Raw genomic sequence first — 144179 nt, forward strand, 5'->3', positions numbered from 1 at the left:
TCGCTGCCAAATTAGCCCAATTAGTCAAAGTGGCCTCTGCTCGGGCTGCTGTCAAACCCCAACACCGCTACAGCAGCGCCAGCGGTCATTCTCTCTCATTTAAGTCAAGCTTTTGACTCTCTCCTTTGCCTCTTCTCCTGAGCCACCTGCACACGTCTCCGCTGAATGATTACTCGTAAGAGAGTGCGCGTGTAGATTCCCTGTGCGTGCTCGCATGTGTTTGTGGAGAAAGCTTGAAAGGGAGACGTTCCCTTTAAATCAATCCCGACCTCGCCAGCATGGTGCCCGCGTGTCCTTCTTATAGCTGCAGCTTCCAAAGCTGAGGTGTGAGAACTTTTTTTTTTGTTCCTCAGGTAAAATCCACCGAGTGTCTTTAAAGCTCATGATCTCTGCAACCCTTTTATCTTTAAACATCTGACGGAGCAAACTTTCACACAGTGCAAAGGAAAAGATTTGAGAAAGACAGTGCAGAGGATGAGTAAAGTCTACAAAAAGAAAAAAAAATGCCGTGACCACGGCGTATGTGTGTGCTGGTTTGAAACACAATAACAGACCTCTGCAGTTTACTGTCATTGTTTATTCACCCAATTGTTTGTTCACCCTGCAGCTTTCCTCACTACATCATGGTGTCACTCGTGACACAAAAGCCACAATCCTTAAAAATCAGCTACCCCTTGTTCCCAAGATAAAGGAACCACTTATAACTCCTCAGCAGCCGCAGTCATCTTTCATTGGGAATCTCTGAAACTGGAGGAAAGCTGGTCTCTGATAATCACCTGAGAATGACCGCCTTGGGAGAACAGAGGAAGAAGAAGAAGAAGAAATGAGAGCGAGATAGAAGCAGATCGAGCGACGGATGAGAGGCGGGGGTTTAATTGGGCGACCTTGTTGCATGAACAAACACACCTTAAGCCACATGAAGGGTAGCGGCTAGACGGGGAGAGCGCCACTAAGTGAGCCAAAGTGCAGGCATTCATCTCTTTAATTTACCTCGCCGATGTTGTATTTCACCCTGGGCTCTGTCACGGGGAAGCCAAACACGGATCTGACCGGCTCAGACGAAGGAGGAAGTCTGTTTACCTGTGTGAGAGAGTGTGTGTGTGTAAGTGTGTATCTGAGAATTTGTCATGGCTCAGAGGCTGTCTAATGTATGACAAATACACATGGTGCCACATAGATGCTCCAACCCAGGGATGCATAACTCGCCTAAGGACACTAGATCTGCTTTGTCTGCAGTACAATAAAGATGTGAATGAGTTAGAGCTGAAAGAGGCTAACGGCATCTTTGTGTGTCTTCAGTGAAAATGATTACGGCGTGTTTTGAATGTTATTTTTGAATCCTTTTAAGCTGACGTATTCATCTTTCTTTAATTTACAGTGCCATCTACTATGACTTGGATTTCGCCAAATTTTAATATTTGAGATATTGATGTACTTCAATGCACTTTGCACATACTCTGTCTATATGCTGCAAAATAAGCTAACATGGTTTTAGTAGTTTTATTACTGTAATCACTTCACATTAGGTTTGCTGACATGGACTGTCAAAATCCTGTCTGTACACTTCAAAATTGTTTGGAGCTAATGATGATCCTGTTGGATTTGTGTCACAAGGTGTTCAGAAAGATGACTTAAAAAGCACTGATAGGAACGGACACAACTCTGCATTTAATCTGCCACAAAAAACAAAAACGCACACACAGACTTGGAAAGAGAAGCAAACGAGCTGCATCCATCATGGATGGGAGGCCCTGCAACACCCTCTCTTTTGTGAAAGGCTACAGTGATCATTTCCAGTAACTGATAAATACACTCCTGTCAATGTCTATAATATGACCCCAAAGTCTGCGTGGCACTTCACTGACATAATTCAGTCAGGTCTATGTCCTCTTCTATTTTTCTTTTCTTCTCTTGCTGAGTCTTCCTCCACCTATCCTGTGTTATTCCCTTTCCCTTTTTTTCACCAGCTTCATACATCTCTCCTGTCATCACCTTGTTGGTTTCACATAATTTACGGCATGCTCAATTTTTTTTTTGCATTTTAATTAACTGAGGCATTTGCAAGCCTCAGTTAGCATGTTAAATTTTAAAGTTCATGACAGTAAAAAGGTTGAACAAGTATGACTTTTTTGGAATGGTTGCCGGGAGAAAGCCTCTTTTCTCTAAGAAGAACATAGCACCATCGGATCTGAACCAACCACAGGACGTTTGGGACAATGTCCTTTGGACAGGCGAGATCAAAATGGTCTTTAGTCACAATGCTATGTTTGGCAAAAACCAAACACTGCATATCAATACAAACACCTTAAGCCAGCAATTAAGCACAGTGGTGGGGGCGTGATGATTTGGGTTTGTTTTGCAGCCACAGGACCTGAGGACCTTGTAGCCATTGAGTCAACCATGAACTCCTTTGTATGTGAAATGCTGTGTTGGGATCTTGAGACAGCTGTGCATAAATAAATGTCCATGAACTTCAATGAACTGAAGCAACACTGTAAAGAAGAGTGGACCAAAATCACTCCACAACAATGTTAGAGGCTGATAACGTCATACACAAAAGATACTTCCATGTAGCATTACTGCTAAAGGTGGTTTTAGAAACTACTGAATCATGAGCTGTAATTAGTTTTTCTTTTTCAAACATGCTCCTGGATTTTGGTTTGACAAAAACTGTTTTTATTTTTTATAATAACTGTTTGTTGTTTAGGGCTTGTCACCACTGAGCTACATGAAACAAAGACTGCCTTTGGCTTATAATGAAAAAGCACTTTTTCTTTAAATGTCATAAATGCAAGTATTCAAGAAAACATAAAACTTTATGCATACATAGAGTATACATGGAAAGAATGAATTTAATATGTTGTGGGTTCAAAGCGGCAATCGACACTGCCCCCAATTCCTTCTGCGCTCCTTGGAAAGATGGGATTGCTTTCCGAGGCCTGATTGTATTATACTAGACATTAGTAGGCATTGGTTGGACTGTGTCTGAAACACAGTCTTGTTTCATTTTTCATTACCAACCCTTTTCAGCTCCTCCAACATAGGTCTCTTTGTTTTCTGCAAAGCTACTGGTAGCTATTAGAATATAAAAAGGCTATTGTCATCTTCTTTTGGGTGCCTTCCTATTATCAGAGATTTCATAACAAGTAGGTTATATAGTGAAAGCAATAGTGAATAGTCCTATTATTCTATACCCATCACGTTGCACAGTTAGTAATTACTTAATCATAATACGTTAAAGCAAAACACTTACCTATTGGCAGTTTATCTGGTATTCTAGTGCAGTATTCTTCAAAAAAAAAATCAATTGTTCTTCCACTTTTTCACCACACACCTCCATCATTTGACAAAACCTTTCCAATATGCTATTTTGGCTCCAGGGCAGTGAACCATCCTGCTAAGGACACTGTTTGTTCCCACTTAGAGCAAAAAAGACACAAAAATCTAAATGTCTGAAAAAGCAGAAGTGGAAAAACTGATTCTTTCCACACCTCTGTCTTTCATTCTTAACATAATGAAGGAATGAGGAATATTCATGCTTTCCATATCAATCTGCTCTACTCCCATTTAGCTTTGCTGAAGGGGATAGAGCAAACCACCTCTTAGGCCCCGCTGGCCACCTCTTAACCCCAGTTCTGGCGTATGTCAGGCTGCTCCAGGACCCGCCAGGCACTTCCAAAAGCCCACCGACTAATTAGGCCCACCGCATGGGTCTGATAAGAAGAGATCGCAAGTGATGGAGAATCATCACAGTCCTACTGAGCGGCCAAATGAGCCGGGCACGGAGACGGATGAACAGACAGATGGCTGCTGGCTGACTGGTGGGAAGGGCCCGTGCAGGGCTGTTTGGGAGATCCAAGGGCCACGGGGGCTGGGTAAAAGGAGTCGAGGCAAGTGAGACCGGGAGCCATCCGAACAAGATGAAAGAGATTGAGATGCAAATATGAAGGAAGTTATAGAAGGATAGATGGATGCATACACGGAGCAACACGACATCATCTGGGGATGTTTCATAGGGTGGAGGGAGTAAATGTTGGCATGAAAACTGGTGGTCATAGGTTCTTCTCATTAACCCTTTGTTTACTCATCACATGATGTTTACTAGATTTACCTGAGGCACTTCTGAGTACACAAACCTCTGACTTTGGAAGTCTTTCATTTCATGTTACATTTTGACATGGGTAATTAGTATTATTCACTAGGGGATTACATTGTCATATAATTTAATGAAGCATGCTGCTTGATTCTCTTTGTAATAGTATGGGAACAAAATTACTGTTACTCCTATCATATTTTTGTGAAATACACACTTAAAAAAATAGCAAAAGAGAAATTTGTCTTAAGCAAACCCTTCTCATATGCACTGCTCACACAAACACACTCATATACACGAGCTGCATGACTTCTCTTTGCTTTTGAGGATGTTTCTTTGCCTCAGCAGATTCTCTCCAAGCTACACAGATCCCAGTGACAACAAAGATTCAGACCTTCTTCTGTTTTCTTGTAAAGGTCTTTGTTTGTCATGCAGCCCGCAGATAGAAAAAGAAAAGGCATTAGCCAGGCGTCCATTTCTGTGTGTCTGCATTTGTGTGTGACAGCCAGCGTCCACCCTGGTGACACGCTAGCAGCAAGCCCCCTGGTATTTCTTTGATATGCCTTCAACTCTGGGAATAATGAAAAGTACAGAGGTGTTTTTGTGCATGCGTATGGGTGCCTATGTGTTATTTTATGTGTCAGAAGGGCGATACTAAGCACTTTCAAGGTGGCTGAAAGCCTCAGCAGCCCTGCAGCAACCCCAGAACCATAGATGACAAACCAGGTCTCCCCTGCTGGCATGCCCTCGAAAAAGAAGAGAGAAAGAGGTGAATATGTATATGTTTGTATGCATGTGTAGGCCTATGTGTTTTAGGTGATATTTTAAAAAAAAAAGATGGACTAAGGTATTTTTTTTTTTAGCTTATTTATCTGTTCACGGTCATTTGAATGTAAGAGTTGTCTCAGTTTGTTTTACAAGCTATAGCAGACGAAAGAAAAAATAAACTAGCATTTTAAGAAATTTGCTCATCCAAACTAATGTTCATTATCACCATCTCCTCTACATTAAATCAATAATGTAGATAAATATATCATTTTCGACACTTCCATTTGTTAAACTTCTCCATTATTGCATGTTTTTGGTCCCTCACAAAGCAGAAAATATGCCTGATATATTGTGACCTTTTTTAGCTAATATGTTGAACTTGTAAGCTAATACTTAACCATTAACACCCTCAGCAAATGTTGAACATGTAGTTAGAGTTTTGTTCATGGTCACTAAACGTGGTGGATGTAAATTCATTATTAATTATCCTTTAAGCTCTGGTTTTGGTCTCCGCTTGTCCTCAGAAATTTGACTCAAAAATAGCTAAAGGCTCCGCTATGCTAGCTGCGAGCCATGTTTGTCTGGTGCTTCCTTTTTTTTTTTTTTTGCTAAACTAAAATAAATAATACACAAATAACAAGTATATTTACTTGTGGATGAAAATGAGGATGCAGTTTTAACTAAAACCGTTAAGATCTTTAAAAAAAAAGAGAAACACGGCACAGAGATTAAAGGAGCTGCAGAGCTGATAAGTCTCACTGTGGGTGACCTCTCTCCTGTTTCACAAGTTCATTTAATTCATTGTTATTATGAAAGGAGGAGAGGAGATAATTGACCTCACATATCAAAAAAAATCTACAGGAGAATCTCCTCTGCAGCTGAGGAATTTCTTTGTGTCATTTAAGCAGAAAGTTACAGATATCCATCTTAACACAAGTTTACATTTCTGGTAAGAAGGCAGCTCTGCAGCTTTCTTTTATTTACTGAATTATTTTTCAGTGTTTGGCTGCTAGGCCACGAGGCAGTGTGTGTTTGAAATGCACTTAAACCTCCCCATTAGAGGCTCTCAGTGCTACACCCACCCAGACAACCCGCAGTTCAGATTGTCAGAAATAGAATGGGTTCCAGCTCTCTCATATTTGACTTAAGGAGCAGATATACGTGCCCTTTTTTGGATGCTTTCATCCACAGTCCCTACAACGCTGTTGGTATGGGTGGGCCCAGAGGGAATCAAAGCATCGCTTTTTTCTCTCTCCCTTTCTCTTTATCTTTCGTTCTGAGGTAAGTGACTTGAGATCTGAATCGGCTTATGAATGATCAGAGTTCAGAAACTCAGCAGTCTACCGTACAACTGAAGACGATTTTCGGGGGAAGCTATTTCAGGTGCTGTAGTTTGACTCTAACATATGCTCACACTTTAACCTGAACATCATTGATTGGAATATCCAAAGTTGTGGAAGTTTGTGTTTATGTGTCCTGGTGGCCTATAGAGGTGTATGTACATAGCTGTAAATGTCATGTATGTGCGCTGCGTGCGCATGGCCTCGGTTGGTGTTGTGCGCATACACTCCATTCCATCTGTCCCAGGAGACCTGCTCGTACTGGCAGTTTCAATTGCAGCTGCTGAAAGGCCCTTGGCAGAGATGTCACCAACTTTGAGCCTTTTCCAGGCTTATCAGATCATGTTCCACTTTTGGGATGCTTGTTCTGTCCCAAGCTTTCCCCCTTCCTTCCATTCGAGAGGCTTTACCTGCCGCAACACCGAAGCAGTGGCCGGGTATCCATCTCACAATCATTTCAAGTCAAGCCAACATTCATTCTCCCCCTGGCCTGCTGTCTCTTGTAATTTGTGTCTCTCAAAGGCAGCTTGATTTCTCTGAAATTAACCTACACGAGGTCTCTGGTTCCGACTAATCATTAGCCCCTTAGTATAAAGGGTCTTTGTGGCCACCTGAGTGTACAAACTGACTTAACCCCCCCCCCAAATACACTGTAATGGATCTTGACTAAACTTTAAATTCCAAGAAAGTGGATTTAGACCCAAACCGCAATCCGCTGCACTGGAATGCATGACAAAACATAAGTTAGTGTTGAAAGTAATATGGAGGACTGGAAAAATAATAAAGGAGATGTTGCTGCTCCAATTTAAGGCAGAGCCCCAAATGAATACAGTTCCTTGGTGGAAAATCTAAAGTGTGACAGCTGTGTAGCCTGAATATATTAAGACTCATTAAAAAAAGCTTCACATTTTAATTTCTTTTTTCCTTTTCTCATATTTGGAACATGGTTACAAACTGTGAGAAGTTTGACCTGTGGCGACTACTGCATAGAAACATCAATCTAAACCTAGTCCATTTCTGACAATGGGTAAGTGCTGCGCATTTCATATAAATAAATAGATACAGATGCCAGTAAGTGCCCATAAAGATGTAAAAATGCAAAAAACATTGCACATTAAGTACACAGTTGTTTGGAATTTTACCCTTGCCGCATATGAAAAATGAGCCTCGTGCATGAATTTACAATTCAGATGGGTTTCCTTAGGGATGCCCATTTAAGATGCATTGGTATAATATATTTGTTGTCTTTACTGCTCACCACCGCCATTGAACATCATTAGGTAATGCGCACTCACTGGTGGAAGGGAAGCTTATGTTTATCATCATTTACTTGGCAAGGAGTCGTTAGCCGAGGCCTTGGGTCGACTCTGTTGTGAACCGCGCGTCGTGTATCGCCACCACAAGTGTGCTTCAGCCTGCTCGGTGTCTCCTGCGATCATCTATCATATCAGTTTTACATACTAAAGACCGAGGAGGATGAATACTATTAGCAACATGTTTAAGGGAGGGCAGGGGGGCTGCGTAGCGGACAAAACATCTGCATGCGTGTTACGTGGGATGGTGTGTGGTAAACACGAATGCTTTGATCTCATTTGCAAGTCTGTTGAAAACTGGTAAATAAACAGAGAAAAGTCTGGGCAGCCATATTGGTTCAAGGAGCGACAAGTCCACACTGAGTGGATCCTTCCTGCCTGCTGTGAAGGATTATGAGAGTCATTTTCCGGGGTCTTGAGAAGAGGTCTATATGGTACTCAACAATCCAAGGTTTTAACTCCATTATACATTTCCCTGTGGGGTGCAAAGAAAAACCATCCATCATGTTTTGGGGGAAAGAGGGAAAGAAGAAAGGGCCATAACAATATCCTTGATCATTTTTCCTATCTTCAGGCACCTTTGGGCTTATTTATATGTTTTGTTTCATTCCTAAAATTAGACTTTGACTATTTTTTAGTTTATTATAATGTAAATGAGGAGCAGAATTATCTGATCACCGGCGAGGGAAAGCGGGAAAGGGAAAGTGGCAGGTGAGAACAAATACACATGGATGGATTCATAAGGGAAATAGTGTTGACTAATATCTTTGCATTTGTATAGAGAAACTGTTTATTTGCTTATGTTGTATTATGATTATTGAGGTTAGTAAGCTACATCTAAGGCAAACTCTCGAGCCTAACACTGCCCTCGAGCAAGCAACACACACACACACACACACGCGCGCGCGCACAAAAGCTCTTTTTTACCATTTTGTTTTTGCACAGGAGCACGCTGGAAATACTTCCTGACTCTGGATAATGGAGACAGTCATTTGACATGGCACTGCATGTTCAATAAGATTTCATTCCCCCCTCTACACTCTTTTTTACACCACTTGTGTGGATAATTGAATTAGACGTTTAAGACTATTATGATACTGCAATTAGAGATTATTTAATTCCCTTTTATCAAAGGGCACTTTAATTTAAGCAGCCGACTGTCATTGTGATCCAAACACAGAGGGAATGCCATTAGTGGGGCATGCATCTCTTAATCCATATTATTTTTAGTATCCACTAATTGCACTATAAATTGCATTTATGTCCCCTTTATATCTTGCGCGCTTCCACTTTTGATTGTAATGATGAAAAAGAGGCACCTTTAAAAAAAGCTGATACATGAAATAATTCTTGCCAGTTGATTGTAAAGCAGCAAGCCTTAAAGGAATAGTTTGTAGCTAAAGAATAAAATTGATGTTCCTCTCGTGGCTCTCTCTACAAGCAGAAAAGAAGTTTTCCTGGGCGAGAGGAATAGACCACTGAGGTTTATTTGTAATTTTTAGTTTGGTTTTCATTTAAATTTATATTTTGGAACATGATTGACCATTTTATTTTTCCAACATTCACATTCACATTTCCCTATCTCTGTGCAGTGTCATAATTATTATACAAGAGCTGCTTACATTTCTCATTTCTAGCATCTAGCATTTCGGGGTTGTACCAGGGCTTTTTCCTGCACAATTTGGCTACTTTGAAATTTTGATTGTTGGCTGGGTAGACTCACTTTGAAATGACACTAATGTCTATAGATAAAAATTCATATTTTGACCCTGTAACGCCAAGTGTGTCATATTTGATGGATGAGTTTTTGAGACTTCTACGTCATCATGGTAATTATTCCCTGAATAAATTGGACAATTGATCTTTAAGCAAAAATTGCATGAAAATGCCAGATATAGTAAAAATGATAGCAAATTAAAACTCATTTTTCTGGCAATTATTCCACAGTTCAGGCCTTGCAGGGTTAAATGAAAAAAGAACTTCAGCTCATAATGCACACACGAGTGCAAACACGAGCAAAACTTGCTACAATACCTGCCTTGTGTTTCCAATTCTGGGTGTTGGACCACTTGGCGGTTTTTTATCATACAAAGCTGACAACCTTTGTGCACTCTACCTTGCCTCCCAGGACAGGCCTGATCCACAGACAGTGCTGTATACGTGGCCTGGTCAGAGCTATGTTGGTTGCATGAAGAGAAGCTACACACCTGGAACTTGTTTCTCTTGTTAGAAGTAATTTAAAAAATCTTTCACAGACCTTATATCTTCATATACAGAAACACACAGTTTCTTTTTATTTTCTTCCTCCATTGTCTTCTAGCTCTTCTTTGCTTCTTACCCTCCTTCTCTCTCCCATTCCCGGCCCGACACACAGCTTCTCCCACAGTGGGTAATGTGAATGGACTGAGTCTCCTGGGTGTCGCGGCCCCCTCTCTAGCCTTGCAGGCAAATCTGCGGCAGCCGCTCAGACGGGAGCAGCACACACGAAGTCTACAGCAGTCTGCAGGGGCAAAGAACAGAACGATGTGAAAGGATGATGATGGGTTTCGTCTTGGACTTGGAGGATTGTATCGCCCGCTGCATGCCGAGCACAGCAGAGCAGGGAGCTGGCTGCTCGGCCAAGGCAGAGCGTTCTTGACAGTGCTTTGTTTTGAATCCACAAGGACTTGACATATGCCTCAAATCGTTTGCTCTCACCATGCTGCAGATCCACGCTCTGCTGTGATCGGAGACAGGACCCTGCTGTCTACTGCTGAGTGTGGGATGTGTGTGTCACTGCAAGTGTGTGCGAGCGCCATATCAAATTGTGTGTCCCCCCGTGTTTGCAGTGCGCATCTGTGGTTCTTGCGTGCGTGACGGGGAGCATAAACAGCCACATCCGACAGTACTGCTGCCTGCTTCACTGCCTATCTCTCTTTGTTCACTTTCCCTTCATGGGGCAGACTCCGCTCTCTAAAGTATAACACGATAAACAAATACTTGACAAATAGAAACATGCAAATCAATAAACCCTGACCTTTTTTAGTCTGTTCCCCTTTGTAGCATTTGAAGTCCTATCCAATTAATTTTCCCACAGCTTCTTAGAAATGAGTCTGACAGTTTATCCCCTGAGTTGATTTTGTGGGTCTGATCCAGTCATGTAGCAATGCTAAAACTATATTGTGCATCGATAATTGATTTTCAGCTCATTTCCTGTGTTAGCATGAACTTTTTGATACGATGCTAGCATCTGCATCGATGCTTAACTGTAAAGAAGTTAGGCACTGACCCTATTTATAGAGTAGGGGAGGGACTGTAACTTAAAGATATGAATGTTGTTGAGCCTAAGAGTTAGGCGTGTGGCCACTTTAGTTAACAGTTTTAAAGACAGAGGAAGCTAGCTGAAGCAACTCTACAAAGCTAAGCTGTGCTGTCATGTTGTTTTAAAGGGGAAGAGGCTTTCTCCTGGTCTTCCCTTCTAAACAAAACATACTTCTTCATTGTTTTTCTAACTTTGCTGCCATGAACATTAACATTTATCATGCTAACTGAGGCCTGTAGACTCTGAGATGTACGTCTTGTTTTTTTTGCTAGTTTTCTAAGCACTGAAGTCTGACCTGGGGTCAGTTTATGCAGAGATCCACTCCTGATCCTGACTGTGGCCTTCTGCTAACATACATCTGAATGCTTCAGATCAGGAAAAGTTTGGAAAGGTGCTCACACTTACCGATGATGATTAATTAAGTGGATTTGATTAGCAGCACCTGGCTGCTGCTCACTCCTTTAATTTCTGTGAAGGCATGTGTATATGTGGATTGAAGCCAGTTTATGGATGCAGCTTGCTAATCACACTTCAGGATAGCGCTGTGCCTTCACAAACAAATGCTGTCTGACTCAAATAAAGCAACATCACTGATTCCAAGTGACAGTAAATTTTTAAACGTTTGATCTATTTTTTCTTCTCAGCAATCTCAGAAAAGGGTGAGTAAGGATGAAAAACAATGAAATATGTTGCGATGCAGTTTTTGATCGGGTGAAGCTTCTGTGAAGCTTTCTTCTTTGAGTATAAGTGACCGTTTTAGTGTCCATATGCATGATAAATTTTAGGAAATGAAGAGATAAAAGTTTACTGTTTCACAAACTACCAAAAATATATTATAATTCAAACTACACATAACCCTTCCGATGTGTATATGTGCATATGTGTGTATTACAGCACAAACTACTAGACTTTGGACAGCTGATTTAAAAATAGGGCAGTCCTCAGAGTTCCTGATTGCCGGTGCATGGCTGCAGCATTTCATGCTACATTAGCCTGGTTTTAAGACTTAATCTACCTATATGAATGTTTTATGCCTAATTTCATGGAGGCGAGTAATAGCTGATGCTGCTTGGGCACTAAAACTATTACCTGGCTGCAGCTGGTGGTATTGAGTGGCATGGGTGAATGCACAGTGCGATTGTGTAGAGACATAACCCTGAAACGAGTAATATAGGAGGTTCACAGTTACAATAAGAGAACAGTGGCGCTGTAGAAAAGATGCGGTGCTTCAATGTAAAAGAGTGACAACTCAAAATAAGACAAGAAAAAGATGTGAAATTATTCTTTGGCAAAAAAAAAACGTGTTTTTCAGAGACAAATGCAAAGAAAAAGTTGAAGTCAGTCATGAATTCAAAGCAGATCGCAAAGCTGAAAAAACCCAAGTAACTTTGCTTTTCATATAGCCTGAAACTGTTACATGACCTAGACATTTCAGGTTATATTTTGTCTTGCTTCTTGTTCTGGCATCATTGTGACAGCTTCAGTACATTAAAAAAACTTAGGAAGAAGAACAGAAACAGCCACATTACAAGATGACCAAACAAATCCTAAAATTACAGTCGGAGAAGGAAAAGAAAGTCCCCAGCTTAAGCTTTCCGAACGTAATGTAATCAGTTAAATAAAAAACACCTAACCTGCGTACTGTGGACTCTAAGCTCCTCCTGTTACGGAGTACCAAGGTGGCGTGGTGTAGTACTGCATAATAATGACTTTCACTGCCCTGCAGCAAAGTGCTAATCAAGGCTGTCCCCTAACTCCAATCTAATTGTCCACATCCAGCTGATCAAGCATAGTGGACCTTTCCTTTTTTCAACCCAGTGCTCACTGAGATCATTGATTTGAGAAATGATCCAGTGGACTGTACTAACTCAGCTATGATTGGATGGGCATTTAATAGCATTCAAGGGATGGTTTTGTTGATGTCTGCTGCAGCGCTAATTGCAGCTAATATACTGTGAAGCTTCTACTCCCAAGCTATAGTCGCTGAGAGCGTACACGTAATAGTTTTTATGCCTGCTAGTTTTTTCTTTATTTTATATCAGTGTAAGTAGGAGAAATAACAGAGGGATCTCTCCCAGCTTCCCATTGCCTTTATATGTGAGAAATCCAACAAATATGCAGTTTCTGTGAGGCAATGAAAAGGACTGCTAACCTTTTTTCCCTTTCTTTCATTTATAAAAGGAGCAATTCAAAATCTGGCGTGAGGTCAGAATCCAATTTGAACTGTATATTCCTGGATTTCACACTACGCCCATAATTTGTGTTTTTTTCTTCTCGTTTTTTTAAATATTTCTACTTCTCGTGATGGAGCCCATGCCACACACAGTGCAGTCATCCAGGAGGTGATATTCACTTGTATGTTTACTCAAGCATTCAGCATAATGCATGCAAACCTTATACAAACATCCTCGCGAATGGCCTTCTTGTTGCCTACTTATTAATCTTCCCTCTGCCCATGCCATCAGCTTTAAGGCTGTCTAATGACTCGTAACGAAGGCATGCTCTGTTCTTAATGTGGGCCTACCGGGATCACCCCCATACTCGAACACCAGGCTGTCCACTCATCAGTTCCAAAGGACAACCTTTCCTTCGTCTTTCAAAACACGCTAGTTATGCTATGATTATTATTCTTTGTCTGCGATCCCGCCACTGCAAAACCTGAAAAAGTCTTCATCGATTTCTGTGGTTTGCTGCAGCCAAGCCAGCGTTCTCATCTGCTCTCCCGCCTGTGCCATTGTATCATATTCTAACTTTATCTAAAACACCTCTTTGTTTTTTCTCACTTCCATCCATCAATCCATCCATCCAAAAAAGAAGAAGCCTTATTATTGCCTGAGTCACTCTCCGGGCGAACCTGTCACCTCTATGTTACCTCTGGGTTTGCCCCTACTTCAGGCCCCAGCTCTTTTTCCAGGCCGCATTATTCCATTTAAACTTCAATCCTATTTACAGCCTATCCTTTCCCCTTACCCGCCCGGGGCTATCAAACTATTCATCCAGCGAACTTCATGTCACCCAGCCCTGTCATAAAAGCCTCTGTTGGGATATGTGTGCCGGAGACGTGCATGTTTGCTCGCTCGGTGCACGTAAGGAGTGTTTATGTGCGTGTTGGTGGTGGGGATGTGTGAGTGTGCGTGGTTGTAGTGGTGCGCTTTCATTGTGTGCTGCGTTGTGTAGTGAAAAGAAAGAGATTGTATGTCTATATCTTTATGTTTGTGTTAGTAGCAATGAAGGAATTTATGCGTGTCTGTAACTTTGCAAACTGTGGTCACTCCTTGGAAAGTGAGAGCAGCCGCTCCGTCCTTGACGTTAAAGGACGTGATCGTTTTGACAGTCATAAACGATGCAAACGTTGCACTCTGGCATAGTGGAACATAACTCAGTGACAACATTTGGATACCAATCTCATAACGGCATGTGTGTCAGATGGGGGGAAAAAAATCCTTTATCCATAATGGGGCAATCCCAATTATCATCTTCTCTTAAGAAAATCTACTCTGCTGTCAGATGACTCGTGTTAGAGATCAGTAAAAGGCACTCACGTGAACTGAAGACGTGTTTCGGGGAAGATGCCGTAGAGGGATTTAAAGGAGGAACAAATGGCAGAAGATGGAGGTATAGTCTGAGACCAAAGGTTAGGGGAAAGCACGAGAGTACAGAAGAGATTGATGCACTCCTTTGACAGAAAGAGAGATGACGCGAAAGCAACAGAGAGCGAGAGTTTCAACATGAGCTGTCAACTTATTGCTTAACAGATCCCCCCCGTCTTTGACTTCTTCTCTCATCCCCGGTTTGTGCCCTTGTGGAACCTCCTGCATCAGCAGAAAGGAGAAGCTGGGGAAGAAGAAGGATTAAAGATCTGCCCATCATCACCGTCCTCTTCTCCCCTTGTTTTTGTTGTTGTTGCCTGTTGTTGTTTCTCCCCCCCGCCTTTTTAAGTGGCGTCTCCCACCAATTAATCTGGAGGATGCTCCTAATGGGCCGCTGCAGCGACGTTTCAGGCGAGGCTCTTTGGTGTGCTGAAGTCAAGGGGTGCGGGTGATGCAGTGAGACAGGCGAGATGAGGGATAATGTGAGATAGATTGACAAGCACAAGAAGGCATTAGGCAAATGGCATCATTAAAAAGTGCAGTTACCTGAGCCAGGGCTTCATGTGGCGTCAGATGAGAGGGAAAGGGAGAGAGGGAGAAAGAGGGGAACACATTGGGGCTTTGCGCCTCCAGCTTTGCTGCTCTGGTAATTTTGATCTTCTTGCTCTTCTTCTCCCGTTTTAATATCCCCCACCACTTGACTTCGGGCTCGCTCATGAGTACAGAGACCAAAGCAGAGGTGCAGCTTCTCGGGCATCCCTCTTTGATGCCACGTGCTCGTTTGTGCCTGCATGCGCACGTGTGCGATAGCCGTGACTTTTAACAGATGATTTATGACCACGGTGAGTGTTTTTTAAATAAAACTGACCAATGACCGCAGTTTAATTCCTGTTGTGTACCCCGTGAAAGCATCGACTCATTGCCACAATGACTCTTATAATACAATCAGTGAGGGTATGTGTGTGCCTACCTGTGAGCATCCCCAGCCTCATGACAGTGCTTCGTTCACAAACGGCTGTGTGTGCGTGTGTGTGTGTGTGTAATCTCGACATGTATGACCGTCCTCTGTTGGTGCTCTTTGTAAATGGCAGCACAGGCAGCCAAGGAGAAAAGGGAATGTGAAATCATTTGACTGCAGAGATTCCTGCTGGTGTGCCTCTGGCAGCTATTCACACACACACACACACACACACACACACACACACACACACACACACACACACACACACACACACACACACACACACACACACACACACACACACTGTATTTTATGTTCAGACCACTGTGTTATTGAAATATTATCTCTCTAACCCAGTTTTCTTTACTAGTCCATAATATACACTACAATAGCAGCTGCTGTTGAAACTTCATATCTTGCATAAAAAGGCCTACTGCAACAGGAATGACGGCACCTTATCTTTTCTTCTCAATTGCCGTTCACTCCAAAGGGCACACTGAAACATGTAAGGAGTGTAGTTCAACCTGCTGTTAGACCCCCTCCTTCTGTCCTCTGACTGATTAAAAAAAGCGTTAGATGCAAAAATGCTGCTCTGAAATTTTAAGCAGCGACGAGCCATTTGAGTCCTTTTTGGATTTTACACAGGTGCTGAATGTAAGCAGCGAATGGCTGAAAGGTACAATCTAAATGTTTGCCTGTACTGAAAAAAGAGAATTATTGTAATATGTCAACCGGTAACAAATGATTTAATCCCGTTTAATAAAAAACAGATTTAAGTTACACACAGTGCACAATCATTAGAACTTCAAACTGAGAGAGAAACATTCAAAACATTTCATTGCATCAAATATAAAAATATAACTCAAATATTTCTTTTTATTGTGTATTTTATTGTGTATTTTTTTAGTACACTAACCATTTAAGTAAACTTCACCGGAGTTTATGGACCAGACTCCGTAAACTTACATGTTTAAGTAGAATTCCTTTTGACATTGTATTAACGTCACAAGATTATATGGAAATTTTACATGTAATCATGACGGGGGGCGACATCTAGCAGCCAGTGACTGGTTATAGCACATTTTCAAGCAGATTTAGTCAGTCAAACATTTATCCCACTCTTAGTCTGATTTGCCAGAATGTCTCATTTATAAGTCAAGATGGCTTTAAAGACATTTTTATTAGGGCTAATTAGCTGTTATTAGCAGTCAAACTCAAGAAACGAAGACTGTATTCATAGTAAAAAGGAAGATTTTCCCAACACGGACGTATTCACCACTGTGAGCATGAAAGCAGAACTACCTAACAACTGTTTCACAGCAGCATAACGACATAATAACAGGTGATAACAGCACCATTACAGATAGATCAAGCTAATCCTCAGAATGGAAAACGGGGGAGGGAACTACTGCGATGTAATATCAGCAGTTATTTGGTGATTTTTGCTCGTGAAAGGAAAAAAAAAAAAAGCTAATTTGATCGCTCAAACAGCTCATGTGTCACAAATAACCAATATTGTGTCCACAATGCCGTGCGCGTGGATGCGCTTTTGCGGGTGTCTGGGTGTATCGCTTCCAGAGGCCTACACCTGCAGATGAAACGGTTTTCTCATTCCCAGCGTAAATTGGATTCCCGGCGCCGAGCATAGTCCAGGACAGGAGAAATGTTTCTCCCGTGATTGTCACAGACCGACAGCTTGCTTGTCTTTGGGTGCAACAGACCAGTGAATGAATAATGAAATAAATAAAATCAATGCCTCACACATGTTTCAAATCCATAAACCTATCTAATCGGCACGACGGAGAAATGGAAAAGCAGTTGAGGCCTCACTTTCCCAGCGTTCCGCCATTATGTAAATTGAAGCCAATCAAACTGCCGCCATGGAGTAGCTTTGTAATAGAGTGTTGATTAGCTAGGCGGCTTTGAATCAGCCATAAAAAGAGTCATATAAATGGGTAAATTCAGCCTGGCATAATTTAGCCCAGTGAACTTAATTCCACTCTGAAGTCACACTGTGTTATACATAAGCATTATGGTAACCATCAGTGGGAATTCATCTTTTTATCTTTGATGTTATTAGTGGATTTGATGCTAATTCAGCTTTACTTCTCACTGCCGTATCATCTATGGCTGATGATGGCTGGACTTAAAACTATTAATAAACACTACCGCTTACATGCACAACCCTAAGCATGCACTGAGTCCCTTGTTCTATCAGATAACTCTGTTTCAGCTTGTTTTTGTCTTACGTACCGCATGAGTGACACACAATGAAATACAAACTGAGACATGTAAAAAGAACAAACACTGTTTCCTTGCTTTCACCTCCTTCGCTCCTTGTGTACCAAACTCTGTTGTACTCCGTCTCTTTGCTCTGCCCTTGTTTGTTTTAATCGTCCCTTCCAGAGTCAAAGATAGGTCTGGCCTGTTTGTGTGTCCTTGTGTGTCCCTCTGTCTCTGCCAAAGACATGTCCATGGTTAGAAATAGGTGAGCGAGCATTTCCTCTAGTTGTGTCCCCTCTGACTTAATGTTGTCCTATTTAGTGTTGTTAGCCAACAATATCACTCTGGCGTTTCCCCTTGGTGACAGTAAACTGCTGTTTCTGTCGACCTTGTTGCACACACCGAGCCGGGCTGCAGTTTATAGTTTGGTCTACTGTGAACGTGCCACTTTGTGTGTCTGTGTAGAGGAGGCATTTAGGTTACTGTATATTTGTGCAGTGACACAGTAAAGATTCTAATGGTGATGCAGCAAAGCTCAAACCCAATTTCTGTCTTGGAAAAAAAAACCAAAACCAAAACAGTGTGTGTTCTTCTACTTAATTAAGCAGCTGCACTCATATTGAACAATTAGACACCACAGAGTTTGTGTTCAGTGCGGGAATACCTCTGACTTTAGAGGTATTCCAAACAATATCGCTGCAGTTACTTGTTAATTGTTAGCAGATTAGACATGGGCTTCTCCCATCTCTGAAGAACTGACAAGACGGCTAAAGAGCAGCTGGTTATAAGCTAACATTATGCTAGGTAATGCTAGGCTGGATTGTCCTAAAAATCACACTTTCCCTGATTACTTGATTACATTCGTACATGGTGCAAGAGTTTATTCACTAAGTGTGTGAGTGTGACAATGTTACAGTGACTTCAAAGAAAGTTAATGCTGACTAACAGAGGCTAACAACAGCTACCAGAGGCTAACAACAGCTACCAGAGGCTAACAGCAGCAAAAACAGCAGTGCTTACCAACAGAGAAGTTCAGGATATCCTCAACAACTCTCCTCAGTTTCGCTGTCTTCAGTTAAAAATGAGCTTCACTGATTCTTCGACTTGTATTACAGCCTCCTCCAGAGTACCGGAGCTAGGATTATGCATTTGAATTAAAAGGTAAAAGAACAGAACTAAATTTACTGCATTCTGCAGTCTCCTGAAATCTAGTGGTGAGACTTTACACACTCTATGTTTAAATATTTGATCTAACAGGATTAACAGCTGATGAAGTTCTGTTTTTAGAATTAGTCGGAAAAGGGGAGCATACTGTGAAAGTCTGAGTCCTGGAAATATCATGTCAGCATATGTATTTATTAGGGGTGCAACGATACACAAAATTCACGGTTCGGTTCGGTTCGATGATTTGGTGTCACGGTTCGATATTTTTTCGATACAAAAAAAATGTTCATGCCTTCTTAATTTGTCATTTATTAAAATTATAAATATATATTTTAACTCAAAAGTACAGTTTTTAAATTTAACCCTAACCCTTGTACGTGTTTTTTATTTTGACAGCGAATGCGCACCTGCGGACCACTTATGTGCAGCCCTGGTTATTTAGCTCGTCATATTGCAGCCACAGAAATTATTTTGTCCATGAAACCATAAAGCTGCACTTTCTTTTTGCCTTATAGTCTCATTTGTCATAACTTCTCCGTTTTGTGGTAAGCTTTTCTTTGGCTGTCACTTCTTCACCCTGACCTGTCTTATTTGGCTCAGCAGAACTGAAATGCTTTTACACACTCACTCACATAAGCTCAGCGATTCTCTGCGCGATCAACCTCTCACATGTTTAAGCTTGCTGCGGGAGATTTCACTTGTCATGTTTGCATAGTAAGCTAACGATTAATAAGACGATGTCAGAGGAATTGGTGCACAAATTATCATCACTCACAGATCAGTGCTGTCGCTCTCTATACACAGTTCGCACGATTGCAAAATGAAAGCAAAAAAACAAGCGCAAATTCAAACGCGATTTCAATATGTCACATATTGACAGTGGCTCACCGATGCCAATGACATAATTACCCAGCTACATTTCCGAAAGAATGCAAAAGCATTGACATATATTTTTCTTCCTACAATAGCCCGACTGGAAAAATCGCTAGCTCCGGGACGTCGGGCTAGCGATATTGCAAGCCCTGTATCTGATTGAGGAATCACTCATCTTTGGAAAAGAGAGTTTATTACAGAGAAATGTCTCTTTCCAAAATAAAAGCCATACTATCCGCTTCTTCTGGGCTATATTCTCAGCAGCATAAGGAGAATCATGTGCTAACAGCTGTCTAAATGACTCGGCTAAAGTTAGTAGCATGCTTGTTGTTTTTGTCTTTGCACTAGGATGATGTCGGCGTAAATGTGCAGTCATATTTGTTGTGTTCCCACTAGTGCTTTCAGGTTAATCTCGTTGAAATGACCTTAACACCACAACACGGCAAATCTCCGTTAACGAGCTACCGCCGATCGCCCCGTGCATGGGGCTAGACGGCCAACACGTTAACGAGCTAACTGCGCTAACACACTAGTTCCCACCCATGTAATTAAGCATTGCGTGGCACATCCAACATACTGTTTTACTTTAGTCCATGACTCGCTTACCTTCAGGGTCATACGCCACATGAAAACCAAAATAATTCCAAACACCACATCTGAATGAGGGTGGGGGAGGTGCCCTGCGCTCTTCCTTCTGACTATGCTGTCTGTGTTGAGCGCTCAGTGGATCTGCGCTCGACAGTGCAGCCTAGGCGGAGTAGTCGAACGCAGATTCACTGAGCGCTCAACACAGACAGCATCGTCAGAAGGAAAGTTGATAAAATAAATTACAAATGTTGTATTGTTCGATACATATGCGTACCGAACCGAAAGCACTGTATCGAACGGTTCAATATCGATACGAATATCGTTGCACCCCTAATATTTATAACTCACAAGTCAACCTTTATAAGCTAGTTACTCTAAAGATAAGGTACACAGACTTCATAGAGCGTTAAACACAAACCAATGTCAGTACATAAAAAAAGCTGATATGAAACATAATCCACAAGTTTTTGTTCATGCATGGTGAATGAGCGAGAACTAACACATCCTCAGAGCAGGATTAAGAGCACACTTGTCTTGCTGTCTTACTGAATGACATGGTACTGGAATAAAGTTACAGTGCAGGTTTCATACCTAGGAAAATAAAGCAAAAAATAAATCATAAATTAATATATTACATCTTTCTTTTACTATAAAAACACCAGGTTTATTCACCTGCGGTCTCTAAAACATTCATCGTGCTGTTTTCCATCTGCAAATTTGTTTGGGAAAATCTTTTTGTGAAGGGTGGAATAAGCGGGTCAGAGTTTCATTTTGATGAATGGATTCTTTAAACAATTAGCACAATATTATTTAACCCTTAACTGTGACATTTCATTTCTCTGTAACTCAGATTGCTGCTCATAGACCGTGGATATAGAGACAGCCACTGTGGCATTCACAGTCCAAACAATTGCCAGTATAAAACATGGACATAGCTTTTGGGTCAGAAAAATTAGGCTAATGCAGAACCTGCGTTCTGTCTGAAGGCCACCAGATGGCGATAGCTGTAGTTGCTGGTTCTATAGAAGTCTTTCTGAGCTGACCTATGTGAACCAATGGCTGACTTCACGGGCTTTAGGGGGCGTACTAAATATAAGATAAGTAAAGAGTATCTAAAGCTTAGAAACTTAGTGTCAAAACACAAACACAATAAATGTTTGTGTTTTGTTTGCTGCCATTCTTTTCTTTTCTACACAGTTCTATTAGACGAGCTACAAAACACAAACAGCACAAACATAGCAGACAACACGTAGCAGGCAGTGATTGGCTATAGCACCCTGCACCGGCAGACCTGCCAATCAGAGCAGCCAGACCCCTAATCTTAAGCTTTAAAAGTACCCAAAAGGATAAGCTATAAACAATATTCAGCCACCTTATAGTTGTTAAACAGAAAGACACTACCCATAGAGCCCAGAAATGCTTTTGTGTCAGGCTGTAAATATTTTTTCCTGATGCAGTTTGGTAAGGCATTTTGAAATCTACAGGGACTGCCAGCCTCAAGGGGCCATTAGAGGAACTGCAGCTTTTGCCACTTTATATTTCCACCTGCTGCTTAGAATTGCAGTGAGAGCAAATATCTATTTCAGAAAGTCATTTCCTTTTCCCCCCCTTTCACCCTGCATCTGTAGAGCTTTCCTTTTCTCACTGCCTATATATAAAGCCACTTTGTATGGATCGTGCATATCTACAGGCGGCACACCTTGCTGTACACATATCATTTGGTCTGGTGGCATCAGAGCCAGAAGACAGAAATCACACTCTCAAAAAGACACACACACACATTCACAGAGATACATATTTGCCTCCTGAGGTCTTCTCCCCGTTCTTTCATCTTTTATTCAAAAGTGCTGAGCAGGAATAAAAAGAATTGGACAATCCAGTCAGAATGAAGTGACGGAGAGGAAGGTGGTCTCTGCGTGTGTGTCTGTAGGTGGTGATGGTGCTGAAGACGCATTTGCAAACTCATCGTTTTTTCTCTCTGCTTTGCCTGCTGTCGGCAGGGGGGGGGGGGGGGCCTCTAATCACGTTTTTAGTAGTATTTACTAATGTTTCATTCATTAAGCTTCAGCAGCCACAGGAGAGACATCATCATCCATCCACCAAAGTGGAGGTTATTATCGCCTTAAATCATCTCACAGCGTACCTGTTTGGTCGGCTGTCACAGGCCGACAAAGGCCAGACCCTGTAAACCCCCGAGGGAGAGAACTGTCACTCTGCCTCCCTCAGTTTCCTTCACATTACTCTCCCCCTTTTCTTTCTTTCTTTCTTTCTTTCTTTCTTTCTTTCTTTCTTTCTTTCTTTCTTTCTTTCTTTCTTTCTTTCTTTCTTTCTTTCTTTCTTTCTTTCTTTCTTTCTTTCTTTCTTTCTTTCTTTCTTCCTTCCTTCCTAATACACAATACTCATTTTTAAATATCCATCATCGAATGAGGACCTTCTTCTCGAGTATTTTCTGTCCAGGCATCAGGGCCAACAATTGTCCTTGCAGCACCAAATATGCTTTGTCTATGAATCTGCCCTCTAGCGAGAGGGCACAGTTTGCCCCTTTCTCTCCATCTTCACTCTGTTCTCTCATCCTCCCTCCATCCTCTATTCATCTCTGCCTCCCTCTCCCTCTTTCTCTCCCTGCAATCCTTCACTTTTGGCTGTTCGGCACAGCAATTATCGCCCCACCTCGCTTTGCGGTGACCTCTGAGATGATTAAGTGAGATTACCTGTACAGTACTGGTGTGAGAAGCATGCTGTGAGACAGTTTGTCTAATGTATGTGTGTGTGTGTGTGTGTGTGTGTGTGTGTGTGTGTGTGTGTGTGCATGGGATACAGTAGCTACAGTCATCTTTAGCCACAGGGCAGGTGAGCCCCTACAGTTTCTGTATGGCTGGCTGCTTACAGTACAGTGCGTTACAGTGATTTGTAGCCTGCCACAGAGGGGCTTATAATCTGAGGCCTAAATGAACTGATTAAAGTGGAAGAGGGAAAAAGTAAAACAACTGTTTCTTATGTGCACAGACGTACCCACAAACACCTCGCAGCCTGATGCAGATACACCGGGACACCTTTAAATGTGGTCCAATTGCTGCAAGAGATGAAGATGGCGTTTCATACCTGCTCCATGAGAGCTTCCTCACAAAGATATAAAAATATACAGCCTAGAATAGAATCTGAAGTCCTTCCACAAACGCCAATTTAAAGGCCCATGTCTTCACTTGGGCAATTGTTGGTTCCCCGCTTTCATTACAATATGCCTCTCATTAGGTGTCCGTTGCTCAGCACCACCTCCGGGTGGAACTTATACTAATGAGGACACTACATCTAACGAACATCCTCCTCCCTCTGTCCTTAATTACAGCGCTATGCCTCTCCCCGAGCCAACACAGCACCCAGTATCGCAGCAAACCCCCGCTGAAACACAAGCACCACAAACCTCTTTGTCCCCGAGAGCCGAAACCGAAGACACACGTCTGTGTCCGCCACACCATGTTTGGAGGGTGTAGCAGCGAGGCTGCGTATGCCCGTCTTTGTGTAGGGAAGCGAGTGTTTGTTCATTACACGGTGAGCTGTGCCATTATTTGATATAAGCTGAAACAAGCTGTAGGCTCCTGGGTAGATTGGTGATTAAACATACAGTTACAAGTGCACGTATGACAGCGGATAATAGCTTAATAAGGAATATAATGAGTGTTTACATACTGATGGGAATGACTTGGTTTATACTTTGTAGACCATAAAGTTTTCTTATCATTTCTCCTTTAAAGTTGAAGTTGCGCTCATAGTTTGGCCTTCAGAAAGTGATAAGAGGGTGGGGGCAATCAGCTAGTGTTAAAAAAAGAAGTTAAAATTACTTTTTGGTTAATAACAATAGAATATAAAAAGTAGCATGTCTCATCTTTGGATGGATGAGACGTATTTGCGCAGAATGGCACAACTTCAGACAGAACCTCATCATCCCTGCTTCCTGTTTCATTTGAGAATCAACACACTATAAAACAAATGCAAACTGACACTTATATGACAGTGAAGGAGGTCGACTCAGAACAATATACCACGATGCTTAATAATACCTCTAGTAGAGGAATGACGTTTCTGTCAGTTTTTTCACTTTAACTCGATTTCCAGACATGAGCTTTGTTTTATTAAAATCAAAGTGTAAGACATGCATGTTGACCTATATATTACACAAAAGTGCCTTCACAGCTACACTTTTCAGGACCGCTTGTTGTTTTGCTTTGCTTTTCTTTACAAACTAGCGCGGTGATTTCCACCCGTGCCTTGTAATTTAATGAATCATTTAATTGTTCCGTGGCTGTGAAGGCCTTGAAAGGATGAGGTGCAGATAATCCTCAGTAATAGGCATGAATTATGAACAGAGGATGTCCAACAGCAGCGTTCTCAGTGGCCAAAATGAGACGGCCTAATTGGTCATTTTGAGCTTCTGAAGACTTATAGTACCATCCCTTGTGGACGTGCTTTGGGGCCTGTATTTCCCATAAGCACCTAGAGTTATTATGTGCGGATTCATAACAATTTCTAAAAGGCTGACCCATGGTCATGGCCATTGGCTTCCCCTCCCTCGTAGGCTAAGCGAGGATGTGAGGCCACTAATTAGGGCAAAGAGGAGATCCAAGTATGCCTCAAACTTTTGGGCCCATTTTCATTTTCCTCTTTCGCTTCTTCGTCTCCGGGGACGTTCTCTCATGGCTGAATAAAACTGAGCCGAGTTCAGCCGGCCGTGTACAGCTAAATCCTTTCTGTGTCTTCATACCCCCTTCCATTTATTGGTTTGTGGGCATTTAAACCAGCCTAGGTTATTAAACATCCTTTTATTCCTTCTCCCATCCCTCCATCCTTGACTTCATTCTCTCCTCACTATCCATTTTCTCTTCCTCTTATGCCTTTATTCCCTTTTCCTCACTTGGTCTCTGGTACCAAGGGCGCCCACAGATTATAATAAAAGGCATAGGATTTTAAATTAGAAATTAATTTGGATAATTTGTCTCCAACGAGCACCCTCCTCCTGCCGCTCCTGCCAGAAATATGTTAATATATCATATTAAGTAATTTCTGGGCTGAGATACACATGCTTATGGAGAGAGAAAGAGAGAGGAGAGCAAGGGAGAGAGAGCACTCATCAAGGTTGGATCTCTAATTAGTTAGGCTGGCTCTCTGGGCATGCTCGGTGCAAATCTTGCTAAAACCCTCCTGTCACCTTAGCACTGCTGCCACTTAGAACACCTTGGAATCAGAGGTGACAAGCTTAATATAGGAGAGGGAGGAGGAGGAGTGGGAGGTGAGGACACCACAGAATGAACTGGAGACATAAAAAAAGAGAAGGGATTCATTGGAGGGAGATTAAGAAATTATGTAAAACGTAGCAGACATGTTTCCATCTAAAGTGGCTCGTAAATTCCTGAAATTTGGTCCGACTTTCTTCAAGATTTTATGTCTCTGCCTGTAGCTGTGCCAGTGCACAAAACATAGCATAACTAAAACAGGTTGCAACCTTTGGTCTGTACTGCAACCCCAAGTGTACACAGACTACATAAAATGATGGGCGTAGACAACATGACATCAGCTATTGCAGTAACCCGTTTTTAAAACTTCGACTTTAGCGTTTTATCTGCCTAACAAATGCCCTGCATGCTCATTATTTTAACATTAACATTTGGAAGATGCTATACTGGTTTTTCAGAGCCAATTTTTATATGCTCACATGGGTAGAGTGCTAAATTATGAGCTAACACTAGCAAGCTTGGCTAGCAAGCTGCTTTTATAAACTTTATGAGTGCAATCCGCATACACAAAATACTTGAACTTTACTCACCAAAATTGAAGAGGAGACTTCTTGGATGCCCTGTAAGTACAATTAATCACACAGGAAGCCACCATATTTGGAAGGTTGTTTGTTAGAAAAGCTCTAAAAGGCTCCAGAAGTACAAACTATTGAACCATTTCAAATTACATAACATAAAAACATAAAAACAGAGCTCCAGTCACAGGAATGTTGTGGATATGTTACATTTACATTCAAAAAAAGTTACGGTTTTAGAATGACTCAAGATTTATGATTCAAGATTCTTTATTTGTCACATGCATAGTTATACAAGTACAACACGCAGTCAAATGTATCCTGACAATGTAAATACTATTTAATATAATATCGTTACCTTCATGTAGTTCATGTAAATTCATAGTTACATTGTATTTATTTCTATAACATTATTGGAATTTGCCACGTGACGTGGCAAAGTTGTCAATTGTTGGTAATCTTGCAAATTTACTAAATAACAACATCTGTTTAAAGTAGAGATCTAGGGACAGGAACTGGATGATTAATCAGACCCTGACCTCACCCTCACCCAGCTGAACGTGGACATTTTAAGGAAGCTAACAAAAGGGAAAGCGACAAAAGCCAACGAGATCCACAGCTCAAAGTCACGGGCCACAAGCCAGCAGCCTCGGTATGAGCAACAGAGCAAAACAGCTATGAGCAAACTAATGGATAAGAGTAAAAAAAGAGGACAAAAAACATCGTGTGAATTTATAAACATATTGAAAAATGATGTAATGCACATATGTTTTTTTGCATATATCTGTTGTACCTGCTTTAGTTTGGTGAGGTTAAGGTTGATGTAGAGCAACTCGTTCTCTGTTAATTACTTGTATCTCTTTCCAGTAAAAGAGCACTTTATAGTTGTTTCAGTCAAAGGCAGAGAAGGTCCTGTAAAATACTGCAGTTTAATTGTTAAGTTTGTTCATTTCTTTTATTATGAAAATAATATTTTGCATGGAAGTTATTGTTTTTAGAAACTAAATTCAGCAAAAATTGTTTGTGGCAGGTGACACAGTCAGGAATTGCAATCTGTGTATCTCCAATTCAAAGCTTAATAAGGTTTAAAAAGGTGAGTAATGTGCCTGATCTATACCCCGTGTTAGCTCGGCTGTTTGTCAAAAAAAGCAGTGAAAAGTATATGATTGTATTTCTGTGCTCTGGTGAACTGAATCATTCCTCCACTATGCAAAGAGCGAGAGAGAAAAAAGATGGACGTAATACACTTTGGTACGGCTGCACACGCTGGCAATTGATGGGGAGAAAAATGTCATGGCAGCAATGGGGGTTGAGTGTGCTGGGTGGAACTGATGTGTGTGTGTGTGCATGTTTAAGCGACTACAACCTGAGATCAACTTCACATTAAGAATTGCCCTGTGGGTAGTTTAGCAATGAGAGTGCGGGCTGGCTGGGAAGAAATATGCTTTGTAGTGAGACAGAGAGAGCACTAAGGTGATAGACGCACATATCATGCTGTGTGCGTTTTGACCAAACACTGTTTAATCTGTTATGGATTTTCTTGCCCTCACTCTTTCTCTCACTATCTCTCGCCCTGCATGCTCGATACTCTTTATGCGACTATCCTCAGCCCCGGCGACTCGCCATGCCTCGTGGCTCGTGATTAAACAGTGCGGCATGATTCAAAGTCAAATCTACCTTCTCTGTGCAGCAGGAAGCTGTCATCTTGCATGTTTTAGGAATCAAATTAGTTTGCAGAGGCCTCACCCCTCCCCGCTCTTTCCCACCAAATCTTTGCGCTTAGCGAAATGTTTTCCAAAATGCACCCAGAGAGCTACGGCTTTCCCGATTACAAATTTCCTCTTAATCTCGAGTTGTGGAAAGACAAACTGCAGCTAAATGGGACTCCAAAGCGTCTTTTGCATTATTAACGACCGTGATGTAACAGCAAAACAACTTTTGAGAGGAAGGTGGGGGCGGACAATTAGGCAAACGTGGCTCATCATTAAAAAAAAACTCAAACAAAACAGTGCAGATAATGCATTTCACAAATGTTTAATTAGACGGTATTAATTAGAGGCTTTCCTCTCGCCTTTCTCTTTCTCTTCCATCTTTTCCTCTCCCCTTTCTTTCCCTCTTCCCTTCCCTCCTTCTTTTTGTGATAGATCTGCAGCGTGACCCCCAGTTAATTGAAACCCAGGAGACTCTTCTTGCATAAAATCAGATTTATCTATCCATAAAAGGATTTCGTTAAAAATAGTCCAAATCCAGTGGCTCACAACTATGAGCCTGCAGCTACCGAGGCGAGCCTGGCTCCAACCCCTTTCGCCCTCTCTCAGTCGCCACAGTAAAACAAGTGCTGCCTACTGCTAACTAGCTGGGGACCCATTAATTAATTGCAGGAAAACATAGACACTATGTCTGTGGGGCACATTTTTTTCTCCCCAAAAGAAAGAAATGACTCTGTGTGTGTGTGTGTGTTGTCCCTCATCCACAGCTCTTCTGAACTGTCTCCAGTGTCCCCAGACTATAATAAGAGGAAAGTAATGATGGGCCATAGTGATAATGAAAAACCATGCATCAAACAAAACACATTGATTCTAGGAGACAGGTCAAATGAATAGCAAGCGCAGTGACAGAAAGACGGTCCAGTCAGTGCTGCTGGATGAGAAATATGTGTGTTACCTGCAAACTTAATTTGTTTCCTGGGAAATATTTAAAACTTTTAGCAGAGATCGTTTTCACAATAAAAGGCCCGAGAAGGAAGAGACAGAAGAAAACTGTAGGAAGTTCTTTGGATTTGTTTTTTTCCAGCGTGCCCCCTGCGTGCGTATTGCCACCACAGTGGTAGTTTGGGACAAGTGCTGGCCCCTGTCCAAATACCTCTGGATTTATAGCATCGTGGTCCCCCCCCCCCTTCTCGTGTCAGAGGTGTTGCTGTTTGGACCAGAGCCAGACAGCAATATTGGTGCAGTTATTTGAGAAACAGAGGAGGGGATCAGAATCCGGGTGCCTAATTAAAGCAGACAGGGATTTTCGACAAATGCATACAAGAAGCGGGGACGTCTAACCCTGGGGGAGCCATTATTGATGCGACACCCTAAAGACAGGAGTCACATATGGGCATCTCTATCTGTAGGCTTTCCCTTTTAATTCACTGTGGGCCATATAGTGCCATCTCGCTTCCACGCAGCCGCTGACATTGTGAGGGAAAACGACGGCGCGATTACAATCATGACACCCATGTGTTTGCTTGTATGAGTGTGTACGAGCAGGCAATTGTTTGCACGTGCGCGTGTTATTTGGCTCTGAAGTGATACATGATGGGGCTGCGTTGTCCCCCCAATCAGTGGTTACACTCCCCCCTCTCTCCTTCTACAGGAAATTAATAGGCAGCTGCCACTGATGCGTTAAATTGCTTTGCGTTGGGCACTGCAGACAACTGGATTATTTATTCTTTATACTCTCCATATTAGAACAACTGCCTTGTGCTTTGCTATTGTTTTTAAATGAGATCTCGTTTCTTAGTGTAGCGTTAGCAGCTACTGTACGTAACTGTTTCAAGAGGTAAAATGGTTGAAGGTGTTTTAGCGGAAATTACTCTTGTTCTAATTCTACTTGTTACTTGTTATTCTACTTTTTAAACTTTCATTAAGAGTGTGTCTGATATGGGTTTACTGGCTGTATGATTGTTTTATTAAAATTGACATGAAAATTGGTGGATTGCAGAGTACCCTGACTATTCCTTCACTGATTTCCCTCAAATCTTAGCTACACCAAGTTAAATCCATGTGAATTCATTTGAGATTATTTTCATGATTTTCATACTATAAAGTAACTACACAGGACCTGCTCTTTCAAAACCCTATATTTTTGCAAATTAATGTCTATTATCAGCATTACTGTAGTGTCAGAGGGCTCGGCGCTCTGCTTTATGTTGGCACCATCTTGGTGAAAAGAAAGTGAGCGATTCCAAACCTTTTTTTAGTGGGAGGGGTCGGGAGTTCAACGTGTGGTTGAAAAGTGGGGAGTGGGAACTGATTGCTGTTTACGTCGAATAATCTTTATCGAGCATCTTAGGATAGCTTTTGTATTTTTCATGCTTTGTTTTGAAAGGAGTAGCTAAAGCTTTATAATGAAGAGACGGGGGCGGTACTGCAAGGTTGAAGTGCTGGCTAGTTGCCCAGTCGCCAGTTGTCCAGTAACAATGGGCCTAGCCTTGGGTTTTGTCTCAGTTAAGTAGACTTATGTTTGTTTTAAACAGTTTTTAATTTTTTTAACTTGTCTTTTTCTTTTGTTTCCCATAAAACACCATCCTGATCTGTCTTGTCACATGTGGACACTGTAAATGAATTGCACATCAGGCGAAGAGTATTCGTGTATTTGAGTATTCCTACAAGACCCTTATAGCACTGATTAGCCTTGCAGATTGAAGATCCCTGTGTTGGTGTTGTTCTGACATCATAATAATGTTAGTCCAGGATCAGCATCGCAACTGACCGGTCACATTGTCAGAGAATTCTGTTAGCATTAGCCATTAAGTTAGCTAAGGCTACTAGCAAGCCAAAATGAGTGATATCAGATTGAGCGACTGAGGCACAAAGTAACAGTGACAATTTGACTTTTTTTTCTAGTTCAAGCCTCTGGACCATCTGAGGATTTGTTTAAATTCATGTAATAGTCAGAGATTGTCTTTAGCTTTAGAGCTAACAGTAGGGCCTAGCAAGACAGGAAATTAACAGAATGGCACGGGAGTTTCTGAGACAACCTTGACTAGATGATCAAATGATTAAGCTAACCAACTGTGAAAACATTTAAAACATTAATAGATAATAAATGATGGAAAATAAGCATTTGTTGCAGTTTTCCATCCCTTGTAATAGACTCATGAGGTCTGTTTCTATTGTTAAAGCTCATAATTAATATTCTCGACATTAAGTACTCTGTATATATATATATATATATATATATCTTTTTTCTACAATGAAACAGCTATATATTAGAGGTATGTATTTATAGGGAAGTATTAAATCAGCCTTTCTTTCTCGTTCTTAATTCCTATGTGGCTTTGCTTTTTCCTTTGTAGTGGGGATCCCCATCCCCCTCTACTGGACCACTGTCAGTGGGAATCTCCTTCAAACCCCCGCTGCTGCCTGGCCCGGCATCGCCTCACGCTGCCTCCGCACATATGCATGTCATGCGGTGTCAGTGCCGAGGTGTGCTCTGATGTTATGGGGCCTGATGGCAACATATTCCCTGCTGATAGCGAAGATTGCTACACTCAGGTATAGCTCTGAGTCTGTGTGTCTTGTGAGCCCGCCCTTCATGTTATGGGTCTATACCCCGGCTGACTGGTGAGCCCCCTGCACCTAAGCGAGTCCTCAGTGACAATTCAGCATGGCAGCTGGAGGTTTATGGGGCAGGCGAGTCTTCTCCACTGTTCTCTATGCTCTGTTTCACTGGGCACTTGCCCCCATTTCGTCCTCTTCTCACACTAACCCTCCTGTTTTTCCATGTGGCTGAGCTTGGACCAGGAGGAGGTGACTCACACACTGTGGCTGATGTACTGAGCATCATCACTATGCCGCTCTGTTTTGCATCCCCCCAGTTAAATTTAAGCGAATGCCTGACGGTACGGGACGCAAAATGGTATCGATCCTCACTGGGCAATTCAGCTGCAAATGCTACACTACGGCTCAGTTTCCGCTACTGCTCCTAAACCTCAGAGAGCATCAGTGACTTGCTTGTCTAATCCTTAATTTTTTTTTATTTTAGCAAAAATAAAATAACTAACTCAATAAGATATGAGATAAAATATAAAGATCATAAGAACAGATGGAAGAAATTTCACAAAACTTATTCACGTAAGGCCTTGGAGGAGTTTTTCCACCTGTATTAAAAACAGCGCTGAGTAATATTCAAGTTAGCTGTGATTTAATATGACATTTAGTAGATTTTGCTGTAGCACACAACACAGAACAGCAGCAGGCAGCACCCATGGGAATCTCCTCTCCTGGCACACAGTTAACATTCTGCATTTGTCCGGCACTCTGTAATTTATTGGATCTCATCTGTCCAGGCTTTGATTTATATATTGATTTGAAAAATAAATAAAAGTGATAGGAACCTGCATTGGGGTGTAATGATGGACTGTGTCGACATGCAGGAGTAGGGATATGAAACATTGGGAGGAAATTAGATATTATGCCCCCAAGACAACTGCAGCCAGCAGCACATTCATTATTGGCTGGATATTTATTATTAAGAATTTCTCTTCATGAGTGACTGCTGTGGAATATTTCGACCGTGCTTGAGCAACCAAAATGGTGTGTGTGCGCGAGTGTGTGCGTGTGCGCGCAGTACAGTACGGTTTTGTAAGTGTGTGCGCAAATGTTTGCTGCCATGTTTCAGCAGATGAAGACAAGAAGAAGGCTTGGTTTGTCAGACTCTTAAGAGTAACACACACACGCACAGTCCTGTCAAGCTCCTTAGGTAAAACGATAAAAAAAATACATGCAGTTCACGCATAAAAAGTCACGATCTCGGTTATAGAAGGCACCGGCACGCTCTCCAGCTCCATATTTCAACATGACAGGACCACATTTGAGAAAACAGTGGGCTAGAAAAACACTAGACAGCTGTTAAATACCAAAACTCCTTGCCAGGACTTCCACCGCCGCTCTGCACCAGTTTTAATCACAGCACAGTGAATTTCAAACAGCAGTATACAAAAAAGGGGGCTGCTGTCCAAGCCTCCAGAATTTTTATTTCATTTTTTCCCTCCCACTTCTCTGCTCTAATCCACTTCAATTATGTTTCCTCCCATTTCTCCTGATCACTTTACAGCTCAGGAGCACCTGTGCTAATTGTAGCTGCGATGATTGCTGATATGTTTCTCATCCTTAAAGGAGTTTGCGAGGGGGACGACAGATAAACATCCAGCCCTGGGGCTTTTTGAGAAGCATGGCTCAGCCTAGCAGATGGCCATCATATTATATGAGGAGAGCTTCTTGCGCTGGCTGGTACGGGTGGGTGGGGTGTAATGAGTCTGAGGTAGGAGGATGAAGAGGTGTGAAGCAAGGCTGTTGTGGAGAGTGAAGGAAAAGAGGGAGGAAAAGGTGGGGAGGTGGAGGTGGAGTGAAGGAAGGTAATGAAAGGAAAGAGAAGATACATAATGAGAGAAGAAATGAGAGCATCAGGAGGAGATGAGAGAGAACGACAGAAAGAAGGCCTAAGAAAAGGGGGAAAGCTATTAAACGAACCTCAGCTCATTTAAATTTCTAATTCGGTGCAGAAGTTTGAATTTTGGAGATGTAATTTGGTCTTTTACTGAGAATCAGCCTTGGGGCTATGTTTCAGCTACAGCCAGCAGCTGGTCAGCTTAGCACAAAGAGCAGTAACAGCTAGTCAGCTCCGTCCAAAGGTGATAATATCTGCCTTACAGCACCTTGAAAACGCATTAAGGGAAAAAAAACAAAAAAACTCCACTGCTTTGTGGCAACCTCACACTGATGACAAAACAGGAAAGTACTGCATGTTCTTCCAAAAATAGTAACATAATCCTACTTGAGGTTGTGGAAATGCACTGAAATAATATGAAGCTTCAGGCATGCTTTGCATTCCACATCTACTGTCTAAGTTTTTATACATTAAGGTGCTAGTAGTTCACTTTTTTGTTAAGTTCGGGCAGAGTCTTGCTAGCTAGTTGCTAGTTGTAGCTTCATATTCATCCTACCAATCAGACGGTCGGTGTCGGAGTTTTCTTAGGCAAGGTACTTGAACCCCGAGTTGCCCCTGTGGTGTCCATCGGAGCCCGAGTATGTGTGAACGTTAGAGTGTGTAGGCATAGATATATGAATGCTGTCTGAATGCATGTGTGTGAATGTGCCTTGCAGTAAGAAAATGCTTTGATTATTCAACTGAGTAGAAAGACACTACATAAGTGCCAGTCCATTTACCAATCACGAGCACTATTAGCAGAATAAGCTGCTTCCCCAAATGCTAAACTGTTTCCTTTAAAAATACATTTTTCTTTTAGAAATCAATCTTCATATCATCTCGTTACACTGCTGTTATTCAGGCCCTTGTCCCATCAGAAATTAACAACGTTAACTGTGGTGGTGTTGTTCCATTAAGATTGTCTTAGAGCACAGCTATCTGCGACACACTGATTCATTTTACCAGTTACGCCCATGTTTACCCTGCTTATAGACTTCTCAGAATGACTCCTGTGAAAAGGGCCTATTCCACCTCAGGTTGTTCTCATGTTTTAAAAGAGGCACAACAGGCACAATGGGAGTGTGTGTCCCATTAAACCCACGATGACAGGGACTGTGTCATCTGGTGTGTGTCTGTGTGTGAATAGCAGTGTGAGGGCAACTGCATATCCCTCATTTCGCCACCTTACTGCCCTCACTGACACATAGCACCCATAATGAATGGCTCTGCCAGCACTCCCCTATGTGGCCATCCGCGGTCTGACCACATATTATATAGCAACCTATCTGAGGTGGACCGCATATTATATAGCAGCCTATTTGCGGGAATGATGAGCTGCGGACACCTCCCATTATTTATTAGGAAGGGCCTCAGCCGTGCGAGAGCAGAGGTTGGTTGGATGTGTGTGTGTTGGGAAGTGTAGGGTGTAAAATGAAGAACAAGAAATGAGTAAAGGATAGAGAAAAAAAAGACAGAAAAGCAGTATCCCAGATGACTGCAGCTGCATTTATCTTACAATGAAACGGTTTCCTGTTCTTGGATGTTTGCTTTAAATTTAGAATTTCAAACAGCCTGTCAACGTTTAAAGAAAAACTAACCACCTAAACTCACTTATTACTAGACAGCACAACAAAATAACGCAAAAGTACACGAGTTAAAATAAAATAGCTGACTTCGGTGGATGGCAAATTCCTCTGTGGCTTTGAAAAATGGCAAAAAACCTAACCGTTCTAACAGGGGTCAGCCGGCTTCGTTAGGTGTGTTCTCTCGGTGCTAAAAGACAAATGATGTACTTTGCCTTGGGTCAACTGGGCTTTCCCATCCCATAATGACCTTTCAGGGAGCTGGAGGAGAATAGCCTTTCCCATAGCGATAAAGCAGTTCTGTACGCCGCACATCGAATGTATGTAATGGCAAACTAATGTTTTTAACCCGTAACATGACCCCTCAACCTCTAATGGACTGTTTCGCTGCCCATCAATCATACAAAGACAGTATTAAAGCAAGGCGGGCTTTAAAAAAAAAGAAAGAAAGGGGAAAAAAACATCTGTTTTTCCTCCAATTTTCTTGTCTGTGTGAAACTCAAATCTACAGCCAAACAAGAAAGCATCCAAAGTAATTTTCTCTTTCCAATTGAGTTACATGCTCTCAATCTGCGCAACACTTGCCATTTTGCTGTAGAAGAAAACTTAGTAGTCCTTTGTGTGTGTGTGTGTGTGTGTGTGTGTGTGTGTGTGTGTGTACTGCTGCACTACCAAAGGTTCCCCGGAGGAGGGAAGATCTCTGTCAGTTTGTCATCACACACAAGCTGCCAAGTTTTATGAAATACCAAATTACTAATTGGCCCAGCGTTAGGTTTCCCGCCTGGAAGTGAGACTGTAATATCGGGACCTCTATTAGGATCACAGAGAGAGCCACACTCAGCCCGTCTCCTGCTGAGCTGGCAAGTCTCCGTCATTTCACAGCACGCCGGAGACATGCGCATACAACACAAATGATAATGAGGGACAGACTCAAACATTTTCACCGTGTTCGTAGGCTACTTAAAACACTGCCGCGGCCACGGTTTCACTACCAACATTGGCGATAAAATGAGCACTACTGCGGTGCAATTCTTTTAAATGAAAGGGAAACATCTGATCGGATGGATGATCCTCAGTCCAACTGCATTGTCTAACCACTTTGTAAAGTTTGCACAGATGTGATTGTTAGACTAAAAGCCTACACATTAACTGTGAAAACTGCAGAGGTCTATTTGTTCTGAATGAGGCCTGAAAAACGTCAAGCTCCTTGGAGCCTGTGTGGAGCACAATGAAAGCGAGCAGGTGCAGAAGAGGGTATGATAAAACCTCTATGAAAGGATACACTTGCCTCACAATATTTCCACAATACTGACAGACACCTGCATTGTTCATATCATCCAGTGCTTTACATCAAAAGAGCCGTGCGGTTAAGAGGGGCTAAAAGCACGATACTGAGTGAATAAGACCGGACGAGCACAGATCTCCGGGGTGATGACTGGATACTGAATCTGGATTAAAACCAGATGCACAGATATGAAGCTAAAACCAGAGATTCAGAGACGGGTGAGTGTTTGTATGAATGTGTGAAAAACAGCAGTACACCACTGTCCTGAATGTACTGGCAGTCGCACTAATGTCAGTCAAGTAATCTTTTTAACCACAAGAGGAAAAAATAAAGCCGGATATAAATCCAGACCAAAAATGCTTTAATAGCCCTGCAGGGGAAGCAGCGGTTTGCCTGAGGAAGAACCAGGTGTGAGCTTTATCATGCCATCATTTAGAAAAACTGAACTGGTATTTATGTGACACACACACACACACACACGATGGATCTAAATGAATAGGACAGCCTCAGCGCTGTGAAGACTGCTGTTTATTTTCCGTCTAGCAGTGCTCTCTTTTTTCAGGACTCCTAATCAAACACGCCCAAGGCCACTGGATGGATAAACACACACACATTTTGGCAACATTTCAATTCTTCTCTCAAGTGGTGCAAAAGGAGAGAATAAGGGCTGGCCGACAAAAAAAGAAAAGAAAACACCACCGCTGTAATTACTAAATACATATTTTATTGTAAAAAGAGCTTTACCCTTTGACCCAAACGTATATGGTTAGCAAATTATGGCAGCTGTTGATGTTCAGGAGTGACTGACTCCCAAAAATGTGACCATCGCACATAACACACATTATGAAGGTTCGAGTCACATATGGATTACCCCAAGAAACCCAAAACAAACAAAACTTATGAAAGCCACTTTTACGTATAAAGAAGGTCCTGAAAAACATGTTCTTCCATCTTTCTGGCACATGCAGGGGCAAATATACTTTTTAAAAAAAATCAATATGTATTATTTTAAGATGGGTGACAGTAATTTCACACATGATACAGATTACCACGTATCTCTGTACTTGTTCTTTCAAACATTTCATTTTTGCTCCAACCACTCGAGGGTTAAAGTGTTTCACTCAATTCCAGTGCAAAACTGTGCAATTTGGTGAGCTAATGAGCTGGCTTCCCTTTAGAAAGTCTCATACTGCATGTCCTCAGTGTTGTACAACACATTGGAAAAAAAGTTTCAGTGGGGCTTTGAAGTATTGCTTCACAAGATCCCACTAGGCATTGATCCCCTTTTAAAACGCAGTTCCTTCATTTTCCTGCAGACAGTGCCACTTCGGTTAACCAGCAGTGTCCTGGTACGCAGATGGAAAACAGCGACTCCCTCTCCCACAGTTTGATTATTATCAGCTGTCTGTAAGGCTGATTGGAGGTCGAACCCTGTGTGCCCATCTTTGGCTCAACATTAGTGGTGATGAGGCCCGGCATATGCTTCAGCACATCCTGTGGGTATTTCATCCCGGAAGTAGCAGAGAGAAGTGGTCTGTCGGCACAGGACTTCCACCGAACCTCTGAGTGTCTCCTACACATTTTGTGAAAGAAATCGGACTTTCTTTCCCGCCAGCAGCCAGCTCCTGAGGTCCTTGATGGAGGGAAGCTTCATTTTGTCCTTGTTTTTACTGTAAACATTCAAAAAAATTCCAAAGAGCACCAGAAGGCCGCCCCAGATGTACCTGACGAGGTCAAAGACGGAGAGGTTAGATGTTTTATACAACTAATGTGGGAAGACTTACGACACCCCGAGAAGTTTGTGGCTTCAGCTGAATGATGTAAAAGGTTAATAAACGGATAAATATCTACTTTCCACAGAAATGCAAGGATACAGTCTGTCCTAATGAGCAACACTGGGCAAAGGTTTGCATGCACAAAAACCCACAGGGCATTGTTAAAATAACAACACATAACTTTTTTTTTTTGGACAGTTTGAGTGAAGTTGAGTTTTGCTGAAACGATGGACCAATGCTGCTGCCCTATCAAACACATGCAAACCAGGTGTAATACAGGTGTTGTATATCATACAACTCCTCAGAAATTGATGCAATTAGTATTTATAAATTTGGTTAAATCTGCCATTTACTGATAACACACTGTAGTACTGCAGTTTTTTGGTTTTAAAAAGTGTTAGCTGTTGCCATAAAAAGGGACTGAGTCCAGTTAAGGGTGAGGGCACACACCAGCTGGAGGGAGAATAAATTTGGCTGCAATGACACACAAAAGTTTTTCTGTTTCGTGATACACACACAGTTTTTAAGAGCCACTGAACAACAGAGCAGCGGATTCACTCTCTGACAGCGCAGAGGGCGAGTGAGAGGGTGAACAAAAGAGGGAAGGACAAACTGAAGGAGCGGAGGAAAACTCGAGGTCTGCAAATGGACTGAGGACATAAAAACCAGGGGCAGAGAAGCCAGATCAAGTTTTTTATTAGTCAAAAGAGGGGGTCAGCGGTCACACTGTAGACTTACTTTAAACTAGGAGGAAAGTGTTTTAAGTCAAAAGGTGGTGGTACTTACTGGAAAGTGAAGGGTTTTGCAAAGAACATGAAGGAAAGTACGATAGTCATGGCCTTCCTCCCAGTGGTCACTGCACAGAAACCCGCACAGATGCGTTACCATCAGTGACACTCGTTACATTTCTTTACTTAATTACTTTTAAAATATGTCTAAGAAAAGACAAACATCCTGGGTTAAGATAGTGATAATTTTTTTTATCTATATAATTGTGTGGCTGACTGAAATATGACTATTTGCCTTTTATGCCAACAATGCTGTTTTCACACGAGATAAAACAATTCTGAGGAAAACTTTATAAACTGCGACTCTGACCTGTTACAGCAACCAAAGCCCCAAAGAGCTTGATTAAGGCCAGCACAAAGGAGATCCCAAAATAACCCGTAAGAGAGAAGAAGAACGCGTAACCATATGTCTTCACGGGATGCTGAGAAGGAAAGAGGGGAGAACAGATAAACGAACAGGGTCCAGATGAAAAAACACTAAAAACTGCAACCCTGTGCTACTGGAAAACATCAAAACATCATCAATCTACAAGGTTAAAGCTGAAATACAAAAAACAGGATCCTGACACATTAGTCCTAAAAGGATCTGATTTCACATTCCTTCCAATGCTAACGGTTGAAAACATAAAGCAAACAACCCCACTAAAAGCTAGGAATGTGTAATCACATCATCTTCAGGTATATTCACCTCTGAGCAGAATGCTACGGCCGGTCCCAGCCCACCAACACACAGCAGGCCCACCAGTATGTAGACAAAACCAATGGAGTATGAGTACAGCACCTGTGAGCGACAAAATGCGGCATTACCACAACATAGAACAGAAGTACTTTCAATCACACCATCAACCAAAGCATTCGGGATTTTTCTCCAACAATGTGTGATCCTATCAAAATGCCTTTGGATTTATATTATTTCACTAGTGTACCATTTCAGAGTTGGAGCCGTTATGGAGTTTCATGGCTTTCTCTTGCACGTTTCCAATGGCAGCATCTGCACACAGCGCCAGGGAGATGAGAAGGACACCTGCGTGCACAGAAACATGCACATGTAACCATTCAGGGTGAAGAAGGGGAAACATTAACAAACTACTCAATTTCAAACAGACGCCTCAAGGTGCTTTAACTAAATATATTATAATATTATTCTAGAAGTTCATAGAGCACAAATAGACATTTTATGCACTAAAATAAAAGTTTCCAGCCACAATTCAGTGATCCAAGAGTAAAAGTGAAAGAACCTGTGACAGACGTCAGCAGCTACATTATGGAGATGTACATCATATATACAGTGTCTTTAATGTACTCATGCAACATCTCTGTATTTGTATAGGAGCCTCTGTTCGAAGACCATCTGAGTTTGCAGGTGGATCTCAAAGGAAATACCTGTGACATTGAAGTTGGGGGCCACTTTGCTGTCTGCTAGGGTAAACCAGATGAGTCCCAGACTCATGCAGAGAGCAGCAGACACATCAGCCACATTATAACGTTTACCTGGGACATAAAGATGGAGGAAAACGTTATTTAAAATCTTATATTTTTATTTTTCAAGCCTTAAATCTAAACCTATTTCTTTTACTTGTCACCTACAAAAATCAGGCAAAGTTTTTAAAACTACACCAGCATGAAATCTACACTTTAATGTATGATATGTGTAACACTTTAAAACATCCCAGGCACAATAAACCAAACTGAGAGAGTTTCCCCTCAAGCACAGCTTACAAAGAAATCTTTGAAAGATGACGACCCACCTTTAATAAACAGAAGTTGACATTGGACTGAAGTAAAAACACATCACTAAAGAAAGTTTTTGCAACAGATATTGTTCACAACTTAAAGTTTCTTGGGCTGTGCATGCAAGAATGAAAAAGGAAAAAAAACTGTGAAAATGAAAAAAGAAAAAAAAAACGTGGGAGGAAATAAAACAACAGGATGAAGGAGTCTTTCAAAAACAGGCTGACGGACGGATGCCTTGAGGTTGACGGGGGACGTGGCATCAGGTTGTGGTCGGCTTTGATTCCCTGACTCGTCTTTGAAGGGCCTCACATCAGATGCATCCCAACACCCCTGCCTCCATCCATCCATCCATCTGTTCATCCATCCCTCTCTCCCACTTTCTTTCCTCTTTGCATTTGGAGTGAACAAATTCTGTTTTCCACTCGACCCCCTTGAGGGACCGTGGTCCTCACATCTATTCATCCAGAGAGACGTAAGGAGGCGGGTGAAAAAACATAAAGAAATAAAAAAAAAAAAAATGCACGAAACCCTTCTCACGTTCAGGACGTTGAACCTTGTGAAGGCCAGTGTGAGGATGAAAGGACAGACAGAAGTAAGAGCGGGGAAGAAACTGCACGTACTGCCGACCGGGCCCTCACGACAGAAAACAACAGACGTGGATGAAAAGGATGCACTGAAAGTTGAAAGGTGGTCACTGCTTCAAAGGAAATATGTGATGAATGAAATGAGGTGGAAAAAATGAATCTACTTTTCCCCCCCTGTAAATGATGATGTAACATTCACTTTTATTATATTCTGAATAATAAAAAAAATCTTCATTTTCAGTTATTTTGAAAAGACTGTTACCTCATGTGCCAACAGATTTGAGCTACATGTACGATTACAGTTTTGTTGAAATGATGAAAACTTAAGAGATTACAGTAACAGGTTCATGCTCTAAGGCGATCTCCTGAAAGCAGGAACCTTTAAGCTGACCCTAACTGTTGATTTACATTTGAACAAGACCAATTAAGCTTTTATAAGCCAACCCAAAAAACAAATACCAGACTAAATAAATATACCATTCAAAAAAGTTAAAGGAAAACTTTGAAAACAAACCAAATCCCAGTGGGGGAAAAAAAAAATACTGATAGGACTGGATAATGTGTTAGGAATAAAAGGAGCCCCAATGTGCTTGTATGCATCCCTGACAATATCAGGGGAATGCTGCTAAAGGAGATGAAGGATGGAGTCTTGGGGGGGGGATCCCCTCCCAGTTCTGAACCATTGCATCACAGAGCTTCTGGACAACTTGGCGGCATAAGATGGACAGAAACATAATGTCCCAGAGGTGTTCTCTTGGATTTAGGTCAGGTGAGATTCGTCAATGTTATCACTTACTTACTCCTCCAGGACCTGCCTATAAATTCTCACTGCATGAGGCTGGGCATTGTTGTGGACAAAGAGGACCAAAGGACCCATTGCACCAACACAGAATCTACTAATAGTCCAAGGATATTATCCTGATACCTAATGGCAGCCAGGATGCTGCTCACTAGCCTGTAGATGACTGTGCGTCTCTCAATGCATTCACCTCCCCAGACCATCACTGACCCACCACCCAACCAGTCATGCTGCATGATGTTTCAGGCACCATAACGTTCTCCCCAGTTAATCCAGACCCTTTCACATCTGTCACGCGTACTCAAAGTACATGCTCTCTGCTCCCATCTAGAGAGCTAGGTGTCTAGAGGATGTCAGTCCCTCATGCCACCCTCATGAAATTTGCTTCTGATTATTTGGTCACACCAGTGGCCTTCTGGAGGTCACTTTTTGTAGCTCTGCACATCCTGCACAAAGGAGCAGATACCAGTTCAGCTGACGGGTTATGCATATTCTACGGTCATGTTCAGCTCTCCTAAAGTAACTGTCTCACCCACGCTTTTAAGACTGTGCTGGGAAGCATAGCAAACCTTGTGGCAATCAAACATATTAATGTGTCATCCTGGAGGAGTTGGACTAAGGTATCAAGGAGTTGGTCAAGGTATCATCTCATGTCATCAGTAGTGACACTGATTCTAGCCAAATGCAAAAAATAGTTCTTTTAATTTGTTGAACAGTTTACATAACACAGGAAATCCCCTCAAATTATTTTACAATGAGAAAGGCATAGAAATGGTCTACAGAGAGCTGCAATACTGATGCCTGCGGATCATCTAGTAGCAAGGATGAAGACTTTGCAGAGCAGGAACCAAAAATACACACAATGCGCACACTGTAAATAAGTATCAACATAGGAAGCTGACCTTGTATAAACACTCCTCCAATCATGACTGGGATGAGTTTACAGCACTTGAAGATGACCTGTGTAGGGTAGTTCAAGTAGCCCAAAGAGGTATTTGACAGGCCCATAGTGCCCACCGTTAAAAATGCTATAATCATATAGGTCTTCCCTGGTATCCTGGAGGAGATGAAATTTAAAAAAAAAAAAAAAAAAAAACAAGGAAGAAAAAGTCAGACACAAAATGTGTTTTACAGTAAAGGCTGTCTTCTGGGGCGCAAAGCATAATCTGTTATCATACCTTCTGCGTTTGTCCTGTGTGAGCTGAAGCTCTACTAATCCAAACATGGAGTAGAAGCCAAACTGGACCAGAGTGAGGTACCAACCAAAGGGCTTGAATCCTTCCACAGAAAATATTAACTCCTATATTGAGGGACGAATATAAAGACATAACAAAACACCCTTAATAGCCTTGTCTCAGTTTTATTTAATCAATATATTCACATGTTATCATGTTGAATAACACATGTAATTACTGCATTTTTACTGTATTACTATACGTGTGTGTGTGTGTGTGTATAAGAAGGATCGTAATCCCCGTTACCTGTAAGTATCCATACATGAGGTAAAAGAAGAAGACTCCAGCCACACAAATAAAGAACTGTGTGGGTGCACTTAAGCTGCTCAGGTTGATCCCCAGAACCCTCAGCTCCTCCACAGACTTTATATGAGGTGACATCACCTCTGTAGACGAGGGGATGGAGATTGAAATGTGCTTCCGTGAACTGTTGTAGCCCACCAGGCCATATTTGGCACTCATTGTGTCAGCGCCTGCTGGAAGCTGCAGGGACATAAAGAAAGATTTGATGCTCCTCCTTTATGATGCTTCGGCATAAAGCACAGACTGCAGCTTTGATAAGAAGATAGCGAAAGAGCTCACAGAGGCATTTCATCATTACTGTGTATACGAAATGCAGATTGATACACCCTTCAAACTGCATGCAGTTGAGAAACTAGCATTAGGCAGGCTAACCTAATATTCCAAAGTAGAAAATGAAGGATGGGGCGGATAAACTAAGCCTGGAGCTGAGCTTTCATCACCTCGTGTATGAAATGGTGACCATTCACTGGGTCATTTTTATGATGACAGTAAAAAAAAAAGTAACTAGAGTGGCTGTGCCATCAACAGAAAGACCTGTTGAACACGTTACACCATGGGAACTGTGCTGAAATGAGGCGACTAAATGAAGCCATATTCTCTATTATATGAGTATGCAAACGATCCTTGCAGGCAGTGCAAAGCAAACAAGAGATCTTAGAGTAAACACTTAAGCAAAAATACCAGGCGAGGCTTTAGTGATGCAGTATTTTCGATACTTCGTTATTGAGCATGCACATATTATTGTCACTGATTCCCCACATTCTTTTAAAGACTTCTTTTCATTTTTTTCATTCTAAACTATGAGAACTGCTAGTGATCACTACTCTGACTCAAATCCACTCAGGATACGTTGCGGCCAGTGATATTCTGCCACGAGTAAAACCACTGAATAGCATTCACCAAAGCATCCACCACATTAAAGCTGTGCTAAATGAAAAAACATTATAAAAAGAGACTGTTCTTACCCCTGTTTAAATAGCCGGTAACGGTAGCTAGGCTACGAAGCAACCCGTTTCTAACGCCATGAATACTGAATGGAGGCTGTCATTTGATCAGAGAGCAACGATTAACAATCCAAAGACGCAGCTATTAACGTCATCTTACCACACGTTTGCTGTTAGCCACACATGTCGCACCTGACATAGCTTTATCATTCACCAGAGTAAGCTACAATAGCAATCTCGTTACCTTCAACAACACTTCCGGGTGTCTTTACGTGCTCTTATCCCCAGTCTCAGAGGCAACACCGGTGAAAATCATTCCCCTCGACTCGCTCGGCTTCATCTTTCACACACTCCGAACATTTTCACGTTTTTGGTCCTCAGTGACAAAAAGGCCAAAAATGCGCTTACAAGCGTGCTAGCCTGCTAAAGGCTACATGCATTTGCAGGGATGGCAGGCTAGAAGCAGCCAACAACTTCCGCTCGGCTCCGAACTCTGAACTGCGCCGCTATTGGTCAGCGGAGACAGGCACTGCTTCTGCAGGTGGCTTGTTTCACGTTTTTTAGCTCCCGTAAAAATAACAAAAATGTATTGGTCGGTGCCGTCCTGTCGATTCGGCACAAACACAACAGAAGTGAATTATTAGCTACATTTAATAGGAGAAAGACCTGACGGGCTGTAATACGCTAGCTTACCTGGGTAGAGGAGTTCATCATGAATAGGTAGGGTAGTGTTCCTGTCGCTGTCCACATCATCAGTGACACACAAGCACTTCTGGTTAATCCTGCTGAGTGACGGTCTGAGGTGTCAGTTTTCATTTTACTTTCAATTTTAAGAATTTATTTTTATGATAAAACTATTATTTTGAAAAGGGTCAAATTATGTACAGATATAAAGTTGAAGTCAACCAGGATAAAGGATAGTCAAATATAATGTAGAGGTGTTTTGTTATTTTGATGTCGTGCTATGTTGCACCTCTAACTTTGCTAGCTTTTACTTTTTTTCTTTAAAAAATTATTTTTAACTTTTTTTTAAACATCCAATACTGCAGTTAGATGGGAGAATTTCTAGGTTTATATTTTATTTAAATTTTTTAAGTATAATTTAATTTTTACGCTATCACCTTCAAGGTCATCTCCTTGTGCATTTCTTCCAGCGTTCCTGCACCTGCATCACTCTGTGGAGGTTTAGTTTGGACAGCTTCACGCAGCTGTGCAAGCTCGTGAGAGCAAACATCAGCTTCTGTGGTAAGGTATCAATCAGATCCAAAGTGCATGTAGTGGAGCATTGCTGGTGGGGGGAATTTGGTCTCCAGTTAAGGCATTAAAGGTGCATCACATCAGGAAACATGTTCAGCATTTGTCCCCAGAGGTCAGCCTGTGGAGGCAGAGCTCTTTCATAACGTCTTGAGCTGTCTGAAGGAAAGCATTTAGTAGAAGTGACTTGAACCGTGGTGTTTGCCGTTTTCCATACTGTACCCACTGAAAAAAAGCATTAAAAAAGAGCATAGTAGTTTTCCCCAACCCGACGTAATTGTCCCTCAACACCTGGCAACCCTAAATCCCCATTTTGATCTCTGATCATCGTTAAGCTTCCACGTTGATGCTTTATATAAGAATACTCACAGAACTTTTAGATTGCATGTCATCCACCATCGACACTTTTGCTATTGATACTTTACTTGATATTTAACTGTAGAAACATTTTTCTGCTCTCATTCTGGACGATTTAAGTTAATTTTTGATGGAGTTTAAGTATCAACGGTGGAGATACTGAAGCTGTAGCAGTAATCATTCTGACGTTTAGGTGTCATATAAGTATTGTTACTGTGCAGGACAGCTTCACAAGTCAAATATTGTCCTCAACAACTTTTTTCCCTTGATTTTCTACATTTCCTCTTTCCACCATTCCAACAGTCTTCCACCTTTATCCTAGTATATTTTCCCATCAGCTCTTCTCTCCCTTCACCGTGCTTTCATGTTCATATAAGCTTTGCTCTGCATCACAATTCTTTTGCTCTTCCCTCCCCTTATTGCATTATTCCCTCCTCAACCTCCTCTGTTCTGGCTCTGTCTCTTGGCCATCTCATATCCCTGCCTCTCCCTCTTTGGTTTCCCCGGCATAAGGCATGAAGCTCTTTTTTTGCCCCTTCATTTCCCTCCTCCCTCATCTAGCCTTCCTTTCTCCCTGCTGTCCAATCTCAAATCCTTCCCTCTGCCTTTCTCTCTGTCTCTCCCGCTCTCTCGCTCCCCCTGTCCTCCTTCCCCAGCCAGAGGTTAATACACTCCAGGATGGCATTATTTCCTCCCCAGCCCTCCGACAATATAAAAATTCAGAATGGACAGCTCAATCCCTCTTCCATCTCAGATTTGATTGTAATGGTATTGCCTCCTGTCCCTGGGAGGCCCCTGCCGCCTCGCCAACCCAGCCTTTATGACACTAAATGGCCGGGCTACAATTTTTCCATCTTTTCAAAAAATTCTGTTAATAACTCATTTGGAATGAGCCGTCGACACTCCCTGGGCTGTCTGCGGCCAGGTCTCTCACCTCTCTGCTCACAGGGGTCACAATATACAGAAAAAGATGCAGGGCTGAATCGCAAATGTAAAAGGTTAATTAATCTCCCTGAATTTACAATCCCATTCCCCGCGCACTCCAATCGACAGTCCCACAGAGACAAAAATGTCATATTTACAACCTGGCATGGAGAAAAGCACTCAGCAATGCACAGTTGTCGAGCACAGGCGAAGGCCTGTCCGACCACTTTTCCTTCCCCCCGTCCAACTTTACAAGTGCAACCATTCATCTCGCATGATGGATTTATGTAATAAAACCCATTTCCTTTTCCCATACGATCCTATTAAATAATAAAATAATTATTTATTGATTATTCAAAAAGGTACATATGCGCGGGTAATGGCTTTGTACCACACCACTGGACCCGCAATAAATAAAGCAGGCAATGGGAAGGCTTGAGAGGGACAGAGGAATAAAGCAGGGAGAGAGGGAAGGGGGGGGGATGAAATGACTTTTGAACTAGTGAAATCTGGATCCAATATGGCCTCTTGCAGTACAGATCAGGAAGGACATTATTCGATCTTCAGGAGGCTCATGTGGGAGTGCGACCTATGAATGTTTTTAATATTGTAAATCGACCATAGAAATTAGACTAGACAACTGGGTCACAGAGTTTCTCCTAAACGATGGTAAACACCAGTTTTCTTTTTCTGTCCGGGTTACGAGTGTTTACTGTTTTGCACGGATACAGCGAACACCTGATAAAGCACACAATGAAAAGTTAATTACAGAGTTGGAGCTAGGGGAGGCTAAAAATGTCCATTTTAATAATTAACAGACTCTTAAAGTGTTTCTTTTAGAACTTTTTGCTACTAAAATATCTTATTGAGCTACACTGAGCTGTCCAGTAGTGTCTGAACAAAGACATTTAAAAAAAAATTTTTTTTTCAAGAAAATAATCTCATATAAACACCCTGCCCTTAAATGGTGCTTCATTTTATTTATTATTCACCATCAGTGTCATAAAAAAAGCCCCTCTGCCCAGCCGTGGATCATTTCAAAAGAGACACTTTAATGTCAGCCAGATATTACATTGAGGGCTTCTTAATAACCCATTTGTGTTTGGTCTTATCCTCGGCTAAAGTGCACTCGCTCTCCGTTGTCTTTTTCCTGGGCTTGTCTCAAGCCTCCTGCATGCTACGGAAAACAGATGCTATCTCGGCTATATTACTTCTCAAAGCACTCATATCCTCTCCCATGTTATTTTCTTTGATCTGCTAGGCTTGCTGCTCTTACATTTTTTTCTCAACCCACCCTCCCCACCACCACCACCACTCCATCTTCTATCCTCTCTGCCAGAGTGCAGAGGCAAACCGGCCAGACTGGTTCACGGTGGTTGTGGACCTTTCAAATTCACCTCATCTGTTCTCTGTCATCGGAGGGCACGAGGGGCACGGTGTGTCGGATCTCTTAGAATCTCCGTTTAATGAGCCTGCACCATCAGAGGACAGAGTGTCAGCTTACATCCAGTGAACACGTTAAAGCAACAACTCCTAAAGTGTTAGGATTTATATGTTTTGTAAAAAAAAAACAGCAAGTCCAAAATCTTCTTTAGTTCCAGCGCTTCATACCTGTCCAATCATAAAGAACACAACTGTTTTATGTAAGAAGAATAATTTTAGTTACAAGTTGCTTTGAGTTGATGGGAACTTTGCAGAAAGTTTGGTTGAAGATAAACTTTCACAAAAACAAGTTCAGGCTTTGGCGCATTAAAGTGGGTCATATCAGTACCTTATACTCATGCATCTGTATCAATACAATTTAGAAATAATGCCTGATCTCGTTTGTAAAGACTATACTTTTTTTCCTTTTTGACATTTTTACCTTTAGAGAGCTGAGAGTGAAGAGAAAATAAATACAGGGCTCAACTTAAAGTAGAATGACATACATTAAAAGTCCCCAGGCATCGATCCAGAGTTATAGCCTCTACTGTACCAGGTTGTTTCTTCAAGTTGTTCCCACAAAAAAACAATAAACATCCCTCCTTTTTCCACCGGTCGACTTCCACTGGTTTTCCCGGTCAACTTTCTTTCAAGAAGTCAAACATCCAATTGAAGCATCGCTTCAATTGTTCAGCCTTACATTGAACATCAGTGTGTTTTTTCCAGGTTTTACAGTAACATTCAAACACATGCAGTTTTTAGGCTTATCTGTCCACATGCACAGGTCATAAGCGGTAAAAAGAGAGTTAACGGGGGCCACTGAAGGCAGGCACAAGAGACCGAGGAATCTCTGACTTTCTTATGAGCAGCCAGGAGGGGGAAGCATCCCTCTTTGCAAGTGTGCTTAGAAGAAAAGGAAAGAAAAAGTAATTAAGCAAACAATTTACCAGGAATTGTGTGTCTGCTTATCCAATCTACCGTACTCGCTTTTGCTCTAATACATACAGACAGAAAATGGAGGTGGGGGTGTGGGGTGCGGGGGGCGCAGATAGATTGTTTTTTGTCTCCTCAGAGTGACGGTAAATGACACACATGTTTCATTGCCCATTCATTTAACCTGCACTGTGCTTATGAAGAGAAAGGGATTGCAAAACAAATTACGTAGTGTCATTTAATTAGGAGTTTGGCTGTGAGCAATAATCCCGTTTTTTCTCATAACCTTTAACTACTTAATGGATTTGAGAAGCTATTACCTTTCAAGATTTCCGTTTTTAATTATTTGGAGTATTGTCACAGATATGAAATGTCAATCACACTCCGGGATTAATGCTGCGCTTTATGACTGAATATTATTTACTTATGGGTTGAAGCTGGAGGAGCTCTCTCATCTGACAGGTTTGCAGACGCAACAGAACTTTGCAATATGCAAAATCCTCTCCGTGTCGTTTATGCTCCCATTTGCTAACAGCCTAATTCTAAATCCACGAGAGGCCATTATTTACTTAGATATTATAATTATGTTTATGATAACGGCAAGCCACGGTAAACCTCATAGTAATATTAGAAGCGCTCTTATGTGAAACTTGGATTGGATTATAATAATGACTCAGTTTTAATATGTACAAACTCAATTTATAGCTTCCCTCCTTTGGCGTTTATACTGCAGGTGTGCGTGTGTTTAAAACATAATCCGTGCGCATGTGTGTTTGGATAAGTCCTCTGCAGAGGAACTACCTCTCACCCTGATCACGTTTAAGGCAACGCTGTGAAAGTAGCAGAGAGAGTTTGTTTAGTTTCCCCTGGAGGACATCGCAGTTCTCTGCCAACAGACCAACCCACGTACTGTGACGCTAGGCCTGACTGTGTATACAGATATCTTAAATACATGAGCCATCTGAGGTACCCTTGATTTTTTCTTCTTCTTCTTCTTTCTTTTTTTTTTTTGCCAGATACTCACAGGACCACAAGGGCATGTGTCCCGATCTTAAATCAGCACTCCTGCTGTGACAGCACGCTCCGTACCTGGACAAAGTGGATAATACGTGTCTATTTTGAATTTTTAAGTAGATCCAAACTATATATATATATTAGAAGCGCCCAATATAGCTTGTCTGGAAGTTGATAGTTTTACTCGTGCTAATGTCGAGGAGAATAAATGAAACGCACCTCAAGCAGTTCAAATATTCATAGCTTTATTCAAATAGATGTTTTCACCCGGGTTTGACACGGCTCTTAGGCTGGCGTGTTGGCTCCTCAGACCCCCCATGGCATGGGGCATGTAATCATCCTGAAAGTCTCTCTGGGTGTCTGCACTCTCATAAAGCAGGAAAATGGATCGTGTGGCCCAGGAAGGGAAAATGAAAGAAAAGGAGAATGAAATTACAGACCTGGCTGACTGCACAAATCATGCATATCATGTTTTATGGCTTGCCAGAAGAATTCAACACCTGTGGATCATCGTAGCTATAATTGTACATGAACGCACCGGGATGGAGGTGGGAGGAGAGAGTTGTGGTTTGCGTGTCGCTGAAAGTGCGAGCGAGAGTGCGCGCGCGCGTTCTTGTAGGTGTCTGTGTGCTTGAGAGTGTGGTTTTATTTTTTTTTCTTTTGCTGGCATGACTGGCTTTTAGAGACAGAGGTAAGACGATAAAAGAAAGTTACTGGAAACGCCTGTTGTTCTTCCCCGTATATCCTGGGTGAGCCACCCGCAGCCCACACGGTTCTCTCACAGAGGCTTCATTTACCAATGTAATTACCCTGTTTATTTACCCTACATGCTTTTGGTGGTAAAACGGGGCCAATTCATCAGATCAGGACAATTTGGCCCGGCTTTGGGCTTTTGCCATTTACTTTAATTAAATGAGGCAATCAGTGAATCATAAATCACAGCCGGTGTGACCACTAGCTCTGTTTGAACCCGGTCTTCCTCTTTAAAGCTGACACACCTCGCGCTAAAGCTTAAATTAGACACAACTACAGCCTCTGAAAGCTCCAGTGCGGATTGTAATTCTAGTTTATTATCACTCCTCCAGGTGCACGTGGGCTAACGCTGAAAATCAGTTTTTTAACAATTATTATTATTATTATTTAGTCCTAATTGTGTTTTTTATCATCTTCACAAGTTTTGACACTTTCTTTAAAAGTTGCATGAAAGATGCATGAATAAAGGTGAAACCCCTGATCGAACACCACCACCACCACCACCACCACCCTCTTCCTCTTCTCTCCCTCCCTTCTGTTGTGGATGCTGATGCTTGAGTCAAATTGATTACACCACTCCATCTGCATCATGACTGGCCTCCTCCTGTGTTTGCCGCCTCTGCCTACAGCACAGAGTTAGTGTACAATTACATATAGTTTAATATATCTGCCTGAGCACCTTTAAATAAGCATCACAAGTCCACAAGGTGATTTGTCTTCCAGCCCCATTACTCCATTGTACATCTTGATAGCCAGGGATCGCTCCTAGCTATGTTTAAGCATTAAATAGTGTATTATTATTTCACATAAATCAAGCTGAGTTGTGAGGGGGGTATTCATAAATTTTGCATTTCTCACAGACAGTATTTTAAAGCCCCTCTCTCTCTCTCTCTGTCGCGCTCTCTCCCCTTCTCCTCCCTGCCGCTCTGAATTTGGGAGACTAAAGCAATTCGGCTCCCTGCACTTGATAGTACATTAAAGATGGGCATATCAGCGAGGTATATTCAAAACAACATGTAATGCAGTTTAGATTAAGTTTGAGTTGCTTTACCACATTCATCATAGCACCGTTTCCATAATGAGCGCCCTTGCTTTTTTTGTCAGCGATGCAGCCCGACACATGCACCGATGCCATCAGAGAACACTGTATTGTTATTGTCATGAATAATGGGGGAAAACAGTAATAAAGCCCATTTATCATAATATTTTCCCGGTTAACCATGGCTACTGAATCTCTTATCTGTGCTCAGCGACGAAAGGACGAAACTCAATTTAAATGTGAGCGTTTGCCGTCACTCTTTTCTCGCCAGGACGAGTTGCAGCCCCCCCGAACACCCCCTTCCCACCGGCCTTTGGATATTAGACTGTTTGCGCAAGACGTCTACTGAGGAAATGACTTCACTCAGGAAGCTGGATGTCAGCTTTGCACACGAGCAGGAGAACTGCCAACGTTACAGTCAGGCCGACAACACGTTCTTTTCTCAGCTCGCGCTCCGGTTGAGTGTAAAGCCTACAAAAAGTGACAAAGGAGGAAATTGGACTCGCGGTTGTTTTGGTTACTCCAAGGACACCTTACACATTCGTTTCTATCTCCAGTCTCTGGCCTGGTTTTCTGATTGGTCCTGACATACCAGTCACAGACCGGTGTGAGGTGAAACTCAGGGATTTGTGTGTGTGTTAGCATTACGAGCTCTGCCAAGTCCCCCTAAAGATTACGCCATTAAAAGGTGGAAGATTACACAGTCGTGAATATTTACATCACTGTAAAATAGCTGTGATGCTTGATTATAATATTTATGCTTACAAAATTGTGATTACGTTGGCAGAAACAATGTCTGCATTCTTTTTACTTGCTCTGATGTCTGTGCTCATGCAAAAAAGATGCAGAAGACTTTATAAATTTATCTAAGAGAAAAAAACTACACAAGCCACCCCGCAAAACAAGATATGATGGCTGTCATGTTGTAAAATGGATCAAATTACCTGAATTATGCAGTATTAGTGAAACTTCATGAGTCACTGGAAATCATACTCCTTGCATATTGGTTAGCTTAAATTGTTCAAATAATGCAAAAGTCTCATAAGTTTGACTTTTGTGATTCCATGCTCTCATTGCAACACTACACCACAATTAAAGCTAATTTTCCCTTTTAAAACATGCTTATCATTTTCTGTACCTAATAATTATATGACCCACTGGGCCCCCGGCGGGGCTTCACTGCTGCAACAAAGTCAGTAGAAAAAAAAAGAAGAAAAATCTTGTAAAAGTCAATGCAAATTGGAAACTGACTGGATGCCAGGACAGTAAGTTGAGGATTGGGTTGGGGGAGGAGGAGGAGGAGGGGGGCGAGGAGGGGAAAAAATGTCTTTGAACTAGTTTTTGCTTGCAGAAAATATCGCTCCTGGGTTGATATTCTTTCTGAAGTGTTTCATGGCAGCGAGAATTAAGAAATAAAGCAGAGAGCCAAATGATTCAGTGAAAAGATGGCACACACCCACAGGTATTCTGTTCACATGACATCACCATGCGTAAAATTGACAACTTCAAGTTTTTATTATTGTGATTTAAAAAAAAAAAAACTTGGTTAGTTTATAAGAACCTCTTCCAAGACAGCAAAGTTGCTCAATTCTTTGTCGGGTTTTTGTCAGTCCGGCAGTTTTCATTAAACACAACTTTACAAAAAGACCTATCAGGGCTTTTGTTCTTAATCGCATCACAGCCGCATGAAGGTACATGTGAACGAGAACTCTTTTTTTTCCTTCCTCCACCTTCCTTCATTCCTTGGAAGAACGTTTGCTCTGACCTTGACATGTGCAGGCTGGCTGGATGTTTTCCTCTCTTCTCAAATCGGCTCACGAACTGGAAACTTTGCTCCTGTCATCTCTCTTTCTTATGATCGCTCTGCTTTCTTTAGCTTACGCACACAGGGAACAGACTGGCGACGGTACCTGGGAGGATAAATGCTCAGTTAAATTGAATAAACACGATCCAGACATGCGCCATTCCGGCCTGTCTGTTGCGGACGATTCGCAGAGATCCCCCGATTCCATCAGTGAAGAAGGTGCAAAGATTAGATGTCAGCCGAGAGAGGCCACTGTCAGATAAAAGAGGATCCACGGCTCTCGTGATAAACGTCATTTTAATCCAACATCAGATAATCAGTGATTTTACTGAAATGGTTTCATAGCTTCCTTTGTTATCTTTTGATGATAGATAGCAGTATAGAGTGCATACGTTCACGCTAGTATTTCCTCTAATTTTTTTTGCACACACCCCTGCTGTTTGCTCGGTTCCTCTCAGTTTAGCAACGTCTTTATCTTAAGGTTGAAGTGAAAATATACTCGTATTTTTCCATCTGTGTAATAGTTTGTAAGTGTTCGATCAGTGTCTAATGCAGGACGCGCCCCACCCTCGTAGTCACCATATATGTTTATGCTCCAGATGCTCTCTTGTCCTCTCGTGTTAAAACAAAATCGCCTGTCTATCATCTCACCATAGGTGCACTGGGTGGGGCAGGATTCCAGTCTTTTGAAGCGAACTTGTCATGAGAAATCTGCATCGCCGGGACAGAGTGCAGTCACAGGCACAAGATTAATTGTTTGCGGTGCACCACTTCAAACGTTTTTTTCCAGACGCTCCATTATAATAAACTTTTGCACAGCTCATCATCACCTGTGTGCACACCTGCGGACGGGCACGCTCAGTGAAAATGTCAGTTGTTGTGAAAATACACGCACGTGTTCACGTGCAGGAAGGCGAACATGCACACAAGGGTTCATAGTCATGGAATATATACGTGCGTGTATATGTTTACTTAAAATGTGTAGATCCATAAAATAACTGCATAAATGTATATTGACAACTGACACTCCTCTACACACACACACACACACACACACACACACACACACACACACACACACACACACACACACACACACACACACAACACAACATTAAGCGGTTTTCTCTTCTCTGTTATCTCCAGCTTCCTTTTTGCCCTTTGGTTAAACATTCTCTTGGCATGCATGATCTCATTTAACTTTGATTTCCTCTTTTTCCAGGACGGCATCCTCGATGGTTCCAATTTCCAGCCCATTCCCCAATTTTCAACCCCAATGACAGACAACACACGCTCGAATGGGTGCTTTGCTAAAGAAGGGAATTGGTAAGTGATGATTTTAAATGCTGTTTAAGATAAAAAGAGGAGTTTTCAACAGATAAGAGTGTGCCTGGGTAGAGAGCAGGAAGCTCGGAGATACCAGTTAGAATGTACTGTTACAGTAGCCACATACCACATGTGTGATTTATGGTGCTGGGCTTCAGATAGCGCTGCAGTAGAAAACTATTTTTTTCTTTTTTGTTGTTTTCAATAAACTATTACTTTACATTAGATATGAAATATTTCTATAACAGTGTTGGAAAAAAAAGCTTTCATGTTTTTTGAAGTTGTGCTAAAACTCTGAACCTAAAGGGAATATGTAGATAATTAATTTTATTCTTAAAAAAAAATCCTAAATTTAAAATGCAAAACCCTCCAATCAGTGTAATTTGAAGGTGAACTGCTGAACTGAACTGACCTGACTGGTTCTCAGTGGTGTAACAATAATTATACATATTGCATTCTGGGCTGAAAATAAATACAAATTATTACACCTTTTCCTGAGTTGAATTTAGGCTTTGGATGCATAATTTTAGTTTTATAAATTAAAACATAATTATAGTAAATTTTATGTTTTCTTTAAACAATAAAGTTCTTCTGATTATTTTATTACTATCGCAAAATAACTTGGAAGCCTTTCCCTTGAGAAAATCTGTAAAATTAAAAATAAGACAAAGGATGGATCCCAAAACAATGACAATATTTATTTAATTCGTTCCTCTTCAGTGTGGACAATTTGTCCAGCATGAAGTGCTTTTTTTGTTTTTTCCTCTTGGTTGAAAAGAGCAGCTCATTGTAGAGCTTTAAGTGGTTTGTGTAATCCCCTATAACCTATACCATGAAGCCACAGGATTGTGAAAATCTGTTTTCAGCACATTTTGAGTAGGAGCGAACCTGGGAATTCTCTCTCTCTCCCTCTCTCCCCAACTCTGTCATGAAACAGAGCACCCCATTTCCATATCAATCGGATTAGTTCCAAGACCAGGCAAGTAGGAGTAATGTAAGTAACCGTACAAATTTAAATATAGGACATCAAAAACATTGTTAGGCATTCATTTATTTTTGAGGCAGCCCTGGCTCTCTGTTTCCCTCTGTGAAGATGAGATGAAAATGTATCTCCTTAAATTTATTTTCATTTTATTTTGAAAGGCGCTCAGCACCATAGTATTTTTTTTTTTTTGCCATTTCATGTGCACCATGGCACCCCGCAGTTTTTCTGTGCTTAACCTCTTTTGTGAAATGAATATGTCATATCGAGCAATCCACTTGTTCAGAATGCAACGCCGAGGCGATTTCAGGTGGGCAGCGTTCACGTTCACACGGGAACGGACGCTAACAGTCGTGGGCCGTGGACTCCTGTGGTATTTCAAGTCACGGTTAAACATTTAATTGATAATGGAGTTACACAAGTACATTTTCACATTTATTTTTTTTTCATACTGTAGATAAAATAAAATATGTTGAACTTTGCGAGTGTTTTTATTACTGGGATTACAGGTTGGTTGGTTTCAATAATATTGCAACAGCAGTGAAAAAGTGAAAAATCAAACATGATCTGATGAGAGACAATAATGTCATAAATCGTAAATGCTGCACTTTTAATTCTGGTGTTTTTTTAATTTTCAGACTTTAAAGCAAAGAATTCCGTTAAACTTGTTGAGGAGTTTCTACAAACGACACTGTTAGCTGTGTGTGTGTATTATTCCAGATTACAAATTATCACCTTTTTAACTGCACATAAAACAAAATCTCTGAGTCAGAACCAATAAAAGGAGAACATTTGTTTGGAGCACTTGCTCTGAGTGGGAGGAATTGGGAGGTCATCGTGTGTGAGAGAGTATCGGAGAGATTATTCAGCAGTCCGTGCTGCTGACTGATCAGACGGCCCAGAAACTCCCTGTCCGGATGTGGAGATAGATAGATGGATGCCTGCCTGTGCTTCCTCAGCCCTTTATAACTTAGCCCGTCTCTCTCTGTAATTGAAAAACTAGCTAGGCTGTTTTGTCTTGGGATTTGTCCCTTTATAATGCAGCTTCAAAACAGGAAAACCAATAGTGGGAATAGACCCCCAAATGTAATTAATTTTGTTGGGGGCTGTGGGGGGGCTGTGGGTGGGGTGGTGGTGGGGGTATTATTGCAGGAGGAAGAATTCTAATCAGTTGCAGATTCCTTCCTGTTTGGTTAGCGTGACCGTGGCCAATTACCAGTGAACTCTGTGTTACAGTTTCACTTCCTGTGCTACCCAAAGAATGGGCTGAGGACGCTGATGCAGAACCGTGGAGGACAGAGCGAGGGAGTGCAAGAGAGAGAAGAGATAGCAGGGAAAAGACAAAACAAAACACATGAAGCCGAGACAGCAGGAAAATAAACAGAAGAGAGGAGGGGGAAGTGAAAGAAAAGGAATGGGGTGGAGGGGAAATCTCCGGCCAGATCTTAGGTGCACATACGTCCTTTATCCACCTAATATAGGACATGACATGTGGTTTCCAAAGGAAATGAAAGGATTTTGGACCTGATTTCTGGAGCTGTTCTCAGGTAAAGGCTGCAACTGCAGAGCAACAGACTTGAACTCAAGGCACAAATGCAATAACGCATAACTCAATCACTGCAGCGATGTTATCGAAAGACACAATTTGGCTTCGCTGTTTTCCCCTAAATGGAATCAAACCACAAGACTGAACAACTGAATGACAATTGGCTGAGGCCCACCTGAATTTGCATAAAGTGTCCTTATTCTTTTTGTTTTTTAAATTTTTTTAGCATGCAGAAGTAACTCAATAAGCTATGGTACTTCCTGGGAAATTCACCATACCTATTAACCCATATACCGCTTTTGGCCAGGCCAGCTGTTTACACCATATTACAACAACATGCCTGAAATGTCAGTCATTGCAGGACTTGAGCCTTTTTTCTTGTTTTTATTGCGTGAATGCTCGCTCGCTTCCACCTCAGCAGGTCGGCAAAAACATGAGATTTTGGTGGGAAGCTAGACTCGGTGCCACCACAGAGATTTCCAGTGACAATCGCTAACAAGCTCCACTGCCAAATTGGTTCCCTTTGGCTTGATTCCACTCCTTAATTCTCTCCTCCCTTACCCCCGATTGCTCCTCCAGAGGGGTCTAGGCTCATAGTTTCCCATCTGTAATAGTTTTTGTGGCATGTTACTCTCCCCAATCTACTCCTATAATTCGCTTTTGATGGCACAGTTTAGTTGTAGTTAGAGGAGCCGTGCACTCTGGAGACAGCATTGGCAGTGGGAAATTAATTGATAAATCCTGTTGTGATCTGATCGGCAGCGCCACCGTAATGCACGTCCTCTATTCATCTTCTTATAAGTTGAAATGGTGGAAAATTTTTAAGGCAGGCACATTTAATTGCTTAAATATAGCATCAGTTGCAGATTGCTACCAAGTTTATTTGTAAGGTATACAATATATCTTACAGATTAGACAGAGGTAATTGCCATTTCAACAGTGTCAGTGATGACACTGCAGATAAATTCAAATAAAAAACAAACATGCCGGGAGTGATAAGAACAAATTTCTTTTCTGGTAAAATTCGAGATATCTGTTTTATATTACACCACAGATGACATGACATTTATTACCATTTCCAGCACAGTTGAAAACATCTCAAGGGGCCCGGTACTGTAGCGGTTACAAGTGGAATAAACTGCTTAGAAGATGTTCAAGGGATGATGCACATAACTGGCAATATGAATGTGAATTCCCTGAGAAGCTTATTTTTGCACACACATACACACACGCACAGAGTGAACAACATGAGAAATGGGCGAAGAGCCATAGTATTCAGTGCAAACTGGAGGGCCCAAGTCGCTAAACTAATCCTAGTACCATAGGATCCCACTTTCAGCCCTGTCTTTTGCTGCAGCTGCCTGGGATCATTTCACAAACACGAGGTATTCCTGGAAGAATTGATTCTGTTAGATAGTACATTGATCACACACATCGCCTGCGGACAGAAGATGGCTTTACAAGCAATAATACGGGAGACAATTATATTATTTTAGTGAAATAAGACAGAGTACAAGCAGCGAGTGCCAATAGCCCAGGCAGGGGGAGGGAGGCACAGGCGGGCCCCCTCTGCGGCTGCCTCGGTGTGTTTGTGCTCCATCCTCAAGTGGCACGGTAATCCACTAAACTTTCCTCCACCCGCTTCCCTCAATGCAATCAGGATGCGAAGGCTCACCAGTGATTGCGTTCATTTGTAAAAGCATCCAAGCCAAAATTGAACCCCAAGGCTGATAAACTATAAAGATGCTGATCAGATCGCAGCTAAGGAGTCCACACTTGAGGGCACGAGGTGTCAGGGCTGGAGCCAAAAGAGCAATGACTCTGTATACCTCACTCAGAGCGAAGCGACTGCCCCGGAATACAAACAAGAGGGGAGAAAACACATAAAGACGACAACAAACTGCGATAGGATTTTTCATCCTGCAGCATCTCCCAGAAGAGGAGGATTTTTAGATGTTTTTTTTCACCCCCTTCCCTTCTTCTGTTTTATGGACTCAGTTGGTAAATGCATTTATTGCTCAGGCTTAAGCAAATGTATTTTATTGATGAATTCTGTGCGAATTTCATAATGCATCTCATGAAAAGCAGAAGCCCAACAGAGCTCTTGCAAAGGGAGCTCATATGTTTTCAGCCCTGCAATAGTAAGTTGGAATGAGAGCAATATATAACTATTCAAGTCCGGCCTATTTTGTCTTCCGCCGCTTTGCCCTGTTGTCACCGCACGCACTTGAAGAGTTACTAAAACTTTTTGTCTGTTAGTTATTTCTCACAGCTATTGCCCTGTGTCTTTACTTTAAACACACATCTTCCCCCGCCAAAGCACAAAGACTGAGGACAGACAGGGGAGAGGAAAAAAACAAAAAAGAAAGAAAGGCAGGATTTGAGGATCTCCATCCTCGTGGCCCCAGTGCGTTAAATGTCAAAGAGCAGTCAGCGGGAGAGACTGATTCCAGGAGGCGATGTGAATGGGACGATTGAAGACCTGCCTTGATTGACAGCTCCTCCTCTCTCGCTCTGCCCCGAGGGTGATTGACAATGTGGTTCATCTCACATTTTGTGACTGAGCTAATCCAGTAAATTCCTACCAGACGCAGCACAACTCAGCAGAGACCTGCCGCTCCTTTCCCAGGTGGAGCTTTCATTTTATCTTTCGCCCTCTCCCCAAAATAAATATGTTTTTCCATCTGTGGCACGCCAAACAAATTGGGGAGGGGTATGGTTGGGGGGGACTATAATTAAGTGTAAGTACATAATTAAGCGAGTTTAGAAAAGTGCTAGTTTTCTATGAATTAAAATGTAGACTAATTACATGTGGGAATTAGCCTGCTGTTGTGCTAGTGATTAATATTGTCATAGGTTACTGTCTCAATATGCTGCCAGTTAGAAATGGGATCACCTCACTGGAACGATTGATCTCTTGCCAAGTTCAATAATTAATTGACTCAACAATCACTGACATGCAACTATCTCACACGTCGTCTCCTATGCCCACAAGGTGCGTCGCTCGTCCTCTTGACCTTGCACCTGTATTTTGACGCACGCCTGTTCCCAGAAAGTCGCTTCCGCCGCACTGCAGCTGGCTTTTCAAAGACGAAAGGAGACACGAGTGCAACATAAATAAAGAAGAACAATGAACTTAGAAGACCTTCGACCTTGTTTTTGGGTGTGTGTGTGCACCGTTGCCGGTAGAGCCCGAGAGTTGTTGCATTTTCATTTTTTCTTTTTTTGGGGGCCTTCTTGACAGCCGCGACCCACATTAGTGCAGCAGCTCCGTAAGGAGAGAAATGGGGGAAATACAGTATTTGATGGTTTCATTAATCATCATTCCTAAATTATCACTAAAGTGAGGGTGTGCGTTTAAGAATGATTAATTGCAGAGTGAGGCTAATCAAGCAGTGAATTACCTGCCTGCTCTTTTTGCAGGAGGTTGGTGTTAACCTCAAATGCAAAGCAAAACGGTGTCACAGAAAATCAGTCAGAGATACTAATCGGTGAAGGCCCTTTGTTTAAAAAAACAAAGAGACACACATTGTGACGTCATGTAAAAACGACTCTCCAGAACATACCGGAAGAATGCTCCTCCTACTGTTCTGAAAACCATACGCTAATACTGAAAGATACGGCTTTTAAAATGTAACCCCCGGTTCTATGAATCCAAAACTGTGTTGATCTGTGAAATCTTTGTAAATGACGAGGCTGAGAAAATGTTCTGGGCTGCTGCAGTGCTAATGTCTTAAAAGTTTCTATCTTTAATTACTAAGGACAGCATTAACATCAATAATTCTCTGTCTTGGTACAGGTGGCTCCTGTGATCTGCCCGAGCAGAGCCCAGACAATACCCCAGTGTGTACAGATCAGGTGTTTAACTTATAAGCATGATGAAAGCCTCGGCAACCAGTTGCGACAATGGCAAAGTGAGATAATAGCCCGCCAAGATGAGCCGCGGATGACTTGTACAAGCATCAAACTTTCACGGTGCATTGCACACTCTGAATGGTATGCTTTTGAAGTCAGAGACTCTCAGGGGTGTGGCAGACGTTGTCTGGTCCACCTCACCGTGTTGGGTTATTAGGCCACTGCTTTGGCTCACACTAAGGCGCTTTCTGATAAGGTTTAGTATTCGTGACATTCAAACGCGTGCGATGTGACCAGATCCTTGAGAAAGGAATAAGTATTGCATTAAAATATACCCCATAATTTGACTCATGCTTCAGAGCCAGCGCTCATTTGGAGGCAAATATTTTGTTCACATACACAAATGAGCCCTCCTAATTGCACGATTTTATGCACAATTCAAATTCAAATCATTCCTTCTTGACACAGCCAATACATCTGTCACGCGGCTCCTCATTTTTTTGTTGAATAATTAAAAAAAGAAATAGAGAAACATACTAATGAGGGAACCTTACTTGAGGGCTTTGACGCTCCACTGACTATCATATTAATGTATTCCTGTGTGAATTAAATGCATCATCAAACACCTAAGTTCCCTCCATATTTTCCTCTGAAGACAAGGGCTGGACACCGGTGTCTACCTTGCCCTCTGCAAAAATGAAGGGCATTCTTCATTAATACATCTCTTGTGATTACTTGTTAATAGCCATGTACTAAAAAGGCCTCCTGCTCAAATTGACAAAAACGCCGGGAATTTAGCTTTTTATGACAATGACATTGTTTCGGTCAATGATTAAGTCATTAAGATATGTTAAAGTCAATTTAAAGTGATATGTAGATTTAATATACCTTGCTGCCTTTGTCTTTCCCGGCTCTCTATAAATGTTGTATGCATCCAGAAACCTCCTCTGCTGTTAAGAAAAAATAGATATCTTGAACTGTGACAGCTGCAGACATGTTTCAGGCATGACAAAAGACCTTTGTGAAATGAATTTCCTTACAAAGATCACAGGAGTTGTTTAATAATGTGCCGCAAACACAGTTTTTCCCATCCTATAGTTTAACTTATTAGATTGCTTAAAACAGACAAGCTATCCAATCCTGTGCCAATCCAAATATTTTTTCCAGAAAGCTTTCTAGGCGGTCTTCTGATGTGGCTCTGTGTAAGAAACCAGGCACGCCAAATCAGTGTGGAACCGTTGGTTTAAGACATTTTTATTTCCATTTCCTTAGGTCTCGGCACCAAAACAGCTTTCTTAATGGTTTGGCTTAAATTGCACCTTTCTACATGTTAACCACGCTTCCCCTCTTCTCACCAGGATGATGAGTCATAATCCATCCACCCCTCCATTCTCTTTCACAGGGACATACACTGAACAAAAATATAAACGCAACACTTTTGTTTTTGCTCCCATTCCCCATGGGATGGACGTAGAGACCTAAAATTCATTCCAGATACACAATATAACCATCCCTCCCAAACAGTGGTCACAAATCAGTCCAAATGTGTGGTAGTGGGCACATCTGCTATATTGAGATAATCCATCCCACCTCACAGGTGTGCCACATCAGGATGCTGATCTGACATCATGAGTAGTGCACAGGTGTACCTCAGACTGCCCACAACAAAAGGCCACCCTGGAATGTGCAGTTTTTTGCGCTATTGGGGGTCTGGGGACCCAGAACCGGTCAGTATCTGGTGTGACCACCATTTGCCTCATGCAGTGCAACATATCGTCGCATGGAGTCTATCAGATTGTCAATTGTGGCCTGTGGAATGTTGGTCCACTCCACTTCAATGGCTGTGCGAGGTTGTTGGATATTCGTGGGAACTGGTACACGCTGTCGTATACGCCGGTCAAGCACATCCCGAACATGCTCAATGGGTGACATGTCCGGTGAGTATGCTGGCCATGCAAGAACTGGGACATTCTCAGCTGCCATCTGCCCTGAACAATGTGAACCATGATTCATCCGTGAAGCGCACACCTCTCCAACGTGCCAGACGCCATCGAATGTGAGCATTTGCCCACACAAGTCTGTTACGGCGACGAGCTGGAGTCAGGTCAAGACCCCGATGAGGACGACGGGCATGCAGTTGAGCGTCCCTGAGACGGTTTCTGACAGTTTGTGCAGAAATTGTTTGGTTGTGCAAACCAATTGTTCCAGCAGCTGTCTGGGTGGCTGGTCTCAGACGATCTTGGAGGTGAACCTGCTGGATGTGGAGGTCCTGGGCTGGTGTGGTTACACGAGGTCTGCGGTTGTGAGGCCGGTTGGATGTGCTGCCATATTCTCTGAAACGCCTGTGGAGATGGCTTATGGTTGAGAAATGAACATTCAATGCACGGGCGACAGATCTGGTTGACATTCCTGCTGTCAGCATGCCAATTGCACGCTCCCTCATTGCTTGTGGCATCTGTGGCATTTTGCTGTGAGACAAAACTGCACATTCCAGGGTGGCCTTTTGTTGTGGGCAGTCTGAGGTACACCTGTGCACTACTCATGATGTCAGATCAGCATCCTGATGTGGCACACCTGTGAGGTGGGATGGATTATCTCAATATAGCAGATGTGCCCACTACCACACATTTGGACTGATTTGTGACCACTGTCTGGGAGGGATGGTTATATTGTGTATCTGGAATGAATTTTAGGTCTCTACGTCCATCCCATGGGGAATGGGAGCAAAAACAAAAGTGTTGCGTTTATATTTTTGTTCAGTGTATAATCCATTGTCTGAAAATGAGTGACCAAAGGAAAGCAAAACATTCCAACATATTGGAAGAGAATACTTTTACACAAACACACACTACTTCTGTGGAAGCCTGGTGTGTTTTATCACCAGCTGTTACAGCAACAGTATGATTTCTTTGTCTTTTTCCTATCCTTTCTTCAGTATACCTTTGCACACCTCCCTAAATCTCCCTCCTTCCATTTATCCCATCATCCCTGCCTACTCACCGCAGACTTACAGTTAGCAGAAATCCTTCCTCTCGGTTTCTGACAGCTTAAACTGGCTCATTAAGGCAAATTGGGGAATAGCAGAGTAAACTGAGCTTGCACTTATTTTAATGGCCGCTTTGTAACAGAGCAAACATGCCAGCTCATGCTCCATGTAATGGCTTGTCCATACTGAAGACATATATTAGAATTAATTATCATAATAGACCATTTGTGCTTAACTACTAAATGGGTCAGTTCTTGTGGATTGTACCGCAAGACTTTAGAGAGATAAGTTAAGCTGTGGGAAAAAAAGGTGGAAAAACAAGTGGAAAAAAATCAGATTCTAATAATTACACTGGCTCCAAAACAAAGGCACAAAAAGTACAAAGCACACAGTTAAGGTGTTGGTTTGAATATTTTGAATAGAATTGCCCATAGCCGTTTGAGAGCAAAGCAGGCAATGTGTGATTGATCACGTCCCACGGGGGCGACAGCCAGCATGCCATTTATACACAACAAACGGCATTGGCTACACTAAACTAAGCTCACACAACCTATGCAGATAGCACAGTCTTTCATTTTAACATGTGCATGCTAAACCTGGCTGATAAACGATTTGCCTAGCAGCACTTCCGTCCATATTTTATCACGGCAGACAATGCTCGGTGGCGTTGCCAGACTTGGTGTATATCCAGTATTTAGGCAAAAAAGCTTCTCCTCAACCTCTCAACAGCTTGGCACCCATAATTAACTTCCACGGGACTGATGGGAGCTTAGTCAGAGGCAACAGGAAGAGAATAAAATCTAACACAACAGGTAAGAATAGAAGAAAACAAGAGAAAGAGTCTGTCAAGTCTGGGTCAGTGATGGTTCAGAGCTTCTTTTTCCTCACTGTACAGATAACCTCCATCATCCAGCAAGTTCCTGTTAAGGGTAGAAATGGCTGAAAGGATTAATGAGTGTTTATACTTGAAGCTCTGTAGCTGCTAAACGCATTAAAAACCTTTAAGCTGTTGCATGCCGAGAACATTTTAAGCTAGTATTCTCAAATTTGCCAATAAGTATGAGCAGGGTGGAGTGTTAACTTTCCTATCCAGAGGCAAGAGCCTGGCAAATCTGGAGTTCCAGTATTTTAAAGTACTTTTTTTATTTAATGAAACAAATTTCTTATATTAAAATTTGAAATAACAGAAAATAGAAACACACCGTTTCTTGAACCAGTGCGTTCATACACTAAAAACTATAAACTCCACAAACCACAAACATGCATCTACATACATCTGATTTTTCAGCTTTGGCTTTTTCTCAATGGAGTGTCAACCAGACAGATTACAGGATAGATCCTGCATGTGCTTTTTGTTAAAGGGGTTCATTAATAGCTGGATATGACCTCTGACCATCCCTTTAAATCATTAGCCGGTCAACTGGCGGTTTCTGTTTACCGTGCTCATTGGAGAGCGGCGTGTTAGTCGAGATGGTTAGGTGCGGGTATTTTGATGTTGATGTTCATCAGCTCATATCTGCTTAAATGAGAAAATATTACACTGGATAAATAATAAAATTTGGTCCAGTATGTCTCATTACTGATATCTCATTACTGTATCACATAGAAATAATAAAACAAGCATCTTTGAATATTAATGTATTTATTGTAGTTAGACTGTGTGGCTGTCAGATTGATTGGGGAAGCTTTATGTTTTTAAAAAAATATAGCAAAAAATTGAAAGCATTTGGATTAAGAAATAAGAGTTACAAATGTAAGCGCGTTCATCACATGTGTGTCCATTTGTCTCTATGTGTGTGTATAAATGAGATAGGAGGGTAGCTCCCATTCAGTAACCTATCACTCGAATCTAGCTGTGGGGCACAAAGTCCATTTGTCACGTCCCACTTTTGTTATCGCGCTGCTCTTCAGAGAAAACAAACAACAAAAGTGCACAAAAGACCTCCACAGAAAAACGCTGCCTTATCCAATGAGAGGTTTGCATTAGATACGAAGGGGAGTGCAGGAGAAGTGAAGCTCTGCACAGAAGGCAGGGGAGGAGGGAGATGTGTGATTAAATGCGTGTGTGTGTTTGACCGCCACTCTGAGCGGATGCACGGCATGTGTTTGTGAGCTTTCATAATGTGTGTATGTGTACGTTCGGCACTGTGTGGAGGTGTGCAAGGGATGTCTGTTAGGAGGGTACCCGGAGCCTTGCCATAGCGCCTGGTGCCTAAATCATGTGTACAAGCTGTTTCCAATAAACTGTTAAATTTGATAAAGAGGTCTGGTATTATATTACAAAGCCCACGGGGCACTCGGACCTCTGCTATCATGAATACATTTTGCCTGATAATAATGCTGTGACTTCAGTTGCTGCCACAGGAAAAACTGCTGCCCTCCTGGAAAATCAAGTTGCGAGGCAGGGTGACACCTGTATAAATGGACAGGTGATGAGATTATAATATATTTATGCTTTCTCGGTTAGTGTTAAGGGACTTCTACAAGTGAGCTTGAGTAACACAAGTGACTAGAGGGGGTGACTGGGTGTGCCACAGGGGTAAATCCTCTCACCTCACAGATCAGGACTTTTATTCATGAGGGGAAAACTGCAGAGATATACAGTGGCATTTGGTTATAAGTCACTGTGTTTTTTTGAGGCATCCATGATACTAAAGACCATTTGAGTTTAGAGGATTTACAGCTTAGAGGAATCCTTTATTTCCCCGTGAGAGAAAATAATCACAGAATGAAAATTACTGTATTTTAAATAAAAAACCCAGTAGTCAAAATTGCACTAATTTGGGTCATTATGGACATATTTTACTATAATTTATGATATACCTATATTTTCATAGTTGTGTCTACATACTTGTAGGTATTCTTTTATTAATTTCGTACTTTTAGTGTCAGGTTATTCTTCCAATAAAATAAAACTTTGTTTGAAGTTGATCTAATGTTGTTATATTTAGAAACTTAGTGAATAAACTGTTATATGATGTGAGAATGTGATCAAACTTTTTATCAGAGAGAAAGTGTGAGTTTTGGACACTTGAGCCTAACGTTAGCTAGCATAACATTAGCTAGCATAACATTAGCTAGCATGTCTAATCTGCTGCTACTTGTGACAATATTGGGAATAAATAAGCATGGTTTTGAGTGTTGTCTCTTTCCTTTGTGTTTTTACTTTTTTAGTGAAGGGGACCCCTCCAAAGATAATAAAACCTAGGCATGGTCCTTCATATTTTGAGTCTGAAGGTGCAGGCACGAATTAATATTTGCCTCCACGATACACGAGTGCCTTCAAGTTTTCTTTCCCTCTGGCTTTGGCGGTCTCTAGCCATACATATAAAACGCAGAACATCAGTGTTCATCTTGCTACTATATTCAAGATAGCGGGGCAACATGGTGGCTTCCACAAACTAGCGGCCGCTCTTATGTATTTTTAATTGATTAATTCTAATGTTTATAATAATGCATCAATTTGTAATTTTTATATAATTATATTGCCTTTTTCCATTACAGAAATAAAATAATTGCTGACTATACCTTTAAGTATTTTAGTTTAAACCAGAGAACTGGTTGAAAGTTAAGTGTGTTTTAAATAGCATAAGACTGATTTTGTAAACTAGTCCTGTTTATAGTAAAATAGACAATAAAAGGGGGGTAATGTTTGGTGTGTGGCGACCTGTTGCTAGCTCATTAACATGAAGTGTCCTCACTCAGTTTAGCTTTTTGTTAGTTAAATAAAAGCATGTAACCAAGTAACACTGCTGGTACTAATAAAATAAACATGTTCCTGTGATCTTAGGATTTTAGAATTCCTTACTGTGTTACAGCAGTCTTATTTGGTATTCCCGACTGCACCAGTCTGCCCCATATCTCTGGTCTCCATACAGTATCTAGGTAGCTAAGAAGGTAGGCAGGTGATGAATGTTCAGTAATTGTAAGAGTTCAGTGGTAAAAAGATTCAAATCCATGACAGTGAGAAATGGAAGAGAGCCCCCGGGGGAAATTTCAGGCTGTGAGGAAGTGCATCCAACCTGTCTAAATAACAGATCACACCTCAACTTGGTCACTTGCTCAGAACGTAGGCTCTGATATTAGAAATGTGCCTTTATTGCAAATGAGGGCTGCTGTGCAACTCAGTGTAGCACCTTGTTTTTCTTATTAAAAAACAAGTATTAAAGGTGTTACATGCATACTTTTGACATATTGACATTAAGCAAATAAAATGTTAACAGTTAAAAAAAAAAAAAAAAAGAAGGTCAGAAGCACAGGGATACGTCTCATCACTATTCTCCAGTTTTCCCACTGCGGCTTTGAGAGGTTTGAGATTTGCTCAGTGTGCAGCATTTGCATAATGATATGACAAATGAATTGTGGAATAGGTGTCGTGTGTTTTGGTGGGTGCATTTGTGATTCTGCATGCACACAGCGACGAGAGCTTGTGTAACGTGCGCATAAATCCGCAACCTTGTTACATGTGTGCAGTTGTCTGTCTGCGCTTGTGCATGATCAAGGGTCTACTTACAGGGTTTGAATGCTCCACGGATTACTGTTCTCTGTTTCGGCTGCACAAGCCAAACTAAATAAACACAATAAACTAACCACATGTGTTTAAGTTCAACCGGTAATATTAATAATCTGCACCATACTTAAGACAGTTTTAAACAACATCCCTCTAGGTTCAAGAGAAACGCTCCACTCATTACCAGTGGATGTCAGATTTGGCCAGCCTGCCTCTGAATCTGACTTTTATGACTCACCGTTAAAGTCCAAATGAAATGCAACAAAGGAAGAATTTTGTTTGGCAGGAGCTGAAATTAAGAACTGAGGTTCTTTTTTATGAGTGATTATGACTGAGCTGTGATTATTTCCAGCGTTGTAATCAAGGATTTTGTAAAGATCAGAGGAAATATTTATGTGTGCATTTGTTCCTGTGCTCATCACTGCAGAATGCATTCTTTTGCATATGTGCATGTACACAAAACAGTTTTTCTCTGCAGGGCTCATGATGCAGCCGTCCATGTTTCAGCCACCGCACCACTTAACCAACCAAACCTCTGTGCTGAAGCTAAGCGTGCCTTATCCCATCCAGTATGAGATGCGATATAGCAGATTTGAAGCTAAACAATTGGGCAGTTGTTTTTTGATAACATTGCCCGAACACATTAACCGTAATGATAGCAGTAGCGACACTATCTTAATTTAGCACAAATGGACAAAGGAACAAAAGCCTTGTGTTATCAACAAGTGGCTGTCACTAACTTTTACAGCATTCCCATGTCTTATTTAATGAGTTTTCACCGATGTTGTGCGATACTGTAGATATTCTGACAATGAAAAATGAAGGCTCATGATAAATACCTTCAGTGGGTATGGTACTTCCAACAAAGTTTTATAACTTCATCATCAAGGATGCCGCCTTGGTTGCAGTTACATTTCATAAATCATCAATGATACATACACAGAACAGTGCCTGCGGGTATTTCCCAAAGCGTAAGGATAAAACTTTTTGCTAATAATATGGAAAGACTTCATCACTTAGTCACAGCAAAACTGCATAAGACATCAAATTGACAGGAGGAAGATGGTTGGCGCTAAAGTGTAATCAATGTTGTCGATCTAGAACGGCACGTGTGGGCAACATCCTCCCCAGAAAGGACGTCGACCTTCCGGCTTAAAGTGGACGGACAGTACAAGGATAAAAACCTACAAACCTCTTGTATGTTGCCTAGAGATATTGTCCATGTACAACAACTTTACAATAAACCAACAGTCCAAGTTTAACTCAGTGGTCACAGTCAAAATATAATAAAGAAAAGACCAGGGGCCGTCTGCTTCACTGGAAGTGGGGCTCGTAAAGAGCTGACCTTAGCAAACAACAACAAATGAGCGCTCTGTTGACTTCCTCTGTAGACATACAAACCGGATAACTGGTCTTAACGGGACAATCACTGGGCCCTCGCATTATTAATGACATTATTACTGCATAGCGACAGAGTGAGGGAGAGAAAGAGGGAGAGGCGGTTTTAAAAAAAGGAGCGTAAAATGAGGAAAGCTAAAAAATGAGGCAGACAGAGGAAGGTTTTAGAACGAAATAAGATGGATTGACATCACCACCTTTGGAGGATTGTGGAAAGGACGCTGTCTCTCTCCTTTTTGGGTGGCTAGACCCTCCCTCACAGTTAATTGAAGTCCTCGGCTCGATCCCACCATCCCATACTCTAGTGGCGCCCCCCAAGGTCCGGGGAATTACCGTGTCTACCTCCCCTCCTCTATATTTAGGCCATTTAAGGTTGCACTGTTTTAAAAGGGAAAGTCAAAAGATGCCATTCTTTATGAATGTCTGTGGATATGAATAAGGTCACAGCTCCTCTCCCTCCATCCCCTTAGGAGTTCACCTTTTCAAATATAACGAATGCCTCAATTAAATTCCTTTCAAACTCCATGCTTATTTTTCGATAACAATTGTCCGCCGCTTCCCTTTAGTCCTCCACTCTCTCTCCACCCTCTCTTTTTTTCCCTCTTTCTGAGGAGGGGTGATGTAACGGGCAGACGATGGCTACGCGTGCAAAGAAATGAAACAAGGGAGGAAGAAAGAGACAAAGATGAAGCAGAGAAAAGGAAACACAGGGAGAGAGATAGCTTGAAAAAGGGAGAGGTGTGTGCATGTGTGTCTCTCTCTGTGTGTGTGTGTGTGTATGTGTGTGTGTGTAGAGTGGGAGAGGGAGCAAGTGCATGACGGAGGGATGAATGTACTGTAGGGCCTAGAATGATGTGAGCCAGTAGATGGCAGGGTAAGAACAGTAATATGGCTAGTTCCACTCTGTCTCTCTGTAGCCAAACAGCAGGTCAGTGGGGAGTCCTAATCACACACACACACACACACACACACACACACACACACACACACACACACACACACACACACACACACACACACACACACACAAGGCAAGCTTGCTCAAAATGGAAGCAATAGTCAGAAGTACATCTTTTCCAACAAGTGCATTTAAAGACACTTCTGCACATAACCTATCAGCATGGTATTCCTAATGTTTACACACATTTTCTTGCATGAGCACAAAAAGATTCAAGTATGCAAGCAAACCCTGATTCATGTCAGCAAGTACAAGAAAAAGAAGAAAAAGAAGAAGACATTTTTGCAGGATACGTTTGTTTATGTTAGCTTTCCTCGCAAGACTGTCTGAAAATAGTTACCGTAGTTACACGTGTCATGTTTTAAAAAAGACGCTGACGTTTCCTGAGTTGTTTTGTCCTGATAGGTAATTTGGAAAAACTTCCAACATTTTTTTTTGTCTTTTTCTTTGAGCCTTGTTGTCAGAAATGTTTGCATGTGGCGTGCCTTATGCAAGTTAAAACTAATAGTTACAAGACAGTTTGTCGCCATTTGAGGCTCAAAGGGAAATGAAACTAATGCTGAATAATAATGTGTTCTTAGGGCGCCATTAGCATCGCAACAGTGAAATGCATTAAGGCTCTATGGAAGATGGCTGGCTTTAATAAAAGACCACTTAAAGACAGCAAACAACAGCAAACAAGCAAATCTAAAAAACGTGGGCCCGCTCGCTCACTTAAAACCCGTGGACTCTATCTGCATTCGAAGGGTACGGTGGTGGAGATTAACTGCCTGGTGTTGTTTAACTTGGCTTCGTCTTTGGCTGTGTTCGATTAAACTGTAGGGAGGAAAACCAAAGGCAGGCTTTTTCCATTCAGTAATATTGACTAATTAATAATTATGACAGTTCCCCTTCTATAGCTTTTTGGTTACATGCTGATTTGTGGCCATGATCACAACCACCCATTTTTTTTAAATGAAAACATGCACAACAGTTGAGTTTACTGCATCTTAAAAGCCTGCGAATACACGCAGCTAAATTAGACTTGAGCAAATGATGGTTTACTGCGCAGGCTACAACTACAACGCAGAGCATGTAAAACTGGTTCTGTCACAGTCAGAAACTAACAAGCGGGCTTGTTTTTGGAGTTGAGTGTGGTTTCCATCAAGAGCTCCAGCTGTTTCACATGAACGACATCGAGAGGCTCAAAGCTATCTGCGCCTTTGCTAAGAGGCAGAATATATATTTGAGCACTCGCCCTCTCTCTGTCTACGTCCCTTTCTCTTGCCTCTGCTATCTGTTTACGCCGGTCTCACCCTCTCTCTTTCTTCGCCAGTCTAAACCAATAATCTGCGATATCTTTATCTTGAGAGTCACGGTAATATCATATAGCACGCAGACATCCCCACTTGCCTTTTGGGCTTTTTCCCCCCTGCCTTTGACTCTGACTGGATACTCATCGTCAGGAGCATCTCTTGACAATTTCCAAAATGCGATGTAATGGTTTGTTTATGATTATTTTCTGTAGAATTTGTCCCATTTGTACTGACTGATGTTTATAGAAGAGCACACTGGTAAATTGGATGGCGAAATCCCCCGGTGAACGTGTCCCTTACACATCCAGTGCAACCTCAGTGAATAAATCTCTCAGACTCCAATAAAATATGTTATTTCTTCTCGATGAATCATACAACGTGGCCGCCGTTCATTTCTGACCATGCTGCGCTGGCTGCGGGCTCTGATATTTTTCAGAGAGAGCGTAAGATATATAGAGTAGGACAGTGGCTGTTAAAGTCTGTTAGGGAATACACATCATCAGCTAATCTATAACAGAAAATGATTTTCTAACTGATTTGGAAGGTTGACCGCTAAAGTTGTGCCGCCTTTAATATATTGAATCCCGTGTTTGCTTCCTTTTGGTTTTCAACAAGTTACTCCATACTTTTTAATATTGCGTTTTTCCCACGCACTTCATTTCATCCGCACTTTTAATTTATGACCTTTTAAGGTGCACCACCCTTTCTTTGGAAAATGTGTTGTTATCTAATGATTATAAAGAGGCATCTAAACCTGTCACAGTCTGTATTCTTGTCTGTGCATCCACACCTGTGTTTACTGCTCCTCTATTGTTACAGTACCCCCCTCCCCCCACATCCCCTTTTATTTGCCCTCCGTCGACATCACTCACCTTTCTTTCCTATGAATCCCTACCACTGTCGGCCTAATATTATCCTCCTAAAACGCAAACAGCTTTTTACCTCGCTGCTTTTCACCTTGTCAGGCCACAATGTAGCAGGCAAGTCGAGGCAGACCTCTATTTAAAGATAGTGAAAATGTTTGGGTGGCTCAACCCTTTCAAATTAAATGGATGGCATCCCAGGGAGGCCTATCAAAAATGATTAAAAAGGGTGGAAGACAGCAAGTGTGTGAAGTGTCAAGACGAGTCGGCACAGGCTGGTCGACCTGCACCGAGAGCCAGGAAGCTTATTAGCATTTCAGCGCATAGCAACCTGCCTAGCCCAAAGCAATGATCTTAACACGGTCTGTCCAAAATCTCACCGCAACCCCACTCCTCACCCCCGCCCCACCTCTCTCTTCTCGTTGCCTTTCCTCCTGCATGTGCAGAAAACATTCACGTCAAGTTGGTTGTTCACTCAAGTCAGGAATGTTTCTGTGTGTTAATGTCAAATTGGAGCTGGGGCCTGACACAGTGGGTGTTTGTATACAATACTCGGAAAAGTTTAATGCCATCCAAATACTGAGCAGAAGTGTGTGTATGCGTGTGTGGGAGGGGGATTCCTATCAGTCCGTTGCATCAAATTGGAGTGTTGGAATAGATTAAAGCTTCGGTTTGCAACTTTTTTTGAGGTAGAAATTGAATTTGACTCCGACTCATTAAAGCGCTTAGATTCCCGTCACGTTGCTGGACCCAGCAGAAGTGTCAGTTTCTTTTAGTAATACCAGCGTATTTCTCCGCTTTCCAAACCAATATGTTTAAGGCAAACTTAAAGTGCCGCTGTCAGCTTTTACCTAAATGTAGGCGTTCAATTTTTGCGATTTTCTAACTCACGGTGCTTCTGTCTGAAGCATAAATCATGTGTAAGTTTCAGCTCGATCTGATGCTGCTGTTTTAGTTCAGTTAGTATTTCAGCCTTTCGAGAGCTGTGGGCTAAAAGCACAATCTGGACAAAGAAAAAAAAAGTGGCACTGTCTTTCATTTTTAATATCTGTCATACCCCTTTTTCTCATCTCACCATCTCTGCCTGAGTCAGTATTGACTTCACTGCTCAGAAAGAAAAAGAAAAAAAGAAATAAATTGGTGCCCCAACCTCTATTCCCAGGCACTGGTATGTATATAACTAGAGTGTATGAACATACTTCCTTCTCAAACATCCTTCTAACTGGTTGTTATTATACACATACCAATTGAGTACAGCGATTACTGTAATCAAGGAAAATAGTAATGTTCCAGTCAAATAACAAGGATCATACCAAAAATGTAAGGCTTAAAGACAATCTTTACGCCACCATTGAGTCCCCACATGACTCAAAAACAAGCTCAGAAATATAAGCAACCAGAGCAAAGTCATGCAAAGTGGCTTCTTCCTTTTCCCCCCTTTACTTGTTTCCTGTTCCCTTTGTCATCCCACAGCAAGAGCAACGCATCACAACTGGACCTGAATGCCGAATCAGTCACTGCGCTGCGCCATGTTTCGATATCAAGCATTTCATATGGCTTTATCGACTCTGCGTTTTTATGCTCTTCTTCATCCTGACAGTATAAAGAATGGACTGACGACATTCTCCCAAGATTGGAGGCCATTTTGTGGCTGAGCTCTGAGCTCAGCAACGTGACTAATGGGAAGCCCTGGAGGACTTTCGGCGGTATCACTCAAAAGCAAAGTTTGAAACAGCGAGGCGGAGAGTTGTGTTTACAGATGCACTTTGGCAGCAGATATTTTGCAATTTTTGAAACGTCTATTTTGGCCGCAGACGAGGCTCAAGTTTTGATTGGTGTAAAAATAAACCAAAAATGAAATTATAATTAAACTGTCAAAACCTGCGCTCGCATACAGGAGGTATCCTTTTGTCCCCAGACTAGCTTGTCTCACTAAAGCGACCTTGGGAGGGGGAGCCTGCCTGTCTACCTTATAGCTCCCAGCTCTCCAAAAGCCCCCACAGAGCATCTCAATGTCTCAAATTAAAGATAAGGTCTGCCTACTCTGTGTACAGTAGCTACCCTACCTTTGGCATGTGGTCGTTGCTAATTACTTTGAGCTGTTAAGGGAGACATATCTGGGGAGACAGGCAGGAGGGAGAGACCTACAAACCCAGTTTAAAAGAAGAATCTGATTTTCCTGTTGCTCCCGATGGCTTTGTTTGACCTGTTGGGTATGCATTGTTCTCTTTTGGACACGTCTGCGTTGGGTTATACCTGTTGTTTTCATGGGAGTTGAGTGACATCCTGCAGCTCTGCGAAGCTTGCTTGCAGCAGCTTCTCAGATATTGCATCGCAAATAAATACATGAGACACCGTGGGTGTGAATGTATAGGAAATATTCTGCTGATCGTGCTTGGTGCACTGTTGCATGTGCAGCTCTGTGGATGTGTGTGATTAGTAGGTCTGGATGCCTTAAGGAAGCTGCCGAGTCTCTCCTGTGACCTGGCCCCGGTGTTAGTTAGTGGCATGGGAGCACTCAGCTGTCATAAATAGGTGTAATTTGCTGGAAAACAGTAACCACGGCTAAACATGCTCTGGGTTGTGATTATTGGAGCAGGGTGGGGGACAAAAAGCAAAAGAAACAAAAGCAGAGAACAAATGGTAAAAGCATTCATTTGTGAACACAAAACAATACTGGCGGTAATCAATTTGGAACACTAAATTAGCTGGTATAAATCATCTGCCAGGCTGTGGCAAGCAATGGTGGTGGTTTCAGGGATCTGGTTTTAGCGTGCTCACTGCCGGGTAAACTGCTCCATTTAACTCTCCTCCGACTCCCACTGGCTCATTGCTAAATAAGGATATCAATTAGGCTAAAGCATTCAGCAAAGGCTCCCAAGTTAACCATCAGCCGAGGCATGAATGGATCTTTGGGGATATTGACTGCTGCGGCAATAGGTTTGTAAGTGGGCTGACCAAGGGGTAATTAAAGCAGCATTATCATGTTACGCCGTTTATGGTACTTCTGCGGCTCTATGCTGTCCATGCACGCAGAGGATGCAAGTAGCGACTAGCAACAAGTAAGACTTTGGTTGTAATCCAGAAATATCTTCTTATTTCATTTAATTTGCAAAAGACATGATGTTAAATGGCAGGAGCATCCATAAGTTTGTATCTCACCTGCGCCATTTAAACCAAACTATTAACCAGCGTTAAGTGAATAGAAATATCAGTTAACGTTCATTCAGATTCTGCGAGAAAGACTCATGTCTTGACGTGATATGAGGAATGATATGATATCTGGAGTAAGCTCAGGGCTGCCCGCTGTATAAGGTGGCCTTGATGTATGTGCAATTACAGCATAATTGCAGAGATAATTACTGTATGGGCAAGATTAATAACTTTATTAGCTAAAATGGTTCACTTTTAAAGGAGGGAAATGTATACGTAGGTCTTTGCGGATCTAAATTTGCTGAAAGTCAATTAACAGGCTGATTTTGTATCTCATTACTCATGTGTTTCACCTTTGAAAGGCACCTTGAGGAGCTAAATTTAAAATGTAAAAAAGGTCAGGAAGTCCCTCGCACAATTAAGCCAGGAGTTTCTAAAAAATTCCATCAATGGGAGGAAATGACAAAGTGTCTGCTTCGGCTAATCTAACAAGAAAGAGCTACTACAAAATTAAATCTTGTTAACTGTCGGACCAGCCTCTTGAACATATCTCAGTGACCAGACGAGTTAACTACAGTTTGCTCGAACAGCTTTTTTTTTTCTTTCATGCTAGTTTTAATGGTTGCGTTTGACGAGGGGACGGCTCTCCGAGCGCCGTGTTTCGAATGAACAACAATCGGCCCTTAAGCTCCTTTGAAACAATAATAACTTCTCCTCTTTAATTTATCCAACCTCACCACGTTGCACCGTTGACAGGGCTAGATTTGTCTTATCAAGACCTATTAACCATTTCCATTTTCTTATTAAATGCGTGCTGTATAATTTGTGATTTTTCCAACGTGATGTAATTATGATGTATCATTTCCCTCAAATAAAGGCCCTGTCCTCTCTTGGTGTTAATTTGAGCGTGTGAACTTTATACTTTGAACTAATTGGTTGCTGTCGAAATCCCCTGAATGTGAGTAATTCGATCAGGTATTCCATAACCATTGTACAATTTAATTTGAGTAATTTAATTGGATTTGACTGCTCATTTCTGGGCCACTCTCCACTCAGTATCCAAGAACTGCAGAGCTGCAGAGGTGTCCTGAGGCAAACACACACACTAGCTGCCACCAGTTTCTCGCACCAGCAGAGTTGGGTTCTTCCTGCCGGATAGCGTAGACGGATCTGACGGTGGACGAGGAAATCTGTTTTGTGATATCATGTATTTAATGTGGGCGATATTAAAGTGCAGACATAATGTAAGGTTAAGATTATTAATTCTAGGTGACGGTCAGCACAGGCCGTTATCCATCATAGCTACAAGGTAATACCCTAATATGTTTACACAAGCTTAATTTTTTCCCCTCTCTCTCCGTTTTACACTAAAACAGGGGAATTGCTTTTCTGAAATTACATTAACGCAGGCATCTGTCCTTATGGGGTCAGCTATCTTGTCTTACTGATGGCTGGGGCCTGGAGACTCGGAGGCGGCAGAGAGCAAAAGCAGCAGAGACTCCCCTGCCACCCTGATGTGCTGGGAAAACAGTGCAAGAACCATACTGAGAGACAGAAAGGGAGCAAATGAGAAAGGGAGGAAGAAAGAGAGAGTGAGATTAAGTGCACTAAAGATGAGGGAGAAACACAGAAGAAAGATACTGAGTGAGCGATGCCCATGGGCAAGACTGGCTCTGCCTCAGCCTGGGCCCTCCTCCTAGTGCCAGAGACAAGGATGACGCTGCCACTCTGCATCAGCCTTATGTAGTATTCATAGCAGCAGGTCCTTCTAACACAATTTGTGACCTCCACCCTAGCAGAGGAATATTGGAGTTTAACAATGGGTGGCTCGGTAGGGAGCGAGCGCGCTGAGACCCCAGCGAGCAACTTCCTCGTCTATTATTTCTCTTTTTATATATTGTGTAGAATGTGTCTTTTCTGGGAATTCCACAATAAAATGACTGTTATTTATCATTACCAACCTCTTTATCATTTAGTCAATAAAAGGCCTCTCACTTTCTCTCTCTCCTTCCCTCCATTGCGGTCTGGGAGTCAGATATCTGTATTAGTCCCCACCTGCCTCGGGGCGAGCTGTGTCAAAAGCTAAATCATGATCAGCTATGGCTTTCTGGCTAAATTGTGTATGAAGGCCCGGGGCGGAAAAGGTGCACATGCTCATTATTGGAGACACAGAGAGAAAGAGAGTGAAGTTTGCGCACACACGCACGTGCACAGACACGCACACACGCCGAAGCACATGCATACACAATAACAAAGCAAGGATAAATCGCAAGATTACACATATGCTAAGAGTACAGAGGTCAGGAGGATGTGTATAAAAAGTTGAAGTAACAACTTGAGTGAATCTACGAGTTTGTATCGTGTGAATGTTGATGTTACACAGCTTTACACTAAAATTCAGGTTGAAATATTCTGTTCCCAGACTTTGGTATCTTATAACTAGTGTTTAGTGTTGTTCCAGTCAAACATCAAAGACCTAAAGCTTAAAAACAATCTTTACGTCACTCGTATTCCCCCCACACAAACACAGAAACAGCTTAGCAATACAAGCAAGCACAGCAAAATCTTGCAAAGTGTTTCCACTGACGACTTCTTCTTCTTAATTTTTCCTTTCCTTTCTTCCTATCTCCTTGTCTAATCCTACAGTACTGGCAACACATCACAACTTGGATTCTTATCCATACAAATTGATCTCTTTTAAGAAAAAACTTAAACACAGATCTGATGTAATCAGCCAAACTTATTTGTGTGATTGCAAGCTGCTGTCTCGCTCTTAGCTTGAACAAATTTCTTTTAACTAGTGTAGTTTAAGCTATTATCAAGGGTGAGATGACTGTTTCTGAACTTGGAGTAAAAATGCATCCGAAGTTTCATTTTAGGAGAAAAATTTAGGTTTTAAAAAATTTGGACCTGATCCCCGATAAACAAGCTTTGAAATTTAAAGATAAAGCCTAGTCTCCTGGAGAAACGTAATCTTTTGAGCTTTGGAGGTAGACAGTAGCTATTTGTATCTCGTACCTCATACGATCATGTAATGTTGTCTAATTTGTGGCACTTTGTGCATTCTTTAACTTTGACCTGTCTGTGGACGGCAAATAACTCTGGTATAATCCGCCAACAATCCACCAACTAATTCTGGGACACCATATCGAAAACCCTTTATTAGTGTTAAAGAAATGAATAAAAGAATGTTTTGTATAAACATGCCCTATTATAATTCTCTCTACTTTGACACCTCAAATGACACATTCACCAAACTGTGCCAGCTAAGAAAACTTACGATTATCTCTTGGCCAGGTAGAGTAAATTACAGGAATGTTTGGAAACTCTGTGGCTGTGGTGAATCCAGCGTGAAAGCTTGAAACGTATTCGTCGTACCATAAAGGAAGAGCAGGGAAACTTCAGTTAAAAAAAAAAAAACAATTAAAAAAAATCTCCCCCTCAGCATGGGTGCTTGTCAGTTATGTGCCAACATAAATTCTTAAACCTATCACAAGCTAACTATTTGCTTTCATGCCCTCAAAGTGAATCTCTCCAAAATTACCCACCTGTTCCTTTAAATGCAACATATTTCTGTGTAGTATATAATAAATTGTCAAGACTTGTGTGTGATAAACACAAAACATACCTTGAATGAAATTGTCCAAATTCGTTGAGGCCTATCCAGCAGATGCCAGAAAACATTAAACATGATTGCTTCTCTTCATTTAGAGCTGGGTTGTATCTACTAGTAATGCACACACACAAAGGATTTGGTGTCTCCTTTAGGACATTATCACCTTGTCCAGTCCTCTGGAGTTTACTCCTCTCCCCTGTGGACCTGCACATCCTGCTAGCGCTAATTAATTAAGAGGGCAGGTTGGCCACAGTGGAAAGCAGGCCCAGAGCCTTTTCATCTACCAGAAACAACCAGACAAGACGCCTGGAGAGTTATCACCTCCTCTCCCAATAATTCTGCTGCACAGTCTGCAGAAATCAGTGGAGATTTGGGAACAAGTTGGCTACATATGCAAACTGTACTGCAAGGGGAATTAGATTTTGTAATATCTTTGCGGGCTCGCCTACTGTCTGCATCGTCTGCATGATAGATTTATTGTATGACCTGTAATTTATTAGGAAGACAACAGTACCCATCTATTTGATTCGTAGATCTCACTGTATGTAATGTAGCCCGCTACAGCACTAAACTGTATTACTCGCCTCTTAACACGAGTGCACGGTTCACATCGTAACATTTGCACATGGTTCTTGTACACAATGGAAATAAAGTGTCAGAGGGAACTAGAACTGGGAAGAAAGTAGGGGAAATAATACGACCACATTTAATGAAAGGTTAAATTTTCATTTACTCACTATTGACTGAGCTGAAAGGGCCATTATTTATTGTATTGGCATGATGTGGCCCATTAGTGCTGTATTGGAATTGGTTTGGCTTCTTTCTCTCTCCCTTCCTCACTGGCTCTCTGTTGTTCAGTGTTGTGAGATTGCTCCAAGCTAAAGTGTGAGAAAAGACCTGTATGTGTGCGAGTGTGTGTGTGTTTCCACATGTGTGTATAGGAGAGGCACAGACACGGGGTGATGTGCGCTCAAACTTTCCCTGCTGAATTCCTTTTGTTCATTTATCCATTGTCTGCATCTTCAAATATCGCTCGCTGATTCGGCCATCGATCTGTTGTTCTCGCGATCTTACTGACACATCAATGACAATCTAATTCCGTTCAACGGATTTTATCGGCCGCTGTCTCCGCAAAGTGACAAGACACATTGCGGCCGCACGTAACCTAATAAAACAGTGGTCTGCTCAATCCAGATTAAGTCACGAGACAGCGCGGCTCCAGAAACACACGGCACATTCATTTAGAGAGGCCTTCTAATTGGGGCTGTTAGAGGGCAGGCGAGAGGTGGGAATGTTGCTTTGTTTGAAGCCAGAGAAACCCTCCCGAAGACCATTTATTTATTTGTTTATTAGCATCCCGGTGTACACAAGACAGCATTGCAATAATGAGGTGACATCTACATAATTCCACGCTTAACGCAAGCACCCCGAGGCGAAACTCTACTCAAATATTCAAACGCAGGATCAGGTCAATAGCTTTGAGGATAATAAGGTCTCAGAGTTTTTGTCTGTTTTGAATACTTGCTTAGGAAAAGCGCAGTTGAAGCGTTTGCAGGCCAGAAGGTTTTTGTCCTTTATATACGAAAAATTTATTGTTTTCACCATGAATGATGTATAGCAATACAGAAAACGATGAGTTTCATTCTTCTGTTGTTTGAAAATATTAATCAGCGTCTGCAAATTAAATCGGAAGAAAAGTAAGAGTCATCAAGTTTTTGCTTGTTCCTGTTTCTCCTTGTTTTGTTCGTATTTATGCCGTGTTTTTAGACTATATTTAGCTGTCAATAATTTCAAAGTTTAGACAAATATTGTTGTTATTGTAGCTTTAAAATAAAAAACTCAAACTACTTGTTTATTTTTAATTACATGTAATATGGGAATGTTTTTCCCTGACAGCAACATACATGAAATAGAGATATAAATGAGGTTGCTGGAAGAACCTGTCGAGGCCTGTGTCCTAGTACATCTCAAAATACAATTGGTAAAGATAAATAGATGTTAGAATGATGCGTGGCATGTTGAAATATGATTAACCCCATGCTGGAATCGGTGCTGCTGTGACCTGACCTTGGCAGTGAAAGTCTGGCCTCCTACACACAGTAATTCTGGGCCTTTATCTAGGAAAGCTAAATAAAAGCACTCTGACAGAGGGCACCAGATGGCCTGGGCTTTGGACAGACTGGCATGGATAGACAGACTTCTCAGTGTCACATTTATATAGCCGTACACACATCACACACTCATTCAAGCAGATACAGTCACATGCACACAAGTACACACACTCTCAATAGAGTCACAGAGGTCAGCGTGCTAAGTATGGCGATGCCACTGTGAGTGCCATCTGGCAAACCGAGGTCAAGGTTACACCTTTGGGAGCTGTGACCTGGAGCAACTGAACCTGTGTGCACTTTTGGTAGACCAGATTGGATTTTACTGTTGTGCATTGTAGCCATTTGGACTCCTTCTTTTTTTTAAAAAATGTTTATTTGCTCGGTGTCATTGTTTACAACAATTACCCCAGTAACAAATGCGCATCTACACAGATCACACATACCTGCACGATCTTCAGGTTTTACGACACCATCATTTCCCTTTGACACGGTTTCTTTCCTCCTTTTTCTTAAACTCTACATAAACAGCATGGGGCTTTACTGCCTTGTTTTCTGTCTGTTGGCACGCTGTGCCAGCATCCGACACCAGCTCCCTGCCACTTTCACAGGCTGTAAACATCTGGGCAAGGCCTTTCATCTGGTCAATGTGGCAAGGGGACCCAGGGGCTCTGGATTAGAGCCATGATAAAAACAGGCTCCAGCACTTGGTTTAGCAAGGTTTAAGACCGCCACTGTGACAAGCTGTATTTAAAAAAAAAGCTAAAGGAAAAAAAGAATTTACAAGCCAACACCACAAATTAATAGTTTCCTACAGAAGGCAAACTTGTTTTAGAGTGAGGTCATTAATTTAGCATAAAAATGGGAAGAGGTAGTAGATGCCGTTTGAGTGTAGTTCCTGTATTTTTCCATATTAGTGGACGACACAGGGTTTTCTTTTTTAGCGCGTGGATTTCTGACATTTGTTTTTCAGACTAAATGTGAATTCAAAATGAGGAGTTAATGCTATTTTAAACTTTCATGTTTTATGGCTCTACTTTACTAGACAGAGTAAAAGTCAGGGCACGCTCACGTGGGAAGCGATGTGCCTCACATTCAGGAATAAGTAGTAGGATTTAAGAGTGTAATAACAGAGTGAAACAGAAGATGGCAGCACTGCATGTACAGCTGCCGTTAAACCCCGAAGAAGAAGAAGCTGTGTCCGGTATCGTAGCTGTGTCCAAATTCAGGGGCTGCATCCTTCGGAAAACGCATTTGTAGGCCGATTACGTTTCATCTTGTCTTTATTTTTAGTTAGCACATACCTTAAACACCTTAAGCTTTAAGCTAATGATAGTTATATAAGAGCAGACGCATGCTGGTGCAATAAGCTGTACATTTACGTCCAATGGATGCATGATCTGATTAGTCGACTGATCGCAAAAATAATCGGTGACTAGTCGACTATCAAAATAATCATTTGCGGCAGCCCTATTGGATACTATGGAAGGAAACTAATTTTTCAACCCCTAAAAGGGTATTGAAAGTGTAGCTGCTTGAAATAAAGTTAGCTAAAAATGTGTTTTTAATCCAAACACACATGACAGCATTGTATTAGCAACATTTCAGAGACAGTCAAGTGTTCGTGCTGCTAATTTGTGCCACCAGCTAGCAAGCTAACATGTAAGTCTCACTGTGGTCGCCTTCCATGCAAACTTTTATATGCTCAAACTGCCAAATTAAAAATGATCCTCAGTCTAAACAAGACAAAATCAAAATTGAATATTCTTCATCTCAAAGGTGCACGGGTGCATTCTTAATCTGTGTTACGTTCACAAACTTACCTACTTCTTGACGGTTGTGCCTTGTAAAAGTATGTCATAAAAATTGAAGATAGAAGAAATGACAAGCAACAAAAGTCTTAAAACAAGCTGAAAACATTGCACGTGTCCTTTCCTGTAGAGCCTCCTGGCTTTTTGTTTCGGATCCCGCAGTAAATCTTCTGAAGTAAGATGTCAGTCAGCGCTAGTGTCATCAAGAAAAGATGATGTCATTCATCTATCTATATATAGACCTATATGGACTCGGGTATATCCACAATGTGTTTTATCTCATTGAAAGGGCAAATGATTTTCTTTCAGTGCTGTGTCAGGATTGGGATGGACGGCAGTTCAACAACATTAATATTTAAGGAACCTCAGCAACTGGCCTCACCGCCATCCATTATTCGGGTGCTTTTCGACACTCACGGATTGTTGTCCCTGGGTGACACACAGAAAACATCCAGATCTTGCAACATATAGTGAAACTTTGAAATGTGCTTGTCTGTTTGTTATGTATAATAGCTACTAAGAAAAAATATATATTGAAATAATTGTGTCCTTGAATTGTTGGCTTGTATGATCATTAGTTTATACACTATTTTTTCCCTCTCGAGGAATGCCACGTGGGAACTTTTTGCCGCGTTTTTATTTCAATATACTCTAGCTTTAAATGAAGTGCCCGTATACAGCATGTGCACATGACTCTGAGTAACTGTACATCTCAATCTCACACACACACACACATGAAGCCTCACATACCTGGAAATGATTTCAGGGACTCGGGGGAATGTGGCCTAGCCGCACCCCAGTTCTGACACTGAGAAGCAGCCCCAACTCCATGTCCCTCCTCAACCCACCACCTCTGTGTCCTGTTTCTGGGGCCCCTAATGCATCCCCAGACCCCTACCAGAGCAGAGGCTCTACAACATGCTGGAGCAAATCAAGTATTGACCTGAAGCAGTTATGTGCTGTAGAACATTATATTCTCATCCGGCCATGGTGACTGTAAAGAACACACTGTTTGCCGTGAAACATGGCTTTGCTTATGCACTCTGCTGCATGCCCAGGCGCCCACGACGCTCGTATATCAAGCGCCGGCCTTGTCGCTTGCTTTATTGAGAGGGAAAACAAAGGGTTGAGCCGTTTGGAATCATTTTTTCTCAGGACAATTTTTCAAAACAGCACCAAAAGCTTTCCTTTTGGGTTATGGGGTGGCCGAGGAGGAGAGAACGGGCGATAAAATTGATGAATGGCAGATTGATGGATTTCATTCCTCTGCTGTGGAGAAAAACAAGAGAGATGCACATAAGGTTTTTTTTATGTTTTGAGAGTTGGAGAAAGTTACTTGTGACTAATGAAGATGTTTGCCTGTGCATTTCTATGCACGAGTGATTTTAGCAGCTGCAGTGTTTGTTATTTTTGAGCCAGCCGGATATGTATAAGCACATGAGGAGAAGGAACCTAAAAAATAAATAGTAAAATCATAAATGACATGATTACATCATGAAAATACAGAAAATGAAATGCTCCTGAATTTGGAAACCGAGTCATGTGCAACAGAGCAAACTCTTGAGCAGATGCCTGACATGGCTTTGTTAACAGCAGAGTGGAATTTCAGTATCCTTAATGTAACATTTAGATCTGTATATAAAGTGCAGTTCTTTGTTTAACTGACATCATCAAAATGAAAAATGAGGTTAAAAGTTTTAATATCCATTTATTTTTACAAGCTCAGTTTCTATCTTTGGTATGTTTGGATGAATAAAATGCTAAGTGTTTACCTGGAGCCATATGTAGAGCAGTGCATAGTTACACAGGTGTAACTTGAGGCTTCAGATACCTTTAAATGGCGCTTCTAGAGTTAACACATGAAGGACTTTATAAATACAGGTAAAAACATAATTTGTAAAATCTATAACATTTTATTAGTGTCTAACATATTGTATAGAGCAGCTGTTAAAAAGTCAGATGGGCTAAATGATAGATGTTGTTACACTGGTGGCGCTTTGTTACATTTATGTCTGGGAAAAGCACTATATAAATAAACTTTACTTACTTCCATATTGTGGTCGCGTAGCTGGCTCAGGACTCCACCACCAAGTGTAAAACACTTTTAACAATTTGAACTTTGAAGCAACAATGCAATAAATACAAAAAAATAACTCATGAACATTTACAGGAATTTATTGTATTTACAGGAAATGGATGCTGAAAGTTTAAAATCTATTTTTAATTTGATACATTTCATTCAGTGTGGTCTGAAACAAGAACTGCAAAGCATTACACTGACCCTACTGCTGAATGCTTAACAAACTGCAATCAAATTTGAAGCTAAATTCAAGTACAGAAAATAGCAAAAACTTTATTTTAAACACAGAAAAATCTTTTTTTTCCCACTTTTTCCACTGTAAAAAAATCCTAATATAAAAGTATTTTACTGTGTATTTTACAGTTTTGTACTGTTCATTAAATTTACATCAATAGACTGTGATTTCACATTTCAAATGTAAATTAACGTAAAATCACTGTAATGTAATAAAACACAATTTTCTTGTTTTTTAAATGTATGTGTGTACATATGCATATTTAGATTGTTAAAATACATTCACAAATGTATCATCATCTCACAAATATCTGTCCGTTATTTGAAAGATTGAACTGTTAAATTCAAATGTAATGCTATGGAAAAATATATAAAATGATTCTTATAAACTTTTTTTTACATCAAATAATTATTATTATTATTGTTATTTAGGGCGATCGTGGCTCAAGAGTTGGCAGTTTGCCTTGTAATCAGAAGGTTGCCGGTTCGAGCCCCGGCTCGGACACTCTTGGTCGTTGTGTCCTTGGGCAAGACATTTCACCTACCACGTACTGGTGATGGCCAGAGGGGAATTATAAAGTGGAATTGTAAAGCGCTATATGAATGCAATCCATTATTATTTAAACCAACTGTTAACTGTATATTTCTGTACATTTAAGTATTATTATTCATATTGCCGCATTCATTGACCTTGTTTATAGGTAATTTCATTGTTTAATTACATTAAATTGTTCCTAATTTAATGTTTAAAAGCACTTGAAAAAGGCAAAATCCCATGTCAAATTAGGGCAACAAATTGTATTTTCATTACTGGAAATAACTGTGTTTTTATGAGTAAGTTATTTTTCTGTTATTTTACGGTCGTATTTTGGCGCCCCAGCTGCTATTACTGTTTTTTTAAGATGTTTTTTCTAACAGTGTAAGACACATTAGAAAATTCAATAAATAAATAATAAAAGACATCATAATAGTCTTTCAAAGGTTACTATGTTGTGTACCAAACCTGTGCACTTAGGGAAGAGGTAATGGTATCAATTAAATATTCATAACTATGCCATTTCATGGATTTTCTATATTGAGAGCAGAAAGTTTGTGAATAACAAATGAAAAGCATTTCAGTGCAAATTACACCGACATGATCAGCAATCTGTGACGTAGCGGATGTAAACATGATGTTATTGAGAATACGGTGAAATATGACGGTAATGCAACACAGATGTATGTAATACATAATGTTTCGTTTGAGAAAGTGCGTCGTTTCTTCATCCTTTGAGTACACTGCTTTGCTTGGTTAATAAAATGTATACAGCTCAATGGCAAATAAACACTTAAATCTTTCCAATCAATTGCATTTAAGTAAATATATATATATCATATTTGATAACCTAACCTCAATTTTCACCCTTGCATTCTTCCTCCCAGTCAATACAAGGCCTTAGACTTTAATAATGACCCATTAAACAATGTGTTTAGTAAATTGATCTGTGAAGAAACACGCAATCACCAACAGCCACTAATGAGTTCCCATTTGTCTCAGCGAGCAGCGAGGAGACAGAGTGAGCAGCCTTCATCCCTCTCGCTTCTCTTCAATTTGTTCATTTATTACCGTTTTCCGCTATTTTTCTTCTGCTTACTTTTCTCAAATTCTTTTCCTCTGCCCAACTCATCTGAAACCCGTCTCTGTGTCTGGCCGCATCTCCAGCTATGCCCCCCCTCCCTTCTTCTTAAAGGCCACAGGTGACTGAACCCGTGACTGTCCTGGCGTCAAGGGATGATACATAACAGCTCAGCCTCAAATGACAAATCCAGCCGACACTGGGCCGAGAAGAGACATATTGATTTTTCAATGATTAATAAGTGGAAAATAATTGTGTTTCATTAAGATGGATGGAGTTTCATTTAGTCCTGTCTCCTCTTCTTCACTTCAGCGCCAGGCAGGCAATCAAATCTGCCGCTGCTGCAACCCGTTAGCCTGCTATGGCAACAAGGCCAGCCACATGTGTTTTGTGTGTGTGTTTGTGTGCCGCTGCAGTTGGAGTATTGGGAAAAAGGAGAGTAATGTGAAAAGGAGATGAGAGCCTATCTCTCAACAGGCCACGCATTTACTAGCAGCAACAGCAGGGCAAAATATACAGACCCCATAGAGAGATCACATGGCGACCACAAGAAGTCAACTTTTCATCCTGTGAATATTTCAACAACACTGATTATGTTTACATACATGGAGATTTCCCCTCTGAATAAGATTTTTCATCCGGGTTTTGAGTCAACACATTGAAAATATCAACACTTGGTTAGAATAACCCTGGTTAGCTCATGCCCTTATTATGGGAAACTGGAAACCATAAACTATTGGTGGTGATGACTGGCCAAATGTTGGCACAAATGTGAGTTCCTGCAGAATCAAAGGGCTTCTTTCGAGACTCCCTCACCCTTTTGTGGTTATTTAGATCACAGAAAAGGAAGAGAAACCAATTTCCTCAGTGATAGCAGCTTTAACATACAGCAGAAGACACTGCATTTACAAACAATGCTAATAAGGAGCACAACTGGAGTGGAAACAAAAACTCCACTCTGTCTTACTCACAAGTTTGTCCCTGCACATGCTGTTTACAACACATACAGGAATACTGCATAAATACGGCAGATGTAGCAAATCAGTAACTGAAGTAAGAGTAGCTATGACTAAAGGAAATACTCTCATTACAAAACAGCAGGTCATGCAGGCGAATGCGAGAACGTGTTCAAATAAGGCACTGTGGAGTGATATATGAATTCTGGTCACGGGTTAAAGTTAGAAGTTTTGGAGTGGCTTGTCAGTCTGCCAGCACTGTCTCGAGCAAAAATAGTTGTAGTAAGAATCTATTTATTATTCTAATCCTGCATTTTTATTAAGATAGGACTGTGTGGAATACACCAGGCACAGACACACGCACACACAGGTATGTACTGCCAACTTCCACATTTATTGAAGCTTTGAGTTTTGAGTTTTGACAGCTGACTCAGTCGTACAGTCTGACAGCTCACGAGCCCAGCTGATCTCTCTTCTGGCCGCCCCTCCCCGTCTCACTATAAAAACAGCGGAGGGAAACCATCATCAGTACATAAACACCATCAGCTGTTCTTACCGGCCTCGCAGCGCCGCCCTGTTGAGCCTTCTGCTGCACTCCTCCCCTGCAGCTGCGCCCGGGGCCACGCCTCCGCCACACACCCCCACCGCCCGTTCGAGGCCGGGGAGCCGTCCGGCCGAGCCAACTCCCCCCCGCGAGCGAGAGAGAAAATCGGCCACCGCCATCTGCGCCCCCGGCCTATGGATCACCTTGAACTTAAAGGGCTGCAACGCCAGATACCACCGGGTGATCCGGGCGTTGGCATCCTTCATGCGGTGGAGCCACTGCAGCGGGGCGTGGTCCGAACAGAGGGTGAATGAGCGTCCCAGGAGGTAATAGCGCAGGGAGCCGACCGCCCACCGGATGGCCAGGCACTCCTTCTCCACGGTGCTGTACCGGCGCTCGCGCTCCGCTAGCTTCCGGCTGATGTACAGGACAGGGCGGTCAGCCCCCCTCACCTGCTGGGACAAAACGGCTCCCAGCCCTCTGCCCGAGGCGTCAGTCTGCAGAACAAAAGGGAGGGAAAAGTTAGGAGTGTGAAGCAGCGGCTCCCCACAGAGAGCCTTTTTCACCTGCACAAACGCCGCCTGGCACGGCCCCGTCCACTGGACCAGATCCGGGGCACCCTTTCGAGTGAGATCGGTCAGGGGGCTGGTTAGCTGCGCAAACCCCGGCACAAAGCGACGATAGTAACCCGCCAACCCCAAGAACCGTCTCACCTCCTTTTTCGTCCTGGGGCGCGGGCAGGATGCGATAGCCGCCGTCTTCTCCACCTGTGGACGCACCTGCCCGCCCCCCAGGTGGTACCCCAGATACTGCACCTCCCTCCGTCCAACCGCGCACTTCTTCGGATTGGCCGTGAGCCCCGCCCCCCTCAGGGACTCCAGGACCGCGGCCACCCGCAGCACATGCTCCGCCCAGGTGTCGCTGTGGATGATCACGTCATCCAGGTAGGCGGCAGCATACGCTGCGTGCGGACGCAGTACCCGGTCCATGAGACGCTGGAAAGTGGCCGGGGCCCCGAACAGGCCGAACGGAAGTGTCACGAACTGGTACAAACCGTACGGAGTGGAGAAGGCCGTTTTCTCCCTGGCCTCGGCAGACAAGGGAATCTGCCAATAGCCCTTGGTTAAGTCCAGTGTCGTGAAAAAGCGGGCCGTGCCTAACCGGTCCAGGAGCTCGTCGACCCGAGGCATGGGGTAGGCATCAAAGCGTGACACTTCGTTCACCCTGCGATAGTCGACACAGAACCGTATAGACCCATCCTTCTTCGCCACCAGAACGATGGGGCTACACCAGGCGCTGTGCGACTCTTCTATTACTCCCATCCTCAGCATTTCCGCCAATTCCCTCTGCACGATTTTTCGCTTGTGCTCCGGGAGCCTGTAGGGCCGTGAACGCACCGTCACGCCAGGCTGCGTCACGAAATGGTGCTCGATGAGGGACGTCCGGCCGGGCAGGGGGGAGAACACGTCCGCAAAACGCTGTTGCAACGCGACAACATCCGCTCTCTGGGCCTGTGTGAGATGGTCATCACAAGGGAGGGAGGCGGGAATGATAGAATTTGGCACCTCAGGCCCCAACTCATCTCTCTCCTTCACCAGGCTCACCAGAGAAGCGGTTTCAGCCTCTCTCCACTGTTTGAGGAGATTGAGGTGATAAATCTGCGTGGCTCCTCCCCTGTCCGACCGAGCGACCTCATAGTCCACGTCCCCGACTCGCCGTGTGACCACAAAGGGTCCTTGCCACTTGGCGAGCAACTTCGAGCTGGAAGTAGGGAGTAACACAAGCACTTTATCTCCCGGTGAGAATTGCCTGAGTCTAGCCCCTCTGTCATACAGGCGTTGCTGACGCTGCTGAGCCTGGAGCAAATTCTCCCGTGACAACCTCCCCAAAGTGTGGAGTTTTGCTCTCAGGTCCAACACGTACTGAATCTCATTTTTGGCGGGGCTCGGACCGTCCTCCCAGCTTTCTTTAATCAGGTCGAGCACCCCACGTGGCCTCCTGCCGAACAGCAGTTCAAAGGGAGAAAATCCCGTGGAGGCCTGGGGCACCTCCCGCACTGCGAATAACAGAGGGTCTAGCCAGTGATCCCAATTGCGTTCATCCTCGTTAATGAACTTCCGAATCATGGACTTTAAAGTCTTATTCAGCCGCTCCACCAGCCCGTCAGTCTGAGGGTGGTAGACGCTGGTCCGAATAGATTTAATGCCCAGTAATTCGTACAGTTCCCGCAGTGTACGAGACATAAACGACGTGCCCTGGTCAGTCAGTATCTCTTTCGGGATTCCGACTCGGGAGATGACCTGAAACAGTGCCTGCGCCACACTCTTTGCAGAGATGGTGCGCAGCGGAACTGCTTCCGGGTACCGCGTTGCGTAATCCACCAGGACTAACACAAAGCGGTAGCCGCGTGCACTCCGGTGAAACGGCCCGATGAGGTCCATGCCGATGCGCTCAAACGGGACCTCAATGAGGGGGAGAGGGCGCAGCGGCGCCTTCGGTATGGCCGGCTGGTTAACAAGTTGGCAGTCCGGGCAGGACGCGCACCAGCGGCGCACATCCGCTCGGATGCCCGGCCAATAAAATCGGGCCGTTATTCGCTCCAGAGTTTTCTCGTAGCCCATATGCCCTGCCATGGGGTTATAGTGGGCCGCCTGGAAAAGCGTTTCCCGGCGGCCCTGCGGCACCAACAACTGGGTGTGTGTTTCCTCGGTCTGAGTGTCACGACTCACTCGATATAACCGGTCGTTTAATAAGACGAAACGCGGGTAGGTCTGCGCGGCCTCAGGGCGCACCACGTGACCATCAATAGCCATCACTTGGTCAAAGGCTGAGCGTAGGGTGCCGTCACGAGACTGCTCCAGTGGGAAATCACCCATGGGGGACACTTCCGGGGCCGGCGGGACGTCCCGTGAGGGACCCGCCGGCTCCTCCCCCCCGGAGTCGGTGTCGGACGACCCCGCGTCACCGCTGAATGCCGCGCACACGCTACACCCCGCTTCCGGTCGTGATCGCACCCCCGCGTACTGCCCCAATAGCTGATGAAACCCCGGCCAATTGGTACCCAGAATCAGGGGGTGCGACAGGCGCGGGCTAACCGCCGCCGTTACTCTATGCATGTTGCCCTTATACTTTAATAACAGCGGCACTATGGGATACCTGTGAACGTCACCATGCACACACCTCACCTCCACCCATTCTGCCTCCAGCAATGCCCCGGGGCGAACCAAGCTTTGGTGTACGAGGGTCTGCGTGCAGCCCGTGTCCACCAACGCCTGGCGTATACCCCCTCGAGTCCTTACCGGAATACTGTATGTCCCTCCTGGACCGGGGGAGGGTGCTGGGGCGCCAGCAACGCGGAACACCTGCCCCACTTCCATAAGCGGACAATCCCTCCTCAGGTGCCCCGGCTGCCCGCACTTCCAACACTCCGGCCCCGGCGTCTGTGCTGCTCTCCGTGGCTCGGGGGCGGCTCCACTTGGCTCGGCTCCCCTGGACGGCATCAACGCCGCGAAAGGGTTAGTGGGGCTCAGCGCCGGCAGCCGCTCGGCCTGCCCTGGTGCCGGCACACGGCGCCTCGGGGCCGGCACTGGGGCCTGTTTGTTCGGCCTCCGTCCGGCGTCCCCGGGTTCCCCTGCTCCAGCGGCAAGGTGGTCCTCCGCCAGCGTCACTGCTACCTCCAAGCTGGCGGGCCGGTGGCACCGGACCCATCTCGCCGTCTCCGCTGGCAACCCCTCCGTGAACTGCTCCAGCACCACCTTGTCCACCAGCTTCGTCTCGCCCTCCGATGCCCCCGGTTGCAGCCAGCGCACCGCCGCGTCGCGCAGCTGCCGGGCCCAGGCGAATGGTCGGTCCGTTGTAGCCAGCCGACAGGCCCGGAACCGCCGGCGATGGTCTTCGGCGGTGAGCCCCAGCCTGTCCACCACCGCCCGGCTCACGTCCGGGAAGCTGCTCCTCGACGCCGGAGGCAGACTCAGGGCCGCTGTTTGTGCCTCCCCAGACAGCAGGGGGAGCAGCCGCGGAGCCCACTCCTCCCGCGGCCATTGGCAAGCCTCCGCCGTGGCACGGAAGGTCTCCAAAAAAATTTGTGGGTCGTCCCCGTCCCCCATCCGGGGCACCGCCACCGACAGTGGCGAGGGCTTCGGCGTGGCAGCGGCCCCGACCAGCCGTTCCAGAATTTGCGTCTGTCGGTCCGTCTGCTCCTGCAGCGCGGCCAGGTGGGCACGCTGGTCGGCCGCCTGATCCCGGCTCATCGTCGCCATCTCCGCTAGCATCTGCGCCAAGAATTGCAGAGGCTGGGCGGGTGGCGCGGCCTGTGGGTCGGACATTCCCCCACCGGCACTTTCCTGGGTTTCAGCACCACTTGTGGATTATGGAAATCCACTGTTCACTGGAAACTCAGATAAGCACATTTATTTCCCACTTTAGTAGTTCAGACATAGATCACAGGCAGTGTTGGGTGTAAAGCTTCACTGTAATCACAGTTCATTTTTCGGTAATGCTGTAATGTAGCTCATTTCTTTTCCAGCATTAGTAATCACATTACAGTTTTACTTATGGTGTTAATTGTGTTGCAAAGTTATTTGAAATGTCTGCATAATCAATGGATAGAAAAGAAGAAAAATCAAACGTGTCTTTGTTTTCAGCTGATTTCAGGCGCAAACTGGTGGAGTGGTTTGCAAAAATTTGACTAATGGAAGTATTAGTGTTACTTTCATTTTTTTATACCCAAAAAGGACAATAGAATGATAGTAAAGTGTAATTTGGGTCCATGACAGAAGCGACTGCATTATACTGATAACATAGCATCTGCTCTATCTAAATAACTGCACAGACAGCATGCTAACACGGTCAGGAGGGTCAGGCACTACTTTGGTTTGTTAGACCCAAAGGGTTATCAGCTAACACTAGCAAGGCATTCGTTAATAAGTGCTCAGTGGCTTACATGTCAAATACTTGAATTCACTCACCAATATTAAAGAGCAGTCTACTGGGATGGGCTGTCAGTACAGTTAACTGCACAGTAAATCATATTATTTGTCTGCTTATTGTGTTTATCCAGCACAAAACATAGTCAAGAGATCCAGTTCAGTGACTCAGAGTAGATGAGGTGATGCCAAGAAGTGCTTCACCTGCTGTCAGTCAAACTGGCCATGGACCTAATCTGGAACTTTATACTTCAAGTTATTTTTAATAGGTGAGTAAAAGTCATAGAGACTAAAGCCATTTGTTGTTACCAGGCTGTTTATTTCTGGTTTAGAAATGGCGATTGACTTACTTTTAGAGCCAGCCACAAGCGGCTGCTCGAGGTACTGTATATCTTTATTTGCTGAAGGGTTACCCCGGGAATACACCAGGCCCGGCTGAATCATGTTCTGGTTCTGATCACTCCCACTCAAAACAATGCTCGCAATTTCACCAGACGAGCTGCAGCGGCCCAGAAATGGGTCTCCGCTCTGTGCCACTAAAAATAGCGGTCTATTTTATACAAAAGCTGCATGAAGCAGCACAGAGAGGATGTGGAGGGCAAGAAGTCAGGCTCACAGATGGCATTAGAGAATCCGTCAGAGATGTGACATCACACATGTCACCGGTGTATTCCCAAAGTTACCGAGAGGAGACCTGTTCACCTCCTGTTTACCTATAAAATTACTGATACAGATTTTATTATTTATTTTGATGAGCTTATTTCTTGCATTTAAACCTAGCCAATGATGATTTTCTATACTAAATGGGTAAATAATATAAATGTGGTATAACTATGTAATAAACCGTTCTGAATATGTAAATACAAATTAATGTCATGTTTTTGGCTATTCTCAAGTATAAGACGCTTAAGTTAATGCAGACATTCATTACGATGCAAATCAGTGTAATATCATTGCCGCACAAGCTGCTAATATTATCGAGTCCGTCCCCTAAAAAATGATCTAATAACATTGTTCTGAAGGATAAAGTCGTACAAGACAGGGCCTTGTTTTAAATGAAGGCGTCACAGCAGTCGTGGGAGGGGAGGGGGGGAGGAGAGGTAGCAACCAGGTCTTCCATCCCGGCTTCTCTGTGTATCACTTTAATGTTCATATAATGACATCCCCTCCAAGTTTGTGTCATGGGCCATCAACAATCATAATTGTAAAGTGATTCACTGACTGATGTTGTCAACAGTGCTACTGTCAAGAGAAACTGATACCAGAGAAAGAGAATAGGGCCCTCTAATGAATATATCAATAACCTGTGACAGGTGAAGGAGTGCTCCTGACGAAATTTCAAATAAGCACTAACACCTCTCCTGGATGCCTTCATTTGTTTTTGCTGTCTGCCAGGGTGAATAAGTAAATAACGCAATTAACAGCAAAAATAATGTCATCAACAAAATTCAAACATTCCTTTTGAGGTTATGAACCAAAAAATTCAGTTTTTGTCTTGAATTCTAAATTGCGTAATGTTCAAAAAATTGCAGGAATATTTCCCTCCTGTTGTCATGCGATAATGTATCAAACCGCCGCCGTCTGTTTACACGTACACCGTATTTTAGATTAGACTGGCGCAGGATACTGCTGAACTTTTTGCTCGGCTTCGTTATTTGCTCATATCAAGGACACCGTAAGTGGGGACGTCAAATTGCTTGGGACCGATTTGTCGTCTTTCGTTCCGTGTGAGTGTTTGTGTTTGTCTTTGTGTCTGCACATAATCACCTACACACTTCACAGGGGAACGCTAGCGATAGATCACCCAAATGAGGTCCAGTCGAGGCCATGATCCATCACCCAGTGTCTAGTCTAACAGAGAGGGTAATGAGAAAGGAACCTATGCAACATTGATGGGGCCCTGGCTGCCGACTACGCATAGACAATGATGGCTGACTGAAGGAGTGACCGTCTTATTAAGGGCTGTTATGAAATGGAGATGCACATTTGAGGTTTTACCATTCGAAGCTCACTGCTATAATTAGGTGTGTTCACCCGTGCACTAAAGTCCAAGTGTATGATTGTGTGTCCGTGCACTCTCATCTGCTGCACACACCTGTCATCCTTACCCATTCTGGGGAATAAAAACATGGCTGAAATGCAATTAAAGGGGCACAGTGGTGCTCCATTGTCACATCACGCCAGGGCTACCTCTTTCTGCCTGCTGCATTAATAGAGTTTCAATTGCCAGCGCCCGCTTCTTAATGGCTGATTTATTTCATTTTAATGCCCTTGTCAGGAGGTAAGGCCTCGATTGAGGGTCTCATAATAACAGGGGGATCTTTTCCCTCTTTCTGCAGCGGTAATGCTTGAAATGTGGACCGGATCCCTTTTCACTGACGCAGCGGGGGCATGTGTAAGTTGGGGGATGGGATGTTTGAATATAAAATGACTTATACTGTTCGTTAATCTGAGCTGCTAACTTACTGAAGTTGACTTTTATGCAGTTATATGACTTTGTGTTCGTAATGTTGATCAAAGTTGCACAGGAGGGTAATTATAAAGTGAAAGGGGAGCATATCATAATGTAGGATAGTGTATCATTAGTTAAAACAAGGGACATAAATGATGTGGGACATAACATACATCATATGTGTGCAGCAGTATTTAAATGCAGCAAAGGTTTTCCCAACATCACTGTCTTTGCCTTCATCTGTCTGTGTCTTGAATTGTAGGACAATGGCAACCCCGCCCCCAAGAGAAACTCAATTGACTGGAACTTCTGTCATTTAACACACTATTAATTGACTAATGTGCATCACATCGCTATGCAGCATAGGTAGATGAGGACCATGGGGCCTTATCAGAGTGGATTATGGGAAATTAGCTGAAGCAGTGACAAAACAGGCACACGCCTGCCTTTTCTCAGCATCACAAGAGCGCACAATCGGCTATGGCAGAGCGCATGTTGCTGTTCGAGATTATTTGCACAAAGGCGATTATTCTAATCACTTAATTCCGGCATTATGAGAAATCTGCTCTGTTAAGCGTTATGTTCCCATTTCCCCAGACAACTGTGTGCAGAGGAGACTTCATCAATATCATTACTCACTACATTGTTTCACTCAAACAACACTTGTATGATTAATGAATAGGCAAAAGACAGTGAACAGCCATAATTCTCACAAATCAATTACTCATGCTAAGGAGGCCTGGGTTGCAGATCAGCCTTAATATAGTTAATCATACACTTTCAATGGGATGCATGAAGTCGGTTGTGTGGGTGTGATAATCAGCACTGATGCATTAAGTGCTTACCGTGTGCATGCGAGGATAGGTGTTAATGCGTGTGGTACAGAACATACAACGCTTTATTGAATATAACTACATCTTGTACATTATACGTTCTTGGATATAACATAATACACAAAGGAGACAAAGGCATATAGTCTGCATCATTTTCCTCAATGCATGCTGTTTATTGAATGGGGCCTCCAACTGAGAGCTGGAATAGTACATTTTGCCATTAGCGCAAGAGGTCTTGAAGTTGAATTTCTAATGGTATGATCATCAAAGGACATCATAGCAATGAAGTGATCGCAAAACTTTGAAAATTAATGTTTATTAAGTGCAAAAACTGAAGTCTATCCTGATTATGGAGCTGGGAAGGCTCCATCCATCTGGATGCCCTGTCTATAGACTAATCTTTCATTCATCAATCGATTGATTCCCCTGTCTTCATTATGGCAGCGTTGACACTGTGTTGCAGAATTGAAAGCAAAGATGTCCAATCCTGTGCAAAAGGTTAAACATGTTTAGGTTGAAAACGACAGGTTTATAAATGAATAGTTTTTCTTTGTCTGTTTGTGATCATTTTTATAAATGACATGCATTTGACAAAAATAATCAAGTAAAATGACCTGAGCTCAGTGAATATTCATAAACAAACAAAACATTTAAGTGGTTAAAGTTATACTGACCACATATGCCGAGCTGAAGACTATTGATAAAGAAGTCGGGTACACAGTTATGCCATCGTAGTTAAACTTATTATTGAGTTAGCTCCCAGCAGATACTACACATGCGTGTGAAACCTCTGAGAGGAGGAAAAAGCCTGGTGTTTTCCAAAACGTGACCGTGTCTACTCACGTTTCTGCAATTCTACTACAATTTCCGATGCTTTCTCTTCTGCCTCACTCTTACGAAATCGTTCCGAAGTCGCCGCCCTCCTCCACCCACTGATGCGATATCGTGCGTCGCCAGTCACGGTTCAAAGCGGAGATTAACTTGGTTTTAGTTTAAAAAAAAAAAAAGCAAATAAACTCGTCTACAGTAGCAACCTTTGCACAGAGCCTGCTGCGCCTGTCAACAGGAAAATAAACAGATGTACATTTTTTGTTTATATCTACTCAGTATGATGGATTACAGAACACAGATAGCGGTAATTATCGGAAAACCATTAACATTCCGACATTATCCATACCCTTCCACATAGAGATGTGTTGTGGACACGGGGTGGAGAATCTACCTCATAGAGGGAACATATGCTGAGCGGATAAGTACTCGCTTAAATCCAGCCGCCTTGCCTTTAGGTTATATTTATCCTATATTTATTTTTACCACGTTTGCCCAGATTCTCTTTCTCTCTTTTTTTCTCGACACCAAGGTGTATGGGCTCGCAGTAATGCAGAGTGTATGGGAATGGCAATGGCACGCATTGTCCCTGTTTGACAGCGTCTCAATAGATAATCTCTGAGAGTCTTGGATTTTGTTCAATCTATTACCCATAATGGCATATATTTAGTGCTTTCTAACTTTCCCTCGGGCTTCTGTCACCCTAACACAGCATTGAAAGTGGCAGCATGTTAAAAGCAATGCAATGGCACGCTATCTGGCTGTTTATGAGAACTGAAAAGCATTTTGTTTACATTGGAGAAGGGACAATTTATTTGTAATTTTCAGCAATAGAAGCATTAAGGCTTTCAGTCTTGTGAACATAAGCATATTTCAGAGAAAACTGACCCTAATCAGTTCATTTGACAGCAATAATTTGAATTCAAGGTACAACAATTAATGACTGTTTAAACAGCAGCCAGCATCACAATGCAGTCTGCAAACAGTTCACTCAACACTTGGGGATTTCATGTACATCCAGGGATACCTTGGGGAGGAGTCACCTGAAATACACTTAAGCTCAGTCTTTATTTCACCATATCGGATTCTATCTGCAAACAAACACAAGCGCACCTTCAGTAATCTGAGGAGAAACTCTGAATTTTCTGTACAGTTTAAAGAACACAAGAAGGTCCTAGCCTCTGACATTAAGGTTATATATATATATATATATTACTGCAATAAACTTCCATATATAATGTAAGAACTGTTAAAACAAAAAGATTGAATGATTAATTGAAACATTGTCGCTGAATTTACTGAATAGTTTACTGAAATTTAAAAAGAATGATTTGCTTTTTGTTTAATATGCTTGTAAAAAAAAGTATTTTTAGTGGAAAGGAGAGGGGAAAATGGTCACTTACTAATACCGGTTTCAGCCTTGAGTCAGTACACATGGCATTTATTACAATGTAAACATGATGGAAACCACCCCCAATACTTCCACTGCGAACACTGCCTTTACCTTTCATTTTACTCTGAAGGACACTGAAGGACAGTGATGTTGCTGAAACTAATTTAAGCTAACCTTTAATAGCTGAGTAATATTCCACCGAAACTGTTGCATCTCTTTAGGTTATAGAGCAAATGTGCAGCAACCTTTTTAGTTTACAAAGAACCTAAAAATACTTGGATCTTAAGAAAAGAGCTCCCTGATCATAATGTTAATTTGAAATAATCTCAATATGAGCAAACATTATACTTAAACGCTGGTCATATCACTAAGATATTAAACTGGTGCAATCTTTAATATTATATAGACAAACCACATAAGATTTGATTTTGGGTTTCGTCAGTCTTCTATTAACAAGTTATGTGATAAAAAACTTTAAGTTCTGTTAATCTCTGTGTCTCTATACATTATGGTATAGCGGGAGCCTTGTCTACTGAGGTCAGTGGGTGGATAAGGAAATGAGGCATCAAGATTTGCTCTAATCTTTCCTTCCCATCATGTTAAGTCCATGATAACAATAAGAACGTGAAGACAGGAGTCTCTTTTCACTGATAACCTTACCATTTCCAAGTTACACATGTACCAGTAGCATGCTTAGACTTTGTGAATCATCTGAAAATTCCAGTTACATCACAGTCGCCGATTGTAGTATAGGAAAAAAAGTTTTATTCCTTTTTTTTGCTCATTCTAGCTCTCCCCGTTTATGCTAATAGCGATGGTGTTGCATGATTAGTAGTGACTATTAACAGTAGAGACATTTGCTAATCAACCCGTAGAGTTATGCTGCATGTCTGGGAGCAATTATGTCCACACACAGAGCCCATATTTGCAACACATACACACACACACACACACACACACACACACACATACACAGTCGAATGCACCTATACAGACTTGGGCATACTTTCACACACATGTACACACACAGTTAGAAGCACATCAATTACCAGGGCCCAAGTTTTACATTTAATCTTCTTATTGGATCCTTGTTAATGTTAACCACTTCCTTCCCCTGCAGTTTATTTTGCTTTTGTGCATGTGGCCTCTGCTCTCAGCGAGTGTTCGTGGACCAGACCATCCATAACCTGCACAGACAGACAGACAGAGGACGGGGGGGGGGAGGCACACGGAGCAGCTGGCCTTTCTGAAAGCGTCGGTTAACTGGAAACAAAAGTGATGCGCCTATTTAAGGACAATCGTGGCCATTTACTTCAACCTTTCTCTTCGAAAACATGAGCAGAGAAAGTTCATGATACGATTCACCCTCCTCAGACTGGCCTTACGTAATCTCCCAGTGCTCTAAAGTAAACTAAACAGATGCTGGCATTTTTTGTGTGTGTTTTTGCTGTCACACCTGGCCACAGTTTCATTTCCAGTAATGCTTTTACTGCAGACATCTTTGTTACAGTAAAGCCAGTGATGCTATCATGTAAAAATGGCCAGTGAGAATGATCTCACCGGTGTCACCTATGAGTCAGTGGCAGAAAGTGAGATAAAGACTGTGAGTTACTAGTTAAGGTAAAATTTAGTGTTGTTGAAACTTCCTGGTAAACATTTTCTGCGCTACAAAAAGTAAAAGTAAAAGCCCCACTGTGGATAGTGTCCATTTCTTGTAAGCACTCTTTAACTGATCTTTAAACTTTTCAGACAGCAGACATTATAAAATGTTGATTTTTTTATAACTTCCAGACTTCTGTGAGTTAACACCACTCCCTATCTTGGTTTCCCGACCAGCGCACAAGTGTTCCCACCACTTCCCAAAGAACCTGACCGCTCAACCCCTCCTGCCAGCCCGCACTGGTGCAACATTTTCCCTGTCTAATTACGTAATCAGTGTCCTCTTAAAGGTATAAGCAAATCACCATCAGGGTGAGCCGCTGACCCTCTCTGTGAAAATTTGAGGCTTAGAAAAACGCGATTTGTACCAATCAGGGAGAACTGAGTCTTGACTCAGAGCCGCGGACAGAGAGTCAGGACCTCTCTAATTAAGACTCCTAACCCCGCACTGACAGACAGATTTGTTTTTGCCTTGCCTAGTGTTTGGCCAAGATCTGCTGGGACCCCCGAGATCAGCAGATATGCGAAGTGAACTACCAGCATCCAGCGATTGCTGTTCATTAACTGACTTGTTCAAACAAAACACAATCAAACCCCGAAAGCTGCCTCGGTGTGCAGTCCAAATAATAGAAATAATGGGTCTTTTCCTCTTACTTTATACCCTGCAAACACTGAGGGTTATAGCGCATACATTATTAGCTGTAATTATGCTAAAATAAAGGGAGCAGAGAGCAGACACGACATTCACTTTGAAATGAGACAAATGCCGGCCTTTTTGCAAAAAAACCTTGTTTTTCCTGATATAAATTGCACAACTATATGTCAGACTAAAGGAGGCATAGAGTCTGCATGTGGATAGTAATAATTGATCTGGTGCATTTCATTTTAGACATGGGGGGAGCTTGTTGGGTAAAGAGTAAATCCAGGCCATCAGTGCTTCCTATTAGGCATCTCTGGTATTTTCCAAACAGCTGCCTTTGATTATTCGCAGCAGGGGCTGCCACAATACTGCCATGAGATAGCATCAGCTGCCTCCAATGGCGCAGGCAGGGACAGGCAACAAGGACAGGATGCAGATGCAAACTCATACGCAGACAGACACACGCACGCACGCACACACATGCCAAGTAAAGACAAAGGCCAAGTAGCAAGGAGGAGGAGGTAAAGGAGTAGGGCGAGATGGCCTGCAGTGGCTCTTCAGGGCTTCCTGTCTTTTTTTCTTTCTTTTTTTTCCACTCCCTCGAGGCCAAAGATTCTTCCCATGGCTGGTCACGCTCATGCAGACCATTTCACATAGAACTCAAACCTTATTTGATGTCATACATAACCGCAAACCAGACCCATTTCCCCTCCCTGGCAATTGCTTTTATTAAGCAACTGAGTGATGCTTTTACGGAAAGTGATCTTATTTGCACAGTCAGCCCCCATTATGTAGACATGAAAAGTTAATCATTTCAGATTTCGGCATTATTATCAGTGACTGCATTTGTAATACATTAAGCCGTGATAGTCTTTTAAGAGGACACAGATGTCTCCGTGGGTCGCCGCCCATAAAATGTAATCTGATTAGAGATAAGTTAAGGTGAGTTAGAATTAATAATAATTGCGACTCATGCATTAGCTTCAAACATGCACCGTAATGTCACGATAAGCAGCAAAAAATAAAATAAAATACAAATATTTAGGAAACCGATAATCAGTCGCAGTATTAGATTAGGGCATAGAGTCTCCATAATAACTCAAATGATGTTCTGGTCTGATTAAAATGCCAAAGTGAGGTGTTCTACCTCCATCTGTTGAATGCCTCTAAATTGAAAATATGCTTGAGGAAGTGGGGGTCGGGTGTTTGTAGGGAGGGGGCTGCTGTTGATGTGGATGTGACGCTTAAAGCCTTTTCCATTTTGGATCAAACTGAGATGAAACTTCCCCCCGCTGCTCGCTTTACAGCAGGTGCTTCATGGTGTGTGCCTCTCTAAACTCAACCCCCTTTTTACCCACTGACATTTAGCAGGCACACACATTTTGATCCCCCGCTGCCACGCTGCCAAATATTGAAAGGCAACGAGGAACATAAAGAGCGCGTATTTACTTAGCGCTCGGCAATGACACTGCACGGGAGGCTGAGGGAGAGGAAGAGGGTGACAGAGAGAGGTTGAGAGGAGGGGTGTGTGTGGGGGGTGGTGTTATCTGTATCCATGGAAAGGCTCAATCAAAGCCGGTTTTGCGACCTGGCGTTCTAGCAGTTTGCGATTTTCGCGAAAACAGTTAAGGGTGAAAACTACTTGGGAAGCACTCAACGTGCCAACCATCAAGCTTCTCAGTTTGCAAGAGCCATTTGGCAAATAATCAGTTTGTTATTGGTCTTAAATAGTGCCTAATTAAAAGAGTGACCTCAGCCAGGCACCCTCATCCTACACCTAACCTAAACAGGAAAAATCTGTTTAATTGCAGCTGGAAAAAAAAGAAAAAGAAAAGAGTTTTTTTTTTTTTTTTTGAATGGGGTGGTGAGAGGTAATTGACCCTCTGTGAAATAAATGAATCCTCGGGGGAATCGGGCTCAAATGGATGTTTAAATGCAAACAGTAGTCAATCCACTCACAGCGAAAAGGGGGCCGAGAAGCAAGCAGCCCGCCCGGTCCCCGCTGAAATCCTATAAAATCAAATCAAAGAATCTGACATTTTCACTAACCAGAGGCCCTGGCGCTGGTTCCGCTACAATAACAAATGGACTAACGGGACAAATTGAAATGAAAGTTGTAAATGAATTCACGTTAAAAAGGTGCTGAGAGAGGGAGGGAGGGAGGGAGGGATGCAGAGAGAGAGAGAGAGAGACTAGAAGTGAGAGGAGAGAAAGAGAGAAGATTAGTGGTTAGGTGAAAATGTTTATTTTCACACTTCAAAGTTCCCAGCTCAGTGTGTGTGTTTAAGATCAACAGACCTTGTGATGAACAACCTGTTCCATGCTGGAAATACATTCTGTGAAACACAACAGTCCTCTGTAGAAAGCCTGCAAAGCACTGACTGGGGAGTATTGAATTACAACTCTACTGCTCTGTGAAGCAGAGAGAGAAATACACTTTCGCTCCCCTTTTCAAAAGATGTCACTTTTATCTGCGTGCCTCAACCTCGACACGCATCGAGGCCTTTTCATCTCTCTAAAGAGACGGCGCAGGAACCCGCCGAACAACTTGTACAGCACGCCGAGGCGCACCTCCACATCATGACTGGGCTGTGAGGAACTGAAGCTGTACAGTAAAGTCTACTGTACCCACTTAAATTTACGGTACCGCTGCAGAAAGGTACTCATTGAGTCTGCATTTTCTTTTAGTGGAGTTTTTATTTAAGTGGTAATATATTTCATATCCTCATATTTGTACTACAGAGAGTTGATTAAAGAATTTTAAAACATTTATTTCAGCTAGCGTACTCTCTTTTATAGCTAAAAATATCAAAAAGTAATAAACAGATACCAGACAGTTTATGCTTACCTCGCTGTGCTCTGATTTATGTTTATTGTGACGTCATATTGTTGGATAAATCCATCCCTCTGTCAAAGAACGATTTGAGGAAACGTGCATTAAAAATATAAGCAAAGTATTTGATCACATGTTGGGTATCTGATCCTCCAGCACGACTCTTTGAAACCCTTCGGCAAATCAGAATCACATTTTATTTATTTCTTTTCTTCCATGCCCAGCAGAGACCTAGCCTCCAGTGGCCTTCGACATATGATTGAAGTCACAGTCTTGAGCCACCATGGGTCCCCCTTTTTTGTAAAAGTGCTCATTTTTGGTGCCAAGAGATGGCAGTATTTCACAGAATATGTGTCAGCGAGCGGCGTAGAGGTGGTGGGGGTTTATCTGAAGCCACTGCAGCACTGGTTTACAGCTTTTTCTGTTTGAATTTTTTTTAAAGGGAAAAGAAAGAATGAAAAAAGAAGGTAGGAGAACTTGTAAAGGAATATCTGAGGAGCGTATTGTCATTCCTTTTTACATCTCTATACTGTATGTCTCTTAATATTTACATCTCCCTGTTGGATTTAATTCCGCTACTGCCCCTCGGTTCCAGTGTGTATTTAAAAGATGAAAGAGTGAGCTGTAAATGTTGATGAAGTAATATACTGCATCCGAGTGAACGCATTTGGTTGGAGCAGATGGAGCCCCCTTTTTTCTGCGTGCTGGTTTTACTCTCAGTGATTATTGCAGAGATATCTGTCAGTGTTTCAGACGATGCTAGGATAAAGCAGCAAGAAATATAGAGGTGGTAGTGTTTAAAGGTTTCTGTTTTTATCCTGTATCATGATCATATCACGTCATGTTATAACATCATTTCATTTTACAATTAAATAGAAAACTGATAAAACAAGAACCTCCCGAATGTTCATCGCTGGTCTTAAAAAGTCGAAATCATCAAGCCGGCAACACACTTTTTTTTGTGCCCTTGAATGAGATATTTGTGAGGCATGTATTGAGAGGCAGCTGCTCAAATGTTAGGGGAGGAAATGAAATCTAAATAAACAAGTTGCACCAAATGTTTCGTCAGCTGTCAAGACGGGATGAGGAGGGTCACACAATGAGCATCGAGGCTTCCTCCTCTGTGTCGCCCTGCATGCTCCTGGAAAGCCTGCCAAAGTTTTGTGCAACATTTTCACAGAGTCAGTATTAAAAAAAAAAGGAGATCTTTATAGTTCTGCTTTTATTAATGCAGCTTGTGTGTGTGTGTGTGTGTGTGTGTGTGTCTTGTTAGAGTATGGTACAGTGCATATACATAAAAGTATCTCTGTCAAAGCATACGTTACACTGTGATGTGTGCGAGTTCCTCTTTTTATTTGCTTGTGTCCTGTGCTTATCTGACCATCTTTTGTGTGTGTGTGTGTGTGTGTGTGTGTGTGTGTGCGTATGTGTGTTACAGTGTAGAGGTGTGTGCGAAGGCTAGAAGTCAGGCCTAGGCCTTTGTAATGAGCAGCCTGGGTTCTTTCTGGTTCAGCTGCTCCTCTCTCTTATTTCACGCTGCGCTGCTCTTCAACTCCAGCGGCCCAGTGACTAGAGTCCTGCCTCTCTCTCTCTCTCTCTCTCTCTCTCCTTCCTTTATATGCTCTCTCTCTCTCTCTTTTTAGTCTGTCTTATATCTCCTCTCTTTTTGTTTCACTCGTCACCTTCTTCTCCTCCTTAATTGTTTCCTAATTCTTTGTCCGCTTCTTCCCTTTCCTGGTAGTTCTTGTTTCACGAGGCTAAAAATCTCAAATAGGGAACAGTGAGAGGATTGGGAGAGAGCGTGCACATGAGAGAGAGAGGTAAAAGAGCATGCATGAATGGTCACTACTGCTCCATACCATTCATTCCAGGCAGCGAAGGGAACTGCCCTCCACCTCCCCTCCTCCTTCTTTTCCCCTCTGCAGCTACCACCACCTCATCTGCAGGCTTCGGTGGAGCAAAGGGGCATGAGCTGCTTTTAGTGTAGAGTGATTTTAACAAGATGTTTCTGCACACAGAATCACACATACGTCCACGTGGATGTATAGATGGGAACTGTATCGCCTACTTCCTGTTGTGTGTCGGCATTAAAAGCCACAATCTCAGGATTCACGGATTTATTTTTTTGTAATAATCATTTGCTCTCTCTTACATTTCACTTCACTCTTTTCGTTAATGTGACCTTGTGTTGAGCACTGTTTAAGTCACTCAAACATACCGTAGCAGGAAAGGTATGAGAAGAACGAGGAGGCTGAGTCCCCTCGGTTTGCACATGCATCCATCACTCCATCCGTCCACATTTACACACTGAAGCTTGAGTACAAATGCGGTCAGCAAAGTGGAGCTGCCTCACTGTAGCGCTTCATAACCACACATTCAGTGGCTGCTTTGAGAAGACGAAGGCATGAACAAATATGAAGTATTATTAGAATTGTAATAAAAGAGAGGTGGGAGCGGGTGGGGAGGTGGGGGTGCGAATACGCCTTGACTTATTTTCCTCCTTTTGATGAGGGGGAAGAAAGGATGTTCCACAAAGGGTCCAATAAAAGCAGGTTTCCCTGAGTGGAGGCAGAGCGACATGTTTTTGAACTCCGGGGCGGGGGGCGGGGGGCTTCCAGGCCACTCTTTTGAATGGGTGGGAATCTGTCACTTACTGAGCCTAAGGTGTGCTGTGGAATTTAAAGTCGTGTGAGTGACAGCCGCGTATGTGTTTTTTCTCTCTCTTTTTTGTTATGGGCCAAATCTGATGAATCTTGTAAATGTTCATGTTGACAGACAAGCAGTGAAATCAGCTGTTTTGATTATTGGTGGGTGTGGGTGGCAGTCAGTGTCTTTGAAGGCTACGCATGAAAAGAGATGAAATTCTTTTAGGGAAATATTAAAATGCTTTTATTTTGATTTTCATGTCGCTTTTTTGGGATTCGGATTTTCAAAGGAAAAAAAACGCATTTCTTCCTCTTAAATTTACACGTGAAGAAAAGTTTTTCGTATTTGTTTAATCAGGGAAAAAAATAAAATCCTTAAATGCAATTTTTTGGTTATGTGGTTCTGTTTACACCATATTTTAATCCCAACCAATTTGCCACTTATTGTGGCTGTGGCGTAATGCGCTGTGGCATGCATGAAAGCATGTGTGCAGTAGTGTAAGTGCAGATGTGTCATCTAAGTACAAACATTAATGCATTTAATTCAATCGTGACTTTAAAAAAAGGGTAGAAAGAGCAAAATAATGTTTACTCGACATTTTGTTACTTTAATTTTGCGACGCTGCGCCGTTTCCTGCAAGCGCCTGTTTTTGCAACATGTCAGATGCCAGGTGCCTTATTTGGGTGCAGAACTCTTCACACCTTGCCCTCCTGTGACAGCAATCCTCAGAGAATGAATCAATTTACACCACACTATGGATATTAAAGCAGGTGATAAATATAATCGTCTCTGGCGATCACCTTCCAAAGTAGCCGTGTAACTGTTTTCAGCGGCGTGAAATCCTTTATCAAGCCGTCGCTGGTTGACAGAAACAATTATCCAGAGAGGGAGGTAAATGAATAAAATTAGCACTCGGAGCCCCTTTGCACATTTGTGCCCGTGGCTATCACCATGCGACGAGTTCCCAAACTCTTATCGTGAGCCTGACACCAGAACGGCATGGGCTTTGTGTCACACAACCCCTCAACCGTTTTCACAATGCCACCCCGCTCTGCACACATTTTACCCCCACGAACCGTGCTTGGTTTAATCACACTGTCTTGCTTGGGCAGCGGCAGTGCAGTTCAATATGTGCTCATTTTTGCTGTGGAGGAAACCAGAATGCTGCCCTTCCATCGTGTATGTGTGGCTGTATATGTGTGTGTGTGTGTGTGTGTGTGCTCAACAGGCTTAGCGAAGAGAGGAACCTCGGTTCACATACTTGACATACATTTTTATTGCAACAGGAAACACTTAGGCCAAATGCTTGCATGTTCAGAGGTGACTTGCGGTTTTGAAACTGGGCATTCCTTTCCGATCTCTGCCTGGGAGCCCAAAGAAAGAGAGACTATTAAATGAGGTCATAATTGTTTCCTCCCTCCCTTCCTTAAACCCCCTCCCCCAGTCTTCACCCCCCACCTTTTTCACTAGTCCCCCGCATAGTATTTCCTGTTAGGACAGCAACCAGACAGCCTTTATTTAGCCTGTGCTCATTTCCCTAAATTAATACCCCTTCGCCCACATCTATGGCATGGGATCTTGTTTTGTGAACCTAATAAAAGTTTGGTAAATGCTCTGCAATTTGTTCCACTGGAAACAACTGAGCCTGGAGTGCTGGGCGAGGTGGTGTTAGCGAGGGCCTTGTTTTAGTGCTGCAATTATCAGCGGGGAGGATGTATAACAAATACACACTTCCTCCGAAGACACATTTCACAGAAGTGCCAAAAGAGTACGCTGCGCATTGTTGCACGGACATTACGACCAGAGTTATCTGTGCTATATGGATATGAGGTGCACATATTATACCATCAGAGGGAAATGTGAGTGCATTTGTTATGTTTGAGGAATTAGGTTGTGTGGAAGTCTCGAGTGATCCCTGGAAACTCATCTAAGACTCCCGGGGGTCTGCGGACCTCGTTTTACAACCCACCAAAATTATTGTTCAAGGAGGAAAAGCACTTTTCTCTGCTAATACTGCACAATCTTGTCGTTCATCTTCTCCTGTATATACATCTGCTCATATCCATCTCGGATGGATCGTGGTCTCTTTTTTCACCACAAATACACACTTTTAAGATGAAAAACCTCCTTGTTGAGGGTAATAGAGTGACTGTTTGTCTTGGGAGTCTTTACTTTATCTGTGCTGTGCTTTTATATGATTTTTCTGTTAAATATCATCTTTATTAACATCAAATGGCGAGACTTACAGCAGCTCAGCCAGTCTGTTGTCTCAGCTTCTGCTCAGATGCGCTGAAAGTGCTACATCCTTATAAGAGAGTGCCACTGGTTATCTTCTTAACTCCTCAGAAATCTAATTTCTCTCTGGGCAAGCATTTAAATGCCTAATGACTGATAAGTGCAGCTTGGACTGCATGTGTGTGGTTCCTCCTTCAGCTGGATGGAGATAAGAAACTTTGCTGAGCGTCTTCATTCGCAGCTTATTTGGGATCATTATGTGTAATCGGACTAACAGAGAGTGTCGGTGGCAGTACGTGGCGTTCGAGGCTCGCTTTGAATAGGTAGCCTTCACGGAATGACATTTTCAAATGAATCTTCGGGGTAAATTGAAGGTTTCGTGTTACAAAATTTGACTATTGATCCCCATCCTACCAGCCCTGTAGCCAAAACTAAGAAAGAGAAAAAGCACCAGAGAGAAAGGAAGAGGGATAAGCAGTATAGGATATCCAGGAAAACACTCTATTGCTATGGCTAAGCCACGAATAATGACTTTATTGAATTTGACTGTGGTGCATTACAGTCTTGCATTCTTGAATGGCAGACTTCTCTCTTCTAATGTTTTCTTTTCTTCTTCTTCTTTTCTCTGCCCCTGTAAGACATTCATCTTTGGTCCGAGACGTAAAAAATAATGTTTCTCAGAGGCGATCGCCAGTTGACCTTGGGGTTTGTTTTTGCCAGCAAAAATTGTACTTTGCTAATTGTGCATAAAAATGTGCTTTGAACTCGGTGGGGGAAGATGAACGTGAATTTTGCCTATAACTGACGCTCTGGCACTTTTGGTTCACAATTTCTGTCACTGTTTTGAATATTGTACTTTTTGTTCAGTTGTTTCTTCCTCCCCCGCCCCTGCCACAAGTAGAGTACCTCATCAAAATCCAGCGCTGTCGCCACCTCCAAAGGCGATGCCTCTGCTCGAATAGTTTAAACGGAAAGTGCACCACGTTCAGTTTACGCCATCGACAAACACACACTGATCCCACTGTCCGCACGCCGACATGTATGCACACACACATGCTTACACTGTCACAAGGAAAAGCACGACATAACGCCACACATCTCACGCGCCTCCTCAGTCCCCCGACGCGCTCACATTCGCTCACATGCAGGCAGAGTCCCTAAACCATGACATTCAGGACCGTGCTATAATTACAAGGCAGATGAACACATGGCGACAAAGCGGTCTCGGGAGGGGAGCGGAGCAGAGCGGAGCGACAGAGGTAATGATCTCTGGAACAAAGAAGCAGACCTGGGAGAACAGGTTCAAGAGTCAGCCACAGGGCCGCACGACACCACAGGCACGACCTTGGAGAACTTTCAGGAACACTCGAGACTCTTTCTCCCGCTCTCTCGTGCGATATGGGTCCTCGTGTTTATGTGCAAGTGTGTGCTAGTGTGCTTGCGAGCCTCTTCGTCAGTGCCTATGTGTGACTGGTTGTGTGTGAGCTGGTTGCGTTCAAAGGCAGACGTGTCCTCGGGGGAGGAAAACCCTAGAAATTGGTTATTGTATCACTGAGGCTATTTACCTATTTTGGGGATTAACATATTTAATTCCCCCTCTTAATCCCGTTGGAGTTAATGCCCTCGCATTTCCAATTATCTGACTAAGTGTAACGCAGAGGGAGTCAGGGCTTCTCCTCTTGCCTGTAACTGGGTTTAGCATGCAGGTCGCAGAGCTGTAGCTACAGTGTGTGGTGTCTTCAAAGGCAGCTTGTTTACGCAATGGTTTAATTGACTTACCAGGCTCACTAACTTTCTCCTGTGACATTTTTTGAAATGTTAACTTTATTTAACCTAGCGAGAATGAAAGCGGTGGTGTAATAAATTCTCCTCTTTAATGGTTCTGCTTCTGGTTCTGCAATATAGCGTGAGTGGAGCTGCTGCTGCTGTGATCCAGAATACAGTAGCTGCTCCATGTATAAAAATCTTGGCCTTCTTGATCATTTTCCTGCATTTATTTTGGATATGACTACAAGACGGCTGCCATTTACACAGCTATTGGGTGTGTGGTGATTCAGTTTCAGCTTTGGAAAGAGGGTTCGGTATTTAAGACACCTGTGAGATGTAAGGGGATATTTAAATGAAAGATCAGTTGAATTAATCAAAGAAAATCTGGCCTGTCTGAACGTTTCTTTGCCAAAACAAGAGAGATGAAAACCTAGGAGAATTAGAAATCCTCAAAATACTGGTCCTAGATATGACTCAGAGTTTACAGAAGCACACGAGAATACAGTTTTAATATTGAGTAATGATTAGGAGGTAAGAATATTACTGATATCAAGAAAGTATCTGAACTTTATCCAAATCTTCCAGATGTATTTTCCACCTATTTCCTAACGGCAGTTTCAATCAGGTCCATCTAGTGTGAGTCAGCCTCTAAAGCTTGGCTGAGTCACATGCAGACACACATGAACGCATGCAGACCAAAATATCTAGGCAGCATACGTTGATGCACACAACGAAATGTCAAAACAAGCAAATATACGCTGACGTATATTTGCACATGGGGTATTTGCACATTTGCCTGTGCAAATACCCCTTCCAAGAGGCTGAATCATGTGGGTCAGTGTGCTCAGTGTTGGTTATCAGTCAGTCCTGAGCCTATATTCAGTTTATAAAAGATGAACATCAACATAACCTGAAAAAGAGATCATGAGAGCGATTGTGGAAGAGATTGAGGTTAAGCAACTGTGGGCATCATAGTTGGTTGACAAGACCACTTGATGTGATGAATGAGGTGGAGAAGGAAAGACAGAACGGCAACAGCGCTTCATAATCAGATGATGAAGATAAACTGATCATAAGTCAAAGAAGCCTCTTGTGTTTTAAAAAACTGCAAAAACATATTTTTTTTCCCTTTGTAGACATTCATGTCCAAAAATGAGAAGAAAATAGTAGGTTAAGGACCAGAGGAACACAAAAAAAACATGTTGCACATACAAGGGCATCGCATATGTGCGTGGATGTGCGGATTGAGGCTGTTTTGGTGATGCTCATGAACACAAGTGATTGCACTCACCTTTGTACTGCGTCGCAAGTTCATCATCTCAAAAGGAGCATGCTATGCATACTATAATCCACTTCCTCAACGTATAGTAATTACCCCTTCTGGTGATCTGTGCATTCTTCATTAATCCAATAATTACACAAAGACTGCACAGAGCAAAGTTGTAAACCTTTAAGATGTTTTCTCTACGCTCTTGCACATTCACCGGTAATTACCGTGTGCCAGTTCCGGCATGCCAAGTGAACAGAGGGAGCGTGTGCATCTGTCAAATCTGATTCAAGTCCTGAAAATTCTGCATCATTTAGGATCCATTTTCTTTAAAATATCTCAAGTGTAAAAGGTGAAATGTCAAGCTCGTTCGGAAACATGCTCGCGCTGTCTTCAAGGGATTTTTTTTTTGTGTGCAGAACTTGAAAGCGAGCAAAATTTAGAGACATTCTGTCTCAGCCAATATCAAAAGACTATTCAGTGTCATCTCCATTACCCATAAGCCGTCTATTGTGGACGAAGACATTCCGTGTCACGAGACTCCAGTTCATTGGCACCGTCTCCAGACCCACGATCCTCCTAACAAACCATTAATGAATGCATCAGATTCATGGCTGTAACATAAAACACGATGACATACCAGCTGATGGTATGTTGGTGTGATTCTCTTGTGCACGAATGTGTGTGTGAGTAATGTTTGCTCTGATAAAGTATCCTTTGACTCGTTGTTATGCAGTGTGCTCCATAAATGTACAGAAACCTTGTTGAAACCAGATTCACGAGGAAAATTTATCTGCCTTTGGCAATAAAACTGTTTCCAGCCAATGACTAATTAGCACCAAAACGTGTTCTGTTACTGCCACTGCTGCTGTGTAATTCACTTCAGATCATACACAAGGTCATATAAGGCTTCATAAACAGCTATGCAGTCTTACTGCCATCATATACTGTGCAATAGAACGACAGGAGCCCAGAATCTTGGCAGGAAATGTGTTTGTACCTTTTGAGCGCACTGATGAGGTCAGGAATATCATGCATTGTGCAGAAGTGAGAAGCTACAATATAGAAAGATTGTTAAATCTTCAAAAAAGAAAAAGAGCAGTAAGGGCATTTGCTAATGCCCATCAATAAAAAAAATCTTTTAACTTTTTTTCCACACACATTTTTATATTTTTGTTAAATCGGGGCACATAAAAAATAGTTATTAATGTCTAATGAGTATTTATTTTTAAGTCACATTTATCTAAACTGCCTAAACATTTGACAGAACTATTTTTCGAGGCGACAACAAACTCTTGATTCAATCTTGATGCTTTAAAAAGCGGCCGTGTGAAGGGCATTATTTACAAAAAGTCGTGCAGCCCAGTCACTCTGGACAAATTCTCCCTCCTCCTCTCCACATAAAGGTCTCTTTATCTGCCCTCTGAAGTGAGAGGGCCAATCCGGCATCTCTCCTGTCCATCAGCACTTGTTGTACTACAACTCATTCCTGATAAAGAAAAGCTCCAGTCTTTCATTCGACAAGTTTGGGTCTTCCTCCGCCTCCTCCCTCTTCTGACCCCCGCTTTAGTTCTTCTTCCCCTCCCTTACCCTACTCACTTTGGTGGTGACAATCCGGTCATTATACCATCTTCACCCTGTCTGCAAAGCACCCCCTCCCACCTCATCCCAACTTCTGTGCTGCCCTCAGTCCTTTCCTATCACCCCTCCCCTCTTGCTGAGCCACCATGAGCTATATTACTTTGACCCCAGCCCATCAATCTGCTTCAATTGGATAATGATCTGTAATCACGTTCTTTCAGGGGAGTCTATAAAACGAGCCAGGGCCTCAGCACCCCGCCTGAGAGGGCTCCTTCTGTTCCCTCACCCCCCCTCTCTCCGCACACACACACATTTGATCCAGGCGCTTCTCCTTTCAGCTTTCAGGCCCCCACTAAATACCCTCGCACATGGGCAGCCTCTGCAGCCGGCGGTGGGCCTTGTAAAGGGACTGGAAGAGAGTGCGTGGGGTGGGGGGAGCTGATGGCTCCGCTGTTGATTTTTCATGGCCCTCGCTCCTCAATGGAAAGGGTCTAAGAGGGACAAGGTGGAGCCCAGCAGGAGGGAGCAGGGACACAGGAGAAGGAGAAGCAGAAAGAAGGGGTGTATAAAACCAGGCTCAGTTCCTACTAAGACAGGGGGCCCCCGCCCCTCACATTAAAGCTGACCCTCCATTAGGTCGTTTTGTACGACAGGCTTGTAATCGATAGAGGCTTATAACTGAACAGGAGGAACAGCCAGGGGTAGGGCTAGACCGCATTAGGGTGAGTGTGGGGGCAGCGGGCATCATGGCTGTCAAGGAAAGCGTAGGCGGGGAGGGAAAAAGAGTGAGATTAGGATGAAGTTGATGGACAGGGAGAAAGAGGCAATGAATGAATAAGTAAATGAATGAAGTGGAATGGAAAGCAAATTAAGCCATGAGCTTGGTTTTTCCCACCTTGTTTTAGCCCCTTTTTTCAGTTAAACTGCATTTCAGGACAAAAAGAAAAAAAGAAAAAGCGATCATCAAATTTGGACTTGCTGATAAAAATCAGCAGAAAAAACACGGCTAATAATGATCTAGTGCTGAATGTTTTTTTCCACCAACGTTCCTCTTCAGTTTGTTTGGAGAGGGAAATGACTTAATGTGTGTTACTGTATGAGATCTTAAGTGGTGTTATCACATGCGGAGATACGATCTGAAGGGGTGAGAGAGCGAACACAAGAGGGCTGTTTTCACAGCATACTGCACATTTCCAAGTCCAAACCGACCCAGCTTGCCACCCTCGGTTAACAGTTATCAATTGTTCCGTGGCGCCTCCATCGTCACTGGTGGAGCTGCGAGCTGCGTTTCCCTTCGCGCAAAACACGCGTCCGTATTCCTGACGCGGTTCAGAAGGTGAGCGGAGCAGCTTGACCACGATTTAAAACGCCATCAGTTCGGCGGGGGCTTTTGTGTAATGTCTTCTGCACTCTTGAATACACATAAAAAGGCTGCAGAGTTTAAAGAGCCGTACAATAAACTGATGAATGGAGTATTTTCTCTGTCTTCCTCGGTCACTCTCTCCTTCTATGAAGTGAGGGGCCCGTCCTGTATATCATTATTCCTTCCATCCATTCTTTTGCAGGTTTAGGCCTCTCACATGTGGAGCATATGCCTATTGAAAGGGTGGCACCACGCGAGGCAGGCACAGATGGAGTCACCCTCCCCGTCAATGGGCAGACAATAGAAAATGGAAATCAAAGTTAAAGGGGTGCATCCAGCCCCATTTAGCCCATACAAAAGGTGCTTGTAGGAGGCAGGGCGTGCATGCTGAAGGGAGGGGAGAGGAGGGCGTGACAGGGTGGAGGAACATGTCCCTGGCTACAAGGGTCCATCCTCAGCTGGCCTCTCCATCACTGAGGTGATAGAGACACGCTGACACTGTGCTAGACACCCTGGCCTTGCTACTTTTAACTCCCTTGTCGCCCTGGTTGATAAATCGCACAAAGTGATAATTGAATTCTTGTATTTGTTCTTAATGTCTGCGCTTAAAGCACAGTTTCTCACCTAAAATTGCGTCTCACACTTTACAACTTTAAATAAAAATGTAACAAAAAGTGCCTCGGCTGGCCTCTCTCCGCTTCCTGTTGGGAAAAAAATGCTGGCATAGTGCTTGAAAGCCAGGGATAGATGTATGAGAAAACACAGCCCGAATGCATTAAACTTCTACTTTTGCTGCAAACAGTCACTTTACAAGACTTGTTATTTGTATGGGTTATTATTTTCACAAGTGAGGATGTGGGGTAAGCATGAAAAATCTGTATTTAGAGCATTTAAAATATTAAAATTTGTCGAAAGGTCAGAATAATTGCAGTATTTACAGTCTGAGTAACAACTTGGAGCAATTAAATGCTCAAATGTTTGTTTTTTTTTGCATAAACAGTGAGACAAGAATCCCTTAATTGAGCATTTTCAATCCTTAAGATAGTGCCACGCATGTCATGCAGATATCTGACCACGAGGTGGACATTTTAATCCTGTCTTGTAATCGTGGAATTTTTACGAATCGATTTAAACACAGCTTGAAATGATCTCGAGCTTGCGTTCAAGTGAAACCCTAAAGACATTTTTATAAATGAAGAGAAGCATAAACACCTTAAACCCAAGGATTTTTGGTATTTTCAGCATTTGTTTGTCTTATTTAGTGATGCAATATCTTAGATATTTATTAGTAGCAAAAAGCACGTCACCATTCATGAATGACTCATAACGTAATCTGTGTGGGAATCACTTCCACTGTCATTAGCTCTTTTGTTTTTTTTGCAAATCAGCCAATCAGATTTCTATCATCACTCTTCCACTGGTTTCAAGTGGTCCTCAGTAACATATGTTGGTACTTTTGAGGGGTCTGCTTCTCCAAAAAGCATCTAAAATCAAAGTTAAAGGGGTGCATCCAGCCCCATTTAGCCCATACAAGCTTGGGCTTTTCTTCTTGCCCAGCTGGTTTCATGGATATTAATATTCTTTAGAAGTGCTTGAAATGTTTCTTCTGATTTTGTTTAAGTTTAAAGTGATTTTATCCACACCTCATAGAAGAGCTTCTCTCTTGTTTGTAGCTGTGTATTGGCAATTCTGATCCTGAGCAACTTAAAAACAGAAATATTTCCAAAAGTAATCAAGGACAATTCTTTTAGCCCTCATATTAAACATATAAGCCTTAATCAGACTTTTTAAATATACGTTACACAAAAATAGGACGTTGCTACACTGCTGTTTACCCTTTTAATGCTACTATTACCACTACTATCAGTGTTTTTCTTGACTTATGGTTTAAACTGAAAACTGAATGATGTTTGTTTTAATGCATGTGACAAACGCCTCTGCTCGTGTCTCTTCTAGCAGGCGACACAATAGCTGTGTCACCCTAATGGTAAATAAAAGCATTAACAGAGGAAGTAAAATAAACTGGAGGAGGAAGAGGTGAGCGGTCCATCCTGTTGTTGCGGTGGATGCTTGCTTTGAACGCAGCTCTGATGAGCCCTATAAAACAGTATGTGCTTTTTTAAGAGACAGTGATTTCACTCCCATTAAAGATTACTGCACTCTACTGTACATGAGTTTATGGCAAATGTGTGTCTAACGATACACTTACTGTGTCCTCTCTCGGCTTGTGTGCTCATTAAAAGAAAACCCCCCAAAACACCTCTATGAGGAACAGGTGAATCCCAGTCACTGAACCTGTTTTTTAGACAGCTAAGCTTTAATTGTACAACATAATGTATATAAGAGGCAGTTTTCATCGGGACTGTTCATCCTTCAGGTAGAATATGTTTACTGAGGTCCATATCAATATGTAAATAAAAGTGCATAGTTCCTAGATAATCAGTAAACAAAAACAAAACATGTGTTGCCTCATAATCCAGGAATATTAATATTTTAAGAACTCTCCAGCAGCTTTTAGTTTAAAGTGAGTCAGCAGCTTAGTTATTACACGTTTGCCTTTTATCATGAAGGTCTAAATGAACGTAATCCTTCATTTGATCTTTTGGTGCCATGTGGAGCCGCTGACAGTGGGATGTTGGTATCTTTAGTATGATCTGTAAGAGATCATAAAGAACCCCGATCTGACCTTTGACCTCCTACCCCGAACAGCATCAGCAGCTGAAGGCTGACACAAATACACTGTTTGTGCGGTATTGTGTGCGCACAAACATCTCTAAGATGTCCTTCATAATTAATGTTACGTTTTCTTAGATTTTATTTATTTTTTGAAACCCCAAAGAAATACCACGTTAAATGAAGAGACGCGTCACTCTCAAGAAGAATTAACATCCTCACGAACCGTTTTTTGTGTTTTTAAATTTGCCTAAACTAAATCATTTGTTGCTTTGTCCATCTGTTATGAGTTTGTCCATATTCCTGTTTTATTATTCAGAATACTGAAATTCTTTTCAGCTGGAGAGAATTCACCTTAGACGCCCTTCTGTTTTCTCACTTTTTGTGTGTTGTATGTCAGCAACCATGTCGTGCCCCCCATCCAGGGGGCACGACATGGTTGCTGAGGCATAATACCCTCTGACATAATTGTGCTGTCAATCTACAATATCTCTAATGCATGAATAACTCATGACTGCAAGTGTGATGTCTGCTGTCTGTGGCTCGAATGAGATTTCTCTTTCCATTTCACATCTCTTTTGTATCTATTTTACCTCATTTGCAGCTGAAAGAAACACAGAATTTCATTCTGCTCAGTAAAGCTGAAGTTTGCAATAAATAACAAGAAAGAACATATGGATAGGATATGAAACGGCAGCAAAATGGTGAATATAATGTACGAGTGAGAAATCATTAAAATATTAAAATCTTCATGTTTAGGTTAAGGTTGTCTATGACGACTATCTAATATACTAATGTAGACAGCTTGATCTTTGCCTGCTGTTTGGATATTAAAGATCTGGGAATATTTTATCATTGAAATTTTACTAAAAGGAGTTGTTTCTGAAAAAATATTTAAAGAGCTCACTATATGTCCACTATATTTTGACATTTAAAGCAGGAAAGATTATTAATGCAGTTAATTTTATTTATATAACACCAAATTACAACAACAGTCACTTCAGTGTGCTTTATATTTTAAGGTAGATACAATAATTAAGAGAAAACCCTCAAATCAGATGAGCCCCTATGAGTGAGCACTTGGTGACAGTGGGAAGGAAAAACTCCCTTTTAACAGGAAGAAACCTCCAGCAGAACCAGAGGGTTGTGGGTAAGGGTAGGGGGACAGGACAAAATAAAAGGGACAAACATCAGTGGGAAATATGCATTATTATCGTGTTTTTGTATTTTCTATTGAACAATATGATTTTTCTGCTTGCTTTTCTTTAGTGATTCTCATGTTGCTAAATTTCTCTCAGTAGGGGCCCTCAGCACAGATGCCTAACTAGTGAACAACTCACAAGTGAGGCCATTTTTTCAAAGCCTAACACAGATCAGGTAAAGCTTCCTAAAAAGCTGCCTTTAACTTACTTTAATTTCATCCTCCTCTTTACTTTTCCACAAGAATAGACAATCACAGCAACAGATTTTTTTTTCAAGTAGACTGACCTCTGAGCATCTAGATTGACCTTATAGCTGTATGCTGTGTTTGCACATGTATCTACATGAGTGCACTTTAGTCTTCCATCTCATTGATCCCCCACAAGCACAAGCATCCACTACAAACACCCAGATTGAATATTACAGCGATATAAAATGCTTTCGCTAAGCCATATCCTTTGTATTAGGATAAAATATTTTTAGTCGGTTTGGATAACGGTGCTGTCCTGTATTTACTGTATGCAAATAAACTGTACAGAAACACCTGAGGACACAGACACATGCAGCCGCTCATGCCAAGCCTCTCCAATAATTGACTTATCTATCTAGCTTGTCGTGGGTTCCGCCCGCCTCCTCACAGTGACTTATCAAATCAATCCAGGCTCTTGTCCTAAATGACATGTCCCGTAACAAATTACAGCTAATGAAATAACCATCAGAATATCATTACATGGGCGGGCCTGCAGTATTATTGCCCAGCGTGGGCCTACATGTGCATGTGTGTGTGTTGGAAGCAAAAAGAGGAAATGTGAGCGCTCATAAATAGCCTCGGTTATGCTGTTGTTACTCCGCACGCTATTTAGCACCTGAGTCATTCTCTGTGACCAACGGCTCTAATGAGGGACTTCTGTCATCCGCCTTTGTTTTTATTTGGGTCAAAAATGATCTGAAGTCCTCAATAATTATGAAGAATTATATTTTTTGATTCGACAAAAAGTTCATAATAGCCATTTTTGTCTGGATAATAAAACCCCCACCTTTTGAGGCCTTGAAAGACGGATGCAGTGATTTTCTTTTCAGGGTTGGACCTGCCGTTTTTTGGAACTCATTTTTGTTTATTTGCATAACCAGACTGGTCATTTGCAGCAAAGATCCCATTTAGCTTCCTCAGTCTCGTGCACTGTCAATGTCCCTCTGACAAGAGACCACTGCGGCAGCCCGCACTCTCCACGTGAGTCCAGCTCCTTCCATTCTGCAGCCAAATGTATCGCTTGTCTCCCATTGCCTTCCTCTACCGTCTCCTCCTCCACCACCTCTACTACCATTCCAGAGCTGACAGCAGATGGTGTTTTAATAAAGTCCAGTAGGAATAGGACTGTGAGTAAACAATGCAGCACATGCCAACTCAGTAATTGCTGGGCACTATTACAACCCCTATGTCTGGCAAGGGAGGGAAGGATGAGAGGCAGAGAGGATAAAAAAGAGAGGATGTAGCAGACACACAGTGAAAGGACAAATCAGGGAAACCAAGAGAACAAGGAAAACCAGAAAGGGAAAACATGAGAGATGTAGGGGGAAAAAACTGGGTATGGTGGGGGCGGGCAACATACACACATATACACCTAGCAGCTGGAGCCAGAAAAGCGCAGCTGGTGAAGGTGCAGGGAGGCCACAGGGAGGAGGGGGGGGGGCTGAGCAGAGCAGGGATGGGCTGGTCTAGGCTGTGCTGGGCTGGTCTAGGCCAGTGGGTGCAGTGCTGGGCCTATAGCCTCCAGGCTATGGGATCCAAGCCCAGTCTCTGAGTCCCAGGCCTTCACTCTGTGGTCTCCATTGCTGACACGAGGCCAATGCAGTTCCTTGTCAAACCCCACGTCAATGGTCAGACACACTCTGAAGGAGGTGGACTGAAGCAAGACCAAAGTTAAAGCTCCCGTTCCCTGTGGTAGTGATACCTCAGCTCAGCGTGTAGCAGGAAAGATGAAGACAGTGATATATTTAATAGTCAGAACTGAAAATCTCACCAGCTGAACTAATATGTCGCATTACACTGATTTTATACTCAAGTGCAAAATTACTGCATGCTGGCCCTTTGACAGTAAAAGCAGCAAAATGGATGTAGAACAAATACCCCCTTTATCTCTCTCTCTCTCTGTCTACATATATATATATATATATATACAGATGTGCATTTCGCCACAAAAAACGTACCCTACACACACACACACACACACACACACACACACACACACACACACACACACACACACACACACACACACACACACTTTGTGCCATTTGATCCTTTTTTTCACTAAGCCTTCATCACATAGGAGAGATGTTCTTGCAAGTCTGCAAAGAGCTTTCCCATGATGCACTATTAAACTTGTTGCCTCCAGGGGTGTCAATCAGAAACCATCTCTCTGCAAGCCTGACAGCTCAGCTGCCTTACGTCACACACCTGTTTGGCTGAGGCATTTTAAAAGAAAATATGTGAAATGATAGATAACTAAGAAATATGCCGGTGAGCGGTTTAAACATATGCAAGACCCAAATAATTTATCTTACAGTGCATGAATATTTTAGATTTCCCAAAGATGCTTGAGCATCTCCAAATGATAATAGGTAGACTCGAGCAAAGCAATAACATTTCACTTTTACTGGGGTAAAACTTGATGAAGCACTTCCCAAAGCTATGTAGTTAGTGGCTCTCATCAAAGACAATTAAGGAAAATGGCTTTTATTTTAAAGCTAAGGTTAAATGACCAGTCTCCTTAACCTTGAAGTTCTCTGTCCACATGAATATTGAATGATTCTTAACCTTCTGTTCTAATGCTAATTGAAGCAGAGGGGGATATTACATATTTGTAATTAGGAGGCTCCTGGATAGGGTTTAAGCTCTAAGCCTCATTAGTTTAATCATGAGGACTCTATCAATTATGCAGGTGGAGGTATGGTGGTGATTTGAAAAATATTCTGCTCTGTAGAAAACTAGAGTAATTATATTGATGAATTTCTCCAATCTTATCATTAATTCCAATCCCTGTTTGGGCGCCCTTTTCCCCTTTCGATGGAGATATTTATGGATGCCGATTGTTGATGAGTTTGACACCAAAATTGCTGCGTCTTCCACTGATTGAGATTCTCGGGCAAGGCCGCGCTATATGAAGCTAATCCTTATGGAAGCTAACACAAACAGGGCGCCTGAGGACATCACCCAAATACGACATCAAACGGCCTCCTGACAGGTTTGCTGATGAGCACAAACAAGGCTTCATGTCGAAACACAACTTCTCCTCTATGACATCTTGAACTTCTGTCCAACCAAGTCTTCTCGCATACTTTCAGGCCTTGAGAATTTGCTTTTTTACCCCCTCGAGGCACCAAGGCAGAGAGACAGAAAGAGTGAAAGACAGAGCTCTTGGCTGCTCAGAGAGAGTGAAATATGAGTTGCCCTCTCCTGAAACAAGATTAGTAAGATCAGTCTTCACCGTAAGGACAGTCCCTGTTAACCCTGCCGTATTTATGTGCGTACAGTCATACACAACTACATAAATGCACACATATCTGCGCTCTGAACGTCTGCCAGGTCTTACCTCAGACATCTTCCTTACATCCAGTTTGCCAGCAGGTCTGGGTTCACACCATTAATCTTGACTGAGAAAGTGGGAGAGGAGATGGCGGTGGGGAATCCACGGGAGGTGGAAAAGGTGGGAAAGTGGGTCAGAGAACTTAGACCGAGGCGAAGACAGCTGCCCCTTCGCCACCTCGGTCTTCCTCCAGAATCTTCCACATCGCCCTCCTTCCTCTCGGTGGTGTGGAGGTGACAGTTGGTGAGGGACCTCGGAGAGGCTCGCACGCTGGCTTTGGCTTTTCTATACTGCCCCACGCTTGTATGTGAAAATGTTTCTCAGAATTGGAACAGCACTTTAGAGAGATCTCTTTGGTCAAGTGATGTGAAATTATGAGAGTGAAGCAGTCTCAGATGTAAACTGCTATATCCGTCACGCTTACTTACTGACGTACTTGGACTTTTCTATTCCCGGCAGGTGCAAGTGTCCAACTTCCCTCTGGATTTTCTGACCCTCATTCACTTTAAGCATTTTTAGGCATGTACATGTGCCTGCAGTTGAAACCTGAATTTGCACATCAACATTTAATGGTGCAAATGCTGTTCTTGCTAGCGTTGGTGAATTGGCTTAGCGTTGGTGAATTGGCTTAATCACCAAATATTTTTTGCTAAAAATTAACCAAAAAATGATGCTGCACTTCTATCACCCTCACCAAATGAACCCAAATAAAATTACATGTTTTAGCACAGAAACAGTGTTTCCAGCATCAAGGGGTCTTGAAAATATATACCTATAAATGTTTTAAAATATTGCTTTTACACCCCATCTATCATGAGTGCAATTTCACGGGTCACCTTTTTAAAAATGAATTTAATTCTTTGACCTGTTACGAGTGGAAGCGCTAACATGGGTAGGCTCTGAGTTAAATTGCACTTGTGACTTCATGGATCACATTTTCAATTACCTCTGAACACCGCGTGGTAAGATAGGGAGAAAGAGAGGGGTGGCGAGGGGAAAAGGAGGGAGAGAGAGAGATGATTACGAAGGCAGCGTGGGCCAACATCAACTTTATTTACTGGGACAAGTGGTATGGAAAAGTGATATTTAATGAGCTATGTTAAACAGCAAGAAGGTAATGGAGTACAAGCAGAAATATCCAGCAGACGATGACTGGTAGTCGATTGGCTGCACACTGTCTGCTGTGGCAAACCTAAACTGGGGTGAGCCTTATTACAAAAATGACATGACACACACTTCTGAAAGTTTACTCAAGTCTGTCCTGACACGTGTTCCATATTTACCTCCACTTATTGCCAATATATGATGATACCGTGCGATATGACGATGACTTATCCAAACTCATCGGCCTGTCTGTTTGTTTAAAAGCTTTCTTCAATTATTTACATTGGAATATTTAGCAGATTTCAAACTGCACAGGTTGTATTTTAACCTTTACGACAACATCCCGCGACGGATTCGCGACGGATCGTCATTAATGTTGAATTTGGCGGAAAAAACGGTGGATTCATTGTTAGCTGACTCTTGGGTGTCACGGCAACAAACAGCCGTGCGCACGGGCAAAGGCAGAGATCATGCCATCTCTTTCTTCCCTGTAAACACTGGGCTGAAAGGATATCCCGCATCCCTTCATCATGTGAAAAAGTGTAACAAACAAATGCTCTTTTTATGGTATAGCTGGGCTGGGTTCTGTCATCCCGCTGTGTGTCCTAACCAAGAAAATTCAGTCTCAATTCAATCCAGATGGACACAAACCTTTTTCTCTTGTGATTCTGTAAATATTAAGAGAAAAGACTCGTATTTATTGTGGATTACTGTCTATGGGGGACATGTCCACATGTCCCAGCCCTAAGGTAAATATAAACATTACCAATAACGCCGACTCCATTTGTACCCAACACTGTTTTCTCAAGGATTAAGAACCCTGCACAGACTCTTGTAAGGCGAAATCCGCTGAAATTTCTGTAATTTGGCTAAAGTTCAAAAAGGCAGCCATTAAGTTCATAAGCTTTAAGTTTGTACTATAGCTTTCCTGTCATTCCCATTACCCAAAGGGCACTCCCATGTGATTAAGTACTAAACAGTGACAGTTGCTGGGAAGACAAAAGCTTAAGTCAAGGAAACACAATGTGGCGAGCAAGGAGAAAAATGCACCTCAGTCTATTGTACAACCAAGAAACCCTTAAAATTAAATATCATATTTTATTACCCGAGTCACCTCGTTTGAAAAAAGAAAAGAAAAAAGCAGCTGCCAAATCAAACAAAGAGTGATCTGTTTGTGAAAAGCCGGCCGCTTCAGAGGTTTATTTTGTGAAAGTTAAAAGATATAGGGAGACAAGGATCCCACCAATGAGAGCACAAGACTGTGTCATATAATTACAGGGCTCAATCACTGGAGTAATCCGAAAAGCTAATGTTGACTTACCACATAACCTTTCAACTGGCTAATTCCACCCCTCCTCTGCTTTCGGAAGAGGTGAAAATGTAGCTGCCTCTTTCCTGAGGGTGAACTGTCTTCACAGGCATTACAGAAGAAAAAGAAAGAAAAGTCGCTCAGTGATAGATACGAGAGTGCATCCATGCCATGTCAACCACATCCTGAGGTGAAGAGGACACAGTGAATCATTAAGTGGGAGTGCTGCACAATTTTCTAATGGTCCTCTTATCGTCTCACTTTGAAAAGAAAAATCAGCTTTCATAAAGGTGTGTTTATTTTAAAGCAAATGAACTGCATCGCACGTTTGAGCTTTCTAAGGTTTTTATTAGCAACAGTGCCAGTTTGATCTAGAGAGGCATGGGAAACACAAAAAAAGAGCATTTGGAGTAATAAAGTGTTAATGAATCGAGCAGTCTTGTGCTAAATGTTTCTCTGTTTGATACATAATGAGTAACGGCCTTTATTTATTAATTTATTACCTAAAATAGAAGCTGAGTGTTTTGGAAAGCAGCTCCTCAGTTGTTCCTAACCTTGTTTTGTTATCATGGCATGGCTGTTGTCAATGCCAACCGAGCTACAGTACAAGCTCAGAGGCTCTGCCATGTGGATGTAATTTTACCAGGATGATTTTTTTTTCTACCGCAAATCAAATAAAAGATTCAGCTTTGAGGGTAGAAAATAAACCCAGAACTGATCTGCATTACACCGAAACAAACAAGAGTGAAGTAAGAAAATGAGAGAGACAAAATCTGAATGTAATGGTTGTGGAGCTATACACATTTCCTTTGATTACAAGGTATTAGTGTCATCCATGGGCCCATTGGCAGGAAACGCTGGGCTGTTCACCACATTGGAACAAACACAAATGTCAATGTCTATTAATTCACTTATAATCATATTTGAATGGATCTTCACTGCGCTGCCTATCTGTCTTTCTCCACGCACTTTTGAATGAGTGCTCTCAGGGATTCTTGAATCACAGCGGAAACCACACAACTGGATCGCGTTTGTCGAAGATATATTAAGAGGAAAAAGTTTCCGACGGTGGTGATCGCATCTAGAAAATCCCGAATTGGCAATGAGGAGAGCGAGCGTAAGTAAAATAGGTTTCAGAAATCATGATTCTGAAACACTGACATGATTATTCATTGTAGGTAAAATCATCTCAGCAGACTTGCACACTATATCGATAATAAAGAATGAAAACTAACATTGACTTTGAATTTAAGCTAAAAACACCATTGGGTTTTTTTGGATATCGTCAGGCCATATCCAGTGTAGTGTACTCAAAATCATAAGTATTCTCTAATTCGTCTCCAGCCAATAACATTTTTATTCAAAAATACCTCTTTTATTGTTTTATGCATCTTGCAATTCTTTTTTAGAAAAACTTGCAGTGATATCTAAATATGTATATCTCGTTAGAGTACATTTTTATTTCTTTTAACTGTGCTAACAGCAAAACTGTTGGGACTAATGCCACATTAAAGCTGTGAGGAAACTGTAGAAATAAAGGGACCGGAGGACAGAAGGACTGTCTGCTTCATCGATCTTTAGCTTGTGGATGTTCAGGCCACCATTTTCATCCCTGCGGTTACGAAAACAGACAACTACGGATACCGAAAAGCACCCCTCACCCAAAAGAAAAAAAGCCCAACAACTTCAGAGCCGAGTGTCAAAGTTGATCTAAAAAGGCAATTTTTCAACTGTGACAAAATAGCACTTTGTAAAATAGAGACCGTGGTCGCAGTCAAATAAATGTCGTTCAGCAATGTTGACAAATTGCTTGAGTAGTGGCACGCGATGCCACTAAGGCACTGTTGAAGCAGTGCAGCGTAGCCTCTGTGCAGCCTCCCACTCCCACCCATCCTCCCAATTAATCAGGCTTATCTTCACCTCCATCACTGCTGTCAGTCATACTGGAAAAGCCTTCCACGGCAGCATGCACGTGCATCATGGAGTCTGAGACGGGAGTATGCGCCTGTGAGCTCTATACACACTTGTGTGCAGGGCCAGTGTGTGTTTGCGTGCGGGAAGTAGAGCAGTAAACATCTGTATCTGGTCAATCCACATAGCCAAGCTGATTTCTCAGCTCATCTTAAGACTAAATGTTCAAGACTGTCCGTCACGCTTAAGCGTCAGTGTTCAGAAAAGTGTTTGCCAAGGAAAACTGAAGACCCTTGCTGTGTCGGATCCCTAAAATTTGTCCTTATAACATCTGGAGCAAAACATATTTAAATCTTAGCAGGTTCACTCAGTGGATGTAAGACAGCAAGATGATCAGAAGCTGGGTAAACTGGGTAAAACATAAAAGCCGAGCAAACTTTGAAGCAACTGAATTTAATTATTGAATATCACTGAATTATTGAAAGACAGTTTTTCCTGCAGTTAGCACTTTATTACACCTAACCTACTTTTCAGCAAAGTGTTACTATGGACACATCTGTCAGAATTCAAGTGTTCAAACTGTGGATTAAGAAAAAAAAACAGTAAAGTTTTGAAATGTTGCACGCCAAAACAAACTCAGTCTGTGATGCATATCTGAATGTGAATGAAATCAGTCTGACATTAAAAGCAAATGAGATAAACTGTGTGTGTGTATATATATATATATGTATATATATATATATATATAAAAACAGCATGATCAGGATTTCTGACATTTCTTCCGCAAAACCGCCATGGGACACTTCGCTCATCTGACAGTTTTATAGAATCTTTGTTTTGATAATCCTTGTATTGGTGCTACCTGTCATAACACACAGTAGTAACCACCAAACACCCCCAACCCCTCACCCCTCAATCTCTCAGCTAAATCTCCCTGTCTACACAACATTGGTCCCATGATAAGAAGGTGACACTGTCACTCCAGCCCACACACACACACACACACACTGATCACTCTCACGCACGCACACACACATACACGCGTGCACACAAACAGCCTCGGAGGCGTGAAGCGTGCATAGGCGTTCGGCATCATGCTAATTTTCATTGTTGTGATAAAAATAAACAGGTCTGGGGAGCCGAATCTGAAGGCCCGAGGGTCACGGCGCGCTCGACTGACAACGACGGGGAGGGGGGAGGCGGGAGGGGCGGGTTTGGGACGGAGGCTCAGACTGAATTACCTTGATCCACCACGACAGCCTCACATCACTGTCACCAGCCTGTTTGGAAGGCTTGATGGGGCCGCGGCGCTAAGTTGGAGTAAGCCGACTGCGATGGATGTGTGTTGACAGTGCACTGTATTCAAGGGCACATTGAAATGAGGAGGTGAAACAGGGGGAAAGTTTGCTAAGCCATGTGTGCCATAATTATCCCGGGCTCTCCTCGTGCCTCTTATCTGGTGGCTGGTGGTGACTGTCAGATGAGTGAGGGATCGACTGTGACATTATCTCTGTCTCACTATAGCCCCTCACCCCCCTCGAAAAAAATCGCAGAACAGACAGGAGGTGTTACCGTATGCTGAAGCCATTTCTGCTGCATTTTCCTCTCCAAGGGCCGTGTCATATAATTAATATTTTTATTGCAGTATAACATTAAGGTAGAGTTGCTGTTTTGAGCATTACAAAAATAATATAAATTACCCTCCTGACAGTGCATAGTCTGATCTCCTACTACTCATAAACTCAGTATTAATGGATTATATAAAGGATAAATAACTATTATAATAAGAGTAATGCAAAAGCATGCGCTTGCCTTTCACTGGCAATATACAATATATAGTTTATTAAAATAAATTTTAAAGTATTCAGATATAAACATTCAAAATTATATCCCTTGCACGTATTGCTTCCTTCAGTGTTTCAAGCTTACACCCTGATTGTAACAGTTGAGGTGTTTTCCATGACAGGTGAGGTGCCACACTCGAGCACTAGGTGGTGCTTGAACACAGCCCTCACACAGACACACACTCGCTGACACACACGCATATTTAAACACACACCTCTTTCCCCCTCTCTTAACACTATCATCAGCTCCCTTTCTATTCATTCTAAGAGAACAACAAAACACCCCACCCCTGCCCTTACACACAGCTCGCACACATGCGTACGTACACACAAAGAAAGCCAAAAGATGCCAGGCTCAACTTACAGGCCTCTTCTCTGTTCATTTGATATGAAGCGGCTTCCCTTTCACCTCTCCCGCCTCACCTGTCATGCACACAAACAGACGCACACACTCGCAGATGCACTGCTCTCCGCCCTACTCATCAAATCTGGGCTCCACGTGTCTGCAGCCATGATATCCATCTAATCGTCCAACCTTTTCAACTCTGGCTGCTTTCGGGACTTCGAGGAAGATGTGGTAGCATGCTCAGTGTTTCAGGGGCAGGCGACCAGTTGCAACAGTACACCTTTGCAACCGCACGCACAAAAAGACACAAACTTACACCTTTCCCATTAAAAAAGAAACCGATGTATGCATGCTAAAACAAATTTGTTAAGTACAGCTCTGTGGGTCGGTTGTTGCCATTTGGCTCTTATGCAATGAATTGAAATTTCTCACTAGATCTTTATTAAAGGCTTTTGATTTCCATTGATCTGCTGATGTTGGTGTAAAACATGCACAGAGGAGCATCTTAATCAACAGCTTTCCATTTTGATTTATTTTTAATATTTATCTGGAATTTATTGAACATGAACCTTTAAATTACAGGTTTATGGATGTGCCCAAACCAATCAAAAGTAAATTACAGACTTTCATTATATGATTGCTGTTGTAAGCTTGAACAGTGCTGATGCTAGCACACTGTAATTTTACAAATATTTAGATGACTAAGACGATGACTTTGCTCATATATGTGTATTCTGTTTAAAGACGCTAAAGCGCTTTACCCACTGCTGTAAATACAGTCACTGAATAGCAAAACCAATCACGTTTGCATTAGTACAAACGAGGCTGCTGCACTCCAAATATAAATGATAACTGACCAATAGTTTAATGCATGCCCTGATGCAGCGCAGCATCAGCAAAAATTAAACAGGATGTCAATTCTATTAAATAAACACGTCACTGTGCATCAGAAATGGCTGCATGTTTAATGACCACACTGTACGCGTGTGTGTTCATGCATGTGTGTGGCTGGTGCCCGTAGCTACAGTGTGACTGTACTAATGGGAGAGGTTGTTTGAGTCCCTGTGTGGCCCTTTTCTCATGCTAAACCAGCCAGTGTTTAGCGGTGTGTGTTGTCTGAACCAGGGGCTACACAGGGACACTTTGTACGTGCCCGTACGTGCGTGTGTGTGTATTCACGATCGACTTTCGATCTTACGTGTGTGCGTGTAGCGAGGGTGAGCGCGCATATCTGCACGTGTGTTTGCTTCGCCTCTGCTATGCTGTGTGTGTGCTCACCGGTGCTTCTACGGGGCAGCTGCGTGAGCATTCCTGTTGACGTTAAGCAGCTAAACAGTACCAGCTTGCTGGGCTCCTAACCTCCCCTTTCAGAGAGAGAGCCCTAATGAAGTCCTGAAAGGCTTCCTGACTCCCTCATCTGGCTTTGTTTAGGCCCCGCTCTCCCTCGCTTTGCTTGAGGAAAGCCATTAACCCATTGAGAAGACAGTCACACAGACCCTGGAAGACAGTTAAAAAGAAAAAAACAACAACTGTAGTGGTGTGTCTAAGATCCTCAGTGTCTCTCAAAGCGTACATTGAAGGTGCCTGGAAAAACCATAAGGTCCCACCGGAGTGTGTCCTTCGTGGCTGGAATTCTTGGAGAGCTTTGAATAGTTTTGGACACATCAGAAGATTAGTTTGAGTTTTTTTTCAGTTTTCCAAAACATGCAGTGTGGAAAGTTTTCCGCTTGTTAATTAGTGTCTGATGACAAACAGCTATAACAAACATGTTAAATCTACCACAAAGATGGCAGTTAATAATAATAATACCATTCTCATTAATCTAGATTCATTATATTGAGAAGATCTATTTTGGATTTTGTGACAAATGATTTTTTTTTAAAGACATGAAAGGTATTATTTAGAGCTGGATGGGCATCAAGTCAAATCTGGAACACTTAAGATGGTATCTATTCTAAATGGCTGCTCCATTAAACTTGCCAGGAAACAAGGCATAAAACATTAGCAACATGTAGCAAGCGGGTTATGGGACAAGGAGGAGAGAGAGAGCGGTATGGGCAGAGACTGATGGACGGAAGGAATAAAAGAAATTGGACGGATCACTCTCTGTTCCTGAGATTTCCAAACCCCCGCGCACGTGTAATAGCACTTCATTTTAATTTTATAGTTTGTGTATACTCAATAAAGGAAAATTGTTTCTATGTGGTTATGCCAGTCTATTGAGAGCAAGGCAAGTGAAAAGGTAAAGGAGGGGGTACATGCATGGCAAATAAAAAACTGCAGCAGTTAAAATTGAATTTGTATTCACCAGGAAGTGGGTTAACCCAGTTAAAAGTCAGGGAATCCAATAGCACCGACTGATATGTGATGTCGAGACAATCTCCTTTGGGGAGCTAAGGCGCTTGGCTCATATGCTGCCTACCCGGGCTCAGAGCGTGTTTTCAGGTAATAATAATACATCATATTGCTTAACGGCATATTTATGTAAGAACTCAGCGCGAGGAGCCTTCTGGAGTGCACTGGTGTTGTTCTTTGAAATCACCTCCTTCAGATATGTGCCACTCGCAGTTGTTATGTTTTCTCTTCCTTATCAGTTTTGCCGAAATGGAAAATTCTATTACAGAGCGTATTTGGTTTGTCACAGTCAGATGCCTTCTCCTCAGGTTGCATTTTGCGGGGGGCGCAGGCATTTTCCCCTAGATTTCTCCTTTTTAAGAGACAGCGCAACTGTGTTTGTGTGCATCTGCGGCTCTGTCGCCGCTCGCTTCTTTGTATGCTAAAGAAGAAAGGCATGTTTTTTCCATCAAAAAAAAAAACAGAGTGGGAAAATGACAAATCTCCCCGTCTTTGTTATTGGAATATATTGACTGCCCTTGGTTCATTGACTTTTTATTACAGGAGGTAGCACAACTGTCAGCAAATAGGGAAAAAATTGTTTCAGCCATTTGCTTTGGAACATTTGAAGCTTATAATTTTTGTACTCCACGTACGCACAGTTTTTTTTTTGTGTGTGTGTCAGCAGCAAGCATGTTTTTGCTGTGTGTGTGTGTGTATGTGGATTTGAGTGTAGGAGGTGCAGCTGTAAGCACTGATGATGGTGTTCACAATATAAAAAAAAAAGGAGGAGGAAGAGGAAGAACTGGAGACAGGGAGAAAAGATAGAAGGAGGGAGGGGTAGACTAAAGCAGAGAGAGACAGAGAGCCAGACAGAGAGGTGGTTTCGGTCTACCAGGAGCACACAGCTCTAGCCGCCAGCATTGTGTCAGTGGTGGTCCCCTCATCCAGTCTGCTGCAGCATCTGCCACAGAGGCACCAGGCTGAGCGAGACCCAGATCCTTTCACGGCCCTATCTCAGGACCAGAGCCCCATCAACTTGCCTTCTCCTCGAGGCCCAGCTGTCTTGCTCAGCTCTTCCCGCCCCATACCTCTCTCTGTCTTCACACCAAGCCATGTTAATAACCCTGAATCAGAACCCGCGGGCTTGTATCGCTTCTTTTCATGCAGCCTCAGCTCCCTCCAGCCCCATTCCCTCATATTCCACTCCTACAAAAACCATCCTTAGCCTCTGAAGACCCCCCAACCTCATATCTATCATCCGTCCTCTTGCAATCCAAATACCGAATCATCCCAACCTACATCCATACAGAGCTGTATAAGAGTAAAGTCTGTGCTATAAATGAAAGTCTAAGTCATATAAGCAGAGCAATTGTGACGAAGTATTGCAAACATGCAAACAACACGTCTGCATGTTTGTTATGCATAAATTGTAGATTTTTGACTGGGAAAAGAGTAACAGGAAGTGATGCCTTTTAAAAAATTCAACAATGCCATCATCAATGTTAACCAGTAACTATGAAGTCATAGCAAGTATCCAGTATGGCTGAACAGGCACAACAAAGAGATCTGACCTCCAGGAACTGAAAACCTGATGCTACTTGGAAATTACATCAGTATGCAAGTGATAACAAGGACGTGGAAGCAACGTGAATAAAACCTGCATGCTTAGAGTAACGAGGTGCAGCGTGACCCCCGTTCAACATTCAGTACATTTTAGATTTTTTTACAGATAAAAAAAAAGAAAAAGAAAGACTGTTCTGTAGCTATTTCATTAGCTACACACTTCAATTATTCTGAGCTACTGTCTCAGCCGTCAATAGCCCATAAAATGGTAAGAATGATTAACTTGTCAGTTAATTAATAACAAGTGAGATCACCTCGCAGGCACTTTGATGTGTGCACTTTTTTTTCACCTGCTGCTCCCACTTCATTCCTCTTTTCCACCTCAGTCTCTACCTGATTTACACCAGCTTTATTTGTTCATATTACAAGCACCAAATAAATGCAGCAGTGAAACAGCTGTTGCTGTAGTGTGCCTCTAGTAAGAGCAAACCATAACAACAAACAAGTGAAGTCGCTTTCAGTGAATATTTTCTTACTGTTTTAGTTCTCCGGTGTTGAGAGCCACCTCGAGGACCTATAACCTTTAACCCCAGGTCCAACCTGTTCCTTTTTCCCCTGGATCACTCAGTCATTGCTCTGTCCCTTCCTCCCCATTCCCTTCCCATTATCCCGCAACAAACATTCTCCTCGAGCCCTATCTCCATTTAAAGCCCTTTCTCTCTTCCTGCTGGGGCTGGAGAGGGGCTGAAGCTGCAGCATCTCCCCATCCGTTAGCCAGGAGCCAGAGATCCCAGCCAGACATGCCATCTGATACAAGTCTATCATAATGAAGGTCCAGCATGGGGCTAAATGAGTTTCCACCTCAGCCGCGCAAGGGGCTAATGACAAAACAGCCTCCCTGTGCTCCTTGGCCTGCCGCTAGCTTTAATCAGGGCATATGGCACTTGCCTAAACTGCTTGCCTATGAGGAAAGAAGAAAAGAGGAGTGGAGAGGATTTGGGAGAATGCAGAAGGGAGAACCTTGAGAAAGCGCTGAGGAGATGAAGAAAAAGACAAGGAGAAGGCGAAGAGTTTGCCAAGACATTTTGAAAGTTTACACTGCTGCGTTTTACCTGAAACAATGCAATAAGTCCAGCGTATTATATACAGCAAAGTTGACAGCAGACGTCTTTTTAGCTATTTTAAGACATACTCTCGGTTACAAAGGCAGGCCTTTCTGGCTGTCTGATGCAGAGTGGAACTCGCTAATAGCTTCCATAGATTTATATTAATTTGCAGGATTTAATGTGCCTTAAATGGCAGATGATCAACAAGGGAAAACAAAAGTGTATTAGTGCCCCGGTGGCATAAAAAGAGTGTGGAAGGGGGTGGGAGCTTAACAAATAGGCTACTCCATTTCATAGCCCACTTTATGGCTCCCCAACCTATCCAAATTAGCTTAAAGGATTGATAATTCTTTACTAATATAAAACTGTTACTGAGCCCTAAACTGTGACTTGCCCTTTTTAGGTTTTTTCAAACACTAAATAGAGGGCTTGGTTGTGGAAATTAAATTGAAATCGCATAACAAGGCTTCCTTTTAATTTGATTAATTCTTTGTTGTTGTTTTAGATCCCTCGCAAAGACACCCATGACGTTTCGAGGTTATTTGTTCCACTGTCTAATGACAATTTTCTTGCACAATAACAGCAGTTAAAGAGCTGCCTCAGAGCGAGTTTTTTTTTCTACTTGAAATCACTGACAAGGCTAAGCCAAAGGGGGACTAATAAACCTCACTCTTAATTCCACTGTGAGGCTACTGCTGTGACTGCTTACACTACAACTTCCCCAGAGCCCTAATTGTATAGAGAAGGATGATCAAAACTTCATTTAGCCTTCTTGGCTCAGCTTTGGAGGCAATGGTCATTTTAAAATAAATATATGGTGGTATGTGTAAGAGACCATTGTGAACAGCTGACTGATGACCTCTCCGTTTCCAATCTCAAGCCTATTAAAGTTTCAGCAAATGTAATAGATGTAGCTGTGGATGTTTTTACACTTGAAGAATTTTAATCATTTCAAATCATTTCTCACTGCGTGCACAAAGCAGCTCATTCTACCTCAGTTACTGTGAATTCGAGTGCTTAGAAGATTTTGGTTCCATTTTAAGCTGGTGTACTGTAGGATCTATTTTGGCAGGAAGAGGGGAAAAAAACAGAAGTCAGGCTGTACCAGGCTGTACTCAGCATGGAGAAAATGAACCTCCGAAACCCATGCTGACAGTTTTGGACCCTACTGTTCCTGATTTCAACAGCACCATAACCAGTCTTGGCAAACAACAAGCCCCCGGTACAAATTAGCCAGCCATCAGCAGGGTGCAAGGATTGCTTTTCCATGACAGGGAAAAGACAGAGGAAGGCTGAGTTTATCTAGGCAAAGGCCTCCACAGACAGTTTCTTGGACTTCCTACTGAAGCCTCCAGTTGTTTCTGCTGCGTTCCTTTCCCTGCTCTCTGATATATCTCTTCCTCAATCTCTCACTCGCACAATCCTTCCTCACTCCAAAGAGTGTCGCCCAGGTTTCCCCTCAGAGTGGGGTGATTGCTTGCAGCTGGGGTGCATTGAGAACATTTTAATATTATGCAGAAGATTAGAGCAAACTAACTACATTATTCTCCAATTACACTCATTTCATCCAACTGATGTCTTTATATCCTTCCCCTCGCCTCGATTAGCCTAATGTGAAAATGGAATGGGGGAATGCGCTTAGGACTGTACCGATTGTTCCTCGGTTGCCTATTATTTCAGAGCACCATTAAAAGGGAGGCGTCTTTTATAGTGACTGTAAATAAAACGATTAGGGGCAGATCCAGCCGGGTGCTGAGGAAGATTTCATTTCAGGGATCTGCTTATCAACGTTCTTGGAGGGTTTGGAAGGATTGCGAGAGCCCGCCACAGACGAGAAGCTACCTTCCCCCACCTTCATCCCACAACGGCTCTCTGTCTCTCTGAATCCGCATTACAGTAGCAAATCTCACACTCGCTTTGCATCCTTGTCATAAAATAAATAAATCAATTACATTCCCGCACACATACGCGGCTTCTATCTAACACGAGTTCAAATCGTTTCGTTTCACATTGCCTGTAAGCCTGCTTAATATCCCGCCAAGCATGCCCAAATTATTAGAAAGTACACAAGTGACAATTGTCAGCCAATGTTGGTGATCTGCACGCGCGGATATAAAAAAATATGCTGTCTGCCTGTAAGTGGAAAAGAAAAAAGCTCCCTCACTTCATAAACCCCTTGCTGAGAAGGAAGCTTTTTGAATTGTGGGCGTTCTATACAAAGCAAATGCGACAGACAACATGGAAGAAGACCTCAAACCAGAGAGCTCCTCCAGCACAGTTACTCTGGGTCTGATTTCTATGCGTGCAACAAGTCCCTGAGCCATACTTGGAAGCAAGCAGCGTCTTTCTGAAAGTTTTTAATGGATTTTTGGCATGTTTGGGACTTTAATCGTTCACAAACATGTGGAAACCTAATCTGTTTACCGTACATCAGGAATAATCCCACATCAATTAATACAACAAAGCTACCATCAACAAGAAAGAGGTCTCACGATATCAAATGCTGGACTTATATGGAGTACACTATGGTGGCCCTATGAGGTCAAATGCACTGAACTTAAATACTAGCAAATACAAAAAAAAACCCCTGAAAAACATGCAAAACAAAACTGAAGTTGAATAAAACACAATGGGGAAAAAAATGTAAATGTTCACAAGAAAAAGGGGAACCTTTTTGGGGAGATAAGACAATGATGGACCAGCTGCATAACTGACAAGCTAACGGCTAATGGCAAATATGTATCGACAAGCTTATATGAATCATGGGATTTCAAACACATGTTACGTAGCGACACTGATCAATCCTCCACTCCTTTAAAGCTAATCTCTGTGCAATCCTTTGCATGTTTCAGTTTTTGTCCTGTTTGCAGCTGTGCCGTCACACTATCCCCCAAAAAGCACTTTTGTTACTTTTTTGTTTTGTAAGCTTTTGCAGCATCTATACCCACTGCGTTTTATTCGACTTCTGTTGTGTTTTGTGTGCTTTTTGAGCGTTTTTCCATTTGCTTGCATTGTCTTCAGTTGCAGTGCCTTTGAGCCCTCAGGGCTACCGTAGTACACTGCTTATTAACATAAATATTTAGGATAAGTGGTGTAAAACAATTGAGTTCTGAGAAATGTTTTTAAAGTGAACTTAATAAACCTCTTGTGTTTCTGTTAGTCTTTTGAGTGCATATTTTTACTTGTCTTACCTTTTTTTGCATGGATAGAATATAGAGTTTTTTTCCAGGTGCCTCCCATACTGTATGCTTTTGTTGGGGATGGGGCCAACCAATATTATGTTTTATTGCCAGCTGATTCGACCAGTTATCTACAGCTAGACTCATCAGTCACATTCTTCTGTGTACAGTTAGTATCAAGCACACTTGTCTTGTAGAGTGGATATGTCTTTCTTAAAAAAAATACAAAAAAGAAATACTTATGTTATTATTATATCAACTCATTACATGCTGTGCTACATATTAGGCATTGCTGTGAAATTATTGTACAGTGAAACCCCTTTCGGCTACAGCGAGGCACCCTTGTAATGTTTGTTTTCTTTTTCCCCTCTCTCTTTCCTCCTCTCTCTCCTTTAGTTTTTTGGATTGACTCCCCTTTTGTGTTGGATAGCAGGGACACACAGTGTTGATTTCAGTTGTTCGGCAGTTGTTTCATAGCTCGCAGCATGTTTGTCTATGGTGGCATTCCTCAATTCCATTCAGCACACAAGAGCAGCCCCTGGGGCCGGGCATATCCCAGCATCCTCTGCTCCTCCACCATCCCAGTGATGGACCAGGCAAACATCTGATCTCTTACCCAAACACGCTTGTGCGTCCACAGATGCACAAATAAAGAAACGAGCTCACACAAACGCAGCGACACACACATTCTCGTGCACGCTAAGACACACCGCAAACCACCATCTCCACACTCAATACTTGCTCCTATCATATTGCAGTAAATCCAGTTAAGAAGCTCTGTGAGGAGAGAAAATAAAAGATACAGTTACCAGGTCTAGAAAGGTTTGACCTAAGCTGTGTCATCATGTACCAATGCTATTGTCCAATGACATGTTTGAATGTGACAGATCCACAAAGCCTTTTAGCATGTCAGCATTGGTAATGTATTATCGTGAAATTTCCCACTTAAAGAACCTTTAACAGCTTGTTTCTTTCACACATTTCTCTTTAACTTTTGTGTTAAAACATAAAAAGCGTGACTCTTACATTCTCCTCAAACCCCCGAAATGAAAAAGACAACCAAATTTGGTCCAGTGCTTTGTTTGGATTTGTAGGCCTTTTCAGTTCAATTTAGTCTGAGGTAGCGATAAAAAAAGAGCACCGCTTCTTCGTGCAACCAGAGGTTATGTTTTATTGCTGGGAAGATAAGCTCTTGAAAGGTTTGACAGATGATTTTGTTTACTGAAAGTAAAACTACTCCGACCATAATTCCCGTTGGAACTGGAGCAAACTCTGGTGCTTTGACCTTTTGTAAATGTATCTGAGCAAACCTGAGCACCTCATGTGATTACACAGCAAAACTGCTTTGACAGGACCTATCTGGACTGAATTGCTAACCTTATATCAGTTTAGACTCACTGTCTTGGAGAAAGAATGCTGCCGTTTTCTGCAGCGGTGATATAGCAAAGCTGTAACACTTCTCTGTAAGATGTGCAGAAGACTGTTTCACTTATACCCAAGGAAAATACGGCAAGTAGAGGAGAAATAAAGGATAGAAATGCTAAAATTGATATCTGTCCATCTTACTGTTAAAGACCCTTAAAGTCACTGAAGCGAAACAACCACGTGGTTTCCTATGGAGCCCATGTTGTGGAACCAGAACCAACAACTGCTGCATACAGAACAAGCAGCACCTGAGTGGATAAGCCTTAAAATAGGAGCCATCGTTCACAGTGTGTGTCCTACTGCCTCGGGGACATCAGGGCTGACCAGACGACATTCATCTTCAAACTATCATGAACTGTTTTTTTCTTTTTTGGGGGGGCAGACAACAACTGAAGTCTCAAGTGTCTTTCCTCCAAAGTATGACTTTACAGGCCTTGTTTAGCAACCGATTTTTAGGTTACACCAGCTATTCCTGTCACTGAGGCTCATAACACATTTTCAGATGTATGCACCTGAAAGTTTATTCAGTTAAAAGTACGTGAAAACGAGTGAAAGCTGCCAATTATCAATTCAAGTGTCTACTTAAAAGCATATATTGCTGAGAAACTACTCGTTCTTTAATTAGATGACATGTGTCCTCTCAGCCGTGAAGGGTGATTTAAAGAGATGCACATCATTAAATATAAATGTAGGTAAATAGGCTACTACTTGTTTTTGTCTGTTACATTATACTGACAATATAAACCTGCTTTACACCAAGTGAGTGAACAAAAAACACACAGCATACTTAGTAAAGATAACCTTTAAAAGTGTAATGCAAGTAAGAAATGTAACCTAGAATCATTTTTGTGTGGTTTACCTGATGTTTAAATCATGCAGTGAGAGTTATTTCACCTGGAGTATCTGCTGAAAAATATATGTGTAAAGAAACGCTCTCAGAGAGTGCAAACCTGCACCATTCAGCTCACTTTCTGGGCAGTATTTACTTATAAGGGAATAATATTGTGTTCTGCATGTGCTCATTTTGGTTTGTTTGTTTGTTCTTTTTGAATTTAAAAAGTTTGCAGTGCAGAAAAAAGAAGTGCAAAGTGCAGGCTTTCATGCATTTGCACTGATACATTTTAAATATACCTCATAGTACATCTGTGACATGGGTTTCAATTTGTAGTAAATTGTTTAATTATTTAATAATAGTATTTAAATGGTTATAAGATGTTACTGTAATGTACATAACAAAGACACAATAAAATAGTTAGAAGTTCCATATATAATTTCCTATATGTTTCCAGTACAAACAATGGCACTAGCATTATTAGCACTATTATAGCATTGTCACTTTGAGTTAGAGGTCAAAGGTCAAATGTGACATATTTTTAATCCTTATATGGTACTTTCTATATGTTGATTCACACACACACACACACACACACACACACACACACACACACACACACACACACACACACACACACACACACACACACACACACACACATATATATATATACATATATGTACATCATTAAGATGACCTTTGAAAAACATTTTGAGCTATCATGTTTACAGATGGAATGACGCACTAACAAACCCTAGCAGAAACATAGAGAGTGGCCTCCTGCAGTGCATAACTCAAATATTAGTGTGAAGACGCTCTCGGGCTTTGTTTACTGTCAGCATTCGACATTGTTTCAGAAATTCAAGATGGCAAAATAACAGGAATGTTTCCGAGCCCGCTTAAACATGAACTCTTCAGTCATTCTCGAAATAATGGGTTTTGAGATACCAATCAAACCTGACCTAAACAGAAGACACAATTGCACCCTATCAATCAAACGGTGATGATACGCTGTCTTAGAAATGCGCTCTGGCTAGCATGCCGTAAAGCGGTTCTGTTTTGCAATACCCTGAGAAATGAGGGTGGATAGATGTACTTATAGTGGCAACTCGAATAAAATAGCCTATATCTCACCTTTCGCACACTCATTCTCTAGTCTCTTCCCTCCACTCCCCTCCTTGTGTTAGATGAGTTTAAAGCAGATCGTATTTCCACAGGTGGCTGTGACACGAACTTACCCTGGAATGTTGAGCGGCATAAATCTCCGTAATTGCACAGTATCGACCACATAACTGGAGCTGCAACTGTTAAGGGACACACCCTCTCTCTTTTTTTTCTTTCTTCTTCTTTTTTCGCTCCATACCATTTTTCATGCTTTTATCTGACATTGAGAAAGGGGGCGTTAATCACTGCACATGCACACTTATTCGAGAGCCAGTCTCCTTCCCACACACACACACACACACACACACACACACACACACACACACACACACACACACACACACACACACACACACACACACACACACACACACACAAATGGTGATACATCCATGTCAAGCAGAGCTACTGACACTCCTATGGAAAAAGTGAGGATGTCAGGGATGTGCTCAGAATATGTTTTGACTGCTCTGACTTTGACTGCATATATTGAAAGTATTCACAGAGAGACCCGTGACATCGGTGTCCTGTAATTGATGGGACAATGTCAAGACTTTTAAAATCTGTAAACTTCTGCAGCTTGACTGCACAGTTTGATGACTTGACTGAGGAAAGAGAGACAAGTCTTTTCATCCAGACTGACTTCCGTGACATGTGACGATGTCTTTCTTGTTTTTCTTGTGTGCGCGGTCGCTCGACTGTACCGAACAAAGGCCTCAAACCTTTTTTAAAAAAGAAAGCAAAAAGTAATCCAGCCCCAGAAAGAATCTTGGACACTGTTTCGATGATTGTCTGCATGTCCCTGTTTACATAGTATGTATACATGTACATCACATAAGGCATTTTTCAAAGATTCTTCTCTGGGATTGTGCACACTTACAGATATCTTGCACTGATTAACCGTCAAAATTATGCTCTCCGATGTCTTATTAACATCTCTAAAAAAACGGGAAATGCATTTTCTGCTTTTTTTGTGCTATTGGAATCGAAATCCTGTCTGCAATTAGATTGTTGGCTATATATATATATATATATATATATATATATATATTTTAAATATTTTGGCTTGTTTAGTAAAACCTGGTTAAGCTAGCAGGTTTTGTTCTCAAGAGTTTAATCCAGCCCCCTGTAAACACATGCCCTTCATGGTCTGCATTAACTTTTGTTTGTGTCTATTTTTTCCACAGTGCTCCTCTCATCATCCCAGTTGTTCAAGCAAAAAACAAATAAACCCCATAAAAGGTAAGAAAAAAAAAGTTATACCATTGCAATTACATACATACATTTGAGGACAAAGCAAACGATAAAAAAAAAAAAGACTTCACCGCAAGATGTATACAGAACACGACCTGCCTAGAGAAACGATTTCAGATCCCACATACACGTACCAGTATCTGTTGTAAACAAAGTAAGACAGCTCTTCCAGTTCATCCTTCTGAGCTTTAAAACCTCAAGTTGCCAAGAGTGACATCACCGGGTCCAGACACAGATACATCTCTTCCCTCGGGCTCTAGGGTAGAGGGAAGGGAAGAAGGTGGGATGGAAAGGTGGAGAAAGAGAAGCTGGGGGATGTGAGGGTTCTGAGGTCGGCCTGTGGAGGGTTGGAGGTCTCCTTTTCTGCCAGGTGTGCTTTTCACACACACACACACACACACACACACACACACACACAACCTCTCTCCTTCCACGGCGGTGTCAGTGCTGCGCTGAAAAATGACAAGGCCAGACACTGAAGCCGGCATGACAGGAGAGCTGCTGTGGCTGCAGTGAAGAGTTCCCACACAACTCACAGCGGTGGGAAGAAAATACGCACACAAAAAACACAAGTCCAAGCCAGGAGTAATTTCTCATTAAAAACACAAGTTACACTCATTTTCCAAAACATAATATGACTAATCTTATAATACCTGTTCTCGGGTGTTTTCATGAGCTCATTTACACTTATATGATTTTAGTTAGCTTAGCTTTTACAACACAAAAATGAGCTAATGTTTACAGGGGAACAAAAGTGACAGAAGAATGTCCTGAATTAATTTTTGTAAAAGTTTCCTATGAAAACTCGTGGAGCCGGACCAATATTAAATCTAGAGCAGAAGATGCGACTGTCTCCAGCTTGTGCTGATGAACAGGATATACAGTGACAGGACAAACATCCCTGGGTCACCATGCCATTGCTTCCCTGCCATTAATTACAGCTCAGCCGGTGCATATAAGCTACTAAAGATTATCTAAGGATACAGAAGATTATCTCCGGATGTGAGCTCTTCGGGAAACATAAATAGTCTACCTCTTCTTTCCTCTTTTTATTCCACCCACTGCTTTGCCTGTGAAACCTGGGGTTCTTCACATGGTGTCCATTATGATTAAGAAAGAAAATGATGACCGGTTAAGACCACCGGGGCAGCTTTTAGACTGCCAGCAGAATTTACATTTCTCTTTGTCTTCTAATTGTTTTTTTTTTTCATGCATGCATGCAAACACTCAGAAACAGAGAATTCTTTGTTTAAAAAAAATTTAAATACAAAACATCTTCATGACAGTACTGTAAATTCACCCCATTAGCCATTTGAGCTGAATGCCATTTGCATCTCCT

The 144179-nt window shown here is 42.3% G+C and overlaps 2 protein-coding genes and 1 long non-coding RNA gene across 5 annotated transcripts; 1 reads left to right on the forward strand and 2 right to left on the reverse strand.

Moving 5' to 3' along the window:
- Positions 1-36784: 36784 nt before the first annotated feature.
- Positions 36785-45030, reverse strand: slc35b3 (solute carrier family 35 member B3). 3 transcript variants are annotated; one of them, XM_026179621.1, is made up of 10 exons: positions 44938-45030; positions 43244-43480; positions 42941-43062; positions 42665-42819; positions 40029-40136; positions 39572-39669; positions 39334-39426; positions 38956-39067; positions 38644-38713; positions 36785-37806 (listed from the first exon to the last, which is right to left on the reverse strand). In XM_026179621.1, exons 1-10 carry the CDS (start codon positions 44995-44997, stop codon positions 37656-37658), a joined length of 1206 nt encoding a protein of 401 aa, XP_026035406.1. In that variant the 5' UTR covers positions 44998-45030; the 3' UTR covers positions 36785-37655. The 3 variants fall into 3 exon arrangements, with proteins under 3 accessions (XP_026035406.1, XP_026035407.1, XP_026035408.1); XM_026179622.1 differs by lacking the exon at positions 44938-45030 and adding an exon at positions 44489-44914; XM_026179623.1 differs by lacking the exon at positions 44938-45030 and adding an exon at positions 44266-44475.
- Positions 45031-45402: 372 nt separating this feature from the next.
- LOC113029042 (uncharacterized) lies at positions 45403-58046 on the forward strand. The gene is made up of 3 exons (XR_003273334.1): positions 45403-45489; positions 54967-55070; positions 57289-58046. It is a non-coding gene; the product is annotated as an uncharacterized LOC113029042 (long non-coding RNA).
- A 20011-nt stretch (positions 58047-78057) lies between these two features.
- On the reverse strand, positions 78058-93927 carry LOC113029902 (uncharacterized). The gene is made up of 3 exons (XM_026180919.1): positions 92881-93927; positions 89633-90078; positions 78058-78160 (listed from the first exon to the last, which is right to left on the reverse strand). The coding sequence occupies exons 1-3, from the start codon at positions 93904-93906 to the stop codon at positions 78058-78060; spliced, it is 1575 nt and encodes a 524-aa protein (XP_026036704.1). The 5' UTR covers positions 93907-93927.
- Positions 93928-144179: the final 50252 nt, after the last annotated feature.

The sequence above is a fragment of the Astatotilapia calliptera genome, chromosome 9, assembly GCF_900246225.1.
Source record: "Astatotilapia calliptera chromosome 9, fAstCal1.2, whole genome shotgun sequence".
In the NCBI taxonomy this organism is placed as follows: Eukaryota; Metazoa; Chordata; class Actinopteri; order Cichliformes; family Cichlidae; genus Astatotilapia; species Astatotilapia calliptera.

Excerpts from the sequence above, each read along its gene's own strand:
- slc35b3 (XM_026179621.1), bottom strand. The coding sequence starts at position 44,997 with ATGATGTGGACAGCGACAGGAACACTACCCTACCTATTCATGATGAAC. Across the intron at positions 39,068-39,333 it reads CCGTAGCATTCTGCTCAGAG|CATCCCGTGAAGACATATGG; the intron begins GTGAATATACCT and ends TTTCCTTCTCAG. Across the intron at positions 38,714-38,955 it reads GGCTTTGGTTGCTGTAACAG|TGACCACTGGGAGGAAGGCC; the intron begins GTCAGAGTCGCA and ends GTTTCTGTGCAG.
- LOC113029902 (XM_026180919.1), bottom strand. The coding sequence starts at position 93,906 with ATGTCCGACCCACAGGCCGCGCCACCCGCCCAGCCTCTGCAATTCTTG. Across the intron at positions 90,079-92,880 it reads GAGGGACATACAGTATTCCG|ACTGACGCCTCGGGCAGAGG; the intron begins GTAAGGACTCGA and ends TTTGTTCTGCAG. Across the intron at positions 78,161-89,632 it reads GGCGCAGCTGCAGGGGAGGA|TATGGTTCTTGCACTGTTTT; the intron begins GTGCAGCAGAAG and ends TCTGTCTCTCAG.